The 144,179-nt window shown below is 33.9% G+C and overlaps 10 protein-coding genes and 1 long non-coding RNA gene across 20 annotated transcripts in view; 4 read left to right on the top strand and 7 right to left on the bottom strand.

Moving 5' to 3' along the window:
* Positions 1–24,106: 24,106 nt before the first annotated feature.
* LOC126703844 (vegetative cell wall protein gp1-like) lies at positions 24,107–24,586 on the bottom strand. The gene has a single exon (XM_050402912.1). It carries the CDS (start codon positions 24,584–24,586, stop codon positions 24,107–24,109), a length of 480 nt encoding a protein of 159 aa, XP_050258869.1.
* A 20,425-nt stretch (positions 24,587–45,011) lies between these two features.
* Positions 45,012–46,019, bottom strand: LOC126703843 (extensin-like). The gene is made up of 2 exons (XM_050402911.1): positions 45,338–46,019; positions 45,012–45,085 (listed from the first exon to the last, which is right to left on the bottom strand). Exons 1-2 carry the CDS (start codon positions 46,017–46,019, stop codon positions 45,012–45,014), a joined length of 756 nt encoding a protein of 251 aa, XP_050258868.1.
* Positions 46,020–53,489: 7,470 nt separating this feature from the next.
* Positions 53,490–54,059, bottom strand: LOC126703842 (uncharacterized). Its single transcript, XM_050402910.1, has one exon. The coding sequence runs from the start codon at positions 54,057–54,059 to the stop codon at positions 53,490–53,492; it is 570 nt and encodes a 189-aa protein (XP_050258867.1).
* Positions 54,060–62,587: 8,528 nt separating this feature from the next.
* Positions 62,588–67,455, bottom strand: LOC126701497 (probable glutathione peroxidase 2). Of its 2 annotated transcripts, XM_050399627.1 has the most exons (7): positions 67,213–67,449; positions 66,738–66,814; positions 64,382–64,443; positions 64,159–64,277; positions 63,609–63,776; positions 63,481–63,521; positions 62,588–62,802 (listed from the first exon to the last, which is right to left on the bottom strand). In XM_050399627.1, the coding sequence occupies exons 1-6, from the start codon at positions 67,363–67,365 to the stop codon at positions 63,489–63,491; spliced, it is 612 nt and encodes a 203-aa protein (XP_050255584.1). In that variant the 5' UTR covers positions 67,366–67,449; the 3' UTR covers positions 62,588–62,802; positions 63,481–63,488. The 2 variants fall into 2 exon arrangements, with proteins under 2 accessions (XP_050255584.1, XP_050255585.1); XM_050399628.1 differs by lacking the exon at positions 62,588–62,802 and having other exon boundaries at positions 63,480–63,521; positions 67,213–67,455.
* Positions 67,456–74,267: 6,812 nt separating this feature from the next.
* LOC126701498 (uncharacterized) lies at positions 74,268–85,453 on the top strand. 5 transcript variants are annotated; one of them, XR_007647378.1, is made up of 3 exons: positions 74,268–74,648; positions 77,982–78,033; positions 78,563–85,453. It is a non-coding gene; the product is annotated as an uncharacterized LOC126701498 (long non-coding RNA). The 5 variants fall into 5 exon arrangements; XR_007647380.1 differs by having other exon boundaries at positions 77,982–83,833; positions 84,292–85,453; XR_007647377.1 differs by having other exon boundaries at positions 77,982–85,453.
* A 1,262-nt stretch (positions 85,454–86,715) lies between these two features.
* LOC126703840 (mitogen-activated protein kinase kinase kinase 20-like) lies at positions 86,716–87,291 on the top strand. The gene has a single exon (XM_050402909.1). The coding sequence runs from the start codon at positions 86,716–86,718 to the stop codon at positions 87,289–87,291; it is 576 nt and encodes a 191-aa protein (XP_050258866.1).
* An 8,684-nt stretch (positions 87,292–95,975) lies between these two features.
* Positions 95,976–96,740, top strand: LOC126702367 (uncharacterized). Its single transcript, XM_050401060.1, has 2 exons — positions 95,976–96,470; positions 96,592–96,740. Exons 1-2 carry the CDS (start codon positions 96,281–96,283, stop codon positions 96,702–96,704), a joined length of 303 nt encoding a protein of 100 aa, XP_050257017.1. The 5' UTR covers positions 95,976–96,280; the 3' UTR covers positions 96,705–96,740.
* Positions 96,741–97,631: 891 nt separating this feature from the next.
* LOC126702273 (pentatricopeptide repeat-containing protein At3g22470, mitochondrial-like) lies at positions 97,632–100,527 on the bottom strand. 4 transcript variants are annotated; one of them, XR_007647700.1, is made up of 2 exons: positions 98,572–100,527; positions 97,632–98,160 (listed from the first exon to the last, which is right to left on the bottom strand). XR_007647700.1 is itself a non-coding variant. In XM_050400942.1 (2 exons), exon 1 carries the CDS (start codon positions 100,417–100,419, stop codon positions 98,674–98,676), a length of 1,746 nt encoding a protein of 581 aa, XP_050256899.1. In that variant the 5' UTR covers positions 100,420–100,527; the 3' UTR covers positions 97,632–98,160; positions 98,658–98,673. The 4 variants fall into 4 exon arrangements, 2 of the variants coding, with proteins under 2 accessions (XP_050256899.1, XP_050256900.1); XR_007647701.1 differs by having other exon boundaries at positions 97,632–98,052; XM_050400942.1 differs by having other exon boundaries at positions 98,658–100,527.
* Positions 100,528–105,151: 4,624 nt separating this feature from the next.
* On the bottom strand, positions 105,152–107,460 carry LOC126701426 (uncharacterized). 2 transcript variants are annotated; one of them, XM_050399516.1, is made up of 4 exons: positions 106,867–107,460; positions 105,840–106,172; positions 105,583–105,640; positions 105,152–105,466 (listed from the first exon to the last, which is right to left on the bottom strand). In XM_050399516.1, exons 1-2 carry the CDS (start codon positions 107,402–107,404, stop codon positions 106,093–106,095), a joined length of 618 nt encoding a protein of 205 aa, XP_050255473.1. In that variant the 5' UTR covers positions 107,405–107,460; the 3' UTR covers positions 105,152–105,466; positions 105,583–105,640; positions 105,840–106,092. The 2 variants fall into 2 exon arrangements, with proteins under 2 accessions (XP_050255473.1, XP_050255472.1); XM_050399515.1 differs by having other exon boundaries at positions 105,583–106,172.
* Positions 107,461–137,254: 29,794 nt separating this feature from the next.
* On the top strand, positions 137,255–139,241 carry LOC126701778 (UPF0481 protein At3g47200-like). Its single transcript, XM_050400138.1, has one exon. The coding sequence runs from the start codon at positions 137,537–137,539 to the stop codon at positions 139,121–139,123; it is 1,587 nt and encodes a 528-aa protein (XP_050256095.1). The 5' UTR covers positions 137,255–137,536; the 3' UTR covers positions 139,124–139,241.
* Positions 139,242–142,030: 2,789 nt separating this feature from the next.
* LOC126701779 (inositol transporter 1) overlaps positions 142,031–144,179 on the bottom strand; it is a 7,707-nt gene continuing 5,558 nt past the window's right edge. The window contains exons 4-6 of the mRNA XM_050400139.1: positions 144,090–144,179; positions 143,815–144,000; positions 142,031–143,219 (exon numbers count right to left, since the gene is read on the bottom strand). The exon at positions 144,090–144,179 is cut by the window's right edge and continues 18 nt beyond it. Coding sequence (XP_050256096.1) covers positions 142,572–143,219; positions 143,815–144,000; positions 144,090–144,179 — 924 coding nt within the window. The 3' untranslated portion in view covers positions 142,031–142,571. The remainder of the gene's footprint in view (positions 143,220–143,814; positions 144,001–144,089) is intronic.

The following is a 144,179-nucleotide window of genomic DNA, read 5'->3' as shown; positions in this document are numbered from 1 at the left end:
TTTTTTTTTTTGCAATAGTACTCATTGTAACAGGTCATTTTTTTTACCTATTACAACAATATATTTTGATGTGAAATAAGTGGTTATTTATTACAACAACATATTTCAACATAAAATAATGTTTAACTATTACAACAACACATTCAGATGTAACAAGGTAATTCTTGCAACAATCTTAAATTAATGTAATAAATTTAAGTTATTATTACAACAAAAACAATCCATGCAATTGTATATATATTATCCCAATTATTTTTGTTGTTGTAATAGTACTTGTTGTAACAGGTCTTTTTTCTTATAGTGTTTGAAGTAAATGTTATCTTTGACAATCTCTTAAATGCTTATATTGCCATGAAAATTTCAGACATCAAAAGGGTAAAAGACATGCACAAAAATCTCCACGCACACAAATGAGATAATTAGCTTTGTCCTACATTATTAATTGGAATTTTATCATTATTACATTGGTCCTCTCCAAGTGTAATCACAATCGAACTCTAATAAGATATTAAGAATATATCAAATTTTAAAGATCAAATCTAAGTTAATATGATAATCAAATTTGTGTTTTAGATGCAGAACTAAACCACGACAACCCTAGTGTGCCCTACTAAAATAACTAAATATATAAGAGGAAAAACCTATTGCATAGAAAGAATTCAATACAAACCATACTAAATACAACCAGCTATCAAAGAAATAAGAACTTTAGATTCTAGAAAGGAATTGAAATTTTTTTCATAATTGACCTCCACAAGGTGATTTCAAATGATTACCACAAAAAAAAAAAAAAAAAGATAACTAATTTTTTTATTTATTGGGAATCACATTCAGTGGGTCTTGATTTTTAATCCCACATCTACACCCTTCACCTTCCTCTTACAAGATGAGCTCTGGGGACGAAGAATTATCCAATGCTCCTTGGCCAAAGGTTGAGCAAAACAAAATAAGGGATGAATTTTACAAATGTTTTTTTATTTTACCAAATTGGTGTTGTAAAACTATAAGAACCTACATTTTAAATTTACACAACTATTTTTTAAAAACACCCACATCAAATTATTTGTTTTATACTGTAAGGACACAAAATCTGTAACGGCCCAGCGACGATGTTGGGCTCGTACACGGAAGGTCCCTCACAATAATATTTGTAGAGAGTGGGGTTAAAAAGCCAGCGTTGGATCACAGGATGGCATTTTGGGCCTGACTTTAGATGAACCAACATGAGATAAAGCTTTGGGCTGAATATTCAGGCCCTCCGACCTTGTATTGAGGAGGATATGGCTCCTCGGATACTGTCCGAGGAGCGGTGGAGTTGTCCCCGATTGCCCGTCGGCGGGTTTTTTAGGTGATGTCCAGCGTATATTCTTCAGACATTCCCTTTCATCGAGTTCCTTTCTTTTTTTTTTAGCCCCCCCCCCCCTTTGGTCACATATCATTCTCTTTTATACTAGCCTACGTTCGTTGTCCTTCGTCCACGTGTAGGGTCGATCTTTCCAGGGCAGATATCTGTCCCATCAGTCTAATCCCTGAATTGTGGGAGATAATCCATAAAGCCTAAAAATCCGGCTCTGTCTGGGGCGATGTCATGTCAATGAAGGATATTTAAAGACTATTTTCGTGAGATATTTTCTGATCTTTCAAGTCTGCCTGTATCCCATTTTTGTCAATGGGGTTCTGGGCTTTCCGAGGACTGAGCGGTCCTCGGACGTACCTTTGAACCACATTGGACTCACTATTTTTGGGCTTGGGCCCTGGCCTCCTCTAATTTGGTGACCTGTGGATTCCCCATAAGCTTGCGAGCTGGGCCCATAGACTGTTGGGCCCCACAATAGCCCCTCAAAACCCTGCTGTCCAACGTCTGGGTTGGAGAGGTGGGTTTTGGTAATACCGAGCCTTGACTGCGGCTCATTTAATTTGGCCCTTGATCAACGTTGATGACTCTTCACCTCCACGAGGGATGCGCCGGTCTACGAGCCGTGTTTCCTGAATTTACGTACGTGGCCGTTATGCCGCGTGGTTATCTGCAACGTGCCTTTAATCTCTTACCATTTACGAGACCTTCCAGATGCAACGGTTACTGCTGGTGTGGGAGAACGAAACGGCGCGTCATACTCTGGATTTCCTTGAGGATTTGAATGTGTCTTATACCCTCTTCCTCGTCCCCTATATAAAGAGAGAAGACAGAGGGTGACCCTTTCATATCCGAATCCTTTACGTTCTTCCCAGAATCCATTTCCTCCATCCGGTTACTCCCTATTCAATAATACTTATCTCATAATCATCCACCATGAACAAACCCTTCCTTTCCCAGAAACGCCATGTCCCAACAAAACTCGAGATGGCTCGGTCGGGGCAAGGGTGGCGGAGGCTTAAGATTTGCCTCCCCATTCTTTTAGCCAAAATCCGAAGCAGGGACTCGTCACACCCCATTTCTGGTGTGACTGAGTCGAAAACATCCCTTGTCATCTCCATCCGCTCTCTCATGAGCATACCTAATAAGGCTCCCCTTTTCCCTCTTTTGCTCCTTTTACTTTCTTTTCATTGCTTCCCTCTTCTTCTCCTCCTTCCCGCTCATGTCTTCCATCTTCTTTTTCCCTTGCTTTTTTCAGCAACAAGAGCTTGCTGAAGTGCTTCCATGTGTTCCAATTCTTCTTCCTTGTCCTTCATTATTTTTGTATAAGGTTCTTCTCCTGATATGAGCAGTTCTGAGGCAGAGATTTCAGAGAGACTTTGAAGGCGAATTCAGAAGACACTTGGTGGTTTACTTAGTTATGTTACGGTTGTTGTTACTGTTTTAGTAGTTCAATTTTTTGTTTAGGCTTGTTTAAGCCCTTCCTTGTATGTTGTAACAGTTTTTCATATTAATAAAAATGATTGTTATTCTATTTCGTATGTCTTGGCCATATGTTTTAACAAATGTGAACGCGCTGTTCGGCACAGTAGTATAGCATTTGAATCAATAATAACTAAGGTCAAAGTAATCGTTCCTAAAAAGATGTCACGATAACTCTAATCAAAAATATTATTCAACATGGCAATCCGACCAGTAAGGAATGAGACTTATCTTAAAATTGGCCGTGATGTGTGTTAAATGCTTCGATAAGATGTAAGAAGTAGCTATCCGAGGACGTGTTACCCATCGGATGAATGGCCTCCTTTGGTTGACGATCATTAGGTTGTTCTGCTATCTTCATGATGCGTGAGACTTAACCCTTTCCAGTATTGAAGCCGAGAAATTTCTTCATTCGGGCAGTTGATCTCCCAATGAGCCTGAGTCCGAGGACTTTGTAAAACCTGGGTTTTGTTCTAGACTTATGCGTTTTATCCCATGTACTTGACTTTTCCCCTTTGGCTTGAGTCCGAGACTTGGGTCTTTATTGGTACTAGGTTTTTCCTTTCTAGCTTGAGTCCGAGGACCATGCAAGCCTTAGGTTCTGTCCAGGACCAACGTCTGCGTCAGTACTTGGTTTTCCCTTTTAACTTGAGTCCGAGGACCATGCAAGCCTTAGGTTCTGTCCAAGACTAATGTCTGCATCAGTACTTGGTTTTCCCTTTTAACTTGAGTCCGAGGACCATGCAAGCCTTAGGTTCTGTCCAAGACCAATGTCTGCATCAGTACTTGGTTTTCCCTTTTAACTCGAGCATTTCTCGAGGTGCCGAACAGGGTGTCCCTGGGCCTTCACGCAAAGCGGGCCTGGGCCGCGAATTCAATGGACCCGCAAATTAAGGGATATTTCTGCAACCTCTGGCCATGCAGTACTTCTCTGACGCCCCAAGGATCGAGGCGCGCCTTTACGAGGCTCTTTGAATCTCTTGGCTGCAGTTGACGTTGGAAGTTGAGCCAAGACTACTTTGTCTGTAGTGCTCTTTGGGACGCCGCATGAGTTGACTGCCATCATCCTGTCTTTTCAAATAAATAGGAGGAAGAAAAGGGTGCTTTATATATATACACCCCTCCTTTTGGTTTTCTCTTACATCACGCCTTTCATATCCGGAGTCCTCCTTTCTTGGCATAGCATGTTGAAAACGAGGGTTGGGAAGAAAGAACTTCCTCCACCGCAGAAGTGCCGTGTCTTCATGAGGTTTGTAACAGTAAGGTATGGGCACAGGAAGCACAAGTTCAAGGGAGTACTCCATCTCCACCGAGAGGGAAAGGAATTTTCCCCTCTTTCAGTCAAAATCCGAAGCAGGTTCTGTCCTTGCCAGAGTTTTGGTGCGGCAGAAGAAGGGTTTTTCCCCATCAGCGCCTCTGCTTTGCGGTAGGCGTATATTTAGAGAAAGCCTCACCACCTCCAACTCCCTACACCTTTTCTTCAACGGTGTCAGGTTCAAGTTGGATCTCTTTGGCTGCCTGAGTTATGGGCAGGCAAAGATGCGGGGGAAGAATAAGGTCTCGGAGCTGTAGCCAACCTCTCCTTCGACATACCTCCTCGGCTTTCTACAGCTTTCTTGTATTTTTCTTTTTCTTGCTTATGTAGTAGGCTTCGACGTAGGCTGATTTCAGCTTTTCCTTGTACACTATACTATCTCTTCTTCATGATAAGAATGGAAATTTCTTTACTTGTTTTGAGCACTGTTTCTTTGACCACACTGTTTCTTGAATGGGTGTGCCCTATGTGTACGTTTCTTCAAGAGTACTTAGGGCCGTATGACTTGAAGCATAATTCAACTAACTCCAATTTATCGATCATACCAGGCATTACATTGATGATTCATAATAAATGAAACTTAAGAAAACTAACCGAGATATCAGTTGGATATTCTGTGATAAGCGGGTGAATATCGTCCAAGGCTGATGATTTCTAAGCAATCCATCTGAGCCATCGTCTGGGATATAGGGGGTTCCGGTGATGTCTTCATCTTTGTACTTGGTTTCCCCATAGGCTTGGGTCCGAGGACCATGCAAGGCCTTGGTTCTGTCCATTACTTTTAAGATGTCTTCATCTTTGTACTTGGTTTCCCCATAGGCTTGGGTCCGAGGACCATGCAAGGCCTTGGTTCTGTCCATTACTTTTAAGATGTCTTCATCTTTGTACTTGGTTTCCCCATAGGCTTGGGTCCGAGGACCATGCAAGGCCTTGGTTCTGTCCATTACTTTTAAGATGTCTTCATCTTTGTACTTGGTTTCCCCATAGGCTTGGGTCCGAGGACCATGCAAGGCCTTGGTTCTGTCCATTACTTTTAAGATGTCTTCATCTTTGTACTTGGTTTCCCCATAGGCTTGGGTCCGAGGACCATGCAAGGCCTTGGTTCTGTCCATTACTTTTAAGATGTCTTCATCTTTGTACTTGGTTTCCCCATAGGCTTGGGTCCGAGGACCATGCAAGGCCTTGGTTCTGTCCATTACTTTTAAGATGTCTTCATCTTTGTACTTGGTTTCCCCATAGGCTTGGGTCCGAGGACCATGCAAGGCCTTGGTTCTGTCCATTACTTTTAAGATGTCTTCATCTTTGTACTTGGTTTCCCCATAGGCTTGGGTCCGAGGACCATGCAAGGCCTTGGTTCTGTCCATTACTTTTAAGATGTCTTCGTCTTTGTACTTGGTTTCCCCATAGGCTTGGGTCCGAGGACCATGCAAGGCCTTGGTTCTGTCCATTACTTTTAAGATGTCTTCGTCTTTGTACTTGGTTTCCCCATAGGCTTGGGTCCGAGGACCATGCAAGGCCTTGGTTCTGTCCATTACTTTTAAGATGTCTTCGTCTTTGTACTTGGTTTCCCCATAGGCTTGGGTCCGAGGACCATGCAAGGCCTTGGTTCTGTCCATTACTTTTAAGATGTCTTCGTCTTTGTACTTGGTTTCCCCATAGGCTTGGGTCCGAGGACCATGCAAGGCCTTGGTTCTGTCCATTACTTTTAAGATGTCTTCGTCTTTGTACTTGGTTTCCCCATAGGCTTGGGTCCGAGGACCATGCAAGGCCTTGATTCTGTCCATTACTTTTAAGATGTCTTTTTTTGGCGTCTTTTCTCTATATTGATTTATCTTTCGAAGGTCAGCCCCTAGGCCAGGGAGGGAGGAGCAGGTTCGAGGCCGCAAGCCCCTAGAGCTGTCCGCTCCGTTGGCAGTGTAAGGCGTAGCCCCCAGCAGAGGCTTATGGCGGAGCAGTAACTGTACGTCGCTGGAGATGGGAAAAACTCGTGAATCTCCGGTTATTGGAGAGCTGACTCATGCACCACTCGTGCCAACGCACAAGCTTTCCCACAGACGGCGCCAATTGTAAGGACACAAAATCTGTAACGGCCCAGCGACGATGTTGGGCTCGCACACGGAAGGTCCCTCACAATAATATTTGTAAAGAGTGGGGTTAAAAAGCCAGCGTTGGATCACAGGATGGCATTTTGAGCCTGACTTTAGATGAACCAACATGAGATAAAGCTTTGGGCTGAATATTCAGGCCCTCCGACCTTGTATTGAGGAGGATATGGCTCCTCGGATACTGTCCGAGGAGCGGTGGAGTTGTCCCCGATTGCCCGTCGGCGGGTTTTTTAGGTGATGTCCAGCGTATATTCTTCAGACATTCCCTTTCATCGAGTTCCTTTCTTTTTTTTTTAGCCCCCCCCCCCTTTGGTCACATATCATTCTCTTTTATACTAGCCTACGTTCGTTGTCCTTCGTCCACGTGTAGGGTCGATCTTTCCAGGGCAGATATCTGTCCCATCAGTCTAATCCCTGAATTGTGGGAGATGATCCATAAAGCCTAAAAATTCGGCTCTGTCTGGGGCGATGTCATGTCAATGAAGGATATTTAAAGACTATTTTCGTGAGATATTTTCTGATCTTTCAAGTTTGCCTGTATCCCATTCTTGTCAATGGGGTTCTGGGCTTTCCGAGGACTGAGCGGTCCTCGGACGTACCTTTGAACCACATTGGACTCACTATTTTTGGGCTTGGGCCCTGGCCTCCTCTAATTTGGTGACCTGTGGATTCCCCATAAGCTTGCGAGCTGGGCCCATAGACTGTTGGGCCCCACATATACTATTTATTTATCAATTTTTTTATTGCTTTTTCAAATCAAATCTCTCTCTCTCTCTCTGAATAAAGAAGTATTAAAAATAAATTTGCATGTGAGTAGTAACTTTGTATATTCTACTATAATTCTTGTGATACAAGACAAAACACAATCAAGGGTGTGTTACCGTGCATGAGAAGCTTTTCCCTTCTTTTGGTTTCAAGGCAGCTTCCTTCTAACTTATTGCCTTTCTGCTGGGTTTTTCTTTCCCGTTAGGAGGGCCAAAACATTTAAAGAGGATTCATACTACATTTTTTTTAAAAAAAATTTTGGAATAAAGGTTAGCGCTAGCCAATAGTTAATACTTTAGAAAGCACCTTAGCAATTACCAGTAATGCCTCCTCCCTCTAGTATCCATGAGATTTTTTTGAGGAGTTGGGGGCAAGCTCTGCCTTGGATCGTATCCATTATAAATAAAATAAAAAAACTCTCTAATGGGGTCTCACAAAACCCATTGAAGTCCCTAACCCACAAACTCAAGTTAATAGCCCAATTATGTTGCTTGCATCCTATTGATGAGTGCATAATCGTGTAACTGTGATGTATTAATTGGACTTTGAAAATTCATTTCATCTGTTTCTAACGAGCTTTAATAAGTTTTAGTGTAATATTTTATTAACGGTCATGTTAACAAGTGTCCTTAGGACAATTGTTAATAAACTATATTAGGAAAGTTTTGACATTACTTTTATGAAAAATATAAAAAACTGTCAATAAAATTAAATGCTTTAACATTTTCTCATAAAATATATCTAAAAAACAGTTCCTAAACCAATGCCTTTAAGGGTGAGTTTGGTTAAGCTTTTTAAAACTAGACTATTTGAAAAAGTGGGGTTTTCAAAAAGTGCGGTATGAAAAAGTTGAGTATTTGATAAAAACTGTTAAAAAATGCTTTTTGAAAAAGCTGAGTGTTTGGCTAGCACTTATAAAAGTGACGGTTTGAGTAGTAAATTACCAAAAATGACAATGTACATATAAAGTATTGTGAAAATACTTTCTAAAAAATTATTTTAAAAAGTACTTTCAAAGTTTCTAAAAAAAATATTTTTTTTTCTCACCAATATTAACTAATAATAACCTACCACTTAAAATTTATTGTAAAAGTATTGTGAAAATATTGTTACAGCATTTCTCAATTTTAATTTCTCATTCTTTATTTTATTTTTCTTTTATTTTTTTTTTCATCCATATTTCCTTTTTTTTTTTCCTCTTTTTTTCTCCTCCACACACGTACCCTTCTCTCTTTTTTTTTTTTTTTTTTTTTCTTCTTTCCCTCTTTTTTTCCCCTCCACACACGTACACTTCTCTTTTCTTTTCTGTCCTTCTTTCCCCATTTTCCCTACCACTTCCTCCAAAACATTCCAATTTCACTCTGCAGAGCTCTTTTTTTTTTTTTTTTTTTTTTTTTTTTTTTTTTTTTTTTTTTTTTCTCTTACCACTTCATCTGCAAGTTCTACTGTGCTTGATTTTTGCTGCATGATTCTACTGTGTTTTTGCACTTGACTGGGTGGACAGTTGACCGGAAGAGAACATCTTCTTCTGCAAGTTCTACTGTGCTTGATCTTTGCTGCGTGAGAACTGAGGACATCTTCTGATTTATTAAAGGGTAATTTGGTAATTGCCCTGTGACTCCAACAGATATAAATCAACGCGCATAGGCTTTTTCCAAAATGCACCTAAGGCATACTTTAACATTTACCTTTTATTAATTGAAATAATAAGTAAAAATTCAATATGTAGGTTTAATTATGATGATTTTATTGTCAATTTGTGTTTAGTTTTAGATAACGAATTGAATGACCTCATCAATTCCAGTCTTTGTAAATGTAAATAAGTATATGATATATTTTTCTTCTTTCCGTTTACATGTTCTGCTATGATTTTAAATTCAATTTACAAATGGGTTTTAATTGAGAGATGGTCATAAAAAAATAAATAGAAAAAAAAAATTGTTCATAGACTAAAGTCTAAGGACTCCCTAGACAAAAAAATAACTATGCAATTTCTTTCTTGCTAATATATTATCCAGTAACCAAAAAAAAAAAAAAAAGTGTTTATGCACTATAGCTATAATAATATTTTTGAAGGTGAAGAATCTGAAATTATTGTCAAAAGCTGTGTTATTATACAATTCAATACTTGATTTCTAGTTATATATATATATATATATATATATATTATAATAATTTATGAGATCATGTAGTAAATTAAATTCTGGATTTTTTTTTTTGAGGAAAATTAAATTCTGGATTTTGACATGAAAAAATACAAAATGATTGTAAAGTAGAGATAAAAAGAAAATTTTGAACCGACAATAAAGTATTATTCTGTTTGGAGATACCAAACATGATTCGTTTTTTGAGTTGTAGAAAATTTCCGCGTCCCCTCCCCAAACACAAAAACGCGTTTGGATCTTTGGAATGTTCACTTTATGAGCCTGTGATTCTCTATGAAGCTCAGAAGTTCACTGGGTACTTCCCGAGTACCTTCTTCCAACAATCAAAGTGCCTTTTTCTTCCGTGAGAAGCCAGACTTCCTCCAAATTCTGGGAAAAAAAAAAAGATTTCCTAAAAATATATTTTTGGAATATGAATTATTTCCCATGAAACACTTTAAAACAAATGGATCTTGTTATGTTTTCCAATATATGTCAAAATTTTATCAATATCAAGTGAAAAATATAATAATACCAATATCAAATGATTTTTTTTGTATGAACTTTTATTTTGGTTGTTGAGTTGATACAAAATGGAACATGCCTCAAGCTTTTAACCATAAAAGTCATAGCATCTCTTCCTTTAATTATAAAAAAAAAAAAAAAAAAAAATTGCTTTCCTTATTCCGTAATATCCCTAACTCTTTAAGATAAATGCTAAGGGTTACAACATTTTTACAACAAATTCTAAATAACAAGCTGTTACTTGTGGGTAAAAACTAAAAAATAAATTTTAGTGATAAACTTAGATTAACTTACAACTTAAGATTTATTGTAAGATTATTATGAAAAAGTTATGAACATAGTATTACCCAACTCTTTAAATACAACATCAAGAAGATTACACTTTTGGGAGAAGAAAAAAAAATTACTAAAAAGATTTAGGGCATATTTAGTATTATGTAGTAGTTATTCTTTATGAATAAACATTCCATTATAACATGTATTACAATGTACCCTTATATTTTTTATTACATTTTCGTGCCTTAAAAACAAATAAATAAATCATTTTAAAAAGTCCTAAATGGCCCTAAAGTTGTAAATGTTTTTTTTTTTTTTAATTATAGTTGGAGAAGAAGGATTTAAACCTAGATATTTAATTTGAAAATCCAAGATGTTCTAATTAGTTGAACTACAAGATTCTTGAGTTGTTGTCTAGTTCTAGTGTCTTGGAAAAATGTTGTGAAATTATTATGACCTTTTATTGTGTCCATAGCTTTTTTTTTTTTTTTTTTTTTGAGAGAGAGGGTTTCAACTTATGACGTCCGTTTATAATAATAGTTTTTTATTATCAGACCAAGACATCAATCGATTTCTAGTGCAAGTAAGGATTGAATTCCAAATCTCTTATTTAACTATAAAATTTTATCAATTAAACTAATTGGAACCCACATATCTGTAGCATTAGTCATTATATTTTTTGAAAAATGATATGTCTACACTACTTTCAATATATCCTAAATGGTAAGTTATTATAGTTCTAATTTAAATCCATCACACATCCAATAACAACACGCCCTTAAAAATTTTTGTAAACATAAATTTTATTTATTTATTTTATCAATGGGCTAATATTTAGAACCTAATTAATATTTTTATAATTATAGAAATTTCCTGAACTTGTTCTAAGCAATTGCCGAATTGGGCCAGAGGTAGTGCCGGCCCTATGGCTATAAAAATGGAGGTGATGATTTGAGAATGACCTCCACTTTTGTTTGGTGCCAACCAATAAGCCTTAGGTGGTGTTACCTAAGGTTTGCAAACGCGTCCTTGACTTTGTTCTTTTTTGTTACTCTTTTCATCACTTTTCACCCGCAGCTTCTGCATCAACTTCGCTGTGTCTGAACCTAAACTGCATCCAATTTCTATGCAGCAAGAAAACAACCAAACCCACTTTGAAACCCACCAGAAAAACACCCAGAAGAAAACCCAGCTCTCTAAGCTAAACCGAAATCCCAGTCGCCATCATCAAACCACCTAAACCCACACACACACCATCTTTGATCCTCTAGAAATCTCTTGGTCCACAGCAGTAACCATAATTAACAAAGTGGCTCCACTCCGCGATAGCACAATGCCAGAGAGGCAAGCATCCACAGCAGGCCCAGCCGGCGCTGCCATTCATCCGATCAGTTTCTCCAGCTACCGTTCTTGTTATCTCACAGTGTGGTTCAGCCCGTCAGAGCAGTAGTTTGGTGAACTCGTTGTTTACAGGCTAAAGAGTCATAGTTATTAGACCTGACCTGGCTCGGCCTGTCGGAGCAGTATTTTGGAGACAAAAAAACAAGCCAAATTCTAGTCATTTAAAGGCCCAGAAAAAGCCGATTGGGTTTAATAACCGGACCGGGTCAGCCAGTTGGAGCAGTGTTTTGGTGAATAAAACAAAGTCAACTTTGGTTAGGGGCTAGTAAAATTCAAATTTTTTGTTTTACCCGAGAAAACCATGAGTTGTTGTTAGTTGCTATCCATTTGTTTTTTTTAAACTTAAGGTGCGTTGGATAATGTTGTTTTAGTAACGTTGTTTGTATTTTTTGAAAATACATGTGGGTAAAAAAATATGTAAAAATACATGTAATGTTGTTTAAACACTAAAAACTATTGCTCAAAACACCTTACCAAACAGCCCCTAAGTTTCTATCTTCCTCTCAGCCTATTCAACCCTTGTTAATCTAGTATTCTTAAAGTCCATGTGAGCTCCAGGCGTGTCATGGGAGACTAAACGGAGGAATTGATTCACAATTGTGTAAAGTTCATTGGGGTACATTGGTCAAAGTAAAAGTTCTGTCATGACAAATACTATTCTAAAGTTTAGAGAGTGATAAGGGTATTTTTCCCAAAAAAAGAAAGGAGAGGTTGAGACACAGACACAAAAGCAAAGCAAAGAAACAAAAGAGATAAGGGGAAAAAAAAAATCAGAGGAGAAAAGAAATGAAGGTGAGTGGACCTATTCTTTGCACAAATGAGTTTATCAGATGCAAAGGAAAAGGTTCCATTTTTTGGGAATATATAAAAATTCTCAAATTTGTGAGATTAAAAAAAAAAAAAAAAAGAGAGAGAGAGAAGGAGAAGAAGAAAATATTACACACAAAAGCTTTCACACGATACAATAAATTATGTGATTTGAAAATTTACTTATATCCACGAAATTGTAGTTATTTCACTATTTTTAAGAAAACAATTACTAAAATTATATGTGTATATATATATATATATATATTCTTTTCTCTTTTAAAGAATCATCTTCCCTTTTTTATTAAGAAGAGTTATTTTTGGAAAAGAAAACAATTACTAAAACAATTTACTTATATATTTTTAAAAACATATTTGCCAAAAAGATTTATGAGTTATATATGGGAAATGAGGCTTTTACACACACACACACACATATATATATATATATATATGTTTGAAGGGGCGTTCAGTAAAATTCAAATTTTAAAAGTTTTTTAATAGAGAAAAAAAAAATGTGAGAGGGGAGAGGTTTTTGAAAAACTAGGGAGCCATAAAGTAAAATTTTTCCTTAATTTAAAACTTTTGTTGTTTAAAATAAAGATCCTCTCTTGTGTTAGAACCTCTTTCCCTCTCTCTTGTGTGTGTGTTTGTTTCTAAAAAAAATAAATAAATAAAGAGCCTCCCCCACCTCCAACCCTATTATTCTCACTTTGGATTCAGGTAACGTTTGGATTGGGTTGAAACGCAGTGTGTCTGCGTTTCAGCCCTTTTTTTATTATTATTTTTTTTTAAAGTCGATTTTGTGGACTTTCAGCGCATGAACAGTGTATTCGTGCACTGTTCACGAACCCACAAATATCATTTTTCAGCAATTTTTTCATTAAAAATGGGTATCATGGTACTATTTATACATTTAAAAATTATTTTGTTACAGTATTTTCAGTTTTTAGTTTTCAGTTTTCAATGCAATAATTACGGTTGTTACTATCCAATGATGTAAGATGTAAAGTTGTATAGGATAAAAAATTAAAGGTTAAAAATGCTTTTAAGAGTTAACTTATTAACATTTAAGGCTCATATTATATGATAATCCCAATACCATTAAACTATCTGTAAAATAGGCTTTATATATATATATATATATATATAGGAACAATCTGTAAAATAGGCTAAATGTTGAAAACATTGATTGTTCTGTTCTAACACAAATATTGATAGTACAATATAACAATTATAATGACTTTATTTGAATGCAGCCAGAACCTTCGCAAACTATCACCGGACCAAGTTCACTAGGAGAGACTTCAGGGCAGCCAGCACCTTCACAAACCGTCATCGACCTTAATTCACCGGGGGAGACTTCAGTGCAGCCACCACCTCCACAAACCATCGACCCAGAATCGCTAGGGGAGAGTTTAGTGCAGCCACCACCATCACAACCCATCGTGGACCGAGAACCACCCCCAAACCCAATCAAGTGGGCTGTAGAATGGCAAAACACAATCCTGACGTTGTGTTTCACAACAGCCATTGGAATAGCAATCCAGTCCATGGGAAAGGAATTCCAATTCCCTCCATCTTTTCATTGGTTTTCTCTTGGAAATTCAATGACTTTCTCTGCTCTCTTTGTTGCCAAATTTATTGGCAGAAAGTCTCCCGGAGCAGTGAAAGTACTTGAGCAAGTCGCAGTCTTTTTGGCCGTCACAATATTCTTCCTTGCTGTTACGATTCCCTTGCAACCGCATTTCAAGTACGCCGCTTGGGCAATCTATGCTGTCACAGTGATCATTGTTTTCATATGCATAATTCTGTAATTTTTTCGGGGATACTAAATTTTTACTACTAGGAAAGCAAAGAAAAACTTGAATCTGTAGTAATATTGGGGGTCTATTATTGAATGAACCATTTAGTACAATTTGTACAAAGTAGAGGGCAACAATAGTTATAGCAAATAAGTTGATTTATGGATTTCAACCAGTTTGTTGTGTTTTTCAAATTGATTTGAAAGAAAATGACTGGAGGAATGTCTTATAGGTGAGAGTTCGGTCCTCTCATCACTTACTATTGGCTTTGCTATTAGCTTAGGACTAAGGCCACTGCTATATTGACAAACTTCCCCCCTAATAATAAGTATTATAACATCAGACAACCTCATGGTTCTCAACAACATTAAGTCTGATTGCCAGACAAATTGCTACACTTGTATTTGTTACATACCAGCTGAAGATACCTTGAAGGGGATATTAGTATATTACTACACTAGTTAGAGCAATTTCCAGCCATGGCAGTCAAAAAATGTGTTTCAAGGTGCAACAATTATGTGGTACCATAGGTTGATCCAAACAAGAATGTTGAGCTTCTCTGCACCCAAAAAAAAAAAAAAAAAAAAAATCATATGCTTACGACTTTGCAGCATATCAGTAGCATATATCAGGTTTCCTTCATAGTTTGCCTAATTCCCATGTATCCATGTGGCCCATAGAGTAATAGCAAATAGGACAGTGAATTGTTGCCAGTGGTCTCGATTCTTAATCTCCTTTCCCAGCCAACTAGTTACCTATGATTGGATTGGATTTAGCTGTTTTTCTAAGTGGTCTTGGCTGCTCTTCATAGTTGCAATGTAATTTAGTTGCCTGATGGGAAACATTTCTGCTTGAATTGAAAATCCATTCTAAGCATAGTACAAGGAATTTGATAGTATAATTTATCACTAAGCATCAACATAGAAGTTGCTTTGGAAACTTAGTACTCCAAAATGGTAAATTTCCCATTTTCATATAGAAATAGTGATAGTAATAAGCATCCTACTTCTCCATTTATCAGAGAAAGAAAAAGGAAAATTCTAAGTTACAACTCCCATGACAAAATCTTGAGTGGTGTCCAGATTTGCTTTGATGTTACTCATCTTTTGTCTTGTCCTGCAAGTTGTTAAAACCTAACCACTTGTTATCCATTCTATACCCCCATTCTCTACGGTGAGCTAGTCACCAAGGGAAAAAAACAAATTTGGAAACCTGCGAAGCAAAGGTAACATACCATAAAGGCCATGTATAATTCATATTAAGAGACCAAATATTAACTATTAAAACTCAAGAATAATCATTCATAATGCTAGTTGGCCAAGAGCTTTGTAACTCAATTGACGTATCCTAATGTTTTCATTGGAGATATGTAGAGTCTTCTTCAACTATTGAATTATATATATATATATATATATTCACGATTTTAATTGCCCACAAAGCATTCCTGTTAGACTATTTTTCTCCATAATAGTCAAAGACCCTTTGAAGGAGATTCATTTTTAGGTAAAATCCTCTAACTAAAATTTACCAAAAAATCATGGTTTCTTACAACTATGACAGATGAATCATTTCAAATCATAGGAATATGGAAGTTTCAAATTTTACCAAAAGAATATTTAAATTTGGAGTTCCTTTTTATTTCAAGCTTTTAATAAGTAGATTTAAGTTTAGAGATCCCTTTGAACGTAGAGATTGTCTAGTCTCATAATTTAAAATTATCCATTTCATTACATGTACATTGAGAAATCCTGGAAAGTTTTATAGGTAAAATCCTCTAATATTTACCAATGATTTTTCTTTTCCAGCAAAAAATAAAAAGCATACACATATACATAGATGAATTTATTCTTGGCATCTTTATTATTCACCACATAATAATAATAATAATAATAATAATTATTATTATTATTATTATTATTATGACGACGACGACAAGTAAGATAACAGTAACAAAGACTTACAACTGATTAATCAAGCCCCACTCATAAACTCATGATTGAGCTCCACACAAGCACACAACAAAAACTACGCTATTTTTCTTTCTTTTTTTTTTTTTTTTTTTTGGATAACAAAATCCTAACTTTCTTGAAACGAAGATAAAAATGATACATCATGAGTCAAAGCGGACTCAACTATGTGCGGATTTTCCTCTATTCAAATTAGTTTGTAACCCCATGCATATGTATGGATACACTTAAAAATATACAATAAGATGCATAATATAATTCCTATATATATAATTTAAATATTAATTATAGTCATTTTTATATTTTGTTAACGCTTTAAAAAAATTTGTATAGATATTATTAAGTATAAATATAAATTGTCCATGTTTTTTTTTTAGTTATTGTGAAGCACTTTTTTTTTTTTTTTTTTTACAATTCATTTATTCTAGACTCTTTAGTTTTTGTACTTGTAAGGACACGATTTGTAACGACCCAAAACGATACTGGGTTCGCATGTAAAAAGGCCCAAACAATATCATTTATAGAGCGTGGGTTTGAAAGGCTAGGCCTTGGTCACCAGACGGTGGCTTTTTTGTGGTGTTCATACATAATTAAATCGTGTTCGCCCTAGGAGTCGTTCTCCTGGAGGCGGGCTGGGAGGCTCTGGTTTTTGGCCATTTTTCCCAACCACTTTCCCCGGATTACTTACTTTTCCTTTTATACTAGCATGTATCCTTTATCCAACGTCCACGTGTGGGTTCGATTTTCCAGGACTGATACTTGTCCCATTAGCCCATACCCAGAGTGGTTGGGAGTGGTTGTAAAAGCTGAAGAGTATGGCTCTGTTAGGTACAGAGTATTGAATGGCAGTAAGGGCAGCTTTCCCTTTGTCCTTGGTCGTTATACTATCCAGCGTACCCTTCTCTATTGACCTAGATATTTTAGATTTTTTCCCAAACTGTTCCTATACCGTTTTTGCCATTCCTTCCAGGGAGACCTCGGATATGCCGAGGACAGAATCATCCTCGGCTGTGTCTCAAAACTATTTGGACTTTTATTACCTATCCTCAGCTATAACCTTCCTTGGCTCGGGCCTTGGGCCCCAATGTAAAAAATGGGCCAGGGCCACAAATTTTTGGACCCCACAATAGCCCCTCAAAATCTTGATGTCCAACCTCTTGGTTGGAGAGGAGGGTTTTGGTAATGCCACGCCTTTATTGCGGTCTGTTTAGATCTGCCCTTCATCAATATGGGCGTCTCCTCATCTATCCAGGAAACATACCGGACTACTAGACATTCTTTTGAATTCATTCATGATGCGTTCCTGTTGCTTCATTATCCGAAACGCGCCTTTAATGATTTCCCTTTACGAGACCATTTAAATTCGACGGTTATTGACGGCGTGGGGAAGTGGAATGGGTATATTCTCGTTTACCGATTTTCTTGGAAATTTGGACAGATTAAATGCCTCCCGTTTTGCCCTTCATATAAGAAGGGAAGCAAGAGGTTACCTCTCTTACACAGAGACCTTTCAATCCTTTTAAAGTCTGAAAACCCTTAGCCTCCCCCAGAGTTTCCCTTATCCGCTCGCTTACACCTTGAATTGTGATTCGTCCACGATAGGAGCGGGAATGAAGAGACCATACTCTTCCCAGAAATGCTACGTTCTTGTGAAGCTCAAAATGGCTCGGTCAGGGCAGGGATGGCAGAGACTCAAGATACTTCTCATCCTCCTTTCAGCCAAAATCCGAAGCAGGGGCTCGTCGCGACAAACTTTTGGCGCGACTAAGCTGGGGTCACCCATTATCAGTACCAGCCGCTCTCTTATGAGCATGGCTAACATGACACCAGCGTGTTAGGAGTCAGGACTGACGCAGGGACAAAGTATCCCTGCTTCTTCCTCTCTTCCTTCACTGGTGCTTCCTTTCGCCTCTCCTTCTTCTTCTTTCCCATCACCAGATCCATCTTGGTGCTTTTCCTTCTTCCTCTTCTTCTCCTCCCCCACCAAGGAAGGTCCTCCTCTCAATATGGATGTTACTGGGGTAGAATTTGGAAAGACTTGGGAGCAGAGCTTAAAAAGATTTCTGGCTGTTTGTTTGTTGTTGTTGTTTTTTTTTTTTATTTATTTATTGTTTTTGTAATTCGTTTCCTACATAGGCTTGTTTAAGCCCTTCATTGTACTCTGTAATACCTCTTTATATTAATAAAAGTCATCATTGCTTTATTTCGTATATTCTATCTCTTCTTTTTGAAATGGTTATGCCGTGAATAGACGTACTACCTTGTGACTTCTTTTTTATTTTTATACTTTGAACGACGCTTAGGGCCAAAATCCCCGTTAATAAAAAGACCTTCCTCTGTGCTTATTGAAACTATCCGACATAATGATGCCGATTTGAACAAATGATACTTAGGGCTAAAATTCTTACTAAGAAGAAAAGGAAAAGATATTATGATAAGCTTACTAGAGCTGTCTGGCATAATAACGCCGACCTGAGAAAACAATACTTAGAGCCGAAATCCCTTACCAAGAAAAAAGATGTCATTATGAACTTATTAGAGGTATCGTGTACAATAAGACCGACTTGAAAATGGGTTGTATACCCTAAACTTGAACGAGGTGAGGGCTGAATGCTCGATGCCGACATGAAAATGGGTTGTATACCCCAAATTTGAAAGAGGTGATAGCTGAATGCTCGATGCCGTGTAGGAAGTAATCATCCGAGGATATATAACCCAAAATGTACAGCCCCTGTAGGTCACTGAGTAATAAGGCGTTTCGCCATCTTCCTAATAACTTTCATAGCCTTAACCTTTTCTGGTATTTGGTCTGAGGACTGAGCGACTTAGAATTCTTCTTAAGTAGCTGACTCCTCCATAGGTTTGAGTCCGAGGACCATGCAATACCTTGGTTCTATTCAAAACTTGATTTCTAAGTAGTTGGTTTCCCCATAGGTTTGAGTCCGAGGACCATGCAATACCTTGGTTCTGTCCAAAACTTGATTTTGATAAGTAGTTGGTTTCCACATAGGTTTGAGTCCGAGGACCATGCAATACCTTGGTTCTGTCCAAAACTTGATTTTGATAAGTAGTTGGTTTCTCCATAGGTTTGAGTCCGAGGACCATGCAATACCTTGGTTCTGTCAAAAACTTGATTTCTAAGTAGTTGGTTTCTCCATAGGTTTGAGTCCGAGGACCATGCAATACCTTGGTTTTGTCCAAAACTTGATTTCTAAGTAGTTGGTTTCCCCATAGGTTTGAGTCCGAGGACCATGCAATACCTTGGTTCTGTCCAAAACTTGATTTTGATAAGTAGTTGGTTTCCCCATAGGTTTGAGTCTGAGGACCAAGCAATATCTTGGTTCTGTCCAAAACTTGATTTTGATAAGTAGTTGGGGGAATTAACCCCTCGACTATGGCGTGGGACCTTGGTTTAGGGGGATTAGCTCCTCGGCCAAGCCCCTAGAACCATCCGCGTTGCTGACGCTACGAAACGCAGCCCCTAGTGAAGAAACATAGCCCTTAGTGGGACTCTACGCTAAAACACTACACCCGGCTGTCGGAAATGATGTGAGTGATTATCTCAACCCACCACCTGTGCCAGGACACAAGTCTTCCCACAGACGACGCCAATTGTAAGGACACGATTTGTAACGACCCAAAATGATACTGGGTTCGCACGTAAAAAGGCCCAAACAATATCATTTATAGAGCGTGGGTTTGAAAGGCTAGGCCTTGGTCACCAGACGGTGGCTTTTTCGTGGTATTCATACATAATTAAATCGTGTTCGCCCTAAGAGTCGTTCTCTTAGAGGCGGGCTGGGAGGCTCTGGTTTTTGGCCATTTTTCCCAACCACTTTCCCCGGATTACTTACTTTTCCTTTTATACTAGCCTGTATCCCTTATCCAACGTCCACGTGGGGTTCGATTTTTCAGGACTGATACTTGTTCCATCAGCCCATACCCAGAGTAGTTGGGAGTGGTTGTAAAAACTGAAGAGTATGGCTCTGTCAGGTACAGAGTATTGAATGGCAGTAAGGGCAGCTTTCCCTTTGTCCTTGGTCGTTATACTATCCAGCGTACCCTTCTCTATTGACCTAGATATTTTAGATTTTTTCCCAAACTGTTCCTATATCGTTTTTGCCCTTCCTTTCAGGGAGACCTCGGATATGCCGATGACAGAATCATCCTCGACTGTGTCTCAAAACTATTTGGACTTTTATTACCTATCCTCAGTTATAACCTTCCTTGGCTCGGACCTTGGGCCCCAATGTAAAAAATGGGCCAGGGCCACAAATTATTGGACCCCACAGTACTTAATAACTCACTTGGATGGATATTTATAATTTGGTCTCACATTTGATTCTAAAATTAAAAAATAAAATTCTTTAAGAATAAATAATTTAAGACACATAGCACAAAATTGGAACTCTAATTTGAAATTCTAATTTGAATTTCTCTCAACTTCACCTATTATTATTATTATTATTATTATTATATATCAATGTTCTTGGCATGCTAAGCTATATGAGCTGGGCGATTGTCATATCTCTTTACATGAGAAAACTGTACCTTTCTAAATTCATATAGCTTTGGTGAATTCCTTCAATAATGTTGGCAATAACAACTGGAGGTTCACTAGACCCTGTCAAAGCAGAAATTACAATATGTGAGTCGCTCTCCACAACCACATCGGGAATACCCACGTCCCATGCAAATTGAAGGTAGGCTTTTACTTAGCGCCGCCTCCACTCTCCTAGCAAAGTCACGAACAAGAACACAAATTCCTACTGTCTTAGATTAAGCAAAGGTCACACCATCAACATTAACTTTGAACCACAGATCCATTGGTGGCTGCCATTGTACAATTTCATCATGGACAGGTTTAGCTAAAACTGCGCTGTTAATCAGATAACAATTAACATATGCAAAGTATAATTAGTCTTAATTAAGGTTGGCCTCTCATTAATTCTTCCCCAAGTTCGTACTAGAATACTACTACTACTTTAGCATCTTTTTAAGATAACATGCATTCAAACTTCAAAAAGTTCAAACCTCAACGACTGGATGTTTTGTTTGATAATTAGTCTATGACTGGAAATGAAAAGATAGTTTAATGAGTCACATCACTATATCTTTTAATCTAGTAAAATTTTCACCGGAATCGGCTGCTACATCCACTACATAGCTGAAAAATAAATATATGAGACACTGATTTCATAATTGGTTTTAATAACTTGTATAATATTAGTAGTGAATTTTTTTTTTTTTTTTTTTTTTTTTTTTTTTTTTTTTTTTTTTTTTTTATCACTATTGATTACAAAGATCTATTACTTTTTGAATTGAGTTAAAAAATAATCGTATACACGTCATTTCTTCCTTGTAGAAAAAACAAACCAACAAAGCTTTTACATATTAAAAAAAAAACTTTAACACAAATCTTATTCAGCACAAAGAAAAATTCACAAATGGCCTACTAGCCTCAGCCTTAAAAGTAGTGGTTTGGCAAAAAATAATACGTACGGTGTGACCATAAATTAAATTAACCAAACTGTCTACCAGGAATGGATATTTGAGATTAGAAAAAGTTCTCTCTCTCTCTCTCTCTCCCCCCAAATGTTTGACCTTTGATCATGCTGGGCGAACCACATTATGATGCGTAGGAATTAATTAGTTAAAGCGTCACATAGGTATGATCAAGGATGTTACAATTTTCGTATCCTTTTGTCTCCTATAGTCCTATGCTATGTCAAATTTTGTCAAATTGTCCATAGAGATTAGAGAGGCTAAATCTTCTCCAAAATAGAAGGAAGATTGGAGAGGCTAAGAGAGGCTCACTCCCATCTCTTATCCCTACTTTGGTGTTTACTACTTTTATAACATTTCACAACATAGTAAACTTTACCATAAATCGTACTATGTGCCCGTTTGTTTGTTTGTTTGTTTGTTTTTTTTTTTTTCTTTTTAATTTTTCAGTGTTTTTTAAATTATTAACTATTTAAGAAAATTGTACCTTAAAATAAAAACCGAAGTAAAAAAAAAAGAGTATATTTAAAGAGGTGCTGTTATTCAAAACAAGATGTCATATGATATGATAACGTACGTGAGAGTGAAAGGAACGGTGGAAGCATAGAAAATGAGTTTGGGTCAGGAATCAGGATGGAGACATAATACTACGTTTTTAGTGACCATAATAAGATACCTTACTTCTGCGTTAATCTCTTTGAACACTGTTTCTGTTTGGCATAGAGAATGTGGTGGGATATATCATATGGGTCCGCATGTCCGAGTCCGACCTGTGTGTGGCATAGAAAATATAGAAGAAAAAGATTTGAGAACAAAAAAAAGGTTGATTTTCTGCATCATGATCAAAAGCCAACAAAATCAATCACCTACAAATATTATCACAAAAATTACCAAATCAAAATATGAATCACCCACAAATTTATGCCTAACTTGAGATTCGCATCAAATATTCAAGATGCAACAACTCTAGGTGTCGAACACTGATTAGACCGATAGGAACCAGCAAAAAAAATGGTCACATTCATCGATCATTGCCCATCTCTTCAACCTCTGATTCGCTGAGTCCCTCTCCTTGATCTCTAGGCTTCTTCACTTTCGTGTCCCCACTCTAATTCCAATTTCCAAGTATGTAAGATTTGTCTCTTTTTTATTTGTTTGTTTTTAAGGTTCTGATTCTCTGATAAAGCAAAGTTGTTATTATTGAATTTGAGCTGTAACAATTCTTTGGCATTCCATTTTAATCAACGCAATGATATGGTGTGATTATTGGAAGTATTTCAATTTTTTTTTTTTTTGGGAATCATTAAGATTTTGCTTTCATTTATGGATCATGTTAACGAGTGTCTTTAGAATAATGGTTAATAATTCATTTTAGGAAAGTTTTAATACCATTTTTATGAGAAATGGAAAAAACTGCAAAAATATTATTTTTTTTTTCTTTTCCTATAAAAACTTTCATTAAATAGATTGTTAAACTGGCATCAGTTAACATTTCCCTTCATTTATATATATAATTCTTGTATTTTGATCAAATAAAAGTTTGTTGCAAAAACATTGAAATTTCATTGATTTTTTGTTTTATACTTTAATAAATAGAAGAAAAAAAAACTTTTTTCTTTTTATAAATTATTATAAATTTTAGTACCTTAATTTTCTTCTCACTGTGCTCACTCTACCACATTATCTTTTTCTTTTTGTTCCCAGAGACATCACTCTTTTTTTCACGTTCTTCTCTTTATAAAACACGAGCACGACTGTATAATGTAGATGGATATAGATTATAGAAGCACAACCACCTCACACGACTCCCTAAGTTGAATTAGGAGGATTTACTTGAGGCTTGTTGACCAAATCTCTTTCACAAGCTCATTAGAGAGCTTTGAGTTCAAAGTGGACTCGACTTTGGTGCCACTTGCACCCAACGAAAATCAGCTTTAGAAGGAACAACAGGTTTTTCCCTTGTCCTTTTTAGACACAGATTCCCTCAGGATCATCCTAAACGTTTTAATAATTGTACTTGTTCTGCCAAATTAAATATCATATGCCTATTGACAACCAAGAATTTTCGACGGACCCAAAAAGTCCTCTAAAAAAATCTTATTTGTGATGGTAAAATAAAACCCTTCCAAATATTTGCTAAAATGTGAAATATTTGTGATTTATTGATGGATACGTTTTCAAGGCGTTGGACCGTTGGTAGTTGGGTTTTGGTTAGTGGAGCTTTTGGTACTCGTGTCACAGCTCCTCGTCCCTTTAGAAACAGAGAAAGAAGATTCTTGAACCATCTCAATCTGGAAAGTTGAAAGACAAACAAAAGCTCTCACTCTCAGGCTCTTATCTTAGGTGAGCTTATGATTTTTCTTTCACGCACACTGTGATCGGTGATATGGCACATATACCCATATGCTGAGAATTCAAGATAAACGCAAATTCACATTATCAAAGATGTAAATATGTAATCCATACAACATACTATGGTGCATAAATAGCCCATGGAATTTTAGAAATCCTTACCATCCAAACAAAGACTTGAAATTTATAGATTTCAAATCTATTAATTTAAAATCCAATCGCAACAACTACTAAACAAAATTCTCATCTGCTAGTGCTAGTTCTTAGATAAAGAAAAGGTGTACACACATTTTTTCATCAGGGCTAGGGGATGGAAGTACCCCTGTTAGACACAAAGGGAGGTAGAGGACTCTTCTGCGGCAATGGAGCAGTGTTGACAGAGGGAGGCAGAGGACTCATCTGTGGTGTGCCTAGCAATGGAGCAGGGTTGGGACTCGTTGTAGTTGAAGGAGGGATGATATGAGTGCTCGGATTGGGTGCAGAAACATGATAAGCATCATGCAGCATAGAGGGATGTGGAGGATTCTTTGTTTGTGTCATTGCTGAACTGGGAATGTAGGTGCCTGGACTGGGTGCTGATGGAGGCACCGGAACATGAGGAGCCGAATCCAGTCCACCTAGTAAAGAAGAGACATTAATTTGATCACTGGCTAAGGCCTTTTGGCTGAGAGGATTGGGCACTGGCACAAATGTTGGAGGGACTTGGTCTTGGTTTCTCTTCATTGGATTTTGGAGGATTTTTCTTGCCTCATAAGAAGGCAAGCTAGTAAGCAAAAGTGCCATTGCGGCTAGGAGAAGCATTTCTAGAAAGAGAGACGGTAACATATTTACAAGTAAAGAGAGAGGGTTCTGAAATTTTTGATGATCAATGTGAGAGAGAATCTGGTTTTATTTATACAAGAAAATTTTTACAAGGGTTAAAAGATGGCAATCTTTTAACCAAACCAATTACACTGAAGCTTGTTTACACATTAACACAGAGGAGTTCATTTTGTCCACCGGCTTTTTATGCAAGATTTTAAACTCTTATGGCATGGCATGGCATTTTCATGTTATATTTAGTTGAATTCTACTTTTAATTTAAGCCCTGCCAAACGAGCAACTAGTCTATCAATCGGTCATCCCTGAAAAGTGAACGTGACTAATGATGGCTCTCTCTCTTACTGTTTTCATTCCAGAAATTTTTATATATATATATATATAGGAATTTGCTAATTACTTCCTTTAAAAAAAAAAAAAACTTAGGTCAATTGATTACATCGCAAAATTTTTCTTTGTGCATTTTTACGCTACAAAGCAACTGATATTACTTTCTCAAAAAAAGAAAAAAAAAAAGAAAAAAAAAAGCAACTGATATTACCCCAATCCATTAATTAAAAATAACTAACCATTTTTTGGTACTAAAAGTTATTTTTAGTCGGACTTATATTTTTGTCCTAGGTCACTGGAATGCAACTTCTAAAACATCTTTTATATCTCTAATATCATTGGAAAGAGGGACCGACCTCAGTCAATGCCTTTTGTAACAAAATAGAAATGAAGGAAGAAAAGATGTGTGAACACACAGAAAGAAAAGAGAGAGAAATTGAGAGAAAAGATAAGAAACTTTCTCTAATTCTTTGTATTGAATGAATCTGTACACTTATCAAGCTTATATACATCTCTGAATCTAAATACCCAAAACAGAGTGCAACGGAATAACAGAAGAATAATAGAAAAATAAGGGAGCTAAGAGAGTTAGTTACAAACACGTGCAGGAGTTAGTTACAGCACACGTGTGATATAATCTGAGTTAAATACAACTAAGACTACATGCCGTTTAACTGCTCTTCTAAGTAGACTTTGCAGCTTAGCTTGTTTGTGGTGTCGTTTTACTCTTCTTCTTATTCTTCTTATTCTCTGATCCTTTCTTCTTAATTGTCTGATACCTTTTTCTTGGGAAAACTCAAAAACCTCACAATTAAGCACAATCACAATTACTAGCAATTTAGCATTGCCACTTTTCTTCTCCCAAAAAAAAAAAAAAAAAAAAAAAACCCTATTAGCATTGCCACTTATTGAGGGAAATTTATGAAGACTGTATATAGATGCCGAAAGGTAATGATTTAATAACTACTAGGGAATAAAAAAGAAGGAAAACAAAAGGGAAAAGTTTCAAAATTCATTAAAAGAGATAGTTATTAAGACATACACTCTCTCTACATGAATGTTTTGTTTGTTTTTTTGTCAAAACCTTGAAAAAGTATGTAAACCCCTTTTAAAAAATGACCCTTGAAATCTTTTCTTTCTTTTTTTTTAAAAATTTTTTAAAGTAAATAATTCCATTCAAGCCACTATTGGGCAAACCAAAAAGGGAATAACTTGTGTCCAGTAGTTAGTTGCTACTGGACACGTTAGGATACGAACATGTGTCTGCATCGCAACGTGTCCAATGACACCGGACACAAACTCCCCCCCAACCAAAAAAACCCTTGCCATGCCTCACATCACAAGTCACAACAAAATCACCAAGCATGATTCTTTGAGATAGATATCATTCCAACAGGATTACACAAAACTACCCACAGCCCAATAAGTAGGAGAGAGAATGTTGCATATATAGGTCAAAACTTAAAACCTAGAAAAAACCAAAATAAACAAAACAAAAAAGGACCCACCAACAGATTCTGCGTTCCCAAACGAACAACTAGTCCATCAATTGGTCATGTTTGGTTCAATATGAATTTCTATGACAACCTTTTTCTATGCTGAGAATTGAGAATATTATATATATGACATTTTAATGAAAACATCTTCAATTCGTTTGCTCTATCTACTGTTCTACTCCAGCACCAATTATAGTCACAATCCGATCTACTTGCGGTACCGAGGGAACTGAAAAACCAAAGCGTTGGAATCAATATTTCTACTTTGCAAGTGAGTATTTGGACTAATTATAATAATTCTCCTATCCAGTTGTCTCCTGACCTATGCGAGCATGTCAAATTTACCAAACTTATTTTCTTCTTGTGAATATTATTCCCTTCTTTTTAAAAGTAATTCATCTTTTTAAAAGTACGTTATTCATCTTTTTAAAAGTAATTCAGCATTCCCTTCTTTCTAAATCCATCTCTTAATTTTTATGATATCCATAATAATTAATTACAACCATATTAACCAAATATATTAATTTATATCAATTATCACTCCTTGGACTTTTGTTTCTCTCGTATTAATAATCGTAGTAAAGGAGTAGGGCTTCAAGAAAGTGGTCAGTGGTGGTCCCTTTCATGCACTTACAGTTTCCGGTGCTTATGGACAAATTATTATTATTATTATTATTATTATTATTTTGCTGGAATATGGACAAATTAATTGGTTTAATGCTTTGGTGTCTCTAAGCCTAAGGTATTCACATTTCACACTGCTTTTGGACTAATTAATTGAAATTACTTGTCAAAGACTTGGGTTTTTGAAGGTGACTTCTAAGCACGTTTTCATTCCACATAGCCGAGGCTAGAACTTTGTTCTTCTTCCATTCAAATTTCTTTGGGTTTCTTTGGATTGAAGAGGAGGGAGAGAAAGTAGAGTAGAATTGACTGAAAATTAACTTATTTTCATTCAATTTTATTCTACTTCTCCTCTCCCCACTCAATCCAAACAGGGTTTTCATGAATTGTTATAAGTGCTGCGGTGTTAATATAGTAATAACTAATATGGGTCTTCATTCATGTATAATTAAAGTGAGGCTCTTCTTTATATTTCATTTTAAATCCTGTTAGGTTTTCATTTGAAATATATGTTTAGTTGAGGAAATAGAAGGAAATAAGGGAAATAAAATTTGTTTGATTTTGTTACACATGTACCCGTTGAATTGCATGTTTTTTTTAATCACTATTGATTACAAATAGCTATTACTTTTTGAATTGAGTTAAAAAATTCTTTCTTGCAGAAAAACAAACCAAAAAAGCTTTTCCATATTAGAAAAAAAAAAAAAAAATATATATATATATATATATATATTTAACACAAATCTTATTCAGCACAAAGAAAAATGCACAAACAACCCACTAGCCTCAGCCTTAATAATTATGGTTTGGCCAAAAATAATACGTACGGTGTGACCATAAACTAAATTAACCAAATTGTCTACCAAGAATGGATTTGAGATTAGAAAAAGTTCTCTCTCTCTCTCTCCATAAGTTTGACCTTTGATCACACCGCTCATAGGAATTAAGTAGTTAAAGCGGCACTATCTAAATAGATATGATCATACAATTATCATATCCTTTTGTGTTTCCTACTTTGGTGTTTCCCTCTCTCTCTCCAAAAGTTCCCTCTCTCTCTCTCCCATCTCTTTTCTGGAGTTTCCTACTTTTTTAACATTTCACAACACAGGTTTTTAACATGATAAACTTTACCATAAATCGTACTATATGCCAGTTTGGTTTTTTTTTTTTTTTTATTTTTTTTTTTCAGTTTTTTTAAAAATTATTGACTATTTAAGAAAATTGTACCTTAAAAAAAATGTGAAGTTAAAAAGAAATTTTTTAAAAAAGCGTATATTTTAAAAAGGTACTGTTTCAAAACAAGATGTCATTTGATATGATAACGTACGTGAGAGTGTGGATGGAGACATAATACCGACCTTTTTATTGACCATAAGATACTATTTTCTTTTCTCTCAAAAAAAAGATACTAATTTTCTAGTGTTAATCTCTTTGAACACCGTTTGGCAAAGAGAATGTGGTGGGTTCTATCATATGGGTCCACGTGTACGACCTACGTGTGGCCAAGAAAATATAGAAGAAAAAGGTTTGAGAACAAAAAAGAGGTTGATTTTCTGCACATTCATATAAAAAATAAATAAATAAAAAGAAGTTGATTTTCTACATAAATTACTTTATCAATCTTTTTAAATTTTTTTTTTTAACTTTCTGCATCATGATCAAAAGCCAACAAAATCAATTACCTAAAAATATTATCACAAAAATTACCAAATCAAAATATTAATCACACACAAATTTATGCCTAACTTGAGATTCACACCAACTATTCAAGATACAACAACTGTGTGCCGTAGCACTAGAAACTTCTTATTAAAAACACCTCAAGTTTATGTTAGGGCAGTGTAAAAAAAAGGAACACTGATGGGGTTTATGGTTTTGACGTGGACTGTATTCTTGAAAAAATCCAGTTCATGTTTAAAAAAAAAAAAAAAAAAAAATTTGGTTATTTCATTCTGATTGATTTAATTGATGGAGAGGTTTTTAAGGCGTTGGTAGTCGGGTTTTGGTTGGTGGAGTTTTTGCTACTCGTGTCACAACTCGTCGTCTCTTTAGAAACTTAACTATAACATTTAAAAATTAAAAAACAAAAAACAAAAAACAAAGGTGTCACTTGGTATAAGAACTTAACTTTTTTTTGGGCACAGTCTCAAGTTAATTCCATCACTAAAATTACTTCTTTCCAACATTTTTTTTTCTTTTTTTTGATTTCTCATTACTTGAACTGAAAAAAAAAAAAAAAAAAAAAAAAAAAAAAAAAAAAAAAAAACACATTCTCTCTAAACTACAAACTACATGTACTCTCACATCTAGCAACACATGAAATGTCCCAACAAATTGGAAACTTTATGTAGATAAAGTATCAAGGTAAGGAGTAGCATCTATAATGTGCCCTGATATCTAAAGACAAAGGTGAGTAAAGAATATTGAGTTGATTGATCAGAGTTGGAATGTATGTAGTCTAATTTAAATTTAACTTGCATTTGTAAGAGATTTGTGATGTCCCTCTATAGTGTCCATATGTTATTTTTTTTGGAAAGCAGAGGAGACATTTGGGTTCGTCAATACTATTATTGTTAGTCATAATTAATTAACAAACTTTTGCTAGTAAAACTAAATTCAAATCAATTTCAAACCTGGGTATCATTTGTCATGAATAGTAGAAGGGTAAGGAGACAAATATATATATTTGAAATGTCTAAGAAATCACAGACATCAATATAAAATAAAATATATATAAAAAAACACTCCTATTTCAACGTCAATGTTTAATCAAATCCTATTAGAACTCAAAATTAAAACAAAAAATTCTAATGAGTGTAGATAGTGCCAAATATGCCAAGTTTAGATTTGAAAACACGGTTATTTTTTGTAGGTATCCATAACTAATATTAACATGACCGATTTGCAATATGCAGTTATTTGAAAGTCACAAACCACAATGGTCAAAAAGTAATTGCAATATGCATATTTGGATGCCCCCTTTAAGCTTTCAAATCTTCAATTCTTCATCTTACATGGAAAACTTCATTAATTTACATAGAAAACTGCCAAATATAAGCATGAAAGCTTAATTTATAATTGGGTTTGTGTTTGCAGCTTTAAATGTTTCACACTTTCATTTATAGTTTGGATTTGTTCTAACAGCAGCCACAGTAGTTCGCCATTGCTGCCTCGTAATGTGTTATTGTGTCATTATTTGAATGCTCCACCTCCTACAAAAGATTGCATAAAGTTCATCTCCTGCACATGTAAAGTCAGACCTTCTAATTCACCTTCTTGCACAAATTCATTAAACAGCACATAAACTAACATAAGGTCTACTACATGAAAACATGAATATCCAAATGTTTTATGGAATCAAAAGCATATCATTAATTAACAACAAAGAATGAACATTGATAAAGAGAAAGTTAAAATCAAAAGAGAAAGGAAGCTAAATTACAATGCACAGGAAAATAAATTTGTGCTGCGTTGATATCTTGTAAGAATATATAGTTAAACCAAAGATTCACTATAGGGCCTTTAAGCACCGTAGCAGCAATAGGTGGCTAATGCATGGCAGCAGTTGAAATTTTAACCCAAAATAGTAATTATTAAAAGTTGAAGCATATAATTTATTGCTACCGAGCTCTAGTTGCGCCACCCCATTGCCACGTCATTGATCATATAATTATTATTTTTCTTATTTATTTTTTATTCCTATTCTTTTAAATAAAAAAATATAAATAGATTATTGATTTTACACATTCATCTTGGGCAGTTTTAACATTACATATAATTTTGCCTATACATATTCATCTACTTTAATTTAGAATTATTTTTTATTCTTTTAAAAAAAATTATAAATAGATTATTGACTTTACACATTCATCTGGGGCAATTTTAACATTACATATAATTTTTCCTATACATATTCATCTACTTTAATTTAGAATTATTTTTTATTCTTTTAAAAAAAATTATAAATAGATTATTGACTTTACACATTTATCTTAGGTGGTTTTAACATTACATATAATTTTTCCTTTGCATATTCATCTACTTTAATTTAGATGTTTATAACTAAATAATGAAATCAATGAAGAATCAAAAACCAAAAGAAAAAAGAAAAAAAAGAAAAAAAGATACCTAGTTGATTATTGAAATTAAAAATAACAACTCAAAGGAAACAACGGGAAAAAATACAACTAACCTCAAAGGGACATACCAATTCTGATGCCATTACCTTTGTCAAGGGATTCGTAAACCACTTTTTTTTATTTGTCTGTAATTCCAACAAAAAACCCAACACGTCAAAATTGCAAACTCTAATGTTAGATTGATAACAACACAATCAAAACCTAACCCTCCGTTGATTTATACGAACAAATTTTATAATAAATAAATTTAGTTTATTTTTGTTAAAGCATTTTATTTGTGTTCCCTCTTACTTACCCAAGAATGTAATCACTTTTCTAGAATAAAATTTCAAAAGGGGAAAAAGAATAAAAATTCACAATGTCTAGAGATTTGCATAAAAATTCACAAAGTCTAGAGATTTGCCTTAGGAGTACCCGTTTGAAGCACAGTCTATCCAATAATACATCAAGATTTTGAGTTATAAAAAAGTGTAGCTAAAGATTTTATAGGAAAATAAATAAATAAATAAAAAGGAGATCCATAAAAAGAGAAGAAGAGAAGTGATTGTAAAAGGTTATATACCTTTGAATCTCACAATTCTTCTCTTTCTCAACCACATAACTCCAAAACTTTCACAACAAACAAATCACCACCACATCCAAATGAATTGGGCCATTAAAGCAAGACATGGCTAAGATTATAAAATGGAGCACAACATTCATAAGAAATTGAATACAAAGTGCTATGAATTCTATCTGAATCTACATATTAGGATTGGTTAGATATCCCTAAAATAGAACAATTCTTTTTTCTTGTTTCTTGTCTATTTAGTACATAATGTACAGAATATTGTAGTCTGCAGAATGTTTGAACATACATGTCATGTAAGAGACCGGATACTAATGCTCTAGGAGGAACTCACATTTGCGATAGTCTTCTCCAGAATGTCTTCTGACCCTGTTAGAGCTTCCTTCTAATAGCTCTGGTCTTTTAATCCTACTTGCAACATGAGAATGAAAAAACAAAACTCAGGTAAAGGTTCCTATTAGAACCCTAAGTTTTAAAAAAAAATTAAAAATAATAAAAATAATAGTAAAAGTAAAAAAACAGAGAGAGAGAGGGCCTAGTGTAAGTCTGTAATGGGAGAGGCTCACCTCCATTTTGAAATCTCCTACTTCCTCCAATAGCACGTGGCAAATATTTCATTTAAAGGCTAAAAAAAAAATAAAAAAAAATAAAAAAAAAAGAAAAAAAAAAGAAAAAAAAAAGAAAGAAGAACATCAACCGCAGTTTTTCTCATTATTGTTTTACTTCATTCTCTTTCCAGTTTCCAACGTCACCTTCTTCTTCCCCTTTCTCTCTCCCCAATATCACCACCGACACTATAGAGGCAGAAGCACCAGTTTTCTTTTTTTTTAATCAACAATGAAGAACTGCACAATGCTAACATAGATTTCAGTCAATACCCATTATCAATTATCATCTTATTGAGAAGAATAACTGAAAAGATTTCACAAAGCCACCATATTAGTCAAACTAAAATCCCAAAAAATTACGGAGCATAAACATGCGAGAAGGTAATGCAATAAATTTTTCCAAAACAAATAGATTTAAAACTTCTTTCTTGGCCAACAACTTCACCTTTTGAACCACAAAACAAACAGATTCCCACCCATTTTTAGACCACCGTCTGCCTCCTCAGCTCAAAAGCATCAATTTTGGGTGGTGATGTTGCAGGTTTGGGTTTGGGTTGCAAATCAGCGGCAGCGTGGGTCACAGTGGTGGAGATTTGGGTTGTCTGATGGCAGTGGTAGGTGGTTTGGGATTTCAGTTTGGCTAAAATGATGGGTTTTGGGTTTTCAGTTTCTGCTGTGAAATTTTTTTAGTTTGGCTTAAGAGATGATGGTGAAGTTGCAGATTTGTTTGGAGATGGTGATGAAGATATGGTTGTGATGTTGTAAAGCGAAGAGGAGAGGCAAGAGAGATGTAAAAATTACAGAAATTATTAAGACTCAGGGCTGGAAGTATGATAAAGCCTAAAATATAACTTGGATAATTGCAAGGGGCTGACAATTGAAAGGTTAGACGTAGCAGGGCTGAATTAATGGTATACTTGAAAGTTTAAACGTTAGAGGAGGTGAAGAGTGGTAATAACAGATGACGTGTAATAACTTGGAACTTTAAAAAAAAAAAAAAAGGCTTTATAGAAGATGCCACTTGTCATAACCTTATGCTTTTCCACATAAGGTCTCTACTTTTATATATATAATATATATATAGATATTAATTGATTGATGTTTTTGTAAATTATATGACTAGATCTTTGATTTTATAAATGAGGGTCTTCTGCCATGAGCTACCTTTATAAATTGATCTTGAAGACTATAGGAAAAATATAATAAAAATAAAGCTTCATGTAATCATGTTGTTACTTATTAACCATCTCAATTAATTCTGGTCATATGGATTTTTTTTTTTTTTAATGTATGCAGATACATTAATTGGTTAACTTGGTTTATCATAAAAAGTGTTGAGTATATGATTAAAATAAGTTTTGGACCTTTGGTACACAATATACAATATGCATTCATATAATATTTGTTGTTTGCCCCCTATAGTTAATTTTTGAAATTTTTTTTTAGGGTTAAGTTATAGCACTCTAGTCAAGAGACTTGTAATTCAACTAGTTAATACTTTCTAGTGTATCCATGATATTCATAGTTCAAATCTTCATTCTCTATAATTGTAATACTCCATTACTACCTCATTGTGGAAACCAAAAATTGTTTTTTTTTTTTCCCCTTTTTCTGTTTATCACTTTTTGATGGGTATATCCAATTAAGAGAAAATTAGGGTTTCTTTAGAACTTGATAATTTTTTATGGAAATTGTTGGGAATATATGTTATATTAACTACTTAGTTGGTCTAAAAAAAAATAAAATAAAAAAAATAAATAAAAAAATAAAAAAACATAGTTGGAGGCTCCCCAAAGTGTTATCTCTCCAACAGAAATAGAAAATAACTTCATAATTTACATTGACTAATGAGTAGGCATGCAAGAAAATAGTAGCTTAATATTGGGATCCCGAAGCAATATCTTACTTTTTTTCTTTTCTTTTCTTTTTTTAATACAAAAAAGAAATTCTACTCTAACATAATATAAATGTATATGTGTTTGTGAAACTCTCTTTTAAAGACTTGAATCCTGACTCTCCCACATCTCACAAGCACTTATACTTATAGAGTGACGATTACACCAAGGATATGCAGTGATAACAATACCTTACTTAGATGAAGACAAAAAATTACACAACATGCAAGCCATATTTTGTTAACTTAGAAATATACAAAATTACAAATTGGTGAACAGATCGTGGTAAATAGATGATGAAATATTTATTCCTTAGGAGCTATATGAATTGCAATATCATTATTTTGTGTTTTTAAGTTACACCAATAATTTAATGCAAATTATTAATATCCATGCTAATCTTAATCTTGCGGAATCTCTATCATCTTGATCTTGGAATCCATTATTCCGTTATACATTTCACAAAATTATTCTGGCTTTAATGATGCATAAAACCTAAGACCTTGACCCCAAATACAAGGCCATTAGTTTCCTAATTATCTTCCTCCGTAATGGAAGTTAATAATTAGAAAGTCATTATATTTTAGGTAAACTACATATTTAGTCTCTATCCTTACATCATATTAAAAATTTTTTATTTAAGAGAAATCTAGAATTTCATTAGAGAAATGATATATCTACAATATTTTTACAACAAATCCTAAGTGACAAGTTATTACTGGTTGTTATTGTTAGGGCAAAAAAATAATCTTAGTGTTAATTTCAAATTTGAACCAATAACAACTAACTATCTGTGATTTTTTGTAAAAATATTATAAAAGTAGCATCTCTCATTTCATTAATCGAGATTGGAATACAACAACAAGCACGGACAAAAAATCAAGACAAGTTTAACATTTCGCCCTATCAGCTAAAAGGAGATGTTGTAGCATTGTTGGCTCTGCACCTTCCCATGTCTGAGATTCTGCAGAACCCTTAGCTAACTATGCCAACTCATGCGCCACACTGTTGTAGTCCCTTTTCATGCGCCACACCATATTTCAAATTGGTCATTAACCTTTCAATTGTGTCAATTTGGTGCCTAACATTTCAACGTCATGTCAATGTAGTCCCTATAGTTATATCTTGGATGAAAATTGCTGACATAACAAACAGCCAAAATAAAATTTTAGTTTATTGTCATATCCACAAAAGCTAATTTTTTATTTTGGCTATTAAACACGTCGTCAATTTTTATCCAAAAGATAATGACAATGAATAAATTGACATGATATTAAAAGGTTAGAGACCAACTTAACACAATTAAAAAGTTATTGATCAAATTGAAATATGATGTATAGAATAGATACTAGATATGTAGTTTACCCTTATATTTTTTATTTTGTCGTGTCAATTGCAATGTTGGATTTAAATCTTTCATCTCCAAATAGTAAAACAACCTCTTAGTCTTTTACTCATAACACAATTGTGTCTGTTTAATTTCCCATTTTGAAACTGTACTTTTTATTAAGTATAGTTTTTTAATTTTTTTTTTTTGATACCTTAAAAAAAAGATTTAAATACTTAAATAAAAAGTAGATTTTGCTTCCTTTTTTTTTTTTTTTTTTTTTTTTTTTTTTGAGAATGAGATTTTTTAATGGATACTTCAATAAGGAAATATAAACCAGCCCCCATCGAGTAGTAGACCAAAGGTGCCGAAATGTACAAGCAGAATCTTTTTTCTTTGTTCTTTTTTTGAGAAGCAGAAAAATCTAATTTAATATATATAATATATACGAATTTAGACGCCACATTAATGGCTCGGAAAAATAAAGCTCAATTTTTAATGTAACTAGTCGCTAACCCGTGCAATGCACAGGAAATGTATTGAGTACAATATATAATTTAATCTTTGTTTATTTTACTACAACACCAAAATTGAATTTGTAAAATAAAATCATATAGCTAAAACATTTGTTAACAGCTATACGTTTCAAACATTTATTAAACTATATTATTATTATTATTATTATTATTATTATTATTATTATTATTGTCAACTTAACAGTATTTTAATATATGATACCAACATGCTTCAAGAAAATGTCCAACACTGAAAACAATTTCAAAAACAAACTCAACTAAACAGTTTGATGAATAAATATATTACAATCTATAATATAAGCCAAGAAATAAACTTTGAAACCAATATGAACAAAATCCACGTCAAACAAAACTATTTCGAACATTAAGAATATGACTCACTAAAGTCATGAAAAACACAGGATTCATTACCAAAAAAAAAAAAAAAAAGCATCTTTAGTCTTTATAGATTTTGCCTAAGTACCCAGATACAATGACACATACTCACACAAAAAGAGACATAAGCACGGACAATTAAAGAAAAAATAAGAAAAACAAAAGAGACGTAAACACGGACAATTAAAGAAAAAATATAGGAAAAAAAAAGTTAGGAATAGAAATATAAGATAAAGATGGGTTACCCTCAAAAAGAATAATCCATGGATATTCATTGAAATCTTCTAGATAATTTCTGATAATAGAAAAAATAAAACCCAAAAGTTATGATGTTAAAACTTCCAAAAGGCCAAAAAAAAAAAAAAAAAAAATCAGAAGATTCAAAGCTTCAAAAGTATTGAAATAAAACAATATATATATATATATATATATATATATAATTACGCAATAGAGAAATACAATAGAAAGAAGGGAATCCATGATTATAGCTTTTCCACTTATGTATTGAACTCCTCTCCTTCTTCGGTCAATGCATCAAGGTTAGGGTTATTTGATTTGTTCAATAAAAATTTGAAGATTTAATTAAAAGATTCAGGCCCAGCAATTAAATAAACAAAACAACAATTGACAAACTTATAAGAAAAAACAACAAATCTATAATTTTTATTGAACAAATCAAATAACCCTAACCTTGATGCATTGACCGAAGAAGGAGAGGAGTCCAATACATAAGTGGAATATGTGAATTGTGAAGCATGAGCCGCCCTCAAAAAAATCTTGAAGAAAAATAAGTTTTAAGGAGAAAATTGTGTTGCGGCAAAAATAAGTTTTTGGGGCTTAGGTTTTCTACGCAAGCAATTCTTAAATAGAAGAGTATAGAGGCGGTGGGAGAGTGTCCTTATTTGGCTAGAAGTCTAATTTGCATTGGAAAAGGAAAACAGTGATAAAGTGGAAAATTTAATTTAATTTAAATTTAATTTAAATATTGTGCTGACGTGGAAAATTGTGGGAGCTTCAAAAGCTTCGGTTTTATATATATATATAGATAAACCAATTGACATATGCATGAATAAATAAACAAAATAACAATCCCAAACAACAATAAAGCACCCACAAGAATACCGAAGTGTTCAAGGAGAGAAAAATCCAAGAACTAGGCCGAAAAAACTGTTCGGAACCTCTAGCATCAAATGATTCACCAAACAAGAATAGTTGCAGAATGTGTCACTTACAAAACCCTCCAAACTAAGTAATGACTATTTATCGAGCTTTCAACTCTTGCTAGCAACTAATTTCTTGTATCATTTCTTTGTGATAGCTCTGAATCTACAAATTGAGCTGCCAGCCAAATGATCAAGTATCCTTGATCACTCCAAGACCTTTTGGAGATTTGGGAGTGTTCACCAATGATTTCGAACACCAGCAAACACTCAAGGACAAAGAAGGCTTTGATGTGTGTAGTGGTTTTAGTCTCCTCTCATGGTAATTGGTAATTAGACAATTGGAGAGGGGAGAAGGCAGAGAGATGAGAAGCATTTTAGCTCTAGAGTTTTAAGGTTCTCTCTAGCCCTTTAATATGTGAATTGGATGTTGAATTTCTTGGGAAATGAGAAACATACAATGAGGCTTAAGCCTGGAATAGCAAAGAAATTTGTAACAAAATTCTCTAAAGTTCTGGCAGATTCATATGACCCACTGAGGGGTGAGTGAGGGGTGAAGTTTCAGTCAAATTGAATTTCTAACTTTTGATTTCATCTCTCTTTTTGATTGACACATTAAGTTCCGTACGACCAAATTTATGCATATACCGACTTCAATTTTCTGCACCTGACCTCAAATTCCTGAAAATGGTTTTTTATGTTTACATCAGTAATAATCCAGCAAAGGGAAGATTGTTCAGAGCGGGCTCAATGGACAATGGGGATGGAATAGTTGTTGGGTGGTTAGCAGCTGCTAAATCAAGTTTGCCTTTAGGTGAAGGATGTATGACTTCTTTACCAATAGTTGAGACCCAATCAAGTGATGTTTTGGCTTATATTTCTACTAATGGAATCTCAATTACAGATAGCCAAATTTTCTTATCCTCCTATTTATTTCATTACAAGTTTAAATTCACAACAGTACATGAATACAATGTAAAAAGGTTAAAATACATTTTTTATCCTTATCCTATACACCATATTTCAATTTGATTCCTAACCTTTCAATTGTATCAATTTGATCCCTAACCTTTCAATACCGTGTTAATTTAGTTCATACTGTTATCTATTGAATGAAAATTGATGATATGTCTAATGAACAAAATAAAAATTAGATTCCATTGATGTGACAATAAACTAAAACTTTATTTTGATCATTTGCCATGTAAGCAATTTTCATCCAAAATATAATGGCATTGACTAAATTGACATGACACTAAAAGATTAGAAACTAAATTGATATAATTGAAAAGTTAGGGACCAAATTAAAATATGGAGTAAATGATAGAGACCAAATATGTAGTTTATCCATGTAAAAATTGAAATTGAAATTACATTCAACTTATCATGGAATTTTGGCAAATAAACTAAATATCATAACAACATAAATAATTGATACGCATGTAGGATTTTTTTATGGAATAAGTAAGTAGGAATTTAATATATAAATAAGCCAGGAAAAGGAAAGAAAATTCCTCAAGAGAACACCTATTATATACATTGGATTGCATAAGGCAAATTATATGACTACCATTTTTTTTTTTTTTTTTTGAGAAACAAACACGCACACATGGGAGAGGGAAATGAGTTCTAACATAAAGGTATACCACAACTTCACTCAAAAGCCATGATAACTTTTAAGAAAGGGTGGGGCAAGTTATAGACTACCATTATTACTTTAGATAAAAAATAAATAAAATAAAAAAAAAAAACCTTTGTTTCTTTGTTTTAATAATTTAAAAGATTGATTTTATATGTGTAAGTTACATGTGTGCGACCCTTTTAGTTTTCCTCAAAGACATCGTGCAATATGCACACTCTTCTATTTCACCTCTCAAATGCTGCATACATACTCTCAATATTTACTTGGAGTCATTTTGAGATATCTAGCTATACTTTAAAGAATTAGGGCAAATTATAACTTACCCACTTGTGGTTTGACCGAAATTTAAATTGTCTACTTGTGATTTAAAATTTGACACTTTATCCACTTGAAGTTAGCTCAATTAGAATTCCGTAACCCACCTCTGATAAAAACAAAGCTAAATATGTAATTTGCTCTACTTTTATGTCTCTCTCCTCCAAAAATACAAAAAAAAACATAAAAATACAAAATCAAAAAGAATCCAGTGGAACACTTGCAACATGAGATTCCAAACTACAACTAGACAACTTAAATTTCAATCAAACCTCAAGTGAGTAAAATATTAAATTTCAAACATAGGTGTGCAACTTAAATTTTATTCAAACCACAGGTGGGTAAATTGTAATTTGCCAAGAGAAATATTGTGAATGGAAGAATATTTTGGTAGAAAACACTTATTTAGGTCATCAAAAAGAAAACATTTATTTAATTTTAGAAATGATCTTTTCAAAAGAAGTTATTAACCTCATAATTTAAAATTATCCATTTCATTTCATGTACATTGAGAATTCCTCGAAAGTTTTATAGGTAAAATCCCCTAATATTTACCAATGATTTTTCTTTTCCAGCAAAAAATAAAAAGCATACATATATATATATACATGAATTTATTCTTGGCATCTTTATTATTCTAAACAATATCCAACCACATTAAAAAAATAATAATAATAATATGACAAGGAAGATAATAGTAACAAAGACTTATAACTGATTAATCAAGCACCACTCATAAACTCATGATTCAGCTCCACACAAGCACACGTCAAAAACTACGCTGGCTGTTAATCAGATAACAATTAACATATGCAAAGTATAATAAGTCTTAATTAAGGTCGGCCTGTCATTCATTCTTTCCCAAGTTCCTACTACAATACTACTACTACTTTAGCATCTTCAAAAAGATGCCATGCATTCAAACTTTAAAGTTCAAATCTCGACGACTGGATGTTTTGTTTGATAGTCAGTCTATGACTGGAAATGAACAGATAGTTTAATAAGTCACATCACTATATCTTTTGGGTCCAGCTCCTCTCCCGTTAGAAACCCTCCCGTTCTCTCCATTTTTTGTATAGATAAAGGACACGTGGCAACTAAATGATCTAATGGTTCAAAAAAAGCCACTTCAAGCTATCCTATTTCTTGCAATCAACTATTCTTCACCTCTCCCTTCTCTCTGCAACATCACCACTGCCGGACCCATTCTCTCCTTGGTTTTTTTTTGAAATGGCACAACAATGAGTGGGTAGGAATGCTTCCGGTGGGATCTCGGTAGCAGCATGATACTTCGTGGAGTGGCTTGACTGGATTGAGGGTAAGTGTTCACTTTATCTAGGTTTCTCTGTCGAAGATGGCATAAATAGTGATTTTGGGTTGAGGGATGGGTAACCTGTGTGTTGTGATTTCCGATGTGAGTAATTTCTTTGTGGTGTCAATGGTAACAGAAGGATATGGCAATGGCTATGAAGATGGGATTACGACAGAGAAGTAATTTTTCTGTTTTTGTTTTGTATTTGTTTTGTGGGTTTCTGATGGGTAGAAGTGTTAAGAATATGAATCCTAGTAAATCACCATTTGTTGAAGCTATTGAAGATAAAGTTAGGGAAAAAAATAAAGTCGCACATAACATCAGATAACTAGAGTTTATCCCTTTTTGTTGTAATCTTTTTATTTTTCAAATGTTTGTAATTATCCTTATAAATGAAATCCATATGGAAGCCTGGAGATTGATTTGGCTACTAGCTTTCTATACACTCTGTTTTTCAAACTAGAAGAACACTAGGCAGGGAATGATTTTATTTTATTTTTTTTAGAACCCAATTTACTGCTGCTTGGGTATTTTTGCTTCTTAGGATGCAAAATGGTGAAAATATTAAATATTTCATCATTCATTTTCATATTTTGACAGTAAAAGTTAGCCAAATGGGTTGAATTTCTGTTAAATTTTCTGGCTGTGATTATAACAAGTCTTCAGTTTTTTAAAGTGGTATTAAACCTTTATACCTGCATTCTTATAGTAAAAAAAAGGTTCTTTTTGTTGATTTCTTTGAAAAGCTCAAGTTCATAAGTGATGAAGTTTGAGACGATGATGACATTGATGAGTTTGTTAAAAAACAAGGAGAGAATGGGTCCGGCAGTGGTGATGTTTCAGAGAATAGAGGGAGGCGAAGGGTAGAAGATTGTAGAACTAAAGATAGTTTGAGTTGGCTTTTTTTGAACCATTCGATCATTTAATTGCTACGTGTCTTTTATCTATACAAAAAAGGGAGAGAACGGGAGGGTTTCTAACGGGAGAGGAGCCTGACCCATATCTTTTAGTCTAGTAAAATTCACCGGAATCGGCTGCCACAACATCCACTACATAGCTGAAGAATAAATATATGAGACACTGATTTCATAATTTATTAAGGGTCTGGTTAATGTGTGTCCTTAACACACATTAAACTTTTTATTTTTGGAAGCATTTTTTTGAGAATTGAAAAAATTATCATTACTTTTTTAATTCTTGAGAAATTTTTTCTCAAAAATGAAAATTAATGTGTGTCCTAAGGGCACAAATTAGTAAAATCCATTTATTAACTTGTATAATATTTGTATAATATTAGTAGTGAATTTTTTTTTTTTTTTTATCACTATTGATTACAAAAATCTATTACTTTTTTAATTGAGTTAAAAAAATGATCGCATGCACTTCATTTCTTCCTTGTAGAAAAAAAAAAAAAAAAAAAAAAAAAAAAAAAAAAAAAAAAAAGCTTTAACACAAATCTTATTCAGCACAAAAAAAAAAATATACACAAATGACCCACTAGCCTCAGCCTTAATAATTGTGGTTTGGCCAAAACAAAAAAGTTCTGTCTCCCTCTCTCTCTCCAAATGTTTGTCCTTTGATCATGCCGTGAACTGCATTATAATGCGGAGGAATTAATTAGTTAACTTAAGATTCGCACCAAATATTCAAGATGCAACAACTCCATGTGTCATGGCACTAAAACTTCTTATTGAAAACCCCCCAAAGTTATGTTAGGGCAGTGTAAAAAAGGGAACACTGAATAGACCGATCGGAACCAACAAAAAAAGATGGTCACCTTCATCGATCATGGCCCATCTCTTCAACCTCTGATTCGCTGGGTCCCTTGATCTCTAGGCTTCTTCACCTTTGTGTCCACTGTCCCCACTCTTCTAAGCATGTAAGATTTGTCTCTTTTTTATTTATTTGTTTTTAAGGTTCTGATTCTCTGATAAAGCAAAGTTGGTATTATTGAATTTGAGTTGTAACAATTCTTTGGCACCAATTTATTTTGACATTCCATTGTAATCAACGCAATGATATGGTGTGATTATTGAAAGAATTTCAGTTTTTTTTTTTTTTTTTTTGGGGGGGGGGGGGGGGTGTGGAATCGTTAAGATTTTGTTTTCATTTATATATATAATTCTTGAATTTTGAGTGTCTGATATAATTTTCATCAAATAAAAGTTTGTTGCAAAAATATTGAAATTTCATTGATTTTTTGTTTTATATTTTAATAAATAGAAGGGAAAAAAAACTTTTTTTCTTTTTATAAATTATTATAAATTTTAGTGACTTATTTTTCTTCTGCTTGCTCTACCACACAATCTTTTTCTTTTGGGCCAATTGCAACTTACTGACCTTTGATTTGGTCGAAATTTAAGTTACCTAACCATAATTTGAAATTTAACACTTTATCTATTTGAAGTTAGGATTCCATAATCCACTTTTATTAAAAATGGGACTATATATATAATTTTGCTCCCATTTTATGTCTCTCTCTTCTCAAAACATAAAAAACATAAAAGAACAAGGTAAAACGAGATCAAAGAGTGAGGGTTTAGTAAAAATTAAGAACAGACATTAGTCGCATTTTTAATATTTCCCTTTGCTTCTTAGTGGACTTTACTTACCTAAAATTAGCTCAATTAGGATTCCATAATCCACTTTTATTAAAAATGGGGCTATATATATAATTTTGCACCCATTTTATGTCTCTCTCTACTCAAAACATAAAAAACATAAAAGAACAAGGTAAAACAAGATCAAAGAGTGAGGGTTTAGTAAAAATTAAGAATAGACATTAGTCTCATTTTTAATATTTCTCTTTGCTTCTTAGTGGACTTTAAATGCATATAGACACCATAGTATAATAATGGAGCCTATAAAGATCCAAACACATATGCTCATTTGGAAGGCTCCAAATTTGGGCACACCTGAATTTTTAACCACATTCCAAAATTACGGAAATGTGTTGGGATAGAATTGATACCCCACAGTCCACATGAAGCTCTTGAAGAAAGCTGCCTTTCAATCTCTACTTTACCCATATGTGTTTTGATTTCAGAGTTTTTGTTCTATTCCATAACGTGGTGTTCAATGATTTGAGGCACCCCTTTTTTTCTCACTTTCTTTTCCTTTTCTTTTCTTTTTGTTTTAGTCATAGACTCAATAGGCAAAATGCATTGTATAGTTTTATCTAATCGAGTGGGTTCAATTCCATTCAGGTCTTATAGAATTCAGAAGGTAGCTCTTGTGCTTAATTTTTACTAAATCCTCACTTTTTGATCTTGTTTTTCTTTGTTCTTTTTTTAGAGACATAAAATGAAAGCAAAATTACATATTTAGCCCAATTTTTAACAGAAGTAGGTTACAAAATCCTAACCATGGATAAACAACTTAAATTTTGGTCAAATCACAGATGTGTAAATTGTAACAAGCCCGTTTCTTTTTGTTCCCAGACAAACATCACTCTTTTTTCACGTTCTTCTCTTTATAAAGCACAAACACAACTTTATAATGTAGATAGATAAAGAAGCACAAACCAACTCACACGACTCCCTAAGTTGAAATAGGAGGACTTACTTGAGGCTTGTTGGCGAAGCCTCTTTCACAAGCTCATTAGAGAGCTTTGAGTTCAGAATGGGCTCGACTTTGGTGCCACTTGCACCCAACGAAAATCAGCTTTAGAAGGAACAAAAGCTTTTTTCCTTGTCCTTTTTAGACACTCAGATTCCCTCAGGATCATCCTAAAAGTTTTAATAATTGTACTTGTTCTGTCAAATTAAATCTTATCTGCAGATGGGTTACTTTTATGGTTTTGTTGTGGACCTGTGGTTATGTATTCTTGAAAGAATCAAGTTCATGTTTTAATAAAAGATCAAAATCTTTGGTCATTTCATTCTGATTGATTTATTGATGGAGACGATTTCAAGGCGTTGGTAGTTGGGTTTTGGTTGGTGGAGCTTTTGGTACTCTTGTGTCACAGCTCGTCGTCTCTTTAGAAACAGAGAGAAGATTCTTGAACCATCTCAATCTGGAAAGTTGAAAGACAAACAAAAGCTCTCAGGCTCTTAGATGAGCTTATGGTATTTCTTTCACTGACACTGTGATCGTTGATATGGCACATACAGTTTCAAAGCACATATACCCATCAGCTGAGAATTCAAGATAAACGCAAATTCACATTATCAAAGATGTAAATATGTAAACCATACAACATACTTAGGTGCATAAATAGCCCATGGAATTTTAGAAATCCTTACCACCCAAGCAAAGACTTTTGAAATTTATAGATTTGAAATCCAAACGCAACAACTACTAAACAAAATTCTCATCTGCTAGTGCTAGTTCTTAGATAAAGAAAAGGTGTACACACATTTTTTCATCGGGCTAGGGGATGGAAGTACCCCTGTTAGACACAAAGGGAGGTAGAGGACTCTTCTGCGGCGATGGAGCAGTGTTGACAGAGGGAGGCAGAGGACTCATCTGTGGTGTGCCTAGCAATGGAGCAGGGTTGTGACTCGTTGTAGTTGAAGGTGGGATGATAGGAGTGCTCGGATTGGGTGGAGAAACATGATAAGCTTCATGCAGCATAGAGGGATGTGGAGGATTCTTTGTTTGTGTCATTGCTGAACTGGGAATGTAGGTGCCTGGACTGGGTGCTGATGGAGGCACCGGAACATGAGGAGCCCAATCCAATCCACCTAGTAAAGAAGAGACATTAATTTGATCACCAGCTGAGGCCTTTTGGCTGAAAGGATTGGGTGGAGAAACATGATAAGCATTATGCAGCATAGAGGGATGTGGAGGATTCTTTCTTTGTCTCATAGCTGAACTGGGAATATAGGTGCCTGGACTGGGTGCTGATGGAGGCACCGGAACACGAGGAGCCCAATCCAGTCCACCTAGCAAAGAGGAGACATTAATTTGATCACCGGCTAAGGCCTTTTGGCTGAGAGGATTGGGCACTGGCACAAATGTTGGAGGGACTTGGTCTTGGTTTCTCTTCATTGGAATTTGGAGGATTTTTCTTGCCTCATAAGAAGGCAAGCTAGTAAGCAAAAGTGCCACTGCGGCTAGGAGAAGCATTTTTAGAAAAAGAGAAGGTGACATATTTAGAAGCAAAGAGAAAGAGGGTTCTGAAATTTTTGATGATCAATGTGAGAGAGAATCTGGTTTTATTTATACAAGAAAAATTTTACATTGGTTAAAAGATCCATCTTTTAACCAAACCAATTACACTGAAGTTTGTTTACACATTAACACAGTTTTAAGTAATTTCGTGGGCAGACACAGTGTTAAGCAACCTTTTTTACTTTTGAGTGGTCGAACGCAAGAGGAGGAGTTCATTTTGTCCCCCGGCTTATTATGCCAGATTTTAAACTCTTATGGAATGGCGTTTTCATGTTATATTAGTTGAATTCTACTTTTAATTGAAGCCCTGCCAAACGAGCAACTAGTCTATCAATCGGTCATCCCTGAAAAGTGAACGTGGCTAATGATGGCTCTCTCTCTTATTGCTTTCATTCCAGAATTATTTTTATTATTATTTTTTTTATATAAGAATTTGCTGATTACTTCCTTTAACTTAGGTCAATTGATTACATCACAAAATTTTTCTTTGTGCATTTTTACACTACAATGCAACTGATATTACCCCAATCCATTAATTATAAATAACTACCCATGTTTTGGTACTAAAAGTTATTTTTAGTAGGATTTATATTTTTGTCCTAGGGAGTTTATCACTGGATTGCAACTTCAGAAACATGTTTTATATCTCTAATATCATTGGCAAGAGGGACCGACCTCATTGAATGCCTTTTTCTTGGGAAAACTCAAAAACCTCAAAATTAAGCACAATCACAATTAGCAATTTACCACCGCACTCCCTTGGTGCGATGGTCACTCCACAAGTATAAGTGCTTGTGGAGTGTGGAGGGCAAGGGTCGGGGTTCAAGTCTCCAGGAGGGAGCTTCACACACATATACACTTAGATTAGGCTAGAGTAGAATTCTATCTTGTATCAAAAAAAAAAAAAAAAAAAAACAATTAGCAATTTAGCATTGCCCTGATTTAATAACTATTAGGAAATAAAAAGAAGGAAAACAAAAGGGAAAAGTTTCAAAATTCATTAAAAGAGATAGTTATTAAGACATACACTCTCTCTACATGAATGTTTTGTTTGTTTTTTTGTCAAAACCTTGAAAAAGTATGTATGTAAAGTTTGTAAACCCCTTTTAAAAAATGACCCTTGAAATCTTTCTTCTTTTAATTTTTCAAGTAGATAATTCCATTCAAGCCACCAAGGGGCAAACCTAAAAAAAACCCATGTCGTGCCCCACATCACAAGTCACAACAAAATCACCAAGCATGATTCTTTGAGATGGAAATCATTCCAACAAGATTACACAAAACTACCCACAGCCAAATAAGTAGGAGAGAGAATGTTGCATATATAGGTCAAAGCTCAAAACCTAGAAAAAACCAAAATAAACAAAACAAAAAAGGACCCGCCAACAGATTCTGCGTTCCCAAACGAACAACTAGTCCATCAATTGGTCATGTTTGGTTCAGTATGAATTTCTATGACAACCTTTTTCTATGCTGAGAATTGAGAATATTATATATATGACATTTTAATGAAAACATCTTCAATTCGTTTGCTCTATCTACTGTTCTACTCCAGCACCAATTATAGTCACAATTCGATCTACTTAAGGTACCGAGGGTACTGAAAAACCAAAGCGTTGGAATCAATATTTCTACTTTGCAAGTGAGTATTTGGACTAATTATAATAATTCTCCTATCCAGTTGTCTCCTGACCTATGCGAGCATGTCAAATTTACCAAACTTATTTTCTTCTTGTGAATATTATTCCCTTCTTTTTAAAAGTACGTTATTCATCTTTTTAAAAGTAATTCAGCATTCCCTTCTTTCTAAATCCATCTCTTAATTTTTATGATATCCATAATAATTAATTACAGCCATATTAACCAAATATATTAATTTATATCAATTATCACTCCTTGGACTTTTGTCTCTCTTGTAAAAATAATCATAGTAAAGGAGTAGGGCTTCGACAAAGTGGTCAGTGGTGGTCCCTTTTAATGCACTTACACTTACAGTCTTACACGTAACATCTCACGTTGCTTGCATGTTCTTTATTGGGTAATGAGTTCCTCGTCTACTTTATCCATGAATACATAAAGACAATGTGTTGTTTCTTCTGTGGGTTTGTATCAATTTATTTAATATATATTTTATTTTTGTCTGTGTAATTTACTTCTTCATTTTTTGCTTTCATAATTGCATCAATGATCGTTGCTGTTGTATGGCAGTATACCTTCACGAAAAGGTGCATGAAGCAGAATCTTATCCAGGCTAAGTGTATACTTTTAAACTATCAAATTGAATTCATTTGAGGAAATACTAAGCAATTTTTTTTAAAAAGTTTTTTATGTTGATTTTTTTTTTTTTTTTTGGGAGTGTGTTGATAATTCGATCAACTCTTATTTGATGTTCTTATATGTGGAGCAAGGCTTATCATTTCAACTTATTTTCATATTTAAGGCAAGACACAGTATTTTGTAATATTTTGTGCATTAATTAGAAAGGTTGAATGAACAAAAATTAAATTAATATACATGAGAAATTGTGTCACATGATAGAATTAGAATTTGAGATCGATCACGTGGTTGCTGTCAAACAAGATAATTGTGATGATTAAAAGACAAAATAGGATAGTAGCGATCCATATTGTTTGGTATTTGTTGTTCTTGGTCTCGTATTTTTGAGCAAGCTATGTTATTATAAAGAAATGAAGCTCATGGTCTCGTGTTCTAAAAGACTCATTTGATATTTTGAACTATTATATGAAATGTATTTGTAAATTATATGACTAGATCTTTGATTCTATAAATGAGGGTCTTCTGCCATGAGCTACCTTTATAAATTGATCTTGAAGACTATAGAAAAAAATAATAAAGCTTCATGTAATCATGTTGTTCCTTATTAACCATCTCAATTAATTCTGGTCATATGGATTTTTTATTTTTTTTATGTATGCAGATGCATAAGTTGGTTAACTTGGTTTGTCTTAAAAAGTGTTTCTGTATATGATTAAAATAAGTTTTGGACCTTTGGTACACAATATACAATATGCATTCATATAATATTTGTTGTTTGCGCCCTATAGTTAATTTTTGAAAAAAAAATTTAGGGTCAAGTTATAGCATTCTAGTCAAGAGCCTTGCAATTCAACTTGTCGATACTTTCTAGTATATCCATGATATTCATAGTTCAAATCTTCATTCTACTATTATAACTATCAAATCAAATATATATATATATATATATATGAGATGGGTTCAAGTTACACCTGGTGTAACTCTTGTGAAGTTACACCTGGTGTAACTCTTGTGAAGTTACACTTTTTTTTCACTGTAGATTTGTAAGTGATCTAACGGCTAAAAAAATATCATTAAATGCTATTGCTTTCCATCTCATTCATAATTAATACTAGTATTTTTTTTCTCTGTCCTTATTTATTGTTTTTTGCTTGATAATACTCCACTACTACCTCATTGTGGAAACCAAAAATTGTTTTTTTTACCCCGTTTTTCTGTTTATCACTTTTTGATGGGTATATCCTATTAAGAGAAAATTAGGGTTTCTTTAGAACTTCATAATTTTTTAGGGAGATTGTTGGGAATATATGTTATATTAACTACTTAGTTGGTCTTATCAAAAAAAAAAAAAAAAAAAAAAAAAAAAAAACAACAACAACAACAACAACAACAACAACAACCTACTTAGTTGGAGGCTCCCCAAGGTGTTATCTCTCCAACATAAATAGAAAATAACTTCATACTTTACATTGACTAATGAGTAGGCATGCAAGAAAATAGTAGCTCAATATTGGGATCCCAAAGCAATACCTTACTTTCTTTTCCTTTTTCTTTTTCTTTTTCTTTTTTAATATTAAAAAAAAAATCTACTCTAACCTAATATAAGTGTATATGTGTGTATAAAGCTCTCTCCTAGAAACTTGAATCCTGACTCTTATCCCCTCACACCTCACAAGGACTTATAATTATGGAGTAACGATCACGCCAAGGGTACGCAGTGGTAACAATACCTTACTTAGATGAAGACAAAAAATTACACAACATGCAAGCCATATTTTGTTAACTTAGAAATATACAAAATTACAAAGTGAAGAACAGATCGTGGTAAATAGATGATGAAATATTTATTCCTTAGGAGCTATATGAATTACAATATCATTATTTTGTGTTTTTAAGTTACACCAATAAATTTAATGCAAATAATTAATATCCATGCTAATCTTAATCTTGCGGAATCTCTATCATCTTGATCTTGGAATCCATTATTCCGTTATACATTTCACAAAATTATTATGGCTTTAATAATGCATAAAACCTAAGACCTTGACCCCAAATACAAGGCCATTAGTTTCCTAATTATCTTCCTCTGTAATGGAAGTTAATAATTAGAAAGTCATTATATTTTGGATAAACTACATATTTGGTCCTTATCCTTTATACCATATTTCAATTCAGTCATTAACCTTTTAATTGTGTCAATTTGGTGCATAACATTTCGGTGTCATGTCAATGTAGTCTCTATTGTTATATCTTGGATGAAAATTGCTGACATAACAAACAGCCAAAATAAAATTTTAGTTTATTGTCACATCCACAAAAGCTAATTTTTTTATTTTAACTATTAGACACGTTGTCAATTTTTATTCAAAAGATAATGACAATGACTAAATTAACATGATATTAAAAGGTTAGGAACCAACTTAACACAATTAAAAAGTTATTGATTAAATTGAAATATGATGTATAAAATAGGGACTAAATATATAGTTTACCCTTATATTTTTTATTTTGTCACGTCAATTGCAATGTCGGATTTAAATCTTTCATCTCGAAATAGTAAAACATCCTCTTAGTATTTTACTCATATCACAATTGTGTCTGTTTAATTTCCCATTTAGAAACTGTACTTTTTATTAAGTATAGTTTTTTTTTTTTTTTTTGATATCTTAAAAAAAAAAATTTTAAAAACTATACTTAATAAAAAGTAGATTTTTCTATTGTTGGTATATTTCTTTTTTCTCCGTAAATTTTGGTTAAGAAAGAGTCTTTTAAAGAATATAAAAAGACAATGGTTGCACACTTGCACGACAATGTCTGTTTGTAGATTTTGTTATTGTTGGTATATTTCTCTTTTCTTTGTAAATTTTGGTTAAGAAAGTCTTTTTAAAGAATATAAAAAGATTTTCCTTCTTTCCACGATTCTCTCACAGCAAAAGTCATGATTTATGAGCCATGGGCTGTAAGTACTTATTAGTGGGTCCCTAACTCGCTATCCACCACATATGCACTAATTATATTTGTGTCAATAAAGCGCGGTATGTAGACCTTTTTTTTTTTTTTTTTTGTAATGGATACTTCAATAAGGAAATATAAACCAGCCCCCATCAAGTAGTAGACCAAAGGTGCCGAAATCTACTAGCAGAATCTTTTTTTCTTTTCTTTTTTTTTTCTTTTTTTGAGAAACAGAAAATTCTAATTTAATAAAATCGAATTTAGATACCACATTAATGGCTTAGAAAAATTAAGCTCAATTGTTAATGTAATTGACCAATTGACATATGCATGGATAAATAAACAAAATAACAATCCCAAACAACAATAAAGCACCCACAAGAATACCGAAGTGTTTAAGAAGAGAAAAATCCGAGAACTAGGCTGAAAAAACTATTTGGAACCTCTAGCATCAAACGATTCACCAAACAATAATAGTTGCAAAATGTGTCACTTACAAAACCCTCCAAACTAAGTAATGACTATTTATTGAGTTTTCAACTCTTGCTAGCAACTAATTCCTTGTATCATTTCTTCGTGATAGCTCTGAATCTACAAGTTGAGCTGCCAACCGCATGATCAAGTATCCTTGATCACTCCGAGACCTTTTGGATTTGGGAGTGTTCACCAATGATTTCGAACACCAGCAAACACTCAAGAACAAAGAAGGCTTTGATGCATGTAGTGGTTTTAGTCTCCTCTCTTTGTAATTGGTAATTGGACAATTGGAGGGGAGAAGGCAGAGAGATGAGAAGCATTTTAGCTCTAGAGTTTTAAGGTTCTCTCTAGCCCTTTAATGTGGGAATTGGATGTTGAATTTCTTGGGAAATGAGAAAAATACAATGAGGCTAAAGTCTGGAATGGCAAAGAAATTCGTAACAAAATTCTCTAAAGTTCTGGCAGATTCATATGACCCACTGAGAGGTGAGTGAGGGGTGAAGTTTCAGTCAAATTGAATTTCTAACTTTTGATTTCATCTCTCTTTTTGATTGACACATTAAGTTCCGTACGACCAAATTTATGCATATACCGACTTCAATTTTCTGCACCTGACCTCAAATTCCTGAAAATGGTTTTTTATGATTACATTAGTAATAATCCAGCAAAGGGAAGATTGTTCAGAGCGGGCTCAATGGACAATGGGGATGGAATAGTTGTTGGGTGGTTAGCAGCTGCTAAATCAAGTTTGCATTTAGGTGAAGGATGTATGACTTCTTTACCAATAGTTGAGACCCAATCAAGTGATGTTTTGGCTTATATTTCTACTAATGGAATCTCAATTATAGATAGCCAAATTTTCTTATCCTCCCATTTATTCCATTACAAGTTTAAATTCACAACAGTACATGAATACAATGTAAAAAGGTTAAAATACATTTTTGATCCTTATCTTATACACCATATTTCAATTTGATTCCTAACCTTTCAATTATATCAATTTGATCCCTAACTTTTCAATACTATGTTAATTTAGTCCATACTGTTATCTATTGAATGAAAATTGATGATACGTCTAATGAACAAAATAAAAATTAGATTCCATTGATGTGACAATAAACTAAAACTTTATTTTGATCATTTGCCATGTAAGCAATTTTCATCCAAAATATAATGGCATTGACTAAATTGACATGACACTAAAAGATTAGAAACTAAATTGATATAATTGAAAAGTTTGGAATCAAATTAAAATATGGAGTAAATGATAAAGACCAAATATGTAGTTTATCCATGTAAAAATTGAAATTGAAATTACATTCAACTTGTCATGGAATTTTGGCCAATAAGCTAAATATCATAACAACATAAATAATTGATACGCATGTAGGATTTTTTTATGGAATAAGTAAGTAGGAATTTAATATATAAACAAGCCAGGAAAAGGAAAGAAAATTCCTCAAGAGAACACCTATTATATACATTGGATTGCATAAGCCAAATTATATGACTACCATTTTTTTTTTCATTTTTTGAGAAACAAACACACACACATGGGAGAGGGAAATGAGTTCTAACATAAAGGTATACCACAACTCCACTCAAAGGCCATGATAACTTTTAAGAAAGGATGGGGCAAATTATAGACTACCATTATTACTTTAGATATTAAAAAAAAAAAAAAAAAACCTTTTTTTTTAAAGTGAACTCAGATTTCATTCAAACATTAACAAAGCAGGAATCAAAGTACAACGCATCTTGAGTAGGTGGTGGGGACTCTTCCAACCAAACCTGTTCATCAACTACTTGTCTAGCATATTTGGCCAATGAATGGGCAACAGAATTAGCCGTTCGTTTTACATTACTAACCGACCAAACTCTAAAGCTTGCTGCCAGACAGTGGATATCCCCATATATATGACCCAGGCGTGAGTTATTCGCACCTGTCAATTGAATGGACCGCATCACACCAACATTATCTCCCTCCAGAACCACTTCCGAAAAGCCCACATCCAATGCAAACTCCAATGCCTTACGCCCTGCCAACACCTCAGCCTCCTCACTGTCCATCACCGGTGGCCCTCTAGCAGACAAGGCCGCCATGACTTCTCCCTTGTCATTCCGGATGACCACACCAACACCGGAAACCTTGATATCAGCAAACACCGCCGCATCGAAGTTTATTTTGTATTGAGACCCAGTCGGTGGCTTCCATGTCTGCACAGGCACAGTCCGATTCGGTATAGCAAGCTGGACTTGAGACTCTCTATACTCCTCCAACAGGTCCATAGCTCGTTGTACCAATCTGTTTGGGTCCTGTAAGGTTCCTTCGTGAACAATGGTGTTTCGCTGGTTCCATATAACCCAGCACAGCACAAGAAAAAGTTACATCTCTTCGTTCGTCAACTTTAGTATCATCTCCTCCATCAACTTGATAAAATTGTCTTGACCACTTCCACACTTCTGCAACCTAGTCTGACTTCCAGCCCAAACATCTCTAGCCACCGCACAATCCCATAATGTATGTAACACCGACTCTGAGTCTTGCTTGCAAAGTTGACAGATGTCATCCCTTAGAATTTGGCGCTTGGCCAGATTTACTCTTGTTGGTAGTATTTCATGACTTGCTCTCCACCCAAAAATTTTAACTTTGTTTGGTATACGCAGCTTCCACAACTTTGCCCAAATGAGGCTATTGGTATTCGACGTCGAGCATTCTTCAAAACCAGGCTTTTCCTTTTGCACCATCCTGGCAGTGTGGTAGCCTGACCGAACCGAGTACTCCCCATCCTTATTAGGCATCCATACTATGGTATCCGAAAGGTGTCGTTTGCTCAAGGGAATGCAATAGATAGCTTCTGCTTCCTCCCTATGGAACATGCTGCCAATTTTCTCCCTGTCCCATCCATGGCAAGTCCAGTCCATTAGATCACAAACCCGCAGCTCCCTGTCCACCTCACCAGGTATATGTAATATCCTATTCGTAGGATAGTTCGGAATCCACTTGTCCTGCAACGCCCATATAGACGATCCATCCCCCACCCACCAACAACAACCTTTCTTCAAGATCGGTTGGGCTGCAATACGGCTTTTCCAAACATAAGAACTATTTGGCACATCCTTTGCCTCCAAAAAGCTGCAACGTGGGAAATACTTCGCCTTAAAGCAGCCATATAACAGTGAATCTTTTTCCTGTAAAAGACGCCACCCTTGTTTGGCTAACATAGCTAAGTTGAACAGTCTTATGTCGCGAAATCCCATCCCTCCTTCCTTCTTTGGTTGGCATAAAACCCTCCAACTCTTCCAATGGATTTTTTTCTCATCACCCATCTGTCCCCACCAAAACCTTGCACACAAGGCGTTAAGCTCATCACATAGCTTCACCGGTAACTGGAAGACCCCCATAGTATATGTCGGAATGGATTGTGCCACTGCTTTTATAAGAACCTTAGTTTCTTTGTTTTAATAATTTAAAAGATTGATTTTATATGTGTAAGTTACATGTGTGCGACCCTTTTGGTCTTCCTCAAAGACCTCGTGCAATATGCACACTCTTCTATTCCACCTCTCAAATGCTGCATACATACTCTCAATATTTACCTGGAGTCATTTTGAGATATCTAGCTATACTTTAAAGAAATAGGGCAAATTATAACTTACCCACTTGTGGTTTGACCGAAATTTAAGTTGTCTACTTGTGATTTGTAATTTGACACTTTACCCACTTGAAGTTAGCTCAATTAGAGTTCCATAACCCACCTCTGATAAAAACAAAGCTAAATATGTAATTTTCTCTACTTTTATGTCTCTCTCCTCCAAAAATACAAAAAAACATAAAAATACAAAATCAAAAAGAATCCAGTGGAACACTTGCAACATGGGATTTCAAACTACAACTAGACAACTTAAATTTCAATCAGACCTCATGTGAGTAAAGTATTAAGTTTCAAACATAGGTGTGCAACTTAAATTTTATTCAAACCACGGGTGGGTAAATTGTAATTTGCCAAAAGAAATATTGTGGATGGAAGAATATTTTGGTAGAAAACACTTATTTGGGCCATCAAAAAGAAAACATTTATTTAATTTTAGAAATGATCTTTTCAAAAGAAGTTATTTTCGAAAACAAACATCCTACCTAAAAGATTTCTATTGTATTTTACGTTTTTGAAAGTTATTTATTGTTTCTTTGAATTTTGTTATCTTGGACCTTAACTCATATCTGATTAAGAATTGGCAATGAAAAACTGAGATGAATTCTTTCTCTTCCTCCTCCAGCTGTCCAACCCCCAACTGGGTTTGGGGGGACACTTGTTCCATCATCCTTTTGCACTACTATTTCTTCATCATGAAAGAGGACTTTTGAGGGTGTCTCTATTATTTAAGCCAGTCATTCAGCATTTAATGTGGCTAACATTAGGTGAGGGGTCTCATTAATGAGGAGGTAATTTCTTCATTGGGTTCTGTGTTTTCTTTGTCGTGTCCCTTAGGGTGAGCTTGGAAGGTGGGAGATCTCGGTCTAGGAAGGGAGGGGTTATCTGAGATTCCTTCATCACCTCGGGGTGGAGGTTCTATCCAAGATATCTTCTTTTTATAAAGAAAATCAACTTTGATTCTTGAATAATCCACATCACTTCTACTTCAATTGTAACAAAAAATTCCCTTTTTATGTGGAAAAGGCCTGTATCAATAATTATGATTTTACGTATGGACAATTCCTCAATATCTTGTTCATTCACCACAAAATATTTTCTTTGCGCGGCAGTAAAAAAAAAAAAAAAAACAAGCTTTTTTTGGAGAGAGACACTATTTCACCAATTGAGTTACAGGTATATAACATATTCATATCTAACGATTTTCCACAAAGTGGTGACGAAAGAAGATATAACTTGTACAAATCTTTCCATTTTCCAATTCGAATCGATCCATTCGTTTGTAGAGCTATTTACTCCCTCCACCCCCACGCTTATCAAGAGTCACATACTCAACATTGCTTCTCCAAGTCTTTTGAATTCTATCATCGTGCTCATGTGTTGTAGTTGTAGTGGTAGTGCTAAGCCAAAAAAATAAAAAAACCCTTTTTTTTTCCTTTAATAATCAAGTGAATTTCATTGAAAGATGGTGAGAACAGCAACACCGTACAGAGAAAGCTGACAAAACCGAAGACACAAGTCGCACAATACATCACAAACAATTCCATACCTAAACAGAATGGCCATCGATTGGCCTACATGACAATAAACTTACATTGAAACCCCCACTACAACAAATCTCTCTGTTTTCATCAGAACAAGGATACACATTTTTTAACTCAATTCTAGCTCGCTCTTGCTTCCTAATGGCAGCAATTGCCTGATCCTCAGGTAACATATAATCCTTTCTGGGGAGAAACCTAAAATCCCTTGCCTTTCTCATTCAAAATCAAGCACTCGACAGAAACATTACCTAGAAATTGGTGTGGATCAATTCCATTTCTCAAACCAACTTATTAGCAACAATGACCAAAATGCGCATGTTACAGCACCACCACGTCTTATTGCTTATTTGCTCATACAAACATTACCTAGAAACATTTCTCACACACACACGCATATATTTTATCAAGTATCAGATCAATGCTATGAACATGAAGGTTGTCCTCAAGTCTAGTTTTTTCCAATGCCAACTAGAGCCTACATACAATTTTGAGGTGCAGGAAAGGAATCCAAAATCAAACACCAAGTGAACTGATTGCTTTTGCTACCCATCTTCCTAAGTTCGTACACCACCATCAACCCAAATGCTGGTTATTTGGGTTATGAAAAGGCTATCCTTGCATCAAATCAAACATGACTGCAAATACCTCAACTTCCAAAGAGTAAAATGTATAACTATGTGTGTTAACATTGCCAAATACTGGCCAGCAAGACAATCTTCAGATTGCAACATTTTGTATTATGTTCCTAGCTACAATATAACTAAGAATTTGATTTTAGTACACCAAATGGATGTTCATGCATTAGATTGATCTCAAAATACTAAGCTTCTTTAAGAAATAATGCATAGTACCTAGGTTAACTTTTGACATCTATAAAACCAGTGAAACAGTAATTTGGTCAATAGATATTAAAATGTTATTATCTTTATGCCATGACAGTATTTGTGTTGAATCATCTCTATTGAGCATTGTCTAAGGCTCAAACTTGTCGGCAAGTAGCGCACTTGTCACTGTTTTTCTTATTCAAATCTTTGATTTGAAAAAAAAAAAAAAACACTATACAAATGTCTTATAGAGTTATAGGTGAGAGTTTGGTCCTCTCGTCACTTATTTTTGGCTTTGCTATTAGCTTAGAACTAAGGCAACTGCAATATTGACTAGCTTCCCCTACTAATAATAAGTTTTATAACATCAGATAACAACCCCATTGTTTTTCAAAAATATTAAGGCTTCTCTGATTGCCAGGCAAATTGCTACCCTTGTATTTGTTACATACTAGCTGAAGATACCTTGGAGGGGGATATTATGACACTGAAACCTGGATTACATAACAGCTGAATATACTATGCGGCCAGATTGATGTGGTTTGGAGGAAGATGGTGTTCATACCTGATGTGATGCAATTTAACTCAGCTTAATTCTTTGAATTTCTGGTTGCCCCCCCTGCTGGTTTTCTACCACAAAATGATGAGGAATTTCTTCTGTTTGAAGCTCTTGTTGAGGTCCTTGTGGATCACCTCTAGATAGCTAGAAATTTAGCCTTGCATGAAGGAAGACAGCTGAACCCTAATTTAACTCTCCATAGAAACAAGTGCTAACTCCAAGAACATCTGAAAGTCAAATACCCTGAATCCAGAGTGGACAATCCACAACAAATTGTGTCAGTCTCTGAAATGCCTATATTGCCATGAAAATTTCAGGCATCAAAAGGGTAAAAGATATCCATAAAAATCTCCACACAGATGAGGTAATTAGTTTTGTTCTATATTATAAACTAGTCGCGAACCCGCGCGTTACGCGTAATAATTATTTTTATGGTGGTTTTAATAAAAATGATTTAAACTAATTTAATAAAGAGTAGTGTATTTTATAATCATATTTTTATTTATTATAGGAACAATCATAAATGTAATATAAGAACAATCATAAATCATAAATATAAATTTTGTCATACCAAAATGGAAACAATACAATTTTTCTCAGAAATTCAAAAGGCAAGTTAAAGAAAATATTCATTTTTTAATAAAAGTTATTTATAAAATTTTGTGAGTCATTAAAAAGAATATGAAATTTGGAAATTATTTTTTTAGTTTTTAAAGAAACTTTCTCAAACCTTTTTTTTTCTACCTATAATTCAAAACACCAAAAAACGTAATTAAAAAAATTAATAAAACTTAACAATGATTAATTGGACCAATTAGGAAAAAAATTTGTTGTTGATAATCTATTAAGGTTATTTTCTTTGCGTAAATTGTAATTTCATTCACCCAAAACATATTATCAAATAAACAATTATTAGCAAAATCTAAGAATTAAATTTCTTTATTTGCATTGTTATAAAATAATAATAATTAAAATAAAATTGCAAAAGTTAAAAATTTTCACTCATCCGATTATTTTCGTTTGGCTAACCTTTGCTTTTCTCTAAATAAATGGCATTATAGAGTACTTCTAATACAATTATTAAGAGTACTTTGTCCACTACAAAGGATTTTAAAAACAAAACAAAACAAAACAAAATTAGAAAAGTCTCATAGTTTAACATCTGAATTGAGCACTATAAAAAATCATGCTATTTAATCAAATGAATAACGAATTATAATAAATACCAAATTATCCAAATCATGCTATGTAATAGAATAATATTATATTTTTATATGCTATATTTAATTCTTTATAACGCAATAGGATGACATTTAACAATGAAAATAAATAAAATAAAAATAAAAACCAACAACAACAACAATTTAAAAAACAAAACTAAATTGCATTAACCCAAAGTAGAGTTTTAAAAAATTATCAACCTAAAGCAGAGATGGAAGAAAAATAAAAAATAAAAATCCACCAAAAAATTGAGAGAGAGAGAGAGAGAGAGAGAACCTTTTTTGTGAGGGAAAACTATGCATAGAATGGAAGAGATAGTGACAAATTTATAGTAAGAGGGTGTAAATAAGAAAAGACAAAAATAAAGGAAGGTGAAGGGAAAAAGGAAGAATGATATTAACGTAGAGGGTAGTGGGGAGATGAAAAGGTAAGGGAGGAAGGGAGAAAGGTTGGAGAAGTAGTGGGGAGATGAAAAAGTAAGGGAGGGAGAAAGGTTGGAGAAGTGTAAATATTAAAAAAAATTAAATGTTAAAAAAATTATAGGAAAATCGGAAAGAAAAAAGATATAGATGTGGTTCAACTAGAGCATAACAACAAGAAATTCTATACTTCAGCTTTTAGATATATATAGATTGGAATTTTATCATTATTACATTGGCCCTCTCCAAGTACAATCACAATCAAACTCTAATAAGATCTAAAGAATATATCAAATTTTAAAGATCAAATCTAAGTCAATATGATAATCAAATCTTGTGCAGGTCTTGTTTTAGATGCAAACCTAACTACGACAACCCTAGTGTACCCCACTAAAATAACTAAAAAAAAGGAATAAGCTATTACATATATAGAAAGAATTCAATACAAACCATCCTAAATACAACCAGCTATCAAAGAAATAAGAAGTTTAGATTCTAGAAAGGAATTAAAATTACATACAGTGGGTTGTTGTGCCCCAAATTTTGGTCATTTTTTAGGTTTAAGGGGTATTTTGGTCATTTTTAGGTTTCGGGGGTATTTTAGTCATTTTCTATATTTAGGGGGTATTTTGATCATTTTTTAGGTTTTGGATGTATTTCAATCACTTTTTTAGGTTTCGGGGGTATTTTAATCATTTTTAGGTTTAGGAAGTATTTCGGTCAGTTTTTCAGTTTATGGGGTATTTTGGTCTTTTTATAGATTTTAGGGGGTATTTTGGTCATTTTCAAGTTTAGGGGTATTTTGGTCATTTTTTAGGTTTAGGGGGTATTTTGATAATTTTCAGTGGTTTTTGGGGTATTTTAGAGTTGGGTAATTTGTAGAAATGATACTTAAATCATAATTAGGTCTAATAGGGTACCTAATTAAAACCCAATAAATATTAATATTAATTGGATTTAATTGGGTTAATGCCCATTTAGCTTAATTAATAATTAAGTGGATTTGGGTCTTATTTAAGTGGGTGTGTTTCGGTTGATTTTGCCACCCCTACTGTTGGCTTTGCTATTAGCTTAGGAGTAGGACTAAGGCCATTGCTATATTGACAAACTTCCCCTTCTAATAATAAGTATTATAACATCAGACACAGCCTCATGATTCTCAAATACCTTAAGTCTGATTGCCAGAAAAATGCTACACTTGTATTTGTTACATACCAGCTGAAGATACCTTGAAGGGGATATTAGTATATTAATACACTAGTTAGAGCAATTTCCAGCCATGGCAGCCAAAAAAAGTGTTCCAAGGTGCAACAATTATGTGGTACCATAGGTTGATCCAAACAAGAATGTTGAGCTTCTCTGCACCCAAAAAAAAATCATATGCCTAAGACTTTGCAGCATATCAGTAGCATATATCAGGTTTCCTTCATAGTTTGCCTAATTCCCATGTATCCCCTGTGGCCCATAAAGTAATAGCTAATAGGACAGTGAATTGTTGCCAGTGGTCTCGATTCTTAATCTCCTTTTCCAGCCAACTAGTTACCCATGATTGGATTGAATTTGGCTGTTTTCTCAGTGGTCTTGGCTGCTCTTCATAGTTGCAATGTTATTTAATTGCCTGGTGGGAAACATTTCTGCTTGAATTGAAAATCCATTCTTAGTACAAGGAATTTGATCGTATGACTTATCAATAAATATCAACATAGAAGTTGCTTTGGAAACTTGTATTCCATAATGGTAAATTTCCCCACTTTCATCTAGAAATAATTACAGTAAGCATCTTACTTCTCCATTTATCAGAGAAAGAAACAGAAATTTTCAAAGTTACGACGCCCATGACAAGCCATTGAGTGGTTTCCAGATTCTCTTTGATGTCACTCATCTTATGCCTTGTCCTGCAAGTTATTCAATCCTAACTACTTGTTATCTATTGTATACCCCCGTTCTCTTTGGGGAGCTAGTTACCAATGGAAAAACCAAATTTCGAAACCTGCTGAGCAATGTAACATACCGTAAAGGCCATGTAGAATTTATATTAAGACCAAATATTAACGGTTAAAATTCAGAAATAACCATTCATAATGCTAATTGGCCAAGAACTTTATAACTCAACTGATATCTCCTTGTATTTCCATTGGAAATATGTAAGGTGATCCCTTTCTCAACTATTGAATTATAAAAAAATTCATAATGTTAATTGCCGCTGAAGTATTCCTATTGACTACTTTCCTCCATAATAGTTAGAGACCTGTTGAGGGAGATTCATTTTTAAGTAAACTCCTCTAACTAGAAAATAAAAAATCATGGTTTCTTATAACTACGACAAACATGAATCATTTCAAATCACGGGAATTGGGAAGTTTCAAGTTTTACCAAATGACTGTTTAAATTTGGAGGTCCTTTTTATTTCAAGTTTTTTAATAAGAAATTTTAAGTTCCTTTGGACGTAGAGATAGTCTAGTCTCATAACTTAAATTTATCCATTTCATTTCATGTACATTGAGAAATCCTGAAAATTTTTATAGGTAAAATCCTCTAATATTTACCAATGATTTTTCTTTTCTAGCATTAAAAATAAAAACATCCACAGATATACATAGATGAAATTTATTCTTGGCATCTTTATTATTCTAAACAATATCCAACCACATTAATAATAATAATAATATGACAAGGAAGATAACAGTAACAAAGACTTATAACTGATTAATCAAGCACCACTTATAAACTTATGATTCAGCTCCACATATGCACACAACAAACTTCAAATCTACGTACTCAATGAACTTCTAGAGCCATTATTATGCATATCCTGCAAACAAAGAAAGCAAAGGAGGCAATATTAGATGATGGAATTTTATTTTTAATAAATAAAATAAGTAGAGTTCAGCACCCGTTCCCCCCCCCACCCCCCCCTCCCCCCCCAAAAAAAAAAAAAAAACTACTGTTTTTTTTTTTTTTTTTTTTGATGGGAAAAAACTACACTGTTAATCAGCTAACAATTAACATATGCAGAGTATATTAAGTCTTAATTCTGGCAACATGATGGTCATAAATATACTCGAAATTTGAATATAATGCATATGTCTAATACTTTCTTCTGCAAATCTAAAGGCTCTTCTTATGAAATAATACGTGTGTGTATGAGAGAAAGCAAGAGAGAAAATTCAGATATGAAATAATAAGGTCATGGCTTATTAATTGAAACCTTGTGAACTGAAAAGAGTAGATAATGAAAAGAATCAAACTTTTGGTTGAATAAAAACAAAGAAGATTAAAGATAAACCAGTTAACTGATATGGTTCAACAATCTAGTGCACCATGGTCTGAAAGTCAAAACACATTAACATTTCAACAAACATCTACCCTATATAAAAATTATACCAGGGACCATATAGATTATTATAGAGAACATTTTTTTTTCTTTTTCCATACCAATGGAATTAACAGTGACTTTAGTCTGTTCTAAATGAAATATAAATCTTCAAACCTTGGTGCTCATGAAGCTTCCAAGAGTTTCTGGATGTCTTTCTGCAAGAAAAATTTGAAACAACAATCAGCTGCAATTACAGTTTTTGGCAGAAATAGAAATCGCAGAAAGGAATACATTGTTCTAACCTCTACTTTAAGAGGGGATGTAGTTGGTGCATATCGCTCCACAACCTTTCCTTCTTTGTTTAATAGAAACTTTGTGAAGTTCCATTTTAGGGCATCTCCAAATACCCCTCCTTTCTGTGATTTAAGGAACTTGTAAATGGGTGCTGCATTCTTCCCATTCACCTCAACCTATAACAGTTAACAGTTAACAGTTAAAAGAGACATTTAACACAAATTCATGTGGATTTCTCAAATCTGAGGAAAAAAAACCCCCTTCCTTAGGGCCAAATACATGCCACATCGAACAAATGAATTATAGGATTATTATCAAAACCAAATCAGTTACATCCTGGCTAATGAAATCTCAAAAGTAGATCCCAACCCCAGCGAGGCATGCTTGCTAGATTTATATCTTATGCAGAAGATTAGCTTTTGCGTTATTACATGCTAATGCATATCCTAATTCCATTTTGATCAGCTTTATTGTAAATTAATTTGCACAATAGAACTGCATATACGGATTGCTCAAAAACATCATCCATTTTTTACTATTTCATTGGTGAGGAATTACCTTATCAAAGATTGGGAATTCAGCTTTGAACATTGTGCATGCAGCTTCCTGAATCTCTTCATTGTTTCCTGGTTCTTGTCCTAAAAATTGGTTGCAAGGAAATGCCAAGATCTCAAACCCTGCCAAAAGAAAATTACATAGATAATCAATACCACAGAGATGATAATGAAAAAAAATGTATTGATAAATATTGTACATTGCTATGTAAGAATGAAAGACAGACCTTGGTTTTTGTACTTTTCATACAGAACATTCAATTCCTTGTAATTTGTTTGTGTCAAACCACTGCAACAATAACGGCGATTTTATGAATTGGAAAAAAGTGAGATATACAACAATAAAGGTAACAAATATGATGGCTTACAACCTTAAAGTAAATCATAGATCCAAATTAAATAAGCTCAAAATTTTTCTTTAATACTAAGGATCATCCACATGATCTAAATAGTTTAAGTAAAAGACGGATTAGAGTTAACTCACAGAGCTTCCCCTGATGAAATAACCCCTGAACTTAGATGCAATATTCTTTAACACGCCGCACACAAAACAAAACTTGAATGCTACTTTGATTTCAAACTACCCTATTTAAGGAAGTCGTGGCTGCCAATTGCTCTCAAATTTTAATTTTCCATCTAACGAGATAGAAACTTTTTTAATTTCCATTCCTTTTCTGCTGTTCATAACATCTCAGTAACGAATCATTAAATTGAGTAAAATATTTTTCTTTTCTTTTTCTGAATAGACAAATGTCATATTTATTACCACTGTAATTAAGTGAAGACCAGGTCGACGAAGAGGATAACTTAGGAGTGTTTTGAATTGTTAGTACATCACATAGCTTCCCTTGATGAAATAACCCCTGAACTTAGATGCAATATTCTTTAACACGCCACACACAAAACAAAACTTGAATGCTACTTTGATTTCAAACTACCCTATTTAAGGAAGTCGTGGCTGCCAATTGCTCTCAAATTTTAATATTCCATCTAACAAGATAGAAACTTTTTAATTTCCATTCATTTTCTGTTGTTCATAACATCTCAGTAACGAATCATTAAATTGAGTAAAATATTTTTCTTTTCTTTTTTTGAATAGACAAATATCATATTTATTACCACTGTAATTAAGTGAAGACCAGGTCAATGAAGAGGATAACTTAGGAGTGTTTTGAATCATTAGTACATTTTTGTTTCGCCTTGACTCCTGATATCCTTCATATACTGTTGTCAATTGATTGTGTTGGATAAGGGATTCAATAGGGTTCAAGTACAAATCCAACCATATGCATATGTTTTCCTATAAATATTATATACCCACTAATCTCCTATTATGGGTGGAGGGTGGTAGCATTGCCAATTTTATTGAACAACTTTTTATCCCTTCTATCATCTGTATCTCTTCTGCAAGTGATTTTTAAGAGAAGGGAACTACTATTTCCACACCAGGAATAACTTTTTCCACACCATCCTTTCTCACATAGTGGATCCTACCATTAAGTCCCACCACGTAAGATGTGGTGAAGAAACAATCATTTACATTATGGAAATAGTGCAACCTCAAAGAATGGCACTGTCAATAATCTCTTTCAAGAGCAGAGAAGATTCTTCCACATGTTTTGCAGATGTTGATGGGTCCCATGAATCAATCATACATGAAATAAGTGTGGAGAATCTAGTAAGCTTTAAAGTAATTGTCACCTATCTCAATCTCAAAAATGTCTATATTACCTTGAAAATTTCAAGCATCAAAAGGGTAAAAGATATGCAGAAAAACCTCCACACACACAGATGAGGAAATTAGCTTTATTCTATAATTTTAATCAGAAATTTATCTATATTACATCAATCCTTACCCGGTGCAATCTCAATCAAACTCTAATAATAACATAAGAATATATCCAAATTTTAAATAACACGTCTAAGTCAATATGATAATCAAATCTTAAGTAGGTCTTGTTTTAATTGCAGATCTAAAACATGGCAAGCTGAGTTGTGTGCCCCATTAAAATAAGAGGAATAAGCTATTGCATAGAAAGAATTCAATACAGATCATTATAAATACAACCAGCCATCAAAGAAATAAGAAAAACCAAAAAATTTTCATAATTGAACTCAATGAGGTGATTACAAATTTATGAACTTTTTATTATTATTTGTAATCAAGGTCTTAATCCCATGACTACACCCTTCACCTTGCTTTTACGAGAGAAGGCGCCAATGAGCTCATTGGCACAAATTCATGAGGACAAGAAAAATGATTCAACGCTCCATGGCCAAAGATTGAGCAAAACAAAAATATGAGTGTTTATTACCAAATTGGTATTTTAAAACTTTATTAATTCATAGAATATCAAATTGTACCACTGTTAATCACCAAACCATCGGTCCTAACTCCTTTTTCCCAGTCAGAGAGATCGATGAAATTGGATCCTCTCTCTCTCTCTCTCTCTCTCTCTCTCTCTCTCTCTCTCTCTCTCTCTCTCTCTCTCTCGCACACACACACACACACACACACCAACATGAACTAGGAAATTTATCATGCCTAAGGAATCAAAAGGAAAAGAGATTAGATTAGAATACCATTTTGAAGCAACGTTGACAATCAGGAGCACCTTGCCATTGTATTCACTCAGGCTTACATCATTTCCACGGATATCCTGCCATCAAATTCAATTAATAACAAAGAAAAGAAAAAGAAAAAGAAAAAGCCAATTCCAAACAACTCTTTTCTTAAGAACCATGATAAAAAATAATAAGTATATCCATCTAAACAAAAAAAGAAAGCTTATATACCACATCACAGTTGACCAATTCAAAAGTAAAGCACAAATCCCAGTTCTCGAATAGGACCAAAAAGAAAACATACATGACCCACCAAACACTAATGCACAGTCCAATTAAATTGTTTGGTGTTTTCACTTTTTGGTACCCAAAACACCATAAAGCATCAAACTTTAACTTTTCTTTCTCTTTGAATCAGTTTTCTCAGCCACCAAACACAGAGCATAACAGAGAAATGAAAGAAAAAAACAAGAAAAGAAGAAAAACTCAATACCTTGACAGTAAAATCATATATGGATTTGGAAGTGTTTTCAGCCATGCTGTGAGAAAGAAGAGAAGATGGGTTTGTGTACAGGTACAATCCGAAGAAGAAACTTATAAGAAGGAAGAAAAAAGAGACAAAGTTGGTAAATTTCAACAATTGCATGCTAGTCCAATGTCAAGGCAATCCGTGCAATTATTATGTATCAATGTCATTAAAAACTTCCTAAGAAATTTTTTTTTTTTTTTTTTTTTTTTTTTGAGAAAGAACTTCCTAAGAAATTGATAATATGATACTGATGCAATGTTGACATTTTTGTAGTGTTATTATTGACAGGTGAGGCTGGTGGATGGGGTTAAATGTTAGGAAGGACCAACTTGGAAAAAATAAATTAACATAAAATTAATTAAATTAATAAATAAATAAATAAAACTAGTGAGTCTCACTAGTTTTTTTTTTTTTTTTTTTTTTTTTAAAGCAAAGTGAGTTGGTAGTTCAAAATACTCTTAATTTATGGTCATTGCTACCGTAGTCAACGAGGAAATAGGCGAGGAATAGGGATGACAAACTTAGAAAGATTTTGGTAATGTGTACCCTTATAATTTCCTTTTTTCGAAAAAAATTTCTCGGGAGCTTAAAAATTATTGACAGTTTTTTCAATTTTTGAGAAAATGTTTCCAAAAATAGATAGCTTAATGTGTGCCCTAAGGACACACATTAACCGGACTTAACTTAGAAATAGGATTTGACCCAAAAAAAAACAAAAACTTAAAATAGGCAAGGAATAGGGATGACAAACTTAAAAATTGAAAATTATTATTATTTTAAAAAAAAAAAACAGATTTTAATTAGTTTCATAGAAAATAAAAGGTTGAGAATGTTAAAGCTTGTATTACGATAATATTGGAAAATTATTAGATACTTCTCGATTACCATAAATGCTTACTTCCTCATCTCACATAAATGGTGAGTCTCACCATGAATTTAATTAGTGAGATCCACCATTTATATGAGAGTACGCATTTATGGTACTATGGGAGTACACAATAATTTCCCTACGATATTAGGTTCAAATTATACTTTGTCGCCTTAATTAACAAATACAAGAATGGATATTATTGAAAAAAAGAATATATTTATACTATATATAAGAAGATTCCTTTTTTTTAATTGGCTTTTTATGTGGTTCAAAAATACCCTCATTAATGAAGAGTAATTTCTTTTAAAAATAGAGTTATAAATGTTATATATCAAATTTCGTTTTGAATTCAAAAAGAGAACTCCTAAAATTTAGGATTTTTTTTTTCACTTCACGTTTACCTTTTTATTCCCTAAAAATTATCTTTTTTATTTTTTATTTTTTCATCCCAATAAAAGTAAAACACCCCAATTTAATAATAAAATAAAATAAAATAAAAACTAAGAGAATTCCTAAAATTTAGCGTTCTTTCTCCTCACATGCATCTTATTTTTCCTTGTCTCTAAAGTTTTTCCTTTTTATTTGTTTGAAAAATAAAAATATATATTTCCAAATTATAATAAATGCAAATTATTAAGGGTACGTTTGGTACACTGAATGTAGATTACATTAAGAATAGTAATCTTTATTACTGGGAATAGAAGACATTGTAATGGAATAACTGTTAGAGCAATTACATTAGTTGATGTAAAATTGTGTAAAATTGTGCAAAATGGAAAAAGGTGCTCATTTTACACAATATGAGCAAAAAAAACACCCACATCAGTTTGGGTAAACTTGTCCATTTAATATTTTATTAGTTTTTTTCTCTCTCTTGGCTATGCTCTCACTCTCACTCTCACCTGACTCTCTCTTTGTTTCTACTCTCACCTCACCTCAATCCCCCTTCATCTCTACCGAGTTCGCTTGTGGGCACGGAGCCAAACTCGTCTTTGCTTGCAGTGAAAGTGGTGGTTCTGGTGTTGGAATTTTTGTGGTTAGAGACAAAGCTTCTATCTTTTTCCTCTTCTTCTTCTTTTACAAACCCATCTTCGTTAGTCAAGTCAAGTAGTTCATCTACAAAAAAATCGTCACAAGATAGAAAAACAAACCCATCTTCTTCTTCTTCTTCTTTCACAGCCATTTCCGTTTCACTCTGCAAAAAAAAAAAAAAAAAAAAAAAAAAAAAAAAAAAAAAAAAAAAAAAACCAGTAAGATAAAAAACAAAAAAAAAATTGTCAAAAAAAACCCAAAATTTGTTCCATGGCGTCATTTGGATGTTTTGTGGTTATTTTATTATGAAATGGAGGATTGTAATTATTGTTTGGTTGATGAGAAAGTGAGAGAGAGGTGGATTGGGTCTGTGAGGGAGAGAAAATAATAAAAAATTGTAAAAGAATGAATATTTTATTGAATAAACGTGTAGAATAGATAAACTGATGTGGGTGTTTTGTAAAAATGAGTGTGTAAAATAGAAAAAGTAGCTTTTTTTGTGCAAAATAGAAGGAGAATTTGCATCGACTGATATAATTGCTCTTACTATTCATAAGTTTAGTTGTTACATATGGAAAGCTTGTAAAAAATGATGTATAAGGAAACTTTATATTTTTGGAAATATATTAATTTTAAAACCTATTATATATATTAAGGAATAGTTATTACATCCATTTTAAAGAGGAATATCTATTCTTTAATTTAAAAAATAGTCATTCCAATGTAATAACTAATCCATATAATAAAAATACAACCAAATGACCGAATTGCTATTACACATGAATAACTATTCCATTACAGGAACTATTACAACATACCAAACGTACCCTAAGTTTTACCTAAAAAATAGAAGAGTCTTTGAACACGTGAGAGGCTCACTAGTGTGTGTGTATATATATATAGTTTTTTTGTTTAATTTTTTTCTTAAAACAAAAGCAAAAACAAAAACAAAAACAAAAACAAAAACAAAAATAAAAATGTAAACATATAGTTGTTTTGAAGAAATTAGTTAGTGGGAAAGTGATCATTTTTTGTAGAAAATTTTTTAGGTGAGAGTTAGAAATGTATTTTTACAGTGTTATCCTCAAGTTGTCCCTACTTAAACATAGACTGTTGGGGTATATACATACATACATATATATATATATATATATGTATATATTTTATGAGCAATAATTATCATCTTCTTATCACATATATATGTTCTGTTTGTTTCAATATAAAATATTTTAAAATGTAAAATATTTTACATGTAAAAAAGTTTAATATAAAATATTTTACAAAAAACATTTTCAAGTATTTGAAAGGACAAAACATGTGAAAATGCAAGCAATCACCAACCACCCCAAATGAGTGAAAACCACCACCAACCACCATCAAATGAGCATGAACCACTAAAGCACCCCAAAAACCAAATCTAGAAGAGAGAAAAAAAAAAAGACAACCACCACCATCACAACATCCCAGCCACCACCTAAAAATCTGACCATTAAACCATTAATCTAACCATAAACCACTTGCAATCCACAATATATGAGCATTAAACCATAAATCTAACCAAATCACTCCAATAACCACCCAAAAGAAAGCAATAAAAACTCACAAACCCATATTGGAAAACCAAAAAACCCACCGAGCCAATAACTCAAATCAGAACTAGAGATTCTCTGGTGGCAGTGAGCTCGAAAAAGGTTGAGATGAGAGGAGCCCACCGCCTGTAGTGGCGGTGGCAAGTGGTGACATTTGGGGTTTGGAGGTGCTCGGCCATGGTGGTAAAGGAAGCCACCACCATGTGGTGATGACAAGAGGTCAAGCGGCGATGCAAGGTCGGCCATGGTGGTCTTTTTGATGAGGAGTTGGTGATGGGCAACGCCAGCAGAGCCTGGAGCTAGCTGGTGGTGCCGATTAGAGCTTGTTGGCTGGTGGTGCCGATTAATAAAACGTATTAATAAAATGTTAAACATTTGAAAAGAGTATAATATTTTAAAAATAATTTTTATATATCAAATTTTTGGGTCTTAATTAAAATTTATACATCATATATATATATATATATAAAACCGAAACTTTTTAAGCTCCCACAATTTTCCACGTCAGCACAATATTAAAAAAAAAAAATTCTAAAACCTAACATTATTAAAAAGTAAAATAAAAAAAATAAAAACCAAAAATTTCAGCTAAAAAAAAAAAAAAAACCAAAAGCCAAAAGCCTAAAACCCGAAAATTTCCTTCTCCCCAAAACCAAAACCCAATTAAAAAAACACTCTCCCCCTTAAACGAAAACACAATAACACAGACTCATAAAACTCCCTCTCATCTTCACGTAGTCCCATCTCCTTCTTCTCCCCAAAAACAAAACCAGATGCTTATCTTAAAAAAAATAAAATAAAATAAAATAAAAAAACATTAGACACAAGCGTTAGACACACACAAACTCAACTTGAAAACACGATTGGAGTCTGCAAGAGAATACGCAGGAAACCCCAAAACTGAAAACCCTAGACCCAAATCCTTCTTCTTTGTCTCCACTCCCATCTAACCGGATGCTTATCTTTAAAAAAAAAGTAAAAGCATTAAACACAAACTCAACTTGGAAACACGATTGGAGTCTGCAAGAGAATACGTAGGAAACCCCAAAACTAAAAACCCTAGACACAAATCCTTCTCCTTGGTCGCCACTCCCATTTGAGACAATCTCTTCCTGGCAACGGTAAGCGATCAAAACCTGCTCTATAAAAAACAAAAATTTTGATTTTCTATTTTCTGATCTGTTAGATAAAGAGGTTTTTGGTGTTTTTGTTGTTGGAATTATGGACTTTAAGTTTCAGTCTTGGAATTCAATCTCAAAGTAAGCAATAATAGAAATACATGTTTGATTTGATTCTCTCTCTTATATACCTACCCCTATTTTTGTTGTCTCTTTGGGTTTGAGTTATAATATACATGCATATAAGTTTAGGTCTTTCAATTGATTTTTTTTTCTGTTAAATGGATCTTACTATGCTTTCTATATCGTTTTGGTTTTCAAAATCTGTAAAATTAGACTCAATTGAGAAAATTTTGTATTATATATGAATTTTTCAATCTGATCTTTTTCAAGTTTCAATTTTATTTGATTGATATGGGTTAAAATTTAGATTGAAATTGGTTTAAATGGAACAGAGCCTCAAAGTTATGTTTTAATTATATGTCTTAAATTAGGTTTTCTATCGATTTACGGATTTCAAATTCTACAGGTTTTGTAAGAAAATATTGTAAATATCAATGGGTTTCATAGTGGAGATAGTATCAATTTAATGGTTTTTTTTTTTTTTTTTTTTGTGTTTTTGAAAGGCCTAAGAGTTGGCCTGATGATTAATTTATTGTGGCTAAAAAATTAATTCATATTGATGTAGATTGTGGTTTAAGAATCTTCAGTGATATGTATGGGCTGTGTGTTGCAGATAGTTATGGGGTTTAATAATAATTTTAGGCACAGTTGATTTGATGCTATATAGTTATTGGGTTTTGATTTAGAAAATCTTCTGTTTTGAAGGATTCTTATTGAGTGGGTGTAGGTTGTGACCTCAGATTCTTCATTAAGTTTTCATGGATTCATAGATATCATAAGTTAGATTTTAAGAGTTAACATTTTGAATTTGTATTTTTGGATTTATTCTTCCATAAGGTAAAACCATTTCCCTTTTTGTTTCAATGAATTTTATAACCTATATATAAAAAAAGAAGCAAGGAAGTATGTAGGGCAGTATATATACTGATAGTTGCCACTATTACTCTCAAATTCTATGGAACTATGTTTTGAACTCTTGATTGAAGCTTTTAGGTAACTGCTAGGCTCCCTTTGATTTAATTGAAGTCGTGATTTGATATTTGGTTTTTCAGATGAGAGTTTTTTAATTTTTTGTTGGTTTATGTTTTCTGCTTAGGTATCATGCTTGGTGTGGGCAGAGTGTTCTTGCTGTCTCCACTATTACCGTCAATTCTTTCATCACACACACACATATTTATATATTATTTTTTCACCGGGAAATTGATATTATTATCCTGAGGACTTAGTTGGGATTTATGTATTCTTTTTCAATCTGATTAGTGGTTCCATGTTTCATAGTCTATTTTGTTTTCCTCATATCCTCTATTGTTTAGGCTGTTTTTGCACAAGCATTGCAAGGGAACCATTATGGACCGTAGTTCAATGCTCACCCATTCTGCACTAAAAATGGTTTTCTTTGTTCTCTCCAATCATATTTATGATTCATGTATAAATTCAGATATCTTTTAAAGTTGTATCTAGGAGAATTGTATCAATGATGAGTTCAAAGCTAAGTGTGTAAATTACATGATATGTCATGTGTGTAGTTAGTGAGAATATTATTTCCTTAGGAATTTTTAGATATTGATGTGAAAGCCATCTTAGTAGTTGTGTCTATTTAATGCTACTTTTATTTTCTTATCCCACTTTGAAGACATTTAAAAAAAAAAAAAGGTTTATTACATGCCATGTGTTGGTTTTAAAACTAACGCTTGACAGGTAGTTTTATGTTATTAGTGTGTTACCTAAACTTTTGATGATGGATGTGTCTATTTCAACAAACTTTTGAGTATGTTGAGTCATATTATGAGTAGAAAGCCAGCCTATTCATTTTAAAGTGAGTTTCTAAGCAAAGTAAATATATATTATTTTTCTCAAATTATTCCGTGCATTGCACGGGTTAGCGACTATGTACAATCAAAGTGGAAGAGACAAATAGTTGTTAATATCTACTTACACAATAGTTTTCCTATGCATTGCATGGGCTAGCGACTAATAACCGTTTTCTTTATGTTCTTTCTACTAAGATATGTCTATGCCCTATGGTATTCTATTTGATTTTCATTGCTTTTCTTTTCTGTAGATTATTCAATCCAATAGATTTGTGGATAAGCATCTTGCTTCTCTCTTTTTTTTTTGGTCGGATAAGCATCTTGCTTTGATTGATTTGTTATATCACTGAATTATCCTCTAGACTTATTATATTCATAAATGCTCTTGATTGATTTCTGTCTTTGAAAGGGACCCGAATAATGGTAGGTGGCCTCCCTTGCAAATCAAATTATTTTCGAAGCTACTGGTCAAATTCCACTTTGATGATAGAATATTGAAGGGTTGATTTGGAACCATTATAATGTTTGAACAGTAGATCTACCAAGCAATACTACCAAAAGAGTATAATCAGCCTAACTTATAGTTATCTAATCTAGAAGAAACTTGAAAGTCTCAAATTTTGGAAGCCTTGAACTATTTAGAATTGGTTTTCTAAAGGATCTTGCTATTAGTCATTTGTTGTAATTTTAATGACTTAATTTAAAAAAGATTGCATTAAACAACTTCATTTTAGGAGGTTTGGTTATTTTGGTGTTTTAGGTGTAGAACTGGTAGAAAAAGTAGAGGTAGAGGTAAAGGTGGAGATGGAGGAGTATGAAGCCTTTGAAAAGTTTGGCAACGACATCTGACCTTCAGGTATGATATCTTCCTTTTGTTTTTTATGTTAAAATATTTTATCTGGTTATTTAATTTTGATTAACTTTGCATTAGTTAATGGTTTAATGATTAATATAGATTTGTTGATATTGGGACAAAGGGAAAAAGAAAATGGGTTTTAAATCTTAATCTTAGGTCTCATGTTCTTTTCATTGTTTAGGATTGAATTTAATTCTGAAGTGATGATTTCTCTCTCAATTGTCTATGCTTTTGAGGATGTGTTACGTCTTTGTCTAATTCTTTGGCTAGATTAAAAAATTTTAGATAAATTATTGACTTTGTGTTTGATTTGGTTTTATAGATTTTTGTAGATTAGGTATTTTGTTAAATATTTGCTTTTGTTATATATTTGAGTAAAATTTGATGGCCAAAATTGCACCATATATGTCACAAATAAAAAGATATATGTTGCAACTAACAATGGCAAAATTCCTGATTGATGTACATCATTAAAATGTTGAATTTTGGTTAAAAGGTTGATATCAATCTAATTTTTAGCACTTGAATACATGTAAATTTATTCAAATGTTAATTTTTATGCCTTACAGGGTTTTGAGTACATAAATTTAATTCTGGATGATGCTGGAAAAGTCAACATCAAGAGGAAGAGCAAAAAATTTTAGATGGGTTCATTTTCCTTTACTTTTAATCTCCCAAATGTGCATGCTCTAAACATGGTGCATCTATTTTATTATGGGTCGCTTACATCAAAAGAAATGTAGAGGGTAGATTCTTCTTAAGAGATGCAACACAATAGCCGCCTCTCTCTCTCTCACACAATAGTGGAAAGTGATGATTTTAGCAATTGTCTAAATTGGCATTATGTTGCCTTTTCAATCCCATTAAGGTCTTGCATTTTTGTTTACTGGCAATGTTAGAATTTAGATACATCTTGGACATCAAGAATGATTAATATAATTTATGAAAGATATATGATTGAATGAGTATGGAGTTAACTATATTTGTGTAATTAGTTGTATTGGAGTGTACTTATATCAGTTATATATTTTTTAAATATGATCTCAAGCTCTTGGTTATCACAATATCTCAATGCATGTGATAGATTTTATTACTTTGTAAGTGATAGATTTTATTGGTCTGGTATATATATTGATTTTTTTTTCATATTAGGAAAGTTATCAATAGTTTTCCCGTGCATCGCACGGGTTAGCGACTAGTAAGACAAATAAACAAAGCATTTTATTGGCCAAATGAAAGATGTCTTTTTTTTTTAATATAAAAAAGAAAAAAAGAAAAATCTAAGCTAGAGGGCTTATACTTTTTTATTACAATATTATTTTTATGTAATACTATAAAATAAATTGATATAATAAATGAGGTTGAGCCATCCAGTACGTATTAGGATTTGTTCAAAATTATTGGACCGTTTTTTCAAAAAAAAAAAATCATTTGAATGTTACCTCCAACACTTCGTTGATTTAAACCGATTTAGAGTTAGCTTTGATAATAAACAAGTAACCATTTCATAAAAAACATAGATTTTAAAACTTGTTAAACATATGGTAAAATGTGTGAAAACTTGTTAAGAATATAGAAAATATGCAGGAGAAAATACAATTTTGATCTCTATATTTTAGAATTACAGTCAATTTGATATCTATATTTTGGTAACAGTCAATTTAGTTCATGTTATTTTCAATTTACAATCAATTTGCTTTTTACCATTAATTCACTAATAGAAAATACGTTTGTAGTAAACAGATTGCATAATTAGCATAGTTGAAGTTAAGTGGTACAGCCATATCAACTAAAAATCCTTTATATTTTGTACTCTGTTAGAAGTATGTGATTCAATGAGTCAATTTACCATATCACAATAGTTTAAACTTTTGAGACAATTGGTAATTTAACATGCAAATTGAAAAAGAAGTGATCTTATTTATTATAGGCGAAAAAAATATTTTGGTCCCTACCTTTTGAGAGCAGTCAATTTGGTCCATATTATTTTCTACTTGCAGTCAATTTGATCCATATCGTTAACTCACTAACAAAAAATGCATAAATGACAAACCATTTGCATTGTTGGCATGAATAATATTAATAAATTAAATGAGATGATTACTTGTGTAAATTATAGTGACCATATCAATGCTTAGATGGCAATATAAGTCACACCAGTTAAAAAAAAAAAAAGCCCTTCTTTTCTTTACCAATTTTTTTCCTTTCGTTATTTTTTCTTTTAATTTTCTAATAATTCCTTTAACATTTCAAAAATTCATTTTATTTTTTGTTCTACTCTGTTCTTTAGTTCTTCTTCCCAAACCCAAAATCTACAAGAGGATAACTATGAGTTCTGTAGGGATAACAGGCCCAAAAGTGTATATTGGGTCGTGGATCTTGTTCGAGGACACTTAATAGTCCGAAGACAGGTAAACGTTATCGTGGAAGTGCACATTAGTGAACAAAGAAAGAGGTCTAGTCAAGAGGGTTCAGGAAGGAGGTGTAACATCCCAGTCAGTTAGACAAAAAAAAAAAAAAAAAAAAAAAAAGAGATCAGATTTTTTTAAGTTCCCACGTGCCCCCCACTCCCCACCACTCATTTCAATCTATCTCACCCTCTCATGTCCGGCCATATCTCTCATTTGTTTCTTTTTCTTTTCTTTTCACTTAAACACACTCCCCTCTATCACTCTCATCCTCTCCACTGGTACTTCCACACCACCACCACCATTTCCACCATCATTCTCCGGCAAGATCACCGGAAAATTCTTGAGAACCCATAAGCACCTTCACATTCTTTTTTTGAGGTAAAAATTTCTAATCTTTTTGGTGGGTTTTACACTTTTACTTGAGGTTATTTTTATCTAAGCTTTAATAATGATACCCATGTGATTTATGAGCATTGGAAGTGATATGGTTTGTGCTAATGATGACTACTTAAGGTATATGTATGGTGGGAAATTTAGGGGTTTTGAGTTATAACATGTGATGGTTGGTAAATCTAATTTTTTTTCTATTGCCATTGGGTTTATTTGGCATTAGTTAAAGTTCTAAATTTCTTGTCTTGGAGGATATTTTGATTTTGCTTTCATGGGTCTCTTAATGATGTAGTGTAAATTTAAGCTAGTCATAATGTTGGAGATGATATTAAATGGGATCAACTTTATAAATTGGATTTTATGCCTTGTGAATCAATTTGTTAAGAAACTTTGGAAGTGGGATATATTATTATTGATGAGGTTAAATACTAGGCTTGTCTAATTAAGTGCTTATTTGGCAATTCCTAAATTATAGCTAGATACAATTTCAAGCTCTATGCTTTTTGTGATAGGTTTACTTGATATTGTTTAGGTTCTAGCTAATTTCCTTGGAGTTTGGAGAATTAGGCTTTTGCGGTTGCGAGGTAAGTAGCTTTTTAATGAGATTTTTGAAAAATAAACATGTTGCATAAATGATGTTTTTGGGTTAGACACACTTTTGGAAACTACCTATGGAAATTATATTTTCCTAAAACTATTGTGTCATAACCTTAATATATGTATGATTATATATGAAAATGCATCATATTTGGTATTGCATTTGGGAAAATGCATGAATTGTTGATATAAAAAAATGAGCATCTTTTATTTAATCTTTGATAAGGAAATCATGGATTTTATGGTATATTATAAAATTTGAATATGCTTATCTTGTCTTATTATACGGGAAATTGATAGAAAATCTCTTGACAAGAATGAAGTTGAAAACCTTACAAATTTTATGAAAGTTGGATTATTTAAGATTTTTCTAAAATTACCTAGACATAAACTATGTGTTTCAAAGTATATGTAACCTATGAGTTTTATGTGGTTTTAACACCATGCCATGTGTGATTTCCCGATGATCACCTGATTTGGTTTCCATTGTCTTTATGATAATGGAATCAAATCTAGGTCAGTGCCCTTTCACTTTGGATGACGCGTTCTTCCTTGTTGCCCATGGGGGGAAGAGGTTCCTTAATTATGTGTGGGTGAGGCTGCTGCCCATGGGGCCAAGAAACCACATGCAAAAGAGGTCCTATTTGACGCGCACTCTCTCTACTGCCCATAGGGGAAGAGAAAAACCTTGAAGGTATGGGTAAGGTTACTGTCCATGGGGTCAAGAGTCTACATACCAAAGATGACAATATCATGCCAGTTGTGAATGAGTGGATCCCTTAACAGGTCTATGTGGTAGTGTGGTATATTTATGATAATTTACCATATGTTAGATATTATGGCTTTGGAAATTATAGTGTTGGTGCTCACAGATTATAATATATAGTTTCAAGGTATTTACTTTAAGAAACTTTGTATTTTATTATTCAATCAATCTTGTCATATCATATTACTATTATTGAAAATGGAACTTGCATTTCCCCCACCCTCATTAATTATGCTACTTACTGGGCTCTGTCTCATTCCATTATTTTATAAATTTTTTCAGAGTAGGTAACAATCTTTTGAGACAGCTTTTTGGTGGCTAACAATAGTTAGACTAACTACTGATGAAGGCTAAACCTTTGTAATGGAGATATTAGATGATGTACACCTTAGAATAGGCTTGACTCATTCTTTTGTATATTATAGTGGTTGTGACTTTATTCCCACTGATAGGACAAGCTGATGATATGTAATTATTTATTCAGACCTCTATTCTTTTATAGCCAATGGTCCTTATAATTATTGCTTAGAGGTCTGACTTACTTTGAGAGTATATTCAATAGAATTATTATGATAATTTTTGATGTTGGTACTTGATATGATTTTTGTGGATTGGATTGTCAAAAAGGAAAAATCTACAGGTACTTTGAAACGTCTTTCTCATGTTTTGGACCCTTTGGGGTTTGGGGTGTGACAGGAGGTCCGAGGACGAATGCCACCTCGGCTTAATAGAGCCGAGGTTAGAAGGTTAGACCTGCCATCAAAAGCAACGTTCTAGGTGGTTCTACTGGTAAGGATAAGCATCAGGAAGGGATAAGGAAATGGGAAAGTAAGAAATATCTAAGGGAAAACTGTTGTCACCGCATTGAATGCTCTGTAGTTAACTCTCTGGCCGCATTAATGTGGAGGTGATACCTGAACAGTGATATTCAGCCTTACAGCTACCTCTAAAAACTTCAGGAATATGCTAATGGGACAAGGATAAAAGTTAGCCATCTGATCAACACTTAGATGGTTGAGATGGAGTGAAGAAGGGTAATATAAAGAAGAAAAATCCCATTGTAGAAAGGATTGGAGAATTGATAGTAAAAAATATTGTAGCACTAAGAGTTATAGTTGTAATCAAGTCAAAAAGCAATATATTCAAGAACTACTCTTCTCGGACTTTGCCAAGGAAGAATTTCTTTGCAAAAACTTGTTTTTCTTTGTCTTTTCCTTGCTTTCGTACTATCTTTAGTCCATTGTGAACGTTGTCCAATTCATTGAAACCTAGTTTTTAGCCCATGTTCTACAAATTCTTTGTATTGGGCTCTTTGGGCCTTAATCCTTTTACCTTTTCTAGGATCCAAAACCTACCCTTACAATTGGCACTGTCTATAGGAAACTTGAGCTTTGGTGAGTTCAAAGTCCAACTATGGTGGGTTCATGGCTAAACCGGGAGGAGTCTATTGGTTCCCGACGCCAAGACCAGTTCCTCAATCTTGAGCGAATAAGGGACTGGGAGGTTAGCATGCATACCACACATACTAATAGGAGTCAGTCTCGAAGTAGGAGTCACCTCTCCCATGAAGAGAATACTAGAAGAATGCAGTTGGAGATTGACCAACTACAGAGGAGGCCACGTCGCGAGCGATGAAGAAAGACTCCTTCAAGGCTTTAATTCTTCTTCTGATGAAGATAGGGATGGTAGCAACAGGCCTAGGTCAAGGACCCCTCCTAGTGAGTCTTTTTCATATAGTGAGGATCACCATTATAAGCGTAGAGGTAAGAGTCCACCCCGCAAAGGTCTGGGCAACGATGCTATGAGCAAGGCCCTTAACCAAATTTCCAAATCGCCTTTTACACGCAGAGTTGAAGGAGGAAAACTTCCTCGGCGGTTCACTTAGCCAACATTCACCATGCACAATGATCAAATAGACCTTGTGGAGCATGTAAGCCACTTCAACCAGAGAATGGTTGTTCACTATAAGAATGAGGTCTTGATATGCAAAGTGTTCTCATCTAGTTTAGGGCCTGTAACGATGAAATAGTTTGATGGCCTGGGTGAAGGCTCTATTAATTCCTTTAAAGAGCTTACTCAGGCATTTGGATCTCGTTTCGTTACTTGCAGCAGAGTTCCTCGGCCCTTGGACTCTTTGTTGTCCATGATCTTGCAAGAGGGGAAGACCCTGAAAACATACTCTGACAGATACTAAAAGATATTCAATGAGATTGATGGGAATTTCGATGATGTGGCCATAAGGACTTTCAAGGTCGGCCTACCCACCGAGCATGATTTGAAAAAGTCTTTGACAAGGAAGCCTATTAGGAGTGTGCGTTAGCTCCTAAATCATATTGACAAGTATAGGTGGGTCGAGGAGGATCAACATCAAGGAAAAGGAAAAGCTAAGATGGTCCCCCAGGACAGGAGGGATTTTAGGTCGGATAGGTACAATAACAACCGACCTTGGAAAGATTTTGCTTGGCATTCAGCTCAACTACTACTCAAGTGGTTAGCACTGTATTCCGAGAACCAGTGTACCAGATTTTAGAAAAAATTAAGAACAAGCCATACTTTAGGTGGCTAAATAAGATGGGGGAGACCCCACGAAATGCAACCAGAGCCTTCATTACCAATACCACCAGGAACAAGGGCACACTACTGAAGATTACAAGACTCTGTGGAGTCATCTAGAGTGATTGGTTAAGATGGGGAAGTTGAAACAGTTCCTATATCAGCCCAATGGGCAGGGTGGTCAAGCAAGCTTAGGAGCTCAGAGAGATGCTTCTACAAAACCACCTTTAGGTACAATTAATGTCATTCTTGCTACTCTAGGAATAACTAGTTCTCAGCCATCCAGTTTGATGTCTATAGCTCGACCATTTACAAAAGACTTGCCCCCTGATTCAAAGAGGAATAGAATGGAGGTCCAACCAGCTTTGAGCTTTTCTGATGAGGACAAAGTTGGAACCTTGCAGTTACATGATGATGCCCCAGTAGTTACTCTTAGGATAGGAGGGTATGACGTGAAAAGGATGCTGGTAGATCAGGGCAGTGGTACAGATATCATGTACCCTGACCTATTTAAGGGGCTAAAGCTGAGGCCCGAGAACCTAACCTGCTATAACTCTCCTCTGATAGGGTTTGATGGGAAGATTGTCTTTTCGAAGGGCCAATCTATGGCTAGGCAGTGCTTGGTGCCTACAATCAGATATCAGGCTAGAGGCGAGTCCTCAGCTTTTGCCGAGTAAGGCTTATGGCAATCAAGGGTACCAGTGTGGTCTGCGGATGTGGTGGTAGAAGAGGCAAGTTGTGAGGAGTTAGAGAAGGTTATTATTGGTGACGATGAGGGCAAGTTCTTCCAGGATGGAGTTCAGTTGCCTCCACAAGAGAAAGAAGAGCTGATTGGATTTCTTGGGAGAAACATTGATGTGTTTGTGTGAAGTACTTATGAAGCTCCTAGGGTGGACCCAAATTTCATTTGCCATCATCTAAACGCCAATCCATCTGTCATCCCCAAAAAGCAACCACCCTGGCGCTCATCTAAAGAACATTCTAATGCCATCAAGGGAGAGATAGTCAAGCTTAAGTGGGTCAAGGCCATTAAAGAGGTGTTTTATCCTGAGTGGTTGGTTAATACAGTGGTGGTGAAGAAGAAGAAGAGTGGGAAATGGCGAATATGTGTAGACTTCACAGATTTGAACAAAACCTGCCCTTACAAGTTCTAACCTCAATCTCTCCACTGCTACCACTATCCTTGATTTCTTTGCAGATTAAACACCAACGAAGTTACAAAAATAGGCTTCACCTAAAGATAAATCAGCATTATCATTTACAATAAGTTAGAGAATCAAACTTTTGAATCAACTATTTTAAATATCTGAACCTTTTTCAAAACAATTGTTTAATAAGATCACAATCATCTACTTCTCCGTATACACATGAACCCACCTAATGATACCAAGAGAATGAAAGGAAATGAGAGTGAGCCCCAAATCCCAATCCCACCCACATTTCATACTTCAATATAATTTCTCAATCTCATACATACAAGTCTCAATCTCCCTCCATAATTAAAAAAGAGATAGAAATAGATTTTGGAAATGTCATAGTCTTTGATTTATTTGTAGTGCATGAGCTTGAAGTTTTTGAATTTTGATAGCAATGATCTTGTGGAGTTGCAGATGTTGGGTTTGGGGAACAATCAAAGAATAGTGAAGAACAAAAAATAAAATGAATTTCATTTAACATTAAATCCGTACCAGACCTTGTATAATACAAAAAGATGAGAAACTTACACATTTAAGCCCCATAACATCCCACATCAGTCCATCTAAAGTCCTAGAAAGCTCGATCTTGCCAAGGCCTCTATAACACCCCGGTTGTTAATTGTAATTTGGAAGAAGCTTGATGGGCAAATTGGTCATTTTTCTTGCAAGATATTTTAGGGACAAGCTTGGAAATAGGTTTCATCCCCTTAATATAAAATGAATTTCATTTAACATTAAATCTGTACCAGACCTTGTATAATACAAAAAGATGAGAAATTTACACATTTAAACCCCATAACATCCCACATCAATCCATCTAAAGCCCTAGAAAGCTCGATCTTGCCAAGGCCTCTTTAACACCCCTATTGTTAATTGTAATTTGGAAGAAGCTTGATGGGCAGATTGGTAATTTTTCTTGCAAGATATTTGAGGGACAAGCTTGGAAATAGGCTTCATCCCCTTAAGTCACCCCCCCCCCACTTTCACATTCACGTCTCTCTCTATCTCTCTCTCTCTTGAGCTACCACCCCTCTCCCTTTCTCTCACTTGAATCCCTCTCTCTCTCTCTCCATGGTCTTCCACTAAAAATACTTCAGCCATGAGGTTCTTTTCAAGCCATCACCACTTGTGAAGAAAAGATTTTTGGGAAGAGAAGGACCCATTCGGCCAAGCAAGGAATTTAAGGTTCCAAGATTTTTGATGATGGACCTAGTGATGGGATTGGTTGATTTCATGGTGCCCAATTGAGGTAAAATTGGCTGGTCTTCCGAGGTAAATAGCTTTTTATTGGGATTTTTGAAAAATAACCGTATTGCATAAAACATTGTTTTTAGGTTAAACACGTTTTGGGAAATTGTTTTTGGAAACTATATTTTTCCTAAAAAGTGTCGTGTTGTAACCTTAACTAATATGATTATTTATGAGAAGTGCATCATATTTGTTATTGCATATGAGGAAATGCATGATTTGTTAGCATGGAAAGAACAAGCATCTTTGATTAAATTCTTGGTAATGGATTTTATGGATTTATTGCATTATTTGCAAAATTTAAAGATGCTTTCATCTTGACTTGTGATATTTGGGAAAATTGATGCAAAATATTTTGACAAGAAACGGTTTTGAGGAATTTGAGAATATTGTGGATATTTGGTTATCAAAATATCTTATGAAACTACTTGGAAGTAAACTATATATTTTGAATACATTTAACTTGTGAGCTTTTGATGTAGGTTTGCCCTTGTGCTATGATGTTGGTGATTACCTCGTCTTTGTGACAACGTCTTTGTGATGTGTGATTACCCCATCGTTGTGACAACAAGTCAAGTTAGAGCCTTTCACTTTGCATGACACAGGTAAATTCTTGAGTGTGTGGGTGAGGCTGCTGCCCATAGGGCCAAAAGACCCCATGCAAAAGGGGTACTGTGTAACGCGTCATTCCCTGCTACCCATGGGGGGAAGAGGTAAATCCTTGAGTGTGTGAATGAGACTAGGCAGGGCCAAGAGACCACATGCAAAAGAGGTACTACATGGCGCATTATCCCCTGCTGCCTATGGTGGGGATAGGTAAATCCTTAAGGGTGTGTGTGAGGTTAGGTAGGGCTAATAGACCACATGTCAAAAGAGGTACATAACATCTAATGGTTTGTGGGTTCTAACTTCTCTATGGCGGTATAATGTCTTTGTGACATTTTTGTCTTTGTGATAGCTTGTCATGTGGCCTTGGGTTGGATTTTCAGGTTTTAAAATGATGTTTTGATAGCTCACAGTATATTATACATAGTTTCATATTGAGATATTTTCAAAAAGCTTTGTACAATATAGTTTCAATCATTCTTGTCATTTTACCAACGAGAATGAATTTGCTAAATTTTCATGGAAATTCCCAAATTATATAGCATGTTTTTTAAAATGTTTATTATCATGAAACTTGCACTTCCCCCACCCCTATTAATTATGCTACTTACTGAGTTTTAACTCATCCCATTCTCCAACAGTTTTACAGATAAATTAGCTATACATCGGACATGGAGCTTAGTTTATTGGTGGTGATTGGAGTACCATGCTAAGTGGGAGATTTGTGCTATAAATTGTTGGTGACTCAACTTACTAAATTATTCGAGGCCATAACTAATTCTACTAGAGGTTGGGCTCTTGAGGTTTGTTAGCCTTGGGCATGATAGGCGTAGATTTTCTGTTGAGGTTATGTATCTTAGAGAGGATCGTGACTTTGTGTTTATTTATTTGGAGCTTTGGATTTTCATGTATATTTGGAGACACATGATTTGTAGTTTGTATTGTTTGTAAATGTGTCATAGAGCTCTAACTTATATTGTGGAGAAATCAATATATTTATTTATTTATTTATTTTATCAAATGGAAAGAAAAAAAATCTCCTACAATTTATCTTGAATGCTCGGTTTTTCATGCTTTGAACCCTTTTGGGTTTGGGACGTGACAGCCTCTATACTTCAAGTCCGTTTAGGAACAACTTATTTAACTGAAACTGAAAACTTTTTATTGAAAGTATTGTAGACAAAGGTAAAAACTAACTAAAATAGTATAGTGGGACCCACAAATAGTACAAAAAAGTGTAGTAAGACCCATGAATAGTAGCAAAAATAAGCTAAATAGTAAAATAAGTTGACTTTAAACTCTAATCTCATTCACAACCTTCATCTACAATTATGAACCCAATTTACATCCTTAAGGAAGGCATGTGGTATCATGCCTTGAACACCCCATTATTTAAATGTTTCAAAGGGATTTACCATTTTATTATTTATATCGGTTTAAGCTTCTGTAACAACTGTGAACCACTCATTAGATGAGAAATCATTTGGCTTGAGGAAATGTGGCTTTTGAAGAAAGAAAGTCATCACCTTCGCATTTGTTGTTTTCATATGTTAATAGCATCCTATTCAATATCTATTTTGGTTTGTCTATTTAATTGGATCATTTATACCATTGAATTAATATAATCCAGTTCCTCAAAAAAAAAAAAATCCACTTTTTTCATTAATTAAATTTGAAAAAAAAAATTTAATTTCTCATACTTATCTTTATATTCATTTTTTTAATTTGACCATATTGTTCGATGAGTGATCATTTGTTCAACTAGTGATCCAATAATCCAACTCCTTAATTGGATGAATAAATAGCTTTTCAAAATTACTTATAATTTTTTTAAAAGAACCAAAAAAACAATGAGGGGTTTAATTTTATAATTAATTAATGTAAAAATAAATATAAAAATTGTAAGATTAGTAAATTAACAATATTTTTTAGAGTTATAAAACTTTTTTTTTTTTAGATTTACTTGTCCTTACTATTCCATCAATGACAACTAGTTCACTAGTTCAATTAGTGACTTAATAACTTGACTCACACCATAAATTAAAAATTGATTTTAAATCCACCCCCCCCCCCCCCAAAAAAAAAAGAAAAAGAAAAAGAAAAAAGAAACAAGGGATTCATGATTTTATAATTAATTAATTTATTAATGTAAAAAATAAATATAAAATTTTTAAGAACTGGTTCTTCAAGCTTTAAGAGGGTGTCCTAATGTGGTTCAAAGCTTTGGATCAGACATCACAACTGACTGCTTTAGGGATTCCATCTACAACGTTTTTCTTGAGTTTGCTTCGGGAGGAAGCATGTTTGATTTCATCAAGAAAATTGGTTCTGGTACTGGGTTGCCTGAGGTTCTAATAAGGGATTTCACTCCGTCTATTCTGATTGGATTGAAGCAAGTGCATGACCATGGATTTGTTCACTGTAATATCAAGCCTCACAATGTCCTGTTAGTACCTATAGTAGATGGGTATATTCCTAAAGTTGTAGACTTTGGGTTGGTAAAGAGGCACAATGTGAGAGATGGTAGTGGTGTTAGAGGCACACATTTGTTCTTTTCTCCTGAGATGGTGGTTTTTGGAATTCAGGAAGCACCTTCAGATATTTGGGCACTTGGGTATACTATGTTGATGATGTTGACAGGAAAACCACCGTGGTCTTGTACATCTAAATCTGAACTTGTGTCTCAGATTGCTATGGAAACACCGACAATTCCACGCCATATTTCAAAAGCATCCCAAAACTTCTTGAGTTGCTGCTTTGTGAGGCATTCTGTGAAGAGGTTGACGGCTACCAAGCTATTGAGTCACTTCTTTTTACTAGAATCAAATGAGTGTAAAGAAGTATTCATTCAAGAATCAGTTGAAGTTTCAAATTAGAAGTATCTTGGAGTAAAGCCTCAATCACAGCATCGTCCTTTAGCTTTGCCAAGTTTTATACCTCTTCCTTCTTCATCACCTAAAGAGGAAGAGGACATCCCTGCTGCAGTGGAGAGAACATGTTACAAACAGAACCATCCTTTGGCAATCATGGGTTGCCAACCTACTGTCACTTTTACTGTTTATGCCAATTGAGACATAGCAAACATTTTGTTTGCATTTGTAAATCTTTTTTTTTTTTTTTTTTTGTTAGTGTATAGCCTAGACTAAATTAGCTCATTGGGTTTAGCCCAGTATATTGTACTTGTATTTTACTCATATTACTTATACTACACACATACCTAACCTATATAAGACTCTCTATTGTACATTATTGTTTACACATAATATATAGACTATTCATTTTTTTTCTCTCACTTTATATTGTTAACATGGTATCAGAGCCATTGCTCTGACCTAGTGGTATTTTCCGGCGTTTTTTCGCTGCTCTCGCCTTCACCGATAGCCACTGTCAGAAGCAAGTCACCGTCGTCACACCCAACCACTACCTCTCGAATCTAGTCTATTCATCAATCAAATCGTCGAACCATAGTTACGATGTGATAGATCAGACTTCTCCGATCAAAACCCAGCCAGAAACAGTCCCAAAGGAGCTCTCACGTGCCCTTACCTGACGACCCAAGTTTCTACCTGCCGTAACACGCATCCACGCACCTACACACGCCATCGCCCAATCTCACGCACCTCACTTGCTCCACAAGCCCACGAGTCATTCGCTGCCGCATTGCAACATCAAGCCTAGTGATGTCAGCACACATCATCCCTGTGACGTCAACCCTAGTGACGTCAACATCTGTTGACTTTGACAGCCGTCATTGACCGAGGTTAAATTTTTTTAAAGGGGCTTGTCTTGCTTAGTTTCTCACATAGATTCCAATTTTTAGCTCCATTTCTTCATTTGAGATCTTCAAATCCCACTTTTTGGTCAACAAAACAAAAAAGATATCATTCGTCCTATCACCATTATGTTGGATGGTCCTACTAGCTATCATGTATGGTCTCAGAATATGACTTTCTTTCTCAAGGGTCGTAAACTGTGGAGATATGTGACTGGTTCAATTCCTAAGCCAATACCAAACCCTAAGTCCAAAGCCACAGCTACTAAAGACGCCTTCAAGACTGTTGTTACAATGGATGATTATGAAGAACGCCTAAAGGAATCGGAGAGTATTCAGAGTAAGATCTTGTCTTGGTTTATCAATACCTCTATTCCCTCCATTCATAATCTTCTTCCTCGTCTTGATACTGCTGAGGCTGCTTGGAAATTTCTAGCCGATCACTATAATTGTACTGATGATTCAAGCCTGGAGTTCCACATTGAATCAAAGTTTTATCAAATGTGCCAAGAGACAGATGTAAGGGGGTGGGCTGTGCTAGTGGTGTTAGGCTGCCTCCTGCTACACTAAGCCCAAGTTTTCTGGATAAGAGAGTCGAGACTGGCCCAGCTTCAGCTTAAGTTGGTCCGGCTTATGCGCAAACTAGGCCAAATCTGCCAGGGACGTGCTCACGGCAGGCAAAACTGTTTCAGACAAATTATGGCAGGCAGATATAATAATAATAAAATAAATAGGAAATATCTAGCCACTTTAATGGGGATTTGACCAAATAGCCCTTAACATCAATTACAATAACAATACTATTTGTTTTCTTTTCACGGAAGAGAAAGAAAAAGAATAATAGAGAAACATCAAATGTTTATAATCATGGGTTGATCGGAATACTAGAGGAATTCGACCGGAAATTCAATCCGCGGGAGCAGAACCACAAAGGGGAGAACATCCCTCCTCAAAGCAGTCAATCTCTCAGGAAAGAATCCTGCCGTAGAGGTTAACAACCCTAAGGGAAACAAGCCTAAGTGGTTTTCTGCGTAGGTGCTTTCGAGTTTTTCTTACAGAAGGCCGGGTTTCATAAGGGAGAGAAATGATTAATCTACCGGTGCATGCCCATCTTTCTAATTCTCACTATTTCTTTCTTTCTTCTCACTTTGTTTTCTTTTCTATTTCTTTTAAGTTTTCTATTTCCTTCTCCAAGTTCCATTGTTCCTCCCCCCTTTCTGTTCACGGTAAGACCCTCTTTTTATAGTGCCTGCCGTGACCTGATTTTACTGTTTTAACCATTAACTCCCTTTGTTTGGTATGGGTGTACTGGCCGATCATCACTATTCCGTCTGTGTGTCATCCTCCCATCGCCAGACAAGGAAGTGTATTTTGTTTGCTAGTCTGCCGTGGCACCCTTCCTGCCACGGTCTGGGTCATTTCTCTCTCCTTATCCCTCATGGCATGCACCTAATGATTCCAACTCAGCTTGCCTCTTTTGGGTAGTAAGCCATCCCAGCAGGACACCTCCCCGAAAGTGTCTGAGCCGGAACCATAAAAATAGATTTTTCCCCTCTCCCCACTACCAAACCATGCCCACTGATCCTCTAACCCCCCCGACCTCACCATGCTCTGTATTGGCTGGGTACAGGCTGGTAGTGCCTGGGCCTTGCGCGTGCCTTCATTCCATATATGTCCAAAACTTGCCTGCTGCCCATTCGTCTGCCGTGGTCTGGAGGCTCACCGTCCGTATTTTTTGACCTCTTATATGGGCTGTTCTTTGTTTTCCCGCTCCATTCAAGAGCTGGGCTTTATTTGATGATGGGTCTTATATTTCTTTGGCCCACTTCTTGGTTTCCTTTATTTTTTGCCATGTTGTACTGTTATTCCTGCCGTAATAACTTAATCCTGCTGGACTTCTTTTAGGCCAGCCGTTTATTCATTTTCTCAGTGGTTTGGCATGGCCACTGGTTTACTTCTATTTATGGGCTCCTATGTCCCTTTTGACTTTCCTTTGGGCATCCTTGGCCCGTTTGCTTTCTTTGGGTTTCTTCAGCCCTTTTGCTAATTCTACACTCTCATGAGCTTTTTACTAACTTCATTGGGCTTCCCTGGCCCAATAACCTTATTCTCATCCTTGGGGTTTATGGGCCTGCCATAAACCCCTTACTTTCTTAGTTTGCATTACCTCGAGCCTGCGGCGGCCCTTTCTCGCTTTTCTACCTCATACACTGCCCATGGGATGCTATTTCTTTCTTTCCAGACTTCTTTGAGCCCACTTGCCTCTTCAAGACCCATTTGTTTATTTCTTGGGCCTGTGATCCATTATTCCTGCCGCTTGGGCCTAATGGTTTTGCTGTCTGCTTTGTCAATTCTTTGTTGCCCTTGTTATTGGGCTTTCTTTCTTTCTACCTGGATTCTCACAAATGGCCCCCAACAACAGGTTAGTCTATTTCTGATTTTTATTCTTAGACTTCTACTATGTGGGAACAACTCTCTGCTGTAGATCCTCCACTAATGTGTTCTAAGGACATTGAGCTCTTTGTCAAATATCAAGATCGCCCTAAATTTATGCACTTCATGATGGGTTTACATGAAGATTTTGAGCCTACTAGGGCTTCTCTACTTAGCCGATCTCCTACTCCTTCTCTTGATGCTGCAGTCAAGGAGCTCATTTCTAAGGAGAACCGTCGGCCTACTCATCACATGTCATCATCTGATCGTGTATTGGATACACCATCTCCACAGCCTCTCATTGCTGCATTCACTACTCCTCCACGAATAAACTCTGGGCGTCCTACCTCTTAGTCTTCCAAAGGTACTCACTGTGAGTTTTACCGTGCCAAAGGCCATGACATCTCAGTTTGTCGCAAACTTCAGAAATTTATGCAAAAGCAAAATAAAGCTTCTCTTCCTCAAGCATTTGTTGTATGTCCTTCAGATTCATCAGTTCCTACAAGCCCATCTTTGACTTCCTCACTTACTACAGCTGATATTGAGGCAGTAGTTCAACAGGTTTTATCCTGCACTTCCACTGCCCTTTCTGTCACCTCAGGTAAACAACCTTGGTTTTTTGATACTGCATGTTGTAACCATATGACTCCTGATGAATCCCAATTTTCTAAAAAGGCACCCTTAGAACATCGAATTACCATTTACACTACTGATGGAACTCCTATGTTTGTTTGTCATAAAAGAACAGTCTCTTCTCCTTATTTATCCCTTAATGACACTTTTCATATCCTAAAGTTATCCCTCAATTTACTTTATGTTGATCAACTTTGTGAATTAGGCATAGATCTTCTATTTACTAATCATGGTGTGGATGTGCAGGATCCCCGGACGGGTCAAGTGCTTAGGACAGGCCGTAAGGTTGGCCGCATGTTTGAGGTTCATGACTTGAAGATTCCTTCACAAGTTATTTCTGCAACTGCTACCACTGCCACCCCCTCACCTGATCTATGGCATGCTCATCTTGGTCATCCATCTTTATCTCGTCTTCAGTTATTAGCTTCTCAAGGTCATTTAGGTTCCATTCAGTTTCAAAATTTTAATTGTACTTCCTATCATTTTGGCAAATAAACAAAATTACCCTTTAATAATAGTGACTCCTTTTCTTCTGCACCTTTTGATTTATACATTCTAATATTTGGGGTCCTACACCTGTTCCCACTGAGGGGGGATCTAGATATTTTGTTATATTTGTGGATGATTTTTCTCGATATACTTGGATTTATCTGCTTCATCATAGGTCTAAACTTGTGTCTATTTACCAAACATTTTATAAAATGATTGAAACACAGTTCAATCGCACCATCAAAGTCTTTCAATAAGATAATGCTCAAGAATATAATGATAAATATTTCCTATCCTTTTTAGACAGTCATGGTACCCTTCCTTAGCAGTCTTGTCCTTACACCTCTCAACAAAATGGTCGTGCAGAACAAAAACATCGTCACATTCTTGATGTTGTCCGCACCTTTCTCATTTCTGCCTCTCTTCCTGAGCACTTTTAGGGTGAGGCCGCACTCACTGCTGTGTACACCATTAATCGTATTCCTTCACCAACTACACACAACAAATCTCCATTCAAGCTTTTCTATGGTCAAACTCCTGACTACTCCTCTCTTCGGGTTTTTGGTTGTGCTTGTTTTGTCTCTCTTCCTCTTCATGAACGAACAAAACTCTAGCCTTGTGCTCGTCTCTGTTATTTCCTTGGTTATGGTGTATCTCAAAAGGGGTTTCACTGCTATGATCCTATTTCTTATCGCCTTCGTGTCTCCCGTTATGTTGAGTTTTGGGAACATCGTTCTTTCACGAGTCTTCAGCAGTTTCTTGCGTCCTCTTCCTCAGAGTCTCCCATTTTTACTGATCTTTTCCTTCGTCTCTATCCTGAACTTGTGGAGGATTCTTCAACATCGGCTGCCTCTCTAAACGACTCATCTCCGATTCTATCCCCGGCATATGACCCGCCTGTCTTCAATCCTGTGGCACCACCCTCTCTTAAGTCTCCTGATAGTCCTGAACTTCGTCATTCCACTCGGATAAGCATTCCTCCCCCTTATCTCACTGATTATCACTGCTCTTTTGCTCTTGCCACCCTTTATGAACCTCACACCTATCGTGAGGCCTACACTGACCCTCTTTAGCAGCAAACTATGAACAAAGAACTAAATGTCCTTCATAAGAATCACACTTGGGATATGGTTGATTAGCCTCCTGGTCAGTCTGTAGTAAGTTGTAGGTGGGTTTACAAGATTAAGACCAAGGCTAATGGATCTGTTAAACGATACATGGCTCGCCTAGTTGCCAAGGGATTTTACTCAAGAGTGTGACATTGACTATGAGGAAACATTTGCTCTTGTTTCTCGCCTTACATCTATCAGATGTCTCATTGTTGTGGCTGTTGTTCGCCGTTGGCCTCGTTATCAAATGGACGTGAAAAATGCTTTCCTCAATGGAGACCTCCAAGAAGAGGTGTACATGTAGCCACCCCCTGGCTATCCACACTCAAGCAGTCAAGTTTGTCACCTTCGTCGTGCTCTTTATGGCCTCAAGCAATCTTCTCAAGCTTGGTTTGAAAAGTTTAGCTCAGTTGTTGCTCAACAGGGTTTCACTTCGAGTACTCATGACACTGCTCTCTTTGTCCAAAGATCCTCTACTAGTATCACTCTTATTCTTCTATATGTTGATAACATGATTATTACTAGAGATGATTCTGCAGGTATCCACTCTCTTCAACACTTCCTTAGTCAACATTTTGAGATGAAAGATCTGGGCACTCTTAACTATTTTCTTGGGCTTGAGGTTGCCTCATCTTCTGATGGCTACTATCTTTTCCAAGCTAAATATGCTTCTGATCTTCTCTCCAAAGCCAGTATCACCGATAAAAAGACTGTTTCCACTCCCTTGGAATAAAATGCAAAGCTCACACCCTTAGATGGTGAACCTATATCCAATGCTACTTGCTATCGTCAGTTGGTTGGTAGTTTGATCTATCTCACTGTTACTTGTCCGGATATTTCACATGCCATGGGTATGGTCAATAAGTTCATGGATGCCCCTCGTTCTGTCCACTATGTTGCCATTCTTCGGATCCTCCTATATGTCAAGGACACACTTTATCATGGACTCCACTACCTCTCTCGGTCTTCTCTCGAGCTTTATGCTTATTCAGATGCAGACTGGGCAGGTGATCAGACCGATCGATGCTCTATCACTAGTTTCTATTTCCTGTTAGGTACTTTTCTTGTCTCGTGGCATAGTAAGAAGCAGGATATGGTTTCCCGTTCCAGTACTAAGGCTGAGTATCGTGCCCTTGCCAACACCACCTATGAGCTTGTCTGGCTTCGCTGGCTCTTAGCTGACATGGATGCTCCACAGCCCACTGCCACTTCTCTTTATTATGACAATCGTAGTGCTATCTACATTGCTCATAATGATGTCTTTCATAAACGCACCAAGCACATTGAGATTGACAGCCACATCACTTGCTAGCATCTCAAGAAAGGCAATCTCAAGTTGTTCTCCATCTCCTCTGCTGACCAGCTTACTGATATCTTCACCAAGACTCACCCACTTGGTCATCTTCGAGATCTTATATCCAAACTCCAGTTAGCTTCCTCCTTGCCACCTCAAGTTTGAAGGGGGATGTTAGTGTATAGCTTAGATTAGATTAGCCCATTGGACTTAGCCCAGTATACTGTACTTGTAGTTTACTCATATTACTTGTACTGCACACATACTTAGCCTATATAAGACTCTCTATTGTACATTATTGTTTTCACATAATATACAGACTATTCAGTCTCTCTCTCTCACTTTATATTGATTTTTCATTGTAATTGATTTTTTATTTTTTGGTTTCAGAAGTTGAAAACTAATGAGTCAATAAATATAAAGCATTTTGCATCTCTAGTTATTCACTTTAATGTTTTTATTTTCTTTCGATTTTCATTGTTCATTTATATACTAGTAGAGGTAGTTTCTACATTTGGCAGTGTCCTTAGCCCTTAAGCAGGGTATCTGGGAGATGCATCCTAAAGATATAGTAATCTACTTCAATTTTAGCCTTGTTTAACTTGTGTTCTGCTTCTATTTCAATCGTAGTAATCCTGTTTCCATCTGTAGTTTACTATGGTATCAAAGATATTAGTAAAAGAAAATAAATTGGAGTAACAAAAAATAGAATATAAGTGCTCAGAAAGAGATGGGGTTATCTGTTATCGCTGTGCAAGCTAATACAAGGAACAAGACAAAGTTTTTCAGTTACGTTGTTTTAGTCCTTTTCATTTTGAGTGAACTATGTATTCAAAATTCATAGATTTGAACAAATGAGCGTGTAGTAGTAGAGCTGGTATTAATAGATTTGAACAAATAGAGAGAATTGCTCTGGAATTTCAAAAGGGTAAAACTTAAGTAGAGTTCCTCAAGTGCACTATAATATATTCCCCAATTAAGTTCAAACACATGGCTGCATAACCAATAAAATACAAACTATATTATGTTTTTCAAGCACAATCAAACTTATTGCAGTAATGTGTTTGAATTTAGTTGGAGAACTTAATTTACTAAAGAACTGTACTAAGTTTTACCCATTTTAGAAATGCAGAGAAACACTGTCAGATGCCATCACAAGTAACCCTCTTTTAGGCTCTTTTCTGCAATTACTTTAGTCTGAAACTACTCTTCCCAACAATATGACATTATCCACACACCAGAAAGCCAAAGAAACAGTGTTTACAGTATTGATATTTCAAGTTCCATGACTTTTCAGGGACGCATTAGGATAGAGGGATGCACGCCTGGTGTGGCCCAAGATATAATTACATAATTGGCGAAAAATACATTTTGGTCCCTATATTTTCAGCCGATTTCCGTTTTAGTCCCTAAGTTTTTTTTTTACCGCTTTTAGTCCCTCTCCTGAAAGACGCTTCCATTTTAGTCCCTGCCGTTACATCAGAAACGGATATTGCAGACGTGGCAAACGGCAAAGTTAAATAATAATAAACTAATGTCCACGTGGCCTAAATTAATAATAAAAAATATTTTTTAATGCCACATCAGCATCTAAATTAAAAAAAATTAATTTATTAATTTTAACTAAATAAAAAAAATTTAAAACAGAATTAAAAACTAAAAATTTTATGAATTGAGATCTAAGTGTGTCTTGAACAAGAACAACAATAACACAAACCCAGATCCAAGAACACAAACCCAGAAATTATTTTTAAAAAAAAAACTAACCAAAGCCAGAAATTCCGATCTCAAAGCCAACCCACTAATCACTATTTGGCTCAACTTTCTCATTAATTCATTTGAGAGAGAGATATTTATTTTTATTTTGTTATTCGATGATGATAATTCGCCTCTTCCCTCTTTCTCAGTTTTCTCTTCCTTCCTTGACTTTTACGTATTTAAGTTTTGTTAAAAAGGTAAAAGAATAAATTACACAAATCGACAAATCGTATTCTTTTGTTGTTTTTTGAGGCTCTCTTTTTTGTTGTTGTTGTTGGTTTTGGATCCTTAGGGATTTCTAGGGTTTTGAAAAGCGCTATGGGCTGGTTGGTTGTGATCGATCTCGATTTTCTCGATCGTTGTTGTGTTCATCATCAATGGAGGCCGCTTCAGAAGAAGAGAACCAGAACCAGAACAATGAAGAAAACAACAACAACAACAATAACAACAACGGCAATAGTAACGGGAAAATCAACAACAACAACAATTCCAGTGAAGGACAGAGCAAGCCGAAGCGTCAGATGAAGACTCCGTTTCAACTCGAAACTCTCGAGAAAGCTTATTCGAGTGCGTACAAATTGTGAATTCTCTTTTCTTTTTTTTCTTTTTCTTTTTTTTGTGGTTTTCGATTTGTGAAATTTTGATAAATTTGATGATTTTTTTTTGGGGGGGTTTTTGTTTGATTCAGTGGAGACTTATCCATCGGAGGCGACGAGGGCCGACTTGGGTTGTGGCTGTGGGTTGATTTTCTTGGCCTGGGTTGTTGTGGGTTTTATTTTGGTGGTTGTGGGTTGGCTTTGAGATTGGAATTTTTGGCTTTGATTAGTTTTTTTTTTTTTAATAATTTCTGGGTTTGTGTTCTTGGATCTGGGTTTGTGTTCTTGTTGTTCTTGTTCAAAGCACACTTAGATCTCAATTCATAAGATTTTTAGTTTTTAATTCTGTTTTTAATTTTTTTTATTTAGTTAAAATTAATAAATTAATTTTTTTTTAATTTAGATGCTGATGTGGCATTAAAATTTTTTTTTATTATTAATTTAAGCCATGTGGACATTAGTTTATTATTATTTAATTTTACCGTTTGCCATGTCTGCAATATCCGTTTCTGATGTAACGGCAGGGACTAAAATGGAAGCGTTTTTCAGGAGAGGGACTAAAAGTGGTAAAAAAAAAAACTTAGGGACTAAAACGGAAATCGGCTGAAAATGTAGGGACCAAAATGTGTTTTTCGCCTACATAATTTAACATAAATGTACACCTGTCCTAAGCAATCTGTCAAACACTTTATTCAACTTTACTGTCTTAATCAGCCCAAAACTTTGTGATATAATGTTAGCACAGACAAAAACAAGAATTTACATTAATATAATTATGCCCAGAGAAGGGCAAATACATCTCGCCTTTGTTTGATATGATCATTCGGTACCAATACAAACCACAACTACAAAGTGGAAGGGCCACTAGAGAAGCTAGAAGTAGTCTATACTCTATAGTAGAGAATAAGAGAAATCAGTCAAACCAAAGTGTCATGACAACAGAAAATTACCCTTATCAATGGAATCTTAAGTAGGGGACTTAGCTCGCCCGCCTACCAATCAAAGAGGCTGAGAGTAAACGTAAACTCAACCTATAATCTCTTCAAGCTTTGTCCTCCAGTGGGAGGAGAAAAGAAGAGGACTTGTAGAAGCTTCGCTTCTAGTATGTAAAATTCAAGTCTCTCTCTCTCTCTAAATAGAAACTGATCGATTTTCATTGATTAGAAAAGATTACAATCCAACTAACTGATCTAATTCACTATCTCTATCCTTTTATATACAATCGTGTACAAAGAAAGCAAAAATAACAAACTCCCTGTTTTGGAGGGAAAGTTTGTTACAACTAAAGCTACCTAATCATTACACGTGTACATCAACTAATAACTTCCAGACCATGTGGCATCATCCCTTGAATTGAATGAATAATCTGATCATGATAAGGCACTGGTCTTCCACTGATACTGTGATGCACTGTGGCCTGCATTCACTTGCATCTTTTCCTGACCCTGTGGTGCATGCTGGGCCGCACCCTGCTGCTGCAATGCACGCTGGGCTGCACTGACCTGCAGCTTCCCCTGATCCTGGGTGCTAGTTTCCTGCTTGGAAGCTTGCTGCTGCAGAAAGCATACTTCTTGCATAGAATTGTTTTCAACATAGGACAAAGACAAGACTTTTTTTTTTTTTTTTCCCGGTAGTGCCATCCTCCCCAATGGCTGTACGGGCTATGAAAAACAAAAATAACAATTTAGCATTGACAAAATCTAAATTGTCAAAATAGTGATTATTGTTAATTACTTTAACCATGGTTTCATTTTTGTGGTGAAGACAGCGACCACAGTAAATTAGGTAATGAATTTGGTAGTGGCCCATGTAATCTCCAATTGTTTATGGAGTAAATCCAAAAGGTCAACACTATAATTTTTGAAGATCGCACCAATATACAAAAGAGCATGGTAGTGAAAAAAATTGAATTGACAATACTCTTACTAGGTTGAATTTGACGAATAAAATTGATTAACTGTCAGTCAACATCCTTTTAAAACAGACTCCACAAATTAGCTATTTTCATCCTCTTTCATAAAGCATGGCACCTCACCAAAAAGAATAAATAAATAACAAGGCCTACATGTTACCTTGGTTCTTTAATGGTGGCTTAAATTTGGAAAATTCAGATATATCTACATTGATGCAATGAACAAGCACGCAGATACTCAAATACCCTTCTTGCTGATGGTTTATTCAGAACTTCTGATTTCTGTCTCATCAGGTTTGCAGTCATTGTCAATCTTCTGTAGCAATTCACGAGCCATCTTCAATTTTCCACTCTTTTTAAATGCATGTTCAAAAGCATCCTTTATATAGACTGGTGGATAAAAACCCTTTTCAAGTAATGATTTTAGCTTTTCATAAGCAGCCCCTAGTTCACCTGCTTTACAGAGCTTCTGCAAGATCTGAGAGTCCAATTTCCGCTCCAATTTGAATAACAAATCCAACTTTGCATTATCCCTCAAAAGTTTATCCACTAAACTATATGTGTGAAAATGTGGAGATAAGCCCAGTCCTAACATCTCAATCAATAAGCCATAAGCATCTTCCCAATTCCTAGCTTCACCATAAGCAAGGATCAATGCCGAATAGGTAAAATTATCTGGAAGGCATCTCTTATTATTCATTATCTCAAAAACCCTTTTAGCATCATCTAAATTCCCTAATTTGCATAGCATTGAAATAACAGAATTGTAAATAACCAACTTTGGCTTCATGCCCTGGGAGAGCATCCTCCCAAACAAATGGCTGGCTTCCTCTACCAATCGGTGTTCACACAATGCCTGTATGACAATAGAGTAACCTTCTTCCACACAACTCAGCTTCCTTCCCTCAACAAGTTTCAACAACTTAACAGCTTCTTCCATTTTACCCAATCGACAAAGCTCTGAAATCAGCTGCTTTATAACAAATGTACTAGGTAATAAACCCATCTCATGAACTGCCCAAAACACTGCAACTGCAGGCTGTACGGCACCACTGTTAGCACCCACATTTGGAACTAAAATTGTAAAGGGTCTATGAGCATCTTTCACTCTAACTTTCTCAACAGCTCCCTCTTTTGCACTCAATGAACACAACTGCCCAATAAGAAAGTTCACCGCAGACCGAGTAGGAACTAAACCAGCCCTACCCATTTCACCAAAAACATCAAGTGCAGTCTCAAACCTACCAAATTTACATAAACCAACAAGAATATTACTATACGAATACGTATCCGGCAATTCGATTCTCCTAAAAATCATTAGTGCAAAATCAATTAGTTCCTCAGATCTTTCCTTCTTGCAAAGCACATAGAGCATATTATTGTACACAAGATTATCGGGTTTACACCTAAATTGTGATTCCATTTCCTGAAACAAGCAAAGGGCTTCTCTAACTCTCCCTTGCCTACCCAAAAACCTAATACAAATCGAAAATGTTCGACACGAAACTCGACCTTTATGTAAGAACACAGTCACCAAAAGACACTTGATATCATCAAATAGCTTCCTCCTACCTAAGAAATCAGCCATGTACTCAACAACACAGTCATCAAACTTAAAACCCATTTGCATTCCAGCCCAAGCAAAGAATTCCAAGGTCTTAATCCTACCCAACTGTCTATAGTTCATCAGAATTTGAAGCACAAGATTAGAGTTCAACTTTTCTTCAAAACCCTTTAACAAATCATCAATATTTGTTGTGGTTTGATGGGGTTGGCTTGAAATTAGTAAAGAACAGATTGTGTTGAAATCAGAAGAACTTACAGTGCGTGAGGTTGTTGTTGGTGGTGGTGGTGGTGGTGGTGGCACAATGAGTGAAGCAGGTCTTCTGGGAGTGGAGAAATTGGGTTTGGGGATTGAAGAAAATGGAGAGGAATTGAGAAAGGGTGCGAGGGTTTTGAAGAGGTTTGAAGAAAGAGTGAGAGCTCCATTTTTAGTTCTAAAGATCATTCCTTGAATTTGGCTGAACTTGTGATAACGTCCTATGCATCATTCTTCTGAATTCAACTCTCTTCAAGGGGTTTATCAAAAAAAATAAAACCTCTCTTCGAAGGGATTTTTTTTTTTTTTTTTTTTTTTTAAATGGATATCGCTCCCAAAAAAAAAAGATCAGCATGTGTCCAAATTGCCCTTTTTTTATTAAAATAAAATATTTACCAAATTATTACTGTATTAATTTCTTTTTGTTCTCTCTTTTTGGTACTGAGGTAAAGAAGTAAAAAATTTTGGCACTACCTATTACTAAAATTATTGGATAAAATGTGTGTGTGTTTTTTTTTTAACAGTAAAATTACAAGCACAACATTTTCACAACAAAATTTAGATGTCATACAATTAATGGTAAGTAAAAAATGATGATAGTAGTAAGTTTATATGAGAACCAATAACAACTTTTGACCTAAAATCTGTTATAAATTTGTTATGAAAATGTTGATCAGTAGTATTACTCTTTTTTACCATCAAGACATAATTTTAAGCTAGTCTAACTTTTTTTTTACAAATAAATTTCCATTTAGAAATCATGTTTTAAATAGTTAAGAGTTGATTCAAAATCTTACGTTGAAAATACAATTATTTAAGTGTAAAAGCTAGAAGGCTCTAATCTTGCCAAGACCTCCATACTCCACCACTCAAAATCTCTCAATATGGTTGGTGATTATTGAGTGAGAGAGTATGTAGCAATGAGAAATACCAATTGTATAAAGGAGGGCAACAAAGGATTGGGGGGGGGGGGGGGGGGGGGGGAGATGATGATGATTTTTTATCAAAATAAAAAATGATCCAATAGTAAATCGGGGTTCAATCACACTCCCAATTATGCACCCAATTTACATCCTTCACAAAACACATGTAGCATTATATGTTGAATAACCCATTATTTAAATCGGTATGTTTCAAAGGGGTTTACTATTTCATTTAATGATCAATATAATATATTTAGATTGTACCATTTAATACAACACAAAACTATCAAGACCTCTAATACACCATGCTGTCATTGCCTCACTTAGTATCAATAACACAAGCTCACAATGCCTCCAAAAAAAACTAATAGCTGCACCATGAAGCCTGAATCACCATGCCTACAAACTTCTTAAGACCTAAAATTTCTAAACCAATAGCAACACTGTAACCAAGCCAATGCAAACCTATTTGGTCTAAACACTCAACTCCAAATTCAAGCTTCAAGACCCTAACCCCATAATCAAGCCCTATAAATCATTGCTACTCATAGTTATTCCATGGTCTAACCCCCCACCCATTCATTTTAAAACCCATTAAACAAAATTCCCACAATCAACTCCCATTAAACCCCACCTCCATGCACATCACCAACTAAGCCACAAAGCTCACCTCTAACTCTATATTCCCCAATAGAGGAGACAATATAATTCAACAATGAATTTATAAGAAAATACTTTCAAATAGAAATTTAGTAAATGTTGTAAAATTTTGACAAAACACCAAATATAATTGAAATCTAACCCTACATATAAAAAGAATCCAACTGACGATTGGGCACTTATCACCAACATGCTTGATTGCGCACCTTATTTGGTGCCTTAACGTGACCTGGTGCTGTTATATCTTATAAGTCTTTCAACAACTAATAATAAACTCGTGTCATCTTTTTGGTCCCAAAAAAAAAAAAAAAAAATAGTGTCATCTTGGGCCTAAAACGAAGCCCATACCTGCTAGCACATGCTAATGTGATGCAATTTTAAATTTACAGTAAAATCAGTGGAATTGAGTTTAACAATTTGATAGAAGAGGTTACATGACTTTAAATAGAGGTCTCTTTCAAAAGTCTTTATTTTGCAACCACCTGAGGGCAGAGTGGTTGGAAGCTTTCAATGCTCATCACACTTGAGTTTGGAAGTTGTAGGTTCAAATAATAGCAAGTCTCATTATTGCTTTAGACAATCTCACATTATATAAAAGTAAGATTTAAGTGGATGGAAAATAATGACAACTCGTGCTACCTGTTATTTTTTAATTATCAAAAAAGTCTTTATTTTGTAGTTCAGCTTCTTTTTTTAAAGCATTTTTGGTAAAACATAACTGTATGAAAAACTTTTCGGCCTTGGATTTTTAACAAGAAAAATTCATAAAAATTGAATTTCTATCTTGTATAAAAAAAAAAAAATCATTAAATTGTCAATGCTAGTGCAGATTTGATATTATTTTAAAAATCGTGTCAATTTATTTTCTTTTCTTTAAAAAAAATTAAAAAGATATAAATCGACATTGGCAGGACCACCTTTTGCACTATTATGTATTTTCCCCGATTTTCTTTTGCATGAGGGGAAAAGAGCCCAAAATTACTCAAAAAATCAAATGACATTATTCTATTAAACCCCCCAAAGAACCAAAAAAATGCTGGAAAATGAAACCGAATTTGTTCATGAAATGCAAAAGAAATTATATATATTTTATGTACAGAGTAAGATGTTCACAAATTGTTAAAAAAGAAACGCCCTCTTGGGAAAAAGTGCAGTCACGTAAAACATGCGTTGGAACCATCCAAATGATCAGCATTATGCTGTTTTCTTCAGCCTGTACATGTGATACATGTGTTCTTGGAAGCTGGGACTTTTCAGTGTATAAAGCTGATGTATATCCCAAAGTGTCTCAGGAGGAAGACTGGTGTTTTGGAGCTCTTTGCTCATCTAATCTTCTCACATTGATAGACTTATGCGTTGGAACCATCCAATTGATCAGCATTATGCTGTTTTCTTCAGCCTATACATGTGATACATGTTTTGGAAGCTGGAACTCTCCAGTGTATAAAGCTGATGTATATCCCAAAGTGTCTCAGGAGGAAGACTGGTGTTTTGGAGCTCTTTGCGCTCATCTAATCTTCTCACATAGATAGACTTTCTCTTTTTCCCACCTAACTTATAATTTGTTTTACATGGTTCTTTTGGGTTAATCTAAAATCCAGAGCTTCTCAAACAAAAAAAACAAAAATCTAAAATCCAGAGCATTCTTAGTGGTAAACAACTTAATTTCCACTATAACTCTTCTGTCAACTTCTAATATGTTTTCGATGGTTTTTCTGGGTTAATAAAAAATCCAGAACATTCTAATAGTAAACAACTCTCCAATAATTATCCCTTTTGATTAAAGAAAGAAAAAGTGACAAAAAGTTAAGACCTTTGTATAATTTACATGGTAAAAGAAGGTCCCATATTTTTCTAGCTATCGCGTGCCAGCTTCAACTTTTAGGTTTTTATAATTTTTATAATTAATTCGATAGATGGAAGCATTTTACATAGATACTTGTTCGGTACAATTAAGCTACAAGCTGTTCATGTCACCTTCACCTTTGTGAACACACTATTTGTAGAATTTTTGGAGAAAAAGAGAGAAACACTTAAGGCTATGTTTGGCTTGGGAGAAAATGAGAGAAGGGAATAGAAAGGACTTCTTGTCCTTTGCTTGGTTAAAAGAAAATAAAGGAGAGAAATGAAATATGAAAAGAAAAAACTTCTACGGGTCCCACTAATTTTTTTACTTTTAACTTTTCATCCAAATCCATAAATCTTTAAAAAATTATGACTTTATATGTGAAAATACATTTATATTCTTATTTATTTATAAATTAAAAGGATAAAAGTGTAAAATACATTCAATTTCTTTCGTTTCTCTTCTTTGTACATCCAAGCACATTTTCCTTTCCTCTATCTTTCCATTCTCTTTCCTTATACTTTTCTCTTCTCTTCGCTTCCTTTCTCTTCTCTTCTCTTCTCTTCCTCTAATCAAACATAGGCTTAAGAAGATTATTATGATTGAAACGTGTATGTTCTGAAGCATTGGAGAACTTTCGTTTGTCTACAAATTACTACTCGCGTGTACTTTTTTTCAACATTTGAAATTCAGTTGCGTGTGTGGAGAACTTTCGCATGTCACAACTTACAAGACGTGTGAATCAATTGTATATGAAGATTATACCGAAGGCTAGCACTGCATTTATTATTAGTCAACTGGTCAAGAATTAAGACAGAGATGTAAAATATTCATCAATTAACAAACTCTCATTAAGAATAGACAAAGATAGTTTGACCGGTTGATTCAACTTTTCCAAAGGTTGAGGCATCATTCTCTCGGTAATTATGATTTAGACCAGCTGATCAACTTTTCCAGAGGTTGAGGCATCATTCTTTCAGTAATTATGATTTATGAAGCTTGTGAATATGTCTTCCTGATTAGTCTAGTTATATTTATATGCCTGGTTGTTCATATTGACGCTGGATAACATATCTTGAACATTTTCACCTTTTATATATGTCAATATAACAACTGGACATTCACTTCTCAAAAAGAGCATCTTTTATTAGATACTTGGTATCGAAGACAAAAATTGATTACTACATTATACGCATCAAATGCTCCTAAATCTCTTTAAGCATAATAGCCTCGGCCTTTAGGTAGCTCAATCAGTATAGTTTGATATAGAACAAATGACAAGGTTTCTGCTTTCAAATTTTGTTTCGTTTGGACATCTAAAGAACCGTCCAAACAATTTTGCTGGTGGCTCAAGCCTATTACAGCAGCCATTGAAGGAACTTTGCTATTATTGCACATCTACAGCAGTCTATATCTCATAACTGCTCTCTTTGAACAGCATACCCCTCATGCTATAATAATGAAGAAACATGCAGCATCCGTCAAAAACACATAACAAGAACATGCACATTTCTTTGGATTTCATTGCTACCTTAAGGTGTTTAACAACTTGGGCAGATCACAATTAAGTGAATTGAGTGAAACAGGCTTTAACTATCAACAACAATGCAACAATAATTCAACTTAGTCCTTATAGAGGTAAGTGTCAGGGCACATTTTCCCAATGCAACTAAGGGAAATCACATGATCAATGAAGATTTACAAGTTAGAACCTAAACTTAGCACCAATGTAACAATACTTCAACTTAGCACCCCTTTTCTCCCTCTTTCCGTTTGCTCCTGCGGTACCAGCTGAACACGCATTCATCTATCCATAGGGTGGATAAACATAAGTTAGCAAAGTTAATCATTGTTAGCATCATACAGTCAGGATAGCGAGCACCGAGACAATCACACATTGTTAAACTCAGTTAGGTTAGTTACCTCAGCAATCGCAGAGGTCTGCGAGTGGCTGATGAAGCTCTAATGAAGGTTCTCACCGCTGCATAAAACCAACAACTAAGATTGGAATTCTTAGACATACATGCCACTAACCAGTAACAAAATGGACAAGCTGAAGATGGATAAATTTATTCATATCATTAATTATTTTTCAAGTGCCGGATACAATAATCATAAAAAAAAATTTCTTAGTCTTGGAAGAATTAAGTCAGACTCAGTGGATTTTGGTTAATTCAAACCTGAAACCTTCTCCTTCTTCCTCCTCCACTTCTTTCTTCATAAAATCTGACCCGTCATTGACGGATCTTAGCAGGTCCTTCTCCAGCTAAAAGATTGCAGGAAAATTCATTCATGCATAAAGATTGTCCTGGAGAGGTAAGTGAAGCAAAAGCTCCACATGAAGTTCCAGGTCATCGGCTTCCAGTTGCAAAAGAGAATGTCCATCCATTTTCCCCTCCTGATAAATCCATTAAATCTTGATCTCTTATAGTTCTAGCTGCATAATCTAACAGTACATGCCACAGCCTGCGCCCAATATTTTAGCCTTGCCTTAACATCTTCTGGAGGGTCACCTGGACAAGGAAAAGAGCCAGAAAGTTTGAATCAAATGTTTGATGCTGGTATGACTTGAAGTTGCAAAGGTCTATAAAAAGGCAAGCATTTAACTGTATAGCAAAAAAAGGTTTGGAGCATAGAGATCTACACAATAACCAAGTTTTTCATCAAATTCAAATTCATTGAAGAAGAAACTTCATCAATGGAACACCCGAAGCAGACCAGTTTCACAATGATCTCAACAATGGAATTTAGTTGGTCAATTCATCTGGAGAAACCTCACTTCATGGTTTCATATACATTACATCTTATGAAAGAAAAGAAAAACTACATCACGAAAATTAGTTAGAATTACAATAGACCCTGTTCATGATTTTAACTATAGAACACTTCATCAAAATTTCGTCAAAAACGAAAACAACTCATTTCACCATTTCATCTTGAGAACAGAGTCAACAGACCAGTCCACAATCTAAACCCAAACTACTTTAAAAACTCAAAGCAGATAACTCATCACTTCATCATTATAACACCATGTAACCAAAAATTTCTTTCAAAAATCAAACAAACCCAGATCATTATTCTAATAAAAAGGCACCCCAAGCAGATCAAATATCAGAGCCAAAGGCAACAATACCTTCCATTAACAAAGAAAAGTCCAAACTTTCCCAAGAAAACAAAAAAAAAATAGCAAGAACCCAAAAGACTCACCAGGACTAGAGATCTTCCAGTTGGCAATGGGACTAGAAACCGGAGAGCAAGAGTCGGTGGCAGGCGCTTGAGCACTCTCTGGTGGTGACTTCTGCTGCTCGTCCATGAACTTCTGGCTCATTGAATAGCAAAGCTCAAGCGCAGGCAAGGTGTTACGGAGCTCAGGAATCTCCTCATAGCTGAACCCAAAGCCAAGATCCAAGCACCCTTTGAGCTCATCAAGATCCTCATCTGTCAAACTCTTGGTTCTTGACAAGTCGTCATCATCAGCTGGCTCCACATACCATTCAAGCAAGACCTGGCTTTTCTTCTTCTTCTTCTTCAAACTACTGCCATTTTTATTGTTCATGTTAAGGTTGTTCTTGTTAGCAAAATTTAACTTTGCCCACTCCTCGTCTTGGTTAAGAAAGCCAGTAGTTTGGGGTTGGCTTACCAGCTCAAAAGCAGTATCATTTTCTGGGATTGAGGTGGTAGTGGAAGAAGAAGAAACCCAGGATTCAGATTCACATGGAAGGCCTCCCATCTCTCTATCTCTCATTCTCTGTAAGGTGTATGGAAAGTGAGGGGGAAGTCTCCTTTTAAAGCTGGATTTGCATCCAGAGTGAAACTAGCTAGCAGTTTCATAATTTTCATTCTCTTTTTCTCTTTTTATTTATTTTAATTTTTTTTAAAGATAATTTTTGTGAGAAAGTGATGTCCATATTCAAAATTTTTTTTAAAATGTTTTTTTATTAAAAAAAAATACAAAGTTCTGTTTTTACTTGTTAATTTAATTGCGTGAAGACTTTGTCATAGTGTAAAGAAGATAGTACTATTCTATGGGAATATTCATGGAATATAATTGTAAAAATATAATAATTAATGAAAAGGGGTAACGGGTAAACACTAAATAATATGAAAAAAAAAAAAAAAAAAAAAAAAAAAAAAAGAAGAAGAAAGAAAGAAGTTACTAAGAAAAAGTGGAGGTTGTATTGTAGTAAGTTAATTTATAAGTTGGGTTATTTAAAGTAATAAGAAAAACTTTAATGAATGAGCTGCAAATAAGTTGGCAAGATGCACATAGAATATACCTCACATTATACTTGATCCCCTATTTTTAAATAAAATTTAAAATTTATTTGATTTTTTACCTTAAAGAAAGGAGAAAAGATGCATTCACAATATTTTTACAACAAATTTTAAATGACAGTTTCTTATTGGTTATTATGGGTGGACAAAAAAATAATTTAAGTAGTGAATTCAAATTAGAACTAATAACAACATACCACCTAAAATTTATTGTGAAAATGTTATAAAAAGTTGTGAACATATCACTTCTTAAAACAAAGAAACTAAAAACCAATAAAGAGAGATAAAAATTAGAAATTTCTAAGAAAAAGTGGAAATTGTCATAAGCCCATTTTAGGAAATAAGCCAACAAATTTGAAACAACAAGACCATGAATTCAGCAAATTAATCCGAAACAAAAATAAAGTGGTCAAACGTATATAGTCAAAAATATTAGTGACATCACAATTTTCTAATTTTAAACAAAATTTGAAATGTATTTGAATTTTATAAAATGATTTTTATACCATTATACATGCTAGTTAATTTGATAGAGAAGATTAATAAGAACTTGTTTGGTTTTTGTTATTTTGGTTTAATGCAACTTATAGGATGAATTCTTAATTAATTTTTGGTTAAACCATTTGGAGTTTTAATATAGTTCATAACTTGATTTAATTTACAAACCAATATAGATTTTTTTTTAAATGAAAAAAAAAATGATTTTTTTAGGTATAAATATTTTTTTGAAACAAAAATTCAATAAACTTTTTTATTATTTTAAAATATTATACGAAACTAAATAAAGAAAAAAATTCTATTCCACCCAAAACTAAATAAGAAAAGACAAAAAGTAATTTTTCAACTCATTTTAAAGTTGCGCTACCAAATAATTTATTTTTGAAAAAATATTAATGTAAAAACAAATAAAGCTAATGTTTTATTATTATGTAGACAGTGCAATTAAAATTCTATTTTGTAATTACATTTATGGATTATAAAAACGAGTACTCTCAATGCAATAGTTAATAATCTATTTTAAAAAAGTTTTGACACCACTTTTATAAATAAAAATAAAAGTGAAAATATTGATTATTTTTTTCTATAAAAACTCTTTTAAATAAATTTTTAACCACTACTTTAAGCACATCAGTTATAATTTCCCAACATTTATTAATAATTTTCGTTATTATCTTATATAAGGTTCGTTAGAATAGAACTTATTTTTGTTGAAATTGAAAAATGAAAATACTGTAGTAAATTTTTTTTAAATATATGAATAGTATCGTGTAACTTATTTTTAATGAAAAAATTACTAAAAAGTGAGATTTGTTATGGGTCCCATAAATAATGGACAGACACACTGTTATACTGTTTACAGGAAAATAGTCAAAAGTTGCTGCTACTAATCATAACAGTGCATGAAGCTCCTAAACGCGTGCCAAAAAAAAAAAAAATAGTAAAACGCATACGTGGACGCAGAATAAGTGTATCCAAACCCACACATAATGTATGAATGTATGTATGCATGAGAATTCATGTTGGATACATGAGTGTGAGTGAGTATGTTATATATGTATGTATGTGTGAACATGATGATGTGGACGGGGGGCCAGCTGTACTGGGTGGAGGAAATGATGACCAAAATAATAATAAAGTGGACACGTGGTTGTTGAATGGGACACTAGTTACTATGAAATAGGACAACAGCTATATGTGGGACCCAATATTGGTGGTAGGGGTCCACCATGTTGTTGATAGATTTTGTTTGTATCAGGAGCTAGGAAATTCTGCATGTGAGAGAATTTATTATTTTCTTTTAGAGAAAAAAAAAAAAAAAAAAAAAACTATAATTATCATTTATAATTGTTATTTGTAAGCAAAGGAACCTTTTAGAAGTGTTTGGACACAATATAAATTCTGCCCGTAACTCGGATAGTTACAAATTTGGCAATAGGTCGAGTCAATTGAGTTGGGCGCAACTTGTCCTAGTTCAGGTCAAATCGGATTCAGTTAAAAATACTTACTGAATTAAAACGTGTTGATATTTCTAATTTTCTATAACCCTTATTTCGTCTTTGACAAGTTAGGTCAGCTTGGAATTATCGATGTCTTTTTTCACATTAAGGGCCTGTTTGGTCACCCAGTTTGAGCAACGTTTTTTTTTTGTTTTTAAACACTCTTGTGGTGGGCCCCATGTTGAAATTTTTGTTTAGTATGTGAGTCTGAACTAGCAAGGTTCGAGTTGTGTTGAGGCGCTGTTTGAGCAAGTGTTTCACATGAGATGAGTTCTGTTCAAGCTTGTTTGAGCATGTGTTTTACTGTGCTCTGGACCCATGCGTATAATCATACCGTCTCTTCTCTCCCACGCGTCACTATGCTCTGGTCTCTCTGAAACAACTCTCCCACGTGTCGTCGCAGTAAGGAACTTGGCTCTTTTCTCCTTTCCCTCTCGCACCTAAGTCGCATCTCCATTAATCCCTCACACACCCGCCATTAATCTCACACACCCACCCAATCCATCATAACTCATCCCAACAACACCTTTTAAACCACATTTTTAGAAATTTTAAACAACGTTACTCAAACTTCACTACCAAACAAACCCTAAAATTTTTTTTAACATGCTTTCTAGCATCGTTTTTCATATGTATATATTTCAAAACAAAAGCTGAATATACATAAATCCTTAAGTTTATCCTCTAATGTAATTGATTTTAATAGTTTACTAGTCTATTAATTTTTAAAATACAAATTAAAATAAAATGCATAGGTGTGTTATGCATATGAAACTTGAAATAAAGTTGAACACCTACAATTTTTTTTTTTTTAAAGTTAGAATCACATATAAATTAAGTGTACTTTTTAAAGATAAAATTAAAAGTAGAATGATTTTAAATTTAGCAAAAACCCTATATATTTGTTTGTCATCACAAATAGCTCTTTGTTTATAATATCAAAAGGCAAAAAGAAAAACTAATCATGCACAATGATCAACTAATTTGGCCAAAGGACTCGATGTGTAATGTAATCACTAAGAGGCTGTTTGAATGCAAAAATTTCATCACTCAATTTCCATCACTCATCACTCATCATTCATCACTTAATTTTTCACACCCGTTTGGCACCACCACTCAATATTTTTCACACTATTTGTAGGCCCCATACCTGTCACTCGATGCAGCTTTTTTTTTTTTTCGATACCCAAACACACCAAACCCAATAAAAAAAAACAAACAAACTAACTAAATCTAGAAACCCGATGAAGAACAAAAGAAACCCAGCCAAAAAAAGAACCCAGTGAAAGAACAAAAAAAAAACCCAGAAACCACACGCAATGAAGGAAGAAGAAGAAGCCACCTAGTGTGAAAGGAAAAAGAAAAAAAAAAAAAAAGATGAAAAAACGCTCGCACCGAACCCAGTGAAGAAAGAAAAAAGAAAAGAGATGGTCAAAAATTGCGGCTGAGACTGACAGTGGATCCCTCCATGTAGTTTTATTTACGGAAATGCCATTAAGTTATGAGTTATGGAAACTGAAGGTACTTCTAGAAGTACAGCTTGCACTATTTCAAGAAATGAAAAAGAAATTGTTTCTGATGAAAATACAGATTCTGATACTGTATCTTCTATTTCTGCTAAAAAGATTTTTAATGATGAAAAATTGTTAAAACACCAATTAAAGAATAAAAGAAAAGCTAAATATGAAATGGGTAATTTTTGTGAATAATATGGTTTGCCTCCTATTGCTCATTCCAGGCAAAAAGGTAAAAAACATGATAAAAGCCATAAAAAATACAAAAACAACTTTGTTAAACCTAATGATTTCCATGTTAACAAGAAAAATGTTTCTAAAAGATATGATAAACAGAGATCAGGTAAAGGTAAATGTTTTAACTGTGGTAAACCTAGACACTTTAGTAAAGACTATAAGCAAAAACCTGGTAAGTTTAAAAATAAGTTTAACATGTTAAATATTGATGATAAAAATCAAGAAAAATTATTCTGAATCCTTGAATCAAACAATTTGTCTGATTCTTTGGAAGATGATTTTTCTTCTTCATCTGATTCTTCCTATCAATTTGCTTCTGATTCTTCTGATTCACCTAATATTAAAATTGGTTGTAGAGATTCTTGTTGTAATGTTATTAAATCTGTTAATGGTCTAACTAAAAGTGAAGAAAATGAATGTTTGATAATTAAATTGATAAATCAGATTGAAAACCCTGAATTGCAAAAAGACTATTTAGACAAGTTTAAGAAAAATTTAATGAAAGATGAAACTAGTAAAAAATTAAAATCAACTATAACTTTTGAAGAAACTTTGGAAAGATTTAATAAATAAAAAAATCCAAAGAATTGACTATTAATGATCTTCAACCTAAAATTAATGTTGTTAAACAAGAGATAAATGAATTAAAACATGAATTTAAAAACATTAAAAGTGATAACAACAATCTCAAACAAGAATTGATAATGCTAAAAATTGATAAAAATCTTAATAAATTTGATAACGAACAAGATGAACAGATGAGCACAAAGATGGAGATGAATCCAGTCAACAAGCTCTTCTTTTTGATAAAGGTATTGTTGATAATTCTCAACTTAGTCTTGTTAATAAATTGCTTCCTCCAAAATGGTTTACAAAAGTTAAAATTGTTGTTTCTCATGATTATCATTTTATTGTTATTACCATTATTGATTCTGGTACGGATATGAACTGTATCCAAGAAGGATTAATTCCTTCAAAATATTTTGAAAAATCAACTGAAAGATTGGTTTCTGCTAATGATAGTCAAATGAAGATTAAATATGAATTGAATAATGCTCATATTTGTCATGATAATGTTTGTTTCAAGATTCCTTCTGTCCTTATCAAAAACATGACTGATAAAGTGATTCTTGGTCTGCCCTTTATAAATGATTTGTATCATTTTCTTGTTGAACATGATGGAATTACTACTAATCCTTTTGGACAGAAAGTAAAATTCAAATTTGCTTCGAAGTTTGAAATTGATACCAATTACGCTTCGAACCTATTTTCTAATAAATTATTGCAATTAAAAATTAATAATTGTCAGAAAATTCTGATTGATGATGTTTGCTATGATACTCCTAATGCTTTTTGCCATAAGAAAATACACATTGATAATCTATCTTATGTTGAAAACTTCCCTATTAATGTGCTTATTCAAAACCTAATGGTAGCTTATTGCCAAAGTTTCACAGATATTGCTAGAGGTAATACTCATAGCACAAAAATATTAACTACTAGTGATTGTCCTAACATTATCAATATTTCTTCGCAAGAATCGGCGCATGTTACGTGGATAAGTACCACTAATAAGTGGAATAATACTAATATTTATACCACTAGTAAGTGGATTATTATGACTTCCTCAGCAGAGAGGAGGAACAAGGGAAAGCACCACAGGGCTATTCTCAAGCCAAAAGGCTCCCAGCGGGACAATCTTTTGTAATGCATGAAGGTGCATCTTCTGGAGTAAAATCCAAAGGATCAACATCCCTTTAGGAATTCGTCCCGGCAGAGGTGACATATTCCAGTGGTGAAATGACAATTGCTTTGCAAGAAGTTTTGCCTAAAAGGTTACAATTCCACAATGGAACTTATTCTGAACTACCAGATTCTATCAGTTTCCATAACTCATAACTCAAAAATCAGAGAATTGAGTGATGGAAACAGAGTTATGGTGGTGCCAAACGGACTTCCAGCTATGGGTCCCACCATTTTTGAGTTATGAGGTATAGAAACAAAGAATTGAGTTATGGAAACAAGCCATCCAAACAGCCTCTAAACTCTCAAATATCATGCCTAACATTGATGTCATAAAATATCTCTTTGGTACCCATCTTTTTCAATAGTAAAAAATGGCCAAAGGTTACGTTGATGTTTAGGCACTAGATTTTCCTTGTTCGTGCATAATTTACTTCAAATAGATGAAGTCTGCTTGGAGAGGACACATGTGGTATGGACATCAATGACTTCCTAACCTCGTCAACATGCCATTAACATTAATTTGGTAAACTCGCATAAGGTATCTGAGTGGTGGGTTTATTGATCTAGGACGTTACGTAATTCCAAATGCACAAGGTTCAGTCTACCACATTATTGATTTATGGGATTTTCAAATTGTCTCGTAAACAATTAGTGAAGAAATTCAGAGGTTGAGATATCATTTTCTTCTACAATAAAAAAAATAAATTGGTAAAATTATATATTATAGGAACATGATTTGGTTGTGGTTTCGACCTCAAAGGCTAAACAAAATCTAGGAATAATATAATGAAAAATACTCTCTCTACAGAGTGGAAAATACACAATAGTTTTGTAAATTAGTAGCATTATTTTTTTTTTTTTTTTTTTTTTTTTTTTAACTATCTTACCACCAAAAAAAAAAAAAACTAGGAGTTTTCCCAATTAATGCATATAATGTCGACTTCAGATAATATAATGTCGACTTCAAATATGTCCCAGTTCATGCATATAATTATGAACATTATGCTAGCCTCAATAATACTCATACATATATATAACTGCCATCGTGGACTACATTATTTCTTTCTAAATAGGAGTTTTCCTCAAGTGGGGTTTCTTATTGCTGATTTGACAAAGCATGATTTAGATGATCTTTGTCACATCAAATAATGTAACGTACGCAAAATGCAAATAGTAGTGAAGAAAATGATATTAGGACTCCATAGAAACTTAGCTTGGGTTTTACATAACTCATTTCATAAAATATCTCATGGAATGGATTTAAAATAAAAAGAAACTCATCGATATATCTTAGGTTTCAATCTTATCATATTTGTCTTAAAAACAAGTTTAGCTAAGTGATTAGCAAGTTATCACGGGTAATTATTGGGTACTCTCAAAATATTCAATAATTTTCCAGTTGTCACATATCTTAAGGAGCTTGAACTTTCGGACCTAATTTATTTAAATTTTTTTCTTTTTTAATGAAAGACTAGTTTAAAATTTTAAATTGCATACTATATTTGGCTTTTGCTTATTTATGGTAACATATTTGCATAGTATTTATTAAAAGATATGGCTTTTGATGATTTTTTTTTTTTTTTTTTTTGGAGAATCAAATAACTTTTACGTTAAATGTTTTACGAAAAAACGTAATAGTTAGATTATTTGTATATATAAAAAAAAATAAAACAGAAAAAAGAAAAGAAAAGATTGAGTCAAAAATAAAAAAGTTGAACTTTTTTAGCAAATCCCAAATGCATACTTATTTATCCCACTTGAGTTACATCCTCAAACTATTTCCACCTATAATGGTGAAATTGATTTTTCTTTTTTTGGCCGAATTACAACAAAAAGTTAATTGCAAAACAAAACAGGATCTCTAAGAGGGACCTAACCTAATGACCTAAACCCAATACCTCCTCCACGGAAAAACCCAGGAATGGGAGATTGGAGTGTCACGGGCCCTCGAGCTTGACAAGATGCTGCACAGCAATAAGGGTAACTGTTCTTGCAGAACTACTCTTCTTCCTTTTTCTTTTTTTTCTTTTTTTTTTTCTTTTTTTTTTTTTTTTTATGAGGAATAGTCTGAACAGAACTATGCATAAAATCATAAATATAGTTTAGAAATCAGTGCCTAAATAAAGACAACAGAACTATGCATAAAATCATAAATATAGTTTACAAATCAGTACCTAAATAAAGACATTTCTTTCTTGTTTTAAACAATAAAATAACTAGAACAGATTAATCTTTCACAATTAAAAAAAAAAAATTAGAAGTATTTGACAGATAATAAATAGTACACTTGTACCTAATAAAATCATAACTTTTTTTTTTTTTTTTGAGAATCAATAAAATCATAACTTTAAAATGCGAAAATGACACCTATGAGTTTCTGAAAAATATTTGAGCTTTTTGTGATAAACATTTCTTCTATTATTCAATTTAACAAAGAAAGAAAGGAAATTCTAAAGTTCAGATGCTCTCCCTAATTGGGATTAATATAACTGACCTCTTGGATCTAGCTCACCCTGGCCAAATGATTGTTGCACCTGAAACTAAGGACTAGTTAAACAGGATAAAAACAAACCTTAAAAATAAAAATAAAAATAAAACAGTGAACAAGAAATAGGCGGTCCATACTCCAAAGTACTAAACTATGGAGAGGAAAAAAAAATGGAATACCTATAAAATAACAAAGTGTACTTATCAAAATAATAATAATTACAAAGTGTACTCATATCTGTTCAGTTGCTTTTGTTCAAAGGAATCTTTTAGCTAAATTTACTTTTCTGATGAAAAGGGAAAAGGGCTTTGAGGACCACAAATGGGGATCAGGATCCTGTGGTTTGCATGGGGTCTGGGGATAAGAAAAAGTGTTCTAGCTTCCAAGTTGTAATTAAAAAAAAAAAAAAGTTGTAAAATCATTTTATTAGACAAATTAAACATACGTGACAAGTTTATGTAATATTTAATGGAAAAAATGGACAGAGAAGTTGTTGATGTAAACATAATAGAACTTCAAAAAGTAAACTTTAAATTCTGAAACTTCAAAGTATAAAATTTAAACAGCTCCAAATTTTACAAGTATATTTTGCAATTTATTCAACTAGGAAAGTAAAATAATAAAAGCAACAAGAAAAAAATTAATTTTGCAATGGCCAATGGGTGTTTGTTTATAAACATCACGTGTAAAACATTTGTCTTGGTATCCAGTTTGGGATTCATGTGATGTATATGTGGGTTGTTCTTTAGCTTGTTAAAAACAAAGGAAAATACAAACCTCTAGGACAAGAAAGATTCTACTTTCAAGATGAAAGGATTAATTTTTGGGTTTTATTAGATAAATTGACACAACAATTAACCTGATCGGAAACTCTGCAAAATATTTTTGTTTTATGGTTTGGATTTTGTTTTCACCTAGTCATACTCATAAAATTTTGTTAGGTTGTGTGTGGTCCCTTGTAACTTGTAAGTTGTATGTGAATGTAGTCTAACTCTGATTTAAGTCCCCAATTCCCTTCTCTTGTCAAATTGTTGATAAATTCATTGAATATCACCTTTATTATAATTTTTTTTAATGAAATTGCAAATTTTGGGTTATGTTTGTTTTGACAAAAAAAAATGCAGTATTTTAGGTGCTTGGCGTGGAGAATGTTTTTAATTACCAGGAAAATGTAGTTATGAGGGGTGGAAAATGTTTTACACCAAAAAAAAAAAAAAAAAAGTGTGAAACATTTTCCCTCTTCAAACAAAAGTCTTCAATTCCTTCCTTCACATTGTCCATACCAAACACCTCTAAATAAAATGACCAAAGTAACCTTGAAATCTCCATACCAAATTGTTTTTACAACTTTTTTTTTTTTTTTTGGAGAAAATATTTCCACAACTTGGAACATGAACAAAATAGAAAATGCCTTTGGAATTTTTAAAATGATCAAATATTCTTGGAACCTTCAAAATGATCAATATACCCCAAAAATGAAATATGAGCAAAATAGCTTTAAAATTCTTAAAATGACCAAAATATGCTCCTCTAGAACCTCTGAAATGAACAATTAAATAATCCAAAAAATACCAAAAAAAGATATTAATATTCTTCTAAAATGTACTAAATAAAATACCAAACTATACCAATACACCGAGAATTTTTCAGGTGTTTCGGTTGGTACCATAAAAAAAAAAATATATATATATATATATATATATATATACATTCTTCAGCTTTAACCTTCAAGGGGGCCCTAAAAACTCTTTAATAATATTATCATTTCATATGTGTGGCAATTTTTACTTTAAGGCCTTAAAACTTTTAAGACGCTCCATCAAACCGGCTTGAAATAAAGGACTATATTTTAATCTTATAAACAAATAGATTTCAAGTCATGCCATAAATTAAATAATAAACAAAATAACAAATAGCTTCCTCCACTATCATATAAAGCATATTCTTACAAAGAAATTTATGCTCAAAAAAGCTAGAACCATTAAACAAAGTTTTCGCCGAGGACCATTTAGAGGCTCCTTAGACTTTAATATATGTATATACAAAGCAAGTGAATGGTGTTTGAGAGCAAATTAGGCTGATAATAAATATATAAAAACACGTGAAACCGCACAATAGAATTCCGATTTGTACATTTAAAACCAATTTTCTTTAATTGCAATTGACTGATTAAGGGAAAAAAAGATAAGTTTAATTAATAATAGCCAAATTTAGGCACAAAAGGGTAAAACAATTATATAATTATGGGAAGCTTTTAAAGGAGATAAAATTTAGGTTTCTAGGCTTGCATTACCATCACCCCAACCACAATTCAATAATTATTTAATGCAACAATTATATGCATTATCTTTTTCACAGCTCACAATCGTGTAGGATTTGCACACTGAGACGAGTGTATCTATTCGTTGTGTTAATTATGAAATACTTTCTCTATCATATATAGCCCAATAGTTGTTATCATGGTCCTCATGATGTAGATGACAACGTAAATACGTGTTTTGTTTTGTTAGGAAAGAAAATATATTTTGATTTTGAGATGTTAGACTATGGTCATTTTCAATCACTAGGCAAATAAGGATAATCACATAAAGAATGGATCGATAATCATCTAAAAAATTTCATCCAAAACCATAATATAAAGATAAAGATGTGATATTACTCAACTTATTTGATGTAACTTTCAATGTTAATAATATTTATGGAAGTAGTCTTCTATCAATTTGGCAAAAGAAATAGATAAATGGGTACTCCATTTTAGCGTGTAAAAGGGTAATCCCAATAAAAAAGAATAAAGGCTATGTTACCATGTCACACACATGAATTGTATAATTTATGTAATATAATAAAAATTAAGGTATATGTATGTGTATATATATATATATATATATTATAGCTCAGTATGTGCATTATACTTCAATGATTTTTAGGTCAAATGACACGTCCTAATGTTTATCATGCTAATGAGTGCGCTAAGGGCATTGGTTAAGAATTCACTTTAAGAAAGTTTTGACATCACTTTTATGGAAAATGAAAAAAGCTATTAAAACATTAATTTTTTTTTCTTTTCCCATAAAAACTCTTTTTAACTGGATTTTTAACCAGTGTTTTAAATGCACTCGTTAACATTTCCCAATAAAAAATAAGGGTAAACCTTGAATACAATGGGCATGCGTAGATTTACTCTAGCTTCTAGCTAACAAGAATAAGATATAATCCGGAATCTTTGAGAATTATGCCTCTTGTCTCTCCCATGTTCAAAGAAACCGTCAATTTGTCCTAGTTTTGCATATGTCAGTGTATAAATTTTTGTGGAAAATGAAAAAAACTATTAAAACATTAATTTTTTTTTCTTTTCCCATAAAAACTCTTTTTAACTGGATTTTTAACCAGTGTTTTAAATGCACTCGTTAACATTTCCCAATAAAAAATAAGGGTAAACCTTGAATACAATGGGCATGCGTAGATTTACTCTAGCTTCTAGCTAACAAGAATAAGATATAATCCGGAATCTTTAAGAATTATGCCTCTTGTCTCTCCCATGTTCAAAGAAACCGTCAATTTGTCCTAGTTTTGCATATGTCAGTGTATAAATTTTTTCTTAGTGGGCTAAATCAACCATAATATTTTTCCATTCAATCCTTCGCCACTTGTCACAAAAATAATGAACAGAGAAGTCTTAGCAGCCCAGCTTTGTGGCAATGGTATCATTATTTTATCACAAATATATACTTTTCTTTGTCAACCAAATCAATCATTAATCTTTATAAATTCCCTTTCCACCTGCCACAAAAATCTTGGAAGAAGAAGAAAAAGCTCATCACCAACTCAGTTTTGCTGTTTACTGCTGAGACAGCTCAAGGATAATATGCTTGATCTTTCTGCCTATCAATTATCATCATACTATTAGTGGGATATGGTTCACATTTTGATTATTATATGCAAATTTTGAAAAGGGCTTTTTATTTTGTTTTATTTGATAAGTTGATGTGAGAGGTATAGAACCTTGGTACAAGATCAAATTCAACTCTAAATCTAGATGATTTGGTTCCATGTCATAGTATATCTTATATTACGAGTCCTTATCCCTTTTATTTTGGAGATGACATTTCTTGGAGAAACATCTTTCTTTTTATATTCCAATTTGCAAGTTAGATTCGGAGACTCAAATCATTCTAATCTATCCAGATCATGAAGATGTCATTAAAAAAAAAATTTAATGTATGTACCAATAGTCTCTTTCTTAATCATGATACAAATATTATAGGCTATTCTTGAATTTTAAAACTTATTTCGAGAGAAGGTTCAAAACTCAGAAACAATTAAAAGGGAGGGTTAACTTTATCCAAAAGAATTAGTAGTAATTAAACAATTCAACTCTATATCAACTAGGGAGCCTTTTGTAGAATGGCTTAGTTTAACAAGTAATCTACTAATCTTTGCATAAGCTTTTGGTTTATGCTTAATCTATCTTTGGACATGTGATTTTCTTTTTCTTTAGAAAATCTTCAAACATATGGTTGATAAAAGGCAAAGTACATTTTTTCTGCATATAATATGCAGTGAAATCGGTTTACAATACCAACCTTTGATTCAAAAACATTTGCTTTTTATTCATTTGAGATCCATTTCATTTGCATTTGTCAAACTTTATCTTCAAAACTTACGTGTCAAAATTAATTAAGTGCTTTCACTTCACTACCAGTGATTTAAAGACAATAAGAATTACACACGTATGAAATATACTCTTGAATATGTTATTTTCATCGTGTCATAAGTCAAGTATATAGTGTGGATAGGACTTGGAGGCTTTTTTTCCCTCGTTTATTGGTAAATCACTCACATATTTAATCCATTTTGAACTTTAGAACCTCATATTCTATCCATTCTTATGGATCAAGAAGTGTCAAACTAGAAGCCAAATGAACATAATATTAACCAATTTATTGTTTTTTGATACAATTATGTTAGAAGATGGAATTTTCCCTCCTTTTAAGACCATGTCAATTAAACAACTTGAGGTGCAACTCTCTCTTTCTATAGGGCTGTAAGTGAAAGTGTGAAACTGTTTGGTTTTGGTTTGGAAATAAGCTTACTTACGTTTATTTATTTCGCAAACAAGTCAAGATAAAACTCATTTTTAGGCTCAAGTCTCAACTATTAATCAAGCCAAGCTCAAACACAGACACAATTTAAACATATTGTTGTTGTATTTTAATATTAAGGGAAAATTGCAAATTACATCCCTAAAGTTTGGAGGTGAATGGATTTTACACTCTAAAATTTCAGAATTTAAATTTTACCCCCTAAAATTTTGGATGTTTGGATTTTACACCCTGATATTTCAAAATTTAGATTTTACCTCCTAAAATTTGGAAGTGTTGGGATTTTGTACCCCAAAATTCTGAAATTTTAGGATATAAAATCCAAACACCTCAAAATTTTAGGGGATACAATCCAAAAACTCTTAAAATATAGGAGATAAAATCCAAATTCTAAAATGCCAGGGTGTAAAATCCAAACATCTCAAATTTCAGGAGGTAAAATCCAAATTCTAAAACTTTAGGATGTAAAATCTAATTACCCCCAGACTTTAGGGGTGTAATTTACAATTTACCCTAATATTAATTATAAACAAATTGTTAAATTTTCATTATAATGCAATTAATTTGTATTGAATTTTGTGGTAAATGAAAATGTGTAGGAGTTTCAATTTTTATGGAGATTTGAACCCTGCCCTTTGCACCCCTTCCCATCCTCCTCCCACTCCCACTCCACAAAAACTTGTATTATTGGAGTAACTATCACGTTAAGAGTATGTGGTGGTGACACACACATACTTGAAAGCATCAGAGAGATTCTAGACTAAGAGAGATGTTCTTCTAGTATAGTTTTGGGATTCGATACCTTGTGTAGAGGTCATTCAAGCCGAACAATGTTGTTAGGCTATTGTATCTTGGAAAGGAAAGTTAAGAGAAAGACTATTGCACTAGTCTTGAGCTTTGCCAACCAAGAGGGCTTGAATCTCCTTAAAGGAAATAAGAGTAATCCCTTAGTCCAATCATGTTGAGTTTCTTCAATTAAATTTGTGTTGTAATATTTATAATTGCTCTTGTATTTTATTGTATTTGCACCAGCACATAATATTATATATTTATATGTATACATGTATAAAAATGTATTTATATAAAACTTGAGATTGGATTACATAAATTTGTAAATAAGATATCAAATTATCATTTATAAATCTACAATAATACAAGGTTAGTGAATCTAATTTTTATATCCCAAAAACGAAATTTTTTTTATTTAATTAATTTAAATAATATAATTTCAACTATGATTTAGTAACTAATTTTTGGCATCAATTTGTAAAAGGTGATAGAAAATTTAGTCGAGCTATTTACTATACATGGAGAAAGAATAAAAGGTTTACTAGGGGAGTATTTGGCTGATTGAAAAGGAAGCCTAGACTTCAAAAGATCTTAGATACATGATTGTGAAGCTCATCAAAACTGTCACAGAAGATTTTTTTTTTTTTTTTTTTGTTAATAAGAGTTCCAACCATAGAAAGCATCAATAATTCAAGATACAGTAGTACAAAGACAAGCCAACCAAATGCTAAAATAAAACAGAGCAGCATTTAATTTCAATTATGAGTACAGCAAATTGGTGTAAGCATTTTTTTTTTTTTTTAATACAAGATAAAATTTTTGCTTTAATCTAATCTAAGAGTACATGTGTGTGAAGTTCTCTCCTGAAAACTTGAACTCCAACCCTTATCCCTTACAATCCACAAGCACTTATATTTATGAAGTAACTATTGCATTAAAGATGTGCGGTAGTTAAGCATAACATTTTGGTGGACATTATCTTATATCGCTTAAGCATAACATTTTAAAGGATAGACTTGGTTGACATTATCTTATATCGCATAAAAACAGAGAAAGCAAAATTCAGATTTGACATTACTTGCTTTCAACATCAAGGTGATAAATAGACAAAGTTCATATACATATATATATATATATATATATATTATAAAATAAATTTATTTCCCATTGCAACCCAATAGAAACCACCACAGTCCAGGCCACCATGGAATCTCCATTCATATTCATTGCATATGCAAATCCGACAAAATAAGAAATGTCAGATTAATGCACTTTTACAATTCAGCAAAAAGAGAAAATGCACTTTTACTGTACAGATTTAAATAAAATAAGTCATAGTCTCATAAAGCTTTTTTTTTTTTTTTTTTTTGATGGGCTCATAAAGCTTCATATAAACAAAACTTTCTCTTCTTTTTTTGGGAAGAAATATATAAACCGATCAAATTACACATCATCAAGATTGCTAGGTGCATAATCAGTATCACTAACACAACCCCATCCTCAAAATTTTAATAAAATACTAACAACAAAAGAAAAGATAGATAAAACAAATTTAATAAATTCCCATAATAATGGAATGGCAAGGACCTTTTGTTTTATAGTAGATTTTATTTTTTTCCCTTCTTTTCTTCCCTCTCATTTGACATTTCAATAAATGCACATCAATTATTTTTCTGGTTATATGATGCAGTAAAGATTTATAAATAAAATTCAAAAGACAAGTATAACCACCTCATTTCACTTGTATGTCAATAATAATAAGTACAGATGGAACCATTGATAGAACAAGAGGTCCCAAATTTTTTTATTTTCTTCTTTTGACTTTTGAGTAATATACATAGTTTATAACATTTTAAAAATTGGGACTCTAAAATTACCCCTAGCCCCCTAAAAAATTCAGCTGGTCTAAAAGTAAAATGGCCAACAAGTCCATATATATTATATGTCACCCACTCACAAAAAAAACAAAAAAAAAAAAACAAAAAACAAAAAAAAAGAGGTAGAAAGAAGAAGAAGAAGGAAAGAAACATTGAAGGAACCTGGCACCTCTAGAACCCCAAAAAAAAAAAAAAAAAAAAAAATTTGATGACCACTTACCAACTTGTCCATAGCTAATATTTCTCAAAAAAAAAAATAAAAATAAAAATAAAAAAAACTTGTCCATAGCTAACCATCAACCAGCAGGTGACCACCAGTACCTTATTAAGGTCCATGATAGTTAAAAGACAACTGTGGTGGGTAAAGTCTGTCAGTTGGTGTTGGGCCGAAACTCATGTACCAAGCCCAACCACGATAAAAAAGAAAAGGCATGAGCGTGGAATATCCCGTCCCAATCATGATGGGCCGGGCCTGCTAAGGGGCGTCCGAGGAGGAACACCTCCTCGGACTCACCAAGCAAGTATCCAATTTGCACCCCATACCTGGCGAAAGTTCACCCAATACGAAGAAACAGTGCGTGACACTCAGGAAGGGGGGGGGGACAATCACAACTGCCGCATTAAATGCCAAGGAACTACTTTTCCAGCCGCATTAATGTGGAAGGGACAGGAACGCAGAATCATCTTGGCCAGTACAACTCACAGAAAGGAGGGAGGATGACCTACGGGACAGGCACTCGAGTGGAGGATCGGATGACTGACAAGTGTAGGGACATGATCTCAGGAAGGATGCTATATAAGGGAAGGAGATCCCCATGGAAAGGGGATCGCAAGCAGAAAGAAGAAAGGATAAAGAAGGAGAAAAGAGAGAGAAGTAGCAGGAACAGCCTCAGGGACCGTTACTCCAAAAGCTCGAAGGAATATCCTTACGTCCAACTGGTTGCATGGCTTGGTCGTAACTTCGTTTCTCCTGTCAAAGACCTAGTTCTATAACCTGCTCTCTACAAATTCATTGTTGAGGGACTTTTGGGCCAGAATCTCCCACCTGTTGGGCTTGAGCCCCAAATTCGTCACCCTACAACAACCATAGCATTCACTTGGGTAAGGACCATTGACCACAACACCACCATTCTTACCTTTCTTTCTTCCACAATTTCACTCTCTCTCTCTCTCTAGATTTAATTTAGAAAAATTAAATTTTGGGTGTTTTAGAAATCATCATTTGTTTTTTTGCTTGTTTGGTGAGTAAAACATAATAATACTGATTACTAAGCTTTGAGTAGTTTTGAATTGATAGAGTGTCGAATTGCTCGTATAACTATGTCTATTGATTGTTGTTTTGTTTATATATATTTGGGTATTTTTTGTTATAATTTGTTAGTTGATTACATCTTTTGATTTTTTAATTAGAAGAATATTAGATATATATAATGTGATACTACATAGTACATATTACTTTTTTTTGATTTGTAGATTATGGGAAACTACATAGTACATATTACTTTTCTTTGATTTGTAGATTATGGGAAAGTCAAGTCCAATATTTATATTTTCAAAAGAAAAAAAATACAAAAACCTTAAAAGCAAATGTTGGTGATCAAGCATTGCCAACTTTTAATGTTGATAACGCAAATTTGGAAAATCCTTGTACAAATTTTAAAAAATTGAAATCAATTAAATTTAATATTACTTCATTGGCGTGTCACCCTAGATTGCATCCACAAATATGGGATTATCAATCATAGATTATTTTTATAATTTAAAACAACATTGAGTTCTATTTTAATGGGTGACTGATTTGAAACAAGAAACAATTATTTTGTCTCTTTTTTGTTCATATGTTGTTAACATTGAATATATGCGAGTTTTATTTTTCATGCATTAATTTAGTTTTGAATCTTAGTATATTTCTCATTCTTGAATGATGAAATTTTTTGGTTCATACTTTGATCCTGCAAAAATGAAATCTTAGTTTTGTCTCATTTATAGTGTCTCATGTATGTGATATAAACCCAGCTCCCCTTCCTGAAAATCAGCCATACATCCTTTGTCTTTTAACCCTATCAAAAAAAAGAAAAACTATTGGAATTTAATCTGAAATTTCCCTTCAGTTAGGTGTCCAAAAAAACCCTCCTTAATGTTATATATATATATATATATATATATATATTTGGATTATGTGGCTGTTCAAATTCCATGTCTTCAAGCATAGAGTGAGAAAATTCTTTAGGTAGCAATCAAAAGAAAACATGAGTTTTGTCACATTCAAATTTGGGTCGACAATCTACTCATGGTGAAGAAGACAGAGCATAGCTACTCTTCTCAATTCTGATATTTATTATTTAGTTCATTGAAAGAGAGAATAAGTAATCTGAAAGAAATAAAAATTATTAAAACTACTAATATAATCTTTCAATTATTCGACAAAGCTTAATTTGATCCTTCAACTAATTGTGATAATTTTGCCCAAGTCAATTTTTTTCCTTCAATCCCTTAACTATTAATCTTAATTTAGGCAAAACCAATTACAAATTTTACTTGAATCAACACTTAAAGGATTGATCTTAAAAGATTAAATTAGTAAGCAATTCATCAATGTCTTGGTTCAGTGAAAGAGAATCTAGAAAAAGATTTTTTGCTCATGAGATTGGTCTTGAGTCTAAACTCTAAAGAGGAGAGACTGTAAGGGGGGAAAGAAAAGGACGATAAGGAATGCTTGCACGTGGTGGGTGTGAATTTGTAAAAGTTATGTCTAAAGGTATATAGTTAAAGGACCCAACTAGCAAATATATACACAAATCTATGCAAGCGACTAATCGAACCCCAAGCTTCTTTGGGGTGAGGGGGATAGTCACCTACCTTGAGATGATATGGTTGTCTACCATGCTAACCAATGTGGGGGTTCTTTATGGTTGATCGGTTAGCATGGTCTCATTCTCAAAAGAATTGTCCATTAACACTATTCATATTAGTATTTATTTTTCCCAATAAACAACTATAGTATTTTATGTTATTGAACAATGTCTTATTTGCTTACAGATTGAGAGTTGTTGCCCAAACACACATCCCATCAGATGACCTAAAGGGACAACTATCTTATGAGTCCTAGGAGAAGGGTTTTCCAGCCAAAACCAACCCTTCCCACACACATACCCCCTTCATATGTTAAACAAGCTAGGTATGCAAGCTTTGACACAAGCTAGGGTTTTCTTTTTTCTTTTTCTTTTTTAAATTCTACCACTCATAGTAAACTGCATCAAAAGGTTGTGAAAATTCATGTGAAATTGGTAACAGTTCAAGAATTTTTCTTGTCATTCCTACTATTCTCCAAAATTTCACTAGCCTACACTTTCATTCGAGGTCAAGAACTCAAGACAAAACTTTTGTTAAAAGAACGGCATACACTTGGTTGCTTTAGCTAATGGGATATACAATGGATTCCAGCCGTGCAACCGAAGCCTTTATTCCTATATGCACTATACGTCATTTTCTTTTTGTTTGAAACACTAACTTTATCTGTTTTCTTTCGGCATGTGTCTCTTTATAAACACTAAACCCCATACACTATTCTTTTACTAATATAACGTCAGTTAAGGTGATTTTACTTTATTTTTTTGATTCGTTAATTAAAATTATTAAGATAAATTGCTCCAATTCATACATTATTTCAAAAATAAAAATCTTTTACTAAAACTTCTAATTTAATAAACATTTCTTAAATAATTATTTCACTAATTTATCGTAATTCTTGATATTATAAAAAATTAATATTACACACATTTGCTCCCCTCAGGTAACTCACAATAAAAATCACATATTTTTCTCTCGAGTAAAGCTAATAATAATAAACATTGACAATATTTTTCACACTAATTAAGTCTTAGAATTTTTATTGCTTTATATAAACACATCAATGAGATTACATTTTTATTTATCACTAGCCACATCAACAAATATCAAGTTTTTTATCAACTATTTTGCATAAGTAGACTTTCTTTCTTTCTTTTTTTTGGAGAATAAGCATAAGTAGACTTTAATTTCTCTTTTCCCTTTTTTTTTTTTTTGAAGTGAATTTCTCTTTTCCCTTATTTTGTCATTTTTGTGCTCACAAATAATAGAAAGTTCTAATCTTTCTACTGAAAATAGTTGTATTTTTATTTATACTATTATTTTAATTTCCCATTCAACTCTTGGCCTGATTAACATTAAAAAGATGTCTTGACTTTTGGTGGGCCCCACAATCTCCATCTCTTTTTTTAACTTTTATCCACATATGGTGTATGTACTATGTATCATATATAATTCATAAAATGATCATAATGCATGTATGTACCATCAAAATGCTTGTGTTGTGTACATAATAATATATAATATACATATGGGACCGTGCATGTACAAATGCCATGACGTGACATGAAATGGGGCCCACTGGAGACCGTGAATTACGAGAGCCACGTGGGGAAGTGAGGATTGGGCCGCCCTGGAATAAGACAATAACAGGCCAACAACCCACGTGGCCTGTAGCAATCGGTCAATAATTCATAGGCCTACACACCTAAGCCCCTATAGACCAACCAGCATTTTTTTTTGGTGAGCAAAATTAGTAAGGACGGGTGAGATTTGGGCCCCACAATCACTTGCAATTTGTTTCTATTCCCACTACCATTCTACTCTCTCCCATGTATGTTTTGGTCCAATCCTTTTCTGCCATCTAACCCCCAAAAATTATTTTTCATTAAGGAGGGTTTGATTGCACTCGTTTATGAAAAAGTCAAGCAAGTTCCATTAACAAAAACAATTAAATAATGGTCCGATTAACGAGTGTTTGAAGGCAATCGTTTAGGTTGAGAGTTTTTTTTTTGTTTTTTTTCTTTTTAGAAATCACATATAAGTTTATTAAAGAATTATTTGTTTATTTGTTTTTCTTACTTTTCGATAAAGTGAAACCTTCTCGATTTTTTCTTAACAAATGCGATTCATGTACCTATTAGCAAAATTTATAAACAAATATCTTTTTGTGCAATTCCATAAAAGATATCGATCGATTGCAATAAAAATACTTAACCTCAATCAATATACTTCGATACTCGTGAACCAAATCCATAAAATATACCCATTAGTGTAATTAACTAAGAAAAAGTGAATTGGAAGTGGAGCTTGATGTCAAGGTAATTGCGGAGATGTTATATAATGCTGACAGCTCTAATAAAAAATTGTCTCCATTGCTTCTTGACTGCAAATTTCTCATGGCAAGTCTCACACAGGTTCGGGTAGCTCATGTGTTTAGAGAGATGAATAGGTGTGCTAACTACTTGACCAAGAATGGGTGCTACATGAGGGAGGATTTTGTTATTTTTTATGTTTCCCCCTCTAATGAATTAGATGGTTTACTTGTATTTGATAGAAATGGTCTGTACAATTATAGGCAGGTAGCCTCTACTTTGGCCTTTGTGGCCAGTTTGTAGCTTCTTTTGTTGTTTAATATTATGCCTATTGACCAAAAAAAAAACTAGGAAAGTCAAAGTACACCAAAATTAATTTTGGTCGTGAATAGTAGAAAAAAATTGTAAGGCTCATGTGAGAGTGATTATTTACTACTTACAATTAACCATATTAAAATTGTGACAAAAGTTATGGTAGTAGAAAAATTGATTATCTAATCATTATTCACATTTGATGTGATAATAGTAAATCTATTAGAACATTGACAAGATAAATGGCTACGGTTACTTTCAATGCGTAGTTATATCAAATGATTATGTTGTTGCAAAACACTAGATGTGTACCTTGTAATGGAATAATTCAGCCATTAAAGTCTAGAGAGAATTCTTTTGTAGTTTCTCTCCGACCAATCATGGAATGGCTTTCACATAGAATAATATCTTTGTTTTTTGTTTTATTTACCAGACCAAAGCGACCGTTTTATATTTTACTATACTATTTTTTTTTTTTTTTGAGATAATTTCAACTTATGGTGTCTGTTCCTGATGATAACTTTTTATCATCAGACTAAGACACTAATCAGTTTTTGGTGTAGGCAAGGATTGAACCTCTGATCTCATACTCAACCATCAAAGACTTTACCAGTTGAGTTAACTGGAACCCACTACTATACTATTATTAATAAGAAAGAAAGAAAGAGTAAAAGTTTCCCTTTTATGTGCATGTTATGATGAGTGTCACAATTAAGGGCTTTTTACATTTGTTTTTTTCCCAATTCTTTTGACCTTTTCTCACTAACCAATCAATCTGGAAACTACAAAAAATTTTATTTGCACCATACACATGCAATCGTTGCTATTCTTTATTATGCTACTATTAATTAAAAAAAAAATAGACTTCTTATTATCTTAATGAAAAATATTAGTGCCGTAGTTGGAACAGTTTTGAATAATTAATTTACTCTCTTATTTATTATTTCTGGTTTTTGTTGACCTATTTTTTGACATTCAAGGGTTTGGTGCAGATTAGAGCAACAGTCTTTTTTGTCGTTGTTGTTGTTTTCTTATTTATTTTTTCACACTTGACCAATAAGCTTTGATTCTGTTCACATTTCTGTAAGCTTTTGTTGTTGCAATAAAGGAGTTTGGTGCACTGTCCATATTAGACCTATAAGCTATCAAGCTTTTCACATCTCACTCTTATCAATCAATCAATAAATGGCTTTTCCACTTTTACACATGTGATCAGAATTTTCGTTATGAAGGTTTGGTGTTGAAAAGTATCATATACACAACCAAACAAGTTCACATAATTGGTTGTCTATTTTACTTTTGTGCTATATATATATATATATATATATTATATATGTTCTTGAAGAACATGTTTTAAATAAGGAGAAATATTTTCTTTTTTCTTTTTCTTTTTTTTTCTTTTTCATTTTTTTTTCTTGAAAATATCTTCCTTAAATTTAAGACAACAAAGTAGCTAGCATTTTCTTTTTGACTTTTAGAGATTATTTATATGCAGAATTTGTCCCACCATATACATATTCTGAATTAATATAGTATGTGTAGTTTTTTTTCTAATACGTGTACCTTTGGCACCTTTTATTTCTAAATATTATTTTTAAACAAAATTATAAATGTATGTTAAAAAAAAATATTAATCTAGATATACAAATTTTTAAGAGGATGAGATAAAATTTAATAATAAGAAAATCACCAAAGATAGTTAAAAGATAATGAAATAATACAACATAAATATGACAATTAAAATAATCACATTGATATTATTGTAATTTGTAATTATATAAAATATTGTATTTTTTTCCAAATACATATATTATTTAGAGAATTTATTGACACTACTTGTAACAATTGTTTTAGTATAAAGAAGTTTTTCAAAATCTCTTGCAAACCAACTCACTTATCTACCGCATTGAGTTTCTCAAAAAAAGAAGAAGAGAAGATTAAATAGATTAACCATATTATCAATTGAAAATAAAATAATAGCAAAAATTAATTAAAATACATAATTAATAATTTAAAATACAAATAAAAAGTAAGAAAATAAATTTTAAATAAAAAATAGAATATAGAAAATTTTATAAAAAAAAATTATTTAACTAATATTTAGATATAAAAGGTATTCTAAAAATAGTTGTGGAACTAGAACCATATCAAACTGGACATGGTATACTTTTACCCCTAAAATCAATACTCATAGTGGTGATTAATATCAACTTAATTTTATGATTTTTTGGTAGTGCTAACTAAAAAAAAAACTTATACACCACTAGTGGTGTACATCAAGCTTTACCACTATATATAGACCGCTAAATTCCTCAATCAAGTCATATCAAATTTCTTATTAGAAAGATTCTCAAAAAAAAAAAAAAAAAAAATCTTATCAGAAAGTAAATAAGTTGTTTTGTAAGTCAAAACGTATCAGAATGGTAACCAATTACAAAAAAAAAAAAAAGATCTCATTATCTTTGAAGTTTGAAACAGATGCCACTAAGAAATGTTCTAGTAAAATTTAGTAGAATCTAGTATGTTGAGCAATGCAAAGGTTACTCTCCTTTTCTTATATCCGCCTTTTAAAAGTTTCAGAAGAAAAGAAATTGAATATCCAGTGCTGAAAGTGATGGTCACACATGTGAGTCCATCTTTTATGTGAGGGAAATGTATATGAGACTTATGTTTATGTGAGACTCTTACATAATAAAACAAAGAACAGATACAACCTTTGTGATATACTCTTAAAACATAGAATTATCCTAAGTTTTATTTTGTAATGGTTTTTTTTTTATAAGTATTTATTTTGTAATGCTTATAATTTTGTAAAAAATGGAATTATCCTATGCTTAGCTTTGTGAGGCATTGTCATTAGCTCTAACACAATTTTATAATGTGACAAGTACCAATAAATAATTTATTGGTCATTTTGGAGGTTTTGAGGGTATTTGGGTCATTTTTAGGTTTCGTAGGTATTTTGGTCATTTTAGAGGCTTGGTTTTTTTTTTTTTTTTTTTTTTTTGGGTCATTCTAGTGGTTTTTATGGTATTTTGGACATTTTAGAGGTTTCAAGTTTATTTTGGTCATCTTAGAAGTTTTGGGAGTATTTTGGCTATTTTAGATGTTTGAGATTTTTTTTTTTTTTCTTTTTTGTCATTCTAGTGGTTTCTGGATATTTTGGCTCATTAATAGATTTTGGGGGGTATTTTGCTCTTTTTAGAGGTTTATTATTTTTTTTGGTCATTTTAGAGCTTTCAATGGGTGTTTTGGTCGTTTTTGAGATTTTTGGGTATTTTGTCTCATTTTAGGAGTTTTTTGGGTATTTTTGGTCATTTTAGAGATTTGCAGGGGTATTTTGGTCATTTTAGAGGTTTTGGGGTATTTTTGGTCATTTGGAGTGTATTTTAGTAATTTTGGTGGTTTTAAGGGTCATTTGGTCTTTTTAGTAGTTTTGGGATATTTTAGAGTTAAATGATTTAATAAATGATACTTGAGTCTAATTGGGTACCTAAATCAAACCCAATTAATACTTATGGTAATTGAGTTTGCTTCGGTTAGTACCCATTTGATCCAATTAATAATTGGGTAGGTTTGGATCTTATTTTAGTGAGTGGGTAAATAGATTTGGGTGGATTTTGCCACCCCTATATGAGAGGGAAATATAATTATTGAGTATGCAAAACAATTTTCCTCCTTCCCTAGCCTCTCTTTTGAAAAGTAAAAAGGGATTCAATCAAGTACTGTTATAAAAATTTCTGTAAAATTTGGCTCATTAAGATACTTGTTCAAAGTTCAAACCACCACCAATCCTTTGGCTTACGTGGTACCTCAATCTCCATCTCCAATTTGTAAAAAGTGTTTTGTTTCTAAAAAAAAAAAAAATAAGTGGTTCCTTGATCTTTATCTCCGGTCTACTTAATCTCTCTTTACTTCTGGAGGACTTGTCCCCTTTCACTTACTTATAGGTTTTTTCTTTCTTTTTTTATTTATTAAAAAAGAAAAAGAAAAAAAAATACTAGTTCAATCCCTACTTACACAAAAAATTAATTGGTGTCTTGGTCTGATAATAAAGAGTTATCATCAGGAGTGAACGCCATAAGTTGAAACTCTCTCAAAAAAAAAAAAATACTAGTTAATAGGTCAAGTTAGTAAGTTAGGATCTAAAATTATGTAGCAAAAATGTTAAACTCATTATGTTCAATAATTTTTTTTTGGTATAAACATGTTTGATAATGCTTTGGATAAGAAAATTTCATAAGAAATCTAGTTTATGCTTTAAAAAATTTGGGTATTTTACAAATACCATATTTGGTCATTAATATGAGTGTCAATTTTGTTATCAAGCTTTCAATTTGAACAATTAACCCCTACATATTAGCTAAGAGTCTTGTAATTCAACAGATTGCAACCTCTTGGTGTTTTCAATGAAGATATCCATGATTTAAATCCCCTCTCCCAGAACTATCAAATTATAAAATAAAATAAAACCCCTACATATTAGGGTCATGACAAATTAAAGTTTTTGTTGATAATTTTTATTAAAGTCTAATGGAATCTAATGTGTATATGGTTGTAGGGGCCTTTTTTGTATGATATGATATATTGGGCTGCCTCCTGTGGTAATGGACTGGGCTGCCTTCTGCAATGATGAACCCTAGTGTTTCTGAGTAAGGGAGCTGGGGCCGGTCCAATTGTAACTCAACTTGGGCCGGTTTGTGCACAAACTTATGCCTTGTCTGCCAGGAGCGAGTTTACGGCAAGCAGAACTGTTGCAGACAAGTTACGGCAGGCAGATACAATAATAACTAAGACAGAGTATTTTCACGTATTTAAATAAACGGCTATGTATTTCCAGTCATAATGATATCAATCACAGAGAAGAACGAAGAGAATAATACTGGCTAATTTAAATGGGCATAAATTAAGTTTTAAACTTAATCTGCCGCAGTAGAGCCAAAGAGGAGAGAACGCCTCTTCTCAATGCAAATAACCCCCTCAGGAAAAAGATCCTACCGTGGGGATTAATGACTTTGAGGGAGTCGGACCTGAATGGTTGTTGCCCAAAAGAAAAAAGTCCTTGTTTGCGCTTTGGAAGAAGGTAAGATTTGAAGGGGGAGAGAGAGAAACCGATCTATGGGTGCATGCCCTATTGAACTAACTCTCCTTTTTCTTAATTTTTCTTTCTTTTCTTTTATGTTTTCTTTCTTATCTTTTTTTCTTTTCCTCTTGCTCTGTTTTTTCCTTTTCTTCTGAAAATATGCTCTGTTTTCAATCCCTTTTACAGGGCACGGCAAGAGCCTTTTTATAGTGCCTGCCGCGACCATGGTTTTACCATTTTGCCCCTTAACCGCCTCTGTCTGGTTTGGGCGTACTTGCCGACCACCAGAGGTGTGTGCCACTCACCCTTGCCAGACAGAGGCAGGTTTTAGTTCTCCCCCTGCCGTAGCACTTCTTTCCTGCCACGGTATAAATGTTTTCTCTCTCTACTCTCAGAGCATGCACCAACGGTTCTCCCTCAAACTTGCCTCTTTTGGGTGGTCTATCATCCTAGCAGGACATACCTCCCAAAAGAGGCTTGGGCAAGAGCCGTAAATAGATCTTTTCCCCTCTCCCCACCACCAAATCACACCTCCTTTACCTCTTACCTCTGGCCTATGGCCCCACCATGTCCTATATTAGCTGGGTATAGGCTGGTGGTGCCTGGGCCTTACGCGTGCTTCCCTTTCAAGTTTTTCCAAGAGTCTGCCTGCTGCTCATGCGTCTACCGTGACTTGGAGACTCTCCGTCTGCCTTTCCTGGCCTTTCATGTGGGTTTTCCTTTAGTTTTTCGCTCCATTCAGGAGCTGGGCCTCGTATGATAATGGGTTTCACATTTCCTTGGCCCACTTTTGATTTTCTCTACTGCCTGCCACGTTGAATTGTTATTCCTGCCGTAATAACTTAATCCTGCTGGACCTCCTTTTGGGCCAACCGTTTATCCCTTTTCTCAGTGGCCTATTATGGGCACTGTTTTGCTTTCTACTCATGGGCTCCTATGTCCCTTTAAGCTTCCCTTTGGGCATCCACGGCCCGATTTCTTTCTTTGGGTTTCCTCGGCCCGTTTGCTAATTCCACACTCCCATGAGCTTTTTACTAACTTCATTGGACTTCCCCGGCCCAATAACCTTATCCTTATCTTTGGGATTCATAGGCCTGCCATAAACCCCTTACTCTCTTAGTTTGCACTGCTTTGGGCCTGCGGCGGCCCTTTCTCACTTTTCTAACTCATACTCTACCCATGGGATGCTATTTCTTTCTTTCCTGGCTTCTTTGAGCCCGCTTGCCTTTTCAAGACCCATTTATATATTTGTCGGGCCATTGACCCATTATTCCTGCCGCTTGGGCCTAATGGGCTTTTTTGCTATTCATCTTGTCAATTCTTTGTGGCCCTCATCATTGGGCTCTTCTGTCTGCTGGGCTTCCACAAATGGCCCTCAACAATGGTAATGCTAGTATTTCAAAATTATTGATGAAGTGGCAAAAACTATGTGTATATCATATAATTAAATTTTTAGACTTTAATGGAAAATACTAGTAAAAGGCTTGATTTGTCCCAAACCTAATGTGCAAGGGTTAATTGATCAAATCAAAAGTCTAAGGACTAAATTGACGCTTTCGTTAAAGTTCAAGCGTGATATTTGTAAAAACACTAAAAATTTATTAAAATAAAAGATAATAATTTTTATTTTGAAAGTGGGGTAGTTATTTTAGTCCAAAAATAGTCTTAAGATTGCTATTTTATACTATATTATTTAAGATGAACACATAGGTTTCTTAATCCGTGATTTTAATAGGTCAGCTTACCTAACAAGAGCAATCATCTTATTGGATTTCTTGTTAAACTCAAATTTGATTTGAATCTTAAAAAATCTAATTTTCAAATTGACTGAACGCATTAAGTGCCTAAGGATGTTTGGATTTAGAGGCTCTAGAGTACATGGGATAGCTCCTATGCATAATTCATAAAATATGAACCATTCTTTAATAAATGTGTAGATTAGATTTCATCACAACATCAAAACTTTAAAAAAAAAAAATTCAGAATAATATTAAAATGAGTATTTGCTTAAGTTATTGATGATTTATTGAAATTTAACTTACTCATCTGTCAATAAATAGTTAGGATTTTTATAATAAATCCTATAATGTCACTACCTCACAAACTTTAGAGGATATATATATATATATATATTTTTTTTTTTTGCTGGGTACAAACTTTAGAGAATATTGATCAAGGACTTTTGATATATATCATACAATTAGGTCAAGAACAATATAACTTTGTTTTAATCCTGTTCAAAATAACCTTATCCTTTATCTGCCGATAACCATGTAAAATGATGAAAAAAACAGTGAAAATAGCATTCACACACGACACACGACACACGACACACGACACACGACACACGACTAGTCATAATATTTTTATTAGTCATACTATATTGCCAATCACACACACACAACTATGCAGCATCCCACTCACTCCCACTTGGCAAATTGATAAAAGTGCTATAGTAAATCATTTTCTATGGCTAGTTACGAATCCATGGCTGGAAATTGAGGACTGAGACATGGATATATTTAAAGAAAAATGCTAACGAATGTCCTTAGGGTACTGGTTAAAAATCCAGTTAAAGAAAATTTTTATGAGAAAAAAGAAAAATATAATTAATATTTTAACAGCTTTTTTCATTTCTTATAAAAGTGATGTCAAAACTTTCTTAAAATAAACTGTTAATGAGTGCCCTTAGGGCACTCGTTAGCAGAACCATATTTAAAAAGTTGATAGTATTATTTTTTTTAAATGAAAATTTTCTTTAAAAATCCAAACTTATGGGAAAGCCAATTTCATGTTCTTTATTATACACTACATGGCACATAAATGTTTGCCAATTGTCGCAAATTTCTATAGTCTTGAATAGCCTACACATCTCCAAGCAACGAAGAAACAATTCTGATTTCAGATTTAAACATGTCCAATATTCATAATAAACGAAGGAGAAGCATTGAACCACTGCCAGTAATACTGTGCTCTTGATTGGAATCAATTTACAGTTTAATGTAATAGAATGCAAATTGATCCTTTAACATTACTTCTCTTTTTCTGCATTCAAATGGGATGGAGTGCTTAGCTTTATCTGTTTGTCAAAGTCCATAGTCTTTTGGTTTTCGCTGTTGACCAGGATTTTTCCTGGTCATTTCTCCCCTTACAATTTCTCTAATATACCAGAAGACTTACACAGCTGGCATTGACCTTGTGCTTTATATCATGATGATGATCTAACAACCTACTCTACACAAAGAAGACTGGCTTGTTTGTTCTTTAATTTGTTCCTTCAATTTCAATTTTTCAAATGGGTAGTGGCAATCTCACTAGGCTACTCTTGCAGAAGATCTTATGCAGCAGAAGGAAACTTCATTCTGTGGCCATAAGAATAGCTCATGCAGATGATATAACTATAAGGCCAGGTGCTCCCCATGCTATCCACACGTTAAATTGGTGTGCCTCAGTGAAAGAGAAGTTGAAAAATGATGAAATTCCTGGAGAGAGCAACAGTGTCTGCATTTACAAGGTGCCTCCAGACATGCGTCTAGTGAAGAAGAAGGCATATGAACCCAGTATTGTCTCAATAGGTCCTTACCACCATGGAGAACCACGGCTACAAGCCATGGAAGAGCTCAAATGGCGATACTTTCATCATCTCTTTAATCCAAAACAGCAGCATGGAGTAGAATTAGAGCCCGTGATGGAAGCAATGGAAAAGTTGGAAGAGAAAGCTCTGAGCTGTTACAGTGATGAAGTTAAACTTAGCAAAGGCCAATTTGCTAAGATGATGCTTATAGATGGCTGCTTCATCATCGAACTCTTCAAAGAGCTCAATCAGAAGCAAAATTTCACAGAGCAGAAATTGGATATTGATGAGGAGTGTTCCTTAATCAAAAGGTGGATGCTACCAACTCTGCGCCGTGATCTAATCATGCTTGAAAATCAGCTCCCCCTGTTTGTTTTGTGTGAACTGTTCCAGTTAATTACAAATAGCAGTAGTTCTACAGAAGCAACCCCATCATTGCAAGAGCTTGCTCTTCGCTTCTTTAACCCTCTCTTGCAAAGAAATTACTCAGGTACACAAGAAAATCAAGGAAACCAACCAAACTTATTAGATGAATCTACATTGAAAGGGTTGGAAGGAAAGCATTTTCTTGATCTTTTCCGCTCTAGCATCCTCCCAAACCTCCCAGAGAAAGATGCACTAGGTAAGCAAACTCACATGATGCGCTCCATATCAGAGCTAAAAGAGGTTGGTGTTAAGATTACCAAAGCTAAAAATCATCAGAGTCCATTGGATATAAGCTTCGGGAAGTGGAAGTTGAATATGGGAAAGAAGCTGACAATTCCTCCTTTATACATTGATGATCATAGAGGCACTTTGTTTCGAAACATGTTGGCATTTGAGAAATGTCACCAGTTTTGCCATCCAGATGTCACATCATACTTGTTTTTCTTTGATGGACTCATTAATTCAGCTAAAGATGTAGGGCTTCTCCATTATAAAGGGATTCTCTATCATTCACTGGGGAGCAATAGGGAGGTGGCAAAACTTGTCAACAATCTTTGCAAGGAAGTGGTTCCGGATAATGATGAGTCCTATTTATATAAGGTTGTGAACAATACCAATTCTTACTTCAATACTAGGTATGCCAGAAAAAGAGCAGTATTAGTGCACCACTATTTCAGCAGCTGGCTTGTGGGTATCTCAACTTTAGGTGCAATCTTTGCTCTTTACCTGACCCTTATTCAGACAGCCTCTGGAGTTGCTAGTGCTCTGGATCCCTTGCATAACAACAACTTCTGTTCATATATAAGAGATTCCATTTTACTACCATTTTCTGGTAATCCTAGCACCCCCCCAAATGGTCCAACTGTAGGGAAGATTAACTAAAGCGACTAGTGTTGCGAATGTTTGTGTACTTATTTGGAAAATTTGTTGAAAGGGATCGATGAGACAAAAAATGATTAATAATATCATGTATTTACTTTCTTTCTTTTTTGCTGAATAATATCATTTGTCTACTTAAAAAGCTCTTTCATATACTTTCGAATTCTGTATACCATTTACTAGACCAAGTTTTATAGTCTAATACTAAAACGCGGTAACATTATTTTCTCTATAGACAGGAGAGAGTGAAGGGAAAGGGACCACAGTATGGGCTCACTTGAGGTTTTGGATTGGAAAACACCAAGCTTTTCTATTTTTTTTTTTTAAGGATGGGTATACTTTATTGAAAACAAGAACACCAGTATAAAACAAATAAACTATAAGAGGACAAAAAAAAAAGTGTAAATAAGTTGCATATTCAACGCTAAAAACAAGCTGCATAGAGGAAACCCAGGAAGACTCCTACATTAGATAACTCAAATCCTACCACTGTGTTCCTTAAAAACAGAAAAAACCACCCACCAGTTGCTTCAAAGAGCTTAATTTAGCACTATGAGAGTTCGTTTAGATCCCTTAAACCAGATTGTTTAACCTAATTTATTAACTAAGTGATTACTTAGATAAGTTTTCAGATCTAGATTAAACAAAAATAAATCATATCATGCAAAGATGTGGAAAAGTAAATAACATCACGATATGATTATCCAAGAAAACCAATGAAACTAACCGTTTCAAGGTAAAAACCTGAGGAGGATTTGACGTAACTATCCTCAAGGTAAACCAAATGAGTATATGAACCATTCTTTAATAAATGTGTAGATTAGATTTCACCACAACATCAAAACTAAAAAAAATAAAAATAAATAAATAATATTAAAATGAGTATTTGCTTAAGTTATTGATGATGTATTGAAATTTAACTTACTCATCTATCAATAAATAGTTAGGATTTTTATAATAAATCCTATAATGTCACTACCTCACAAACTTTAGAGGATATCGATCAAGGACTTGATATATATCATAAAATTAGGTCAAGAACAATATAACTTTGTTTTAATCCTATTTAGAATAACCTTATCCTTTCTCTGCCGATAACCATGTAAAATGATGAAAAAAACAGTTCACACACGAAACACGACTAGTCATAATATTTTTATTAGTCAAACTATATTGCCAATCACACACACGCAGGGGCGGAGCCACGTTGCCCCTTGGGGGGGCCGTGGCCCCTGCAAAAAAAGAAAAAGTCCAGCAGGTTATATTGAAATTTTAATTGGGCCCCCCCAATTATGTACATCCGGCCCCCCTTTTATTTCTGTTCAATTCACTCCCAAGCCCCAGCATGCTCCAGTTTCAATTGTAGGTTTCTTTTATCTTCTAATAACACAAAACATGACCCCCTTATATTTAAATACTTAAAGGCACTACTCAACAAAATAACATTTTATCACCCATTCTCAATCTCAAAATCAGAACAATTTCTTTTGCTATTCTTTTTAGAGAGGTGCTACGTCTACAAAATTTTTACAGTATTTTTACAAATCATAAGTGGTTAGTTATTATTGGTTCAAAATTTGAACCTAACACTAAGATTATTTTTCTGCTCCAACAATAACAATCAATAACAACCTGCCACTTAGAATTTGTTGTAAAAATGTTGTGAAAATATTGTAGACATATCATTTCTCTTCTTTTTATTCTCTTCTTGTCTTCTGTGTACACGCCACCGCCCACTCCACTAGTACCTGCAGCCCCTAAACAAAACAAAACCTCAGCTTAGCCCTCCTTTCAAACTCAGTCCTCACGATCCTAAAAAAAAAAAAAAAACTTGACCATTATTTTCTTTCTTGCTTTCTTAAAATAAATCATTCAGAGGGTAAGTTTTTCAGTTTTCTTTTCTTTCTTCAGCACTATACCTTCATCTCTTTTTTTAGTGTTTTTTTTTTTTCTTCTCAACTATATACGCTTACTTAAATATTTACATGCACTTTAATTTTTCATAGATTTTTAGAGAAATTTATTATTGAAGGCATGGGGAGGTATGAATAACATCCATATAATTAATAATAGGAATGATGATAGGTTGACTGTTTAAATTACAGTGGATTTTTTTTTTCTTAAGTACGAATAACATCCATATAATTAAGTAAAAATTTCTAATTAAGAGTTTATTTTTTAAGTTTTTTTTAGGTTAATTTTTGAGTCATATTCTTAAATCTTAAAGAATTATGAGCAAACGAAAAATAATTGATGCATTCTTTAAGAAAAAAAATGTTAGCAATTTAGAATTTAGGACACCTATGATTGTAGAAACAAATGCGGCTATAGATATAAATGCTGATACTTCAATGCCTAATGAACACCCTTCCAAATGTTCAAGAATTCAGTCTGAAGAGATAGATCGTGATCCAAGATCACGTAAACAAATATGTGAATTTTCTATTAACAAACAAGATGAATCTGACGAGTTCATCTCAAAGGAGGTCCATATCAACCTAAAAATATAGACTGTCCATACAACAATGATAATCATCGTTGTCGAAATCAGGCCCGGCCCCCCCATGTATAAAATCCTGGCTACGCCCCTGCACACACGCAACTATACAGCATCCCACTCACTACCACTTGGCAAGTTGATAAAAGTGCTATAGTAAATCATTTCCCATGGCTAGTTACGAATCCATGGCTGGAAATTGAGGACTGAGACATGCATATGGATATATTTAAAAAGTTGATAGTTTTTTTTTTTTTTTTTTTTTTTTTTTTTTTTTTTTTTTTAATGAAAATTTTCTTTAAAAATCCAAACTTATGGTAAAGCCAATTTCATGTTTTTTATTATACACTACATGGCACATAAATGTTTGCCAATTGTCACAAATTTCTATAATCTTGAATAGCCTACACATCTCCAAGCAACGAAGAAACAATTCTGATTTCTGATTTATAAATTGCAGATTTAAACATGTCCAATATTCATAATAAACGAAGGAGAAGCATTGAACCACTACCCGTAATACTGTGCCCTTGATTGGAATCAATTTACAATTTAATGTAATAGAATGCAAATTGATCCTTTAACATTACTTCTCTTTTTCTGCATTCAAATGGGATGGGGTGCTTAGCTTTCGCTGTTGTCAGAGTCCATAGTCTTCTGGTTTTCTTTTACTGCAACACACACACAAACTTCCACTGAAACCTGCATTACAAACCCAACCCAAGGCAATTTCACTCTGGCTAGACCTCAAACTATGCCCATAAATACCTATCCTTGCCAAACACAAGTGCCTCAGCATAAAAAAGAGGCTGGCATCGAATAGATTTTAGTCTTAACCCTATTTATTATATAGGTGGGGATGTATATATATAGATCAACTATACAAACTGTCTTTCACAATATCTAAGGGTACTAATACCGCTTCCATCAAAATAAGCGAAACGGTCATTTTACCTAGGACTCATCTCCGTGCTCAAGCAGGCTTTCTGTGCCTTGCTCTTTGCCCCGAGCTCTTGCCTTCCAGATATTCTCCACTTCCTCAAATGTCAATCCCTGTGTTTCTGGCAACAGCACAATCACAAACACAAATGCAGCTACAGCCACACAGGCAAGAATCAAGAAAGTTTGACCAGTCCCCACAGCTTCAGCAACTGAGAGAAAAGACAGGGACACTATTAGATTCGAAATCCAATTCACAGTAGCCGACATTCCCCCACACATCCCACGATATGCTTCAGGATATATCTCTGAGTTGACAGTCCACGGCACAGGTCCCATCCCAGGTGAGAAGAAAGCAATGTACAGGGCTAAGCCTAAAATTGCCAACCACCCATATATTCCACTTGAACTGGATGATTCGAAAATAAATGCCAGAGAAAGGAGAACAAGGGATACAAATACACCAGCTAAGCTTGTGAGGGCTAACTTCCTCCGCCCAGAATGTTCAATAAGGTAAATGCCTAAAATTGTTCCAGCAGCATTCATGGCAGCAACAATAAGGGACAGGAGAAGGGCTAACTGGTTATTTTCAAAGCCGGCCAACTGGACGATTGTTGGGCTGTAGTACATGACTGTGTTGATACCAGTAAACTGCTGAAATGCCTGCAAATCACAAGTTTCTGTCACTATATGATCATCAAACTTCATAGAAAATATAGTGAAAGGATGTTCCATGAGGCACATGCTAGTCTCATGTCTGGTAATCAAGGGTTTTTCCTTCTTCTTTTTCAGGAAATTAACTACTGATTTAAGAATAAATGATAGAAAATTGACAATTTCATTTTTCTGCTGACACTAAAGATGTTGCTGTGAAATTCTCAAATATGTCCCCGCTTACCCATTTAAATGCTTTAGGAGCTCAAACATTTTCCAGTCACAGAAGTGTTACAATGATGTTTAAATGCAACAGATATCTCTATCCAAAAGAAGTAAGAAAAGGAAACAGGCATCTTGTCACACACTAATGATGATGAAAACAACCTAACTGGATGTCAATGGAGCATGCTCATTTGACACAAGGACAAAAGCATGTATGACGTGTCAAGAAGCATAGACTCAGAGTACTCCAACCTCAATAAAAGGCTACAAACTCCTGTTTTTTGGAGAATTCGATGTAACCATATAAACAAAATCCCATATAGACCAAAGAGACGACCTATAGAACCATGACAGTTTTCTACTAAATTTCTACTCTTACCTGTAGTCCAGCCCCAACCACAAATGCAAGCCTGATTTGTTTTATTCTAAAAACATCCATGTATCTGATATTAGCTCTTTTCTGGCGTTCCTCCTCTACTTGAGCAGTAAGGTAATCAATTTCATCCTCTAAGCGGGAAAAGTCATAAATTTTAGAAAGCACAGAAATGGCTTTAGATTTATCATTCTGCACATTAAGATAGAAGATATGAATACGGTTGTGTAAAGGAAACTGAGTTAGAGAGACACAAATAGAATGGTATAAGTATCTTGTACCTTCATAAAAAGCCACCGGGGAGACTCCGGCAGAAAGATCATAAGAATGAACTGAACGATGGCAGGCACGCCTGAAACTCCAAGCATCCA

Source organism: Quercus robur, chromosome 10 (assembly GCF_932294415.1).
Source record: "Quercus robur chromosome 10, dhQueRobu3.1, whole genome shotgun sequence".
Taxonomy (NCBI): domain Eukaryota; kingdom Viridiplantae; phylum Streptophyta; class Magnoliopsida; order Fagales; family Fagaceae; genus Quercus; species Quercus robur.
This window is presented reverse-complemented; position numbering and strand designations above follow the sequence as displayed.

Coding starts and splice junctions, on each gene's coding strand:
- LOC126701426 (XM_050399515.1), bottom strand. CDS start 107,404: ATGAGAGATAGAGAGATGGGAGGCCTTCCATGTGAATCTGAATCCTGG. Junction 106,173..106,866: donor CTGGAAGATCTCTAGTCCTG/GTGAGTCTTTTG, acceptor TTCCTTGTCCAG/GTGACCCTCCAGAAGATGTT.
- LOC126703843 (XM_050402911.1), bottom strand. CDS start 46,019: ATGCTTCTCCTAGCCGCAGTGGCACTTTTGCTTACTAGCTTGCCTTCT. Junction 45,086..45,337: donor TCCCTTTGTGTCTAACAGGG/GTACTTCCATCC, acceptor TTGAATTCTCAG/CTGATGGGTATATGTGCTTT.
- LOC126703842 (XM_050402910.1), bottom strand. CDS start 54,059: ATGGACCTGTTGGAGGAGTATAGAGAGTCTCAAGTCCAGCTTGCTATA.
- LOC126702273 (XM_050400942.1), bottom strand. CDS start 100,419: ATGATCTTTAGAACTAAAAATGGAGCTCTCACTCTTTCTTCAAACCTC.
- LOC126701497 (XM_050399628.1), bottom strand. CDS start 67,365: ATGCAATTGTTGAAATTTACCAACTTTGTCTCTTTTTTCTTCCTTCTT. Junction 64,278..64,381: donor TGAAAAGTACAAAAACCAAG/GTCTGTCTTTCA, acceptor TTCTTTTGGCAG/GGTTTGAGATCTTGGCATTT. Junction 63,522..63,608: donor CATCCCCTCTTAAAGTAGAG/GTTAGAACAATG, acceptor TTTTTCTTGCAG/AAAGACATCCAGAAACTCTT.
- LOC126703844 (XM_050402912.1), bottom strand. CDS start 24,586: ATGGCACTTTTGCTTACTAGCTTGCCTTCTTATGAGGCAAGAAAAATC.
- LOC126702367 (XM_050401060.1), top strand. CDS start 96,281: ATGGAGGCCGCTTCAGAAGAAGAGAACCAGAACCAGAACAATGAAGAA. Junction 96,471..96,591: donor TCTCGAGAAAGCTTATTCGA/GTGCGTACAAAT, acceptor TGTTTGATTCAG/TGGAGACTTATCCATCGGAG.
- LOC126701778 (XM_050400138.1), top strand. CDS start 137,537: ATGGGTAGTGGCAATCTCACTAGGCTACTCTTGCAGAAGATCTTATGC.
- LOC126703840 (XM_050402909.1), top strand. CDS start 86,716: ATGTTTGATTTCATCAAGAAAATTGGTTCTGGTACTGGGTTGCCTGAG.